This window comes from Euprymna scolopes, chromosome 34 (genome assembly GCF_053919585.1).
Source record: "Euprymna scolopes isolate OS-2025 chromosome 34, ASM5391958v1, whole genome shotgun sequence".
Lineage (NCBI taxonomy): Eukaryota > Metazoa > Mollusca > Cephalopoda > Sepiida > Sepiolidae > Euprymna > Euprymna scolopes.
Genome location: NC_136515.1, coordinates 39,384,088 through 39,528,266, shown reverse-complemented (window position 1 = coordinate 39,528,266; position 144,179 = coordinate 39,384,088). Strand labels below are relative to the sequence as shown.

The following is a 144,179-nucleotide window of genomic DNA, read 5'->3' as shown; positions in this document are numbered from 1 at the left end:
TTTACTGGTAAGTGTTCGGACGAACTCAAAGCATTAGTACTCTCTCGATATAAATAATCCTGACAAACAAGCAGCAAAATCCCACCCTTACACTAGAGATGCTGTATAGCCTTCTACTGAAATAGCTTGTTCCTTCGATCTGCTAGACTTTAGAATTCCCTCTCAGACCTCTGCTTCCCTAACTGTACTGACATGCAGAAGTTCAAGTGTAATATGAAACACATCTCGCTGCCCAATTCCCTACATACTATCCCGGCAAATATGGTCCAAAATAGCAGCCCCTAATGACTTAGTGGCACTGTGCCTTGTTTGAAGAGAATAAACAGTAAAATATATAAATAAATGCGCGCGTGTGTGTGTGTGTGTGTGTGTGTGTGTGTGTTTGAATTTTTCAGTAAGAAGTCGGCTGATGCAAGTGCTAAGTGTGAGATGTGTAAAATTAGGTTAGTATTCTAAGGAATTTAAATTGCAATTTTTTCGCTTGTGGATTACTCAGGTGTTCTTGAGACTTTATGTTGGATTTTTAGGTTTAATGATTAAGTTTTTCCTCTTATCATTTTGTCTATCTTTTACCAAATGTACTTGAACTTTTCGCGTTTTTATTCTTATAACAGTACATTCTTAACAGTTATGTTTTTATTTTTTTTTTTTTTTTTACAAAGGCATCACCACATTATCAAGGCCCAGAGGCCACTCAAGGATAAGGGTTAAAGAGTGTACAGTAGAAGTTGGTCAATATAGTAATAATTAGTAATGAAAATTTGGTAAATTTAATAACTTATATGGAACGGCTCATCAAGAACTTATTTACCTTAGACTTGAACACAACCATATTGTAGTCAGCCGGAAAGCAGGAAAACGGAAGACAATTCCACAGGCGTGCAGTTCTAAGAAAGAAGCTTTGTTCATGGAATCTATGTTTAGGTTTAGGCACAGATAAAGAGTGGGGGAAATTATTGATAGTGTTTACAGCTAGACGAGTGTTTCTTGTGAAAGTTTGGCGAGGGGGGACCATAGATTGAAGCTCAGTTGAACACTTTCCATGAAAATAACGATACATCAGAGACAAACTCGCAACATCTCTTCTGTGAGATAGAGGTTGTAAGGAGGAGAAAAGGACATCTCCTACGAGGCTACGAAGTCTATTTTGAACTCTATCAAGGCAGGACAAGTCCTTTCTAGCGGCTCCTGCCCAGATGTGGCAACAGTATTCCATCCTTGGACGTACCTGGCTCTTATATAGATAGAGAATAGCATCAGCAGTGAGATATCTACTGGATCGATAGAAAGATCCCACCATTTTTCCAGCGGCCTTGGCAACAGATTTGATATACGTGTTCCATTTAAGATCAGGAGTAATGGTCAAGCCCAGAAGCTTGTCAAAACTTGAGGCCTCCTGAAGACGAGAGCCATTCATTTCAATTGATGACAAATGTGGATTAAAATGTTGATGATGTAAAGAGAGAAGCTTGGTTTTAGATGCATTAAAAGTAACCAGCCACTCCTTTCCCCATTGTACTACATGCTCAAGATCAGAGGAGAGAGAATTGGAGAGTACTTGCTCGTTTACTGTCTTAGATGTGGTACCATAAATGGTAGTGTCGTCAGCATAAATGTCTACAAATGATGTAAGGATATGATTTGGAAGATCATTAATGTAGATCAGGAAAAGAGTTGGGCCCAGGATGGATCCCTGAGGGACACCGGCATTAATACTGTGAGCTTCTGATTTTTGCCCCTCAACTACTACTCTTATGAACCTATCAGAAAGAAATGATTTAATAATTGAGAAGACTTTTCCAGCTATACCATAGCTAGCGATCTTATGAAGTAAACCTTTATGCCATACCCTATCAAAGGCTTTAGATATGTCAAGAGCAATTGCCCTAGAAAGATTGCCACCGTCGAGAGATTTGCTAATCCTATGCGATATAACTGTAAGGACATCTGCTGTAGATCTAGTAGAACGGAAACCATATTGAGTGTCACTAAGAAGGTTATTTTTGTTGAGATGTTTGTTTTTATTATTATTATTATTATTATTATTATTATTATTATTATTATTATTATTGCTGTTGTTGTTGTATTTGTTGTTGTTGTTGTTGTTGTTGCTGCTGCTGCTATTGCTATTATTATTATTATTATTATTATTATTATTATTATTATGCAGATGTGTCTAGCTGTTGGTATTGCGGATTTTATAGTGATAGGCGGATCATAACAAATGCACATGGGCTATCAGCATCTTGTTTTCTGTCTTCCAGTATTTTCTACAAGATTCTGGCGATTCCAAACAAGGGAGGTTTTTGAAGTACTCCAACATTGCAATGGATTCCAATTTTCGCAATCCACTTGTCAAATCCTTTTGTCACACTCAACAGGTAAATTTCTACTTTCTTAAACTTCCACAATCTTTTTATCACCTTTTTCAAGTCTTGGTATGTTTCGACCTTCTTCTTTTCTTTTTTCTTCACATTTACATTAGCTAACACTGCTATATCAATGATTGTGTCCCTTTATTCCTTTTTTTTTTTTTTTTGCCAACAAGACTATATCTGGTCTCCTTGTTTCAATAACATTATCACATTCGATATTCATATTCCACAATAATTTCACAGTATTATTCTCCATAAACCCTTCTGGAACACGTTTGTACAATTTTTCACTGCATTCCAACCCTCTTTTCTTGCATATATCTCAATGGACCGTTCTCACAATACTGTCATGCCGTCTCTTGTATTCCTTCTCACACCTACTGACGCACATCTTTCTGTGCACTCAGTCGACATAGGGGACTTTCAGCCGTTTAATCAATGTGATACTTCACATAATTTGTCCTGAGTTATTATTATTTACTCCCTAGGAGTAGTTACACGGGCCATCATCAAAGATTTCTCTTTGATAACAACTTGTGGAGTTCTCTGGAGTCGGAGTGACAACAAGTCTCCCCAAATTTCCAGTACTCTCCACCTTTTTCGATAACCATTGCAGATGGATTTTTGTTATTACAACAGTCATTTACCATTGATTTCTCGTTGGCGGTAACCATTGGTCTTCACTGAAATCTGGGTGGTGAAAAGCCTCCCAGGGCCCTATTCCTCTTTTCACTTATCCAGCTGGGGTCTGGCTAGTATTTTCTCTCCCCAGTCTTTCCATTCTCCTTGATCCTCCTCGCTTATTTGGTGTGGCGTCTTTTTTTTATGCCACCCAAAAAAATTGTGTGGGGAAAGTAGGGGTTATTTCCAATTATACAGTTCCAGTTTTCGTGAGTCCATTTGATGCTCCTTTGTGTTTTACATCTGTAGCATTTTCTGCATGTCCAATTCGTGCATGTAGGCCAGGTGTATTAGTCTTTGCATTCAAGGATTTTCCTTAATATTTCAGCAGTTTTCATCCGTTGTATCTTATGGACCATCCCTCTGATTCCAATCTCTCCTATTTTATTTTCAAAGTTTTTGGGCATTATTCCTAGCGCTCCTTCTATTAGTGCTATTATCCTGACTTTTTGTAACTTCCATATTCGTTTGATCTCTCTTGACAGTTCGGTGAATTTGCTCTGTTTTTCTATCTCCTTCATCTTTACCCTATGAACTGCTGAAACAGCAAAATCTACAATTTGACGTCTTTTACTTCTTGTTAACAAATATGACATCCGGTCGTCTTACTTGGATGGATTTATCCGTTTGTATATCCATGTCTTATAGGATTTTGTGACTTTCATTTTCAAGTACCGCTGCCGGTTTATGTTCCTACCATTTGTCTGAATGTTCAAGATACAGTTGTCTTCATAATTCCCAGTGTACTGCCTTCTCCATTTGATCGTATTTATTCTTATATTCTTTTGGGGGCTAGTTTGCTGCATTCGATTATTATGTGGATTATTGTTTCGTCTCTTTGTTTGCAGAGCCTGCATTTGCTGTTTTAATGTGTCTTGTCGATCCTTGCTTTTATGTGGTTGCTTCTAATCGCGTTGTCTTTTGCAGCTGTCATTAGATATTCATTTTTACTATTAAGGCTTCCGTTTTGTAGCCATGTCCAAGTGTTTTTGTCTGTCTCATTGTTTTTTGACATCTTATGAATCGACCATGTTTCTATTCCCATTTTCTTTCCTCGTCCCTTTTTCTTCTGTTTCTGTTTTGTTTGTTTGTTTTTTTTTCGGTGTCTTTTGCTGCAGTAATTATTAATTTAATGTTGTGCATTACGTATTTTTCTAATTCTTTTCTTTTGTTTCTGTTTTGTTTGTTTTTTGTTTTTTCGGTGTCTTTTGCTGCAGTAATTATTAATTTAATGTTGTGCATTATGTATTTTTCTAATTCTTTTCTTTTGTCATTTACGCAGTCTTCTATACACATTAGCCGTCTTCCTTCGTCTTTCCTTTTCACAGATTCGGTGGGTATCATCTTTTGGATGTAGTGCATTGTGCATAGTCATGAGTTCCCTGGTCTTCTGATCGAGATTCCTTAGATCTTCTTTGGTGCAACCTATAAATTGTCCAGAGTATATTACTAATGAGACTTTCCATGTGTTTATACCTTTAATTAGGTTTCTACGATATAGTTTCGTTTCGAGGAGTTTTTTGTTCTTCTGGTGTATTTCTTTCCAATTTTCTCTTTCATTTTTGATGCTTTGATGGTGTCTGTTTCCAGAATATTTGTATCTATCATGCTCACTTAGTGCCCTCATCTCCGTTTGGTTGGGTAGTGTCATACCTTCCAGTTTTCTTCTTCTCATGATCAGAATCGATTATTATTTTTATTATGATTATTTACTTACTAAGAGTAGTCACACAAGCCATCATCAATTATTACTCTTTGAGAAACTTGTGGTGTTCTCTGGAGTCTGAGTGATAACAATTCTCCTCAGATTTCCAGTACTCTCCATTTCTTTAACCTTTTCAAAAACATTTGCGTAATTGTAATAGCCGCTTACACTTGATTTCCCGTTGACAGCGACCATTTGTCCCCACAATAAGCCTCTCAAAAGTCTCAGTCTTCTTTGCATTCATCCAGCGGAAGTCTGGCTAGTTTTTTCTCTCTTCGGCCTTTCCATCCTCCTTAACCATCCTCACTTATTTGGTGTGGTGTCAGAAATACACACACAAAAACAAAAGGGGTGACAGGAACGTAGGGCCGCATGGGGATACATTCACAATTATACTGTTTCAGTTTTCATGATTCCATGTGATGTTCCTTTGTTTTTTACATCTGTAGTTGTTTCTGTCCAGTTTTTTACTATTATTATTATTATTATTATTATTATTTATATATATATATATATATATATATATATATATATATATATATATATTCCTATAAATTCGTTTTTCTTTGGTGTGCATTGATATTCATATTAAACCCCCTCTTTTCTATTTATTTAAAAACAAAATAGAATTTTCTTATATATGGGTTGTGGAATTGCATTCACTAGCAAAAGATCTAACTAATTGGCATATTCTTTTAAACATTCGTTTTAATTAATTCCCTATTAGTTTTTTTTCAGTTTTTTATGGGATGATCATCTTTAGTTAACTATTACGTGTAATTATATTCATGCAGATATTCTACATGATTTATACTTGCATAATATTTGCGTAAAAAGTTTACAGTAAACACAAAATTGTTTCCATATATATTTATGTATACGTATATATTTTTGTTTAATCTATCTATATATCTATAAAAGTGAACTCGTCTGTGTGTCTGTGTGTGTATCTGTGTGTGTACATTCCCTACGCAATAACTCTCTCAATTTCAAGTCTACAAACTCGAATTTTGATATACAGGGTACTGAGATTTGAGAAAATCGATGTGATTAGTTTTCGATCTGAAATTTGGCTGTTAAGGGGTTAAAGTTCAACGATTTGACTTTTGAGAACTCTACCAAACTCCTCCGACAATTTGGGGTCTAAACACTTGAAATTTTAGATATAAGTTCCTTGAACATGGATCTAACTTAATAACTGGATTTGAGCCGAAAACAATAAATGGTAAGGAGTCAAAATTGGGGTCAAAGTTAAAAAAATTGACCGCTTTTTTTGCTCAATAAACACCTCCAAACACCCGGGCAATGCCGGGCTGAAATGATAGTATATATATATATTCATGTTTGAGATGTTAAAACATAGACTAATGAATACAACGAGGTTCTTAGATAGTGCTCGATAACAAGAGCAAAATATTTTTGTTATTTATACGAAAGTAAACAGTGACATCTTGTTGTTACAAACAATTATCTGACCACATATCTAACCACTCTAAATCTATTATCAAACACATACCTAAGTTAATTTAGTAACAACTCCTTCAATCAAAGTATTTTCAACTCCAACAAAAATTTTTACAATAAAGCCCTTAAAGACAGTGGCTATAAAAATACGCTAGAATATATTGAACCCCTCCAATAGTACACCTAAAATAAACAGAAAAAAGAAAATAATCTCGTTTGCGCCACCTTTTAATATTATGCTTAAAACTAACCTAGGCAATAAATTTTTAAACCTTATCAAAAAGCATTTCCTTCCCGAAAGCATTCTGCACAAAATCTTTAATGAAAATACTATCAAATTAAGCTATAGTTGTAGTTGTTATTTAGAAGGAAATATTAAATGGCATTAATAGAAATACACCTAAAGTAACTAAATCATGCAATTGTAGGAGAAAATCTGAATGCCCCCTTAAAGGAAACTGCCTAATAACCTCGGCTGTTTACAAAGCTACCATTTCTATTAAAGAAAATCAGGATAACAAAAAATATTATATTGGCATTGCAAGTAACACATTCAAGATATACGGGACACAAATGCTTCTTTGAAATTCCAAACTGTACAGACAGAACATCACTATCTAAATACTTTAATGGATTAATTGAACAGGAATTGTCACCAATTGTAAATTGGAATATCCTTAAGAGTGCAAACACCTGTTCGTCTAAAAAGTCACCTTGCTACCTTTGCCTTAATGAAAAACAATTTATTACAACATTTAGGGAGAGGCATAAGCTCCTAAATAAAAAACACCAAATTCTGTCAATTGCAAACACTAAAAGAAACACCTCCTTTCTAACCTAAATCTAATCTGAAGATTGAGATACTACTTGAATACATGCATAAATAATAACCTAATATGCAATGTGCATTCTTATGTGCAAACCCTCAATTCTTATGTGCAAACCCTCAACTCTTATGTGCAAACCCTCAACTCTTATGTGCAAACCCTCAACTCTTATGTGCAAACCCTCAATTCTTATGTGCAAACCCTCAATTCTTATGTGCAAACCCTCAACTCTTATGTGCAAACCCTCAATTCTTATGTGCAAACCCTCAACTCTTATGTGCAAACCCTCAATTCTTATGTGCAAACCCTCAACTCTTATGTGCAAACCCTCAATTCTTATGTGCAAACCCTCAATTCTTATGTGCAAACTCTCAATTCTTATGTGCAAACCCTCAACTCTTATGTGCAAACCCTCAATTCTTATGTGCAAACCCTCAACTCTTATGTGCAAACCCTCAACTCTTATGTGCAAACCCTCAACTCTTATGTGCAAACCCTCAATTCTTATGTGCAAACCCTCAATTCTTATGTGCAAACCCTCAACTCTTATGTGCAAACCCTCAATTCTTATGTGCAAACCCTCAACTCTTATGTGCAAACCCTCAATTCTTATGTGCAAACCCTCAACTCTTATGTGCAAACCCTCAATTCTTATGTGCAAACCCTCAATTCTTATGTGCAAACTCTCAATTCTTATGTGCAAACCCTCAACTCTTATGTGCAAACCCTCAATTCTTATGTGCAAACCCTCAATTCTTATGTGCAAACCCTCAACTCTTATGTGCAAACCCTCAATTCTTATGTGCAAACCCTCAATTCTTATGTGCAAACCCTCAACTCTTATGTGCAAACCCTCAACTCTTATGTGCAAACCCTCAATTCTTATGTGCAAACCCTCAATTCTTATGTGCAAACTCTCAATTCTTATGTGCAAACCCTCAACTCTTATGTGCAAACCCTCAACTCTTATGTGCAAACCCCCAACTCTTATGTGCAAACCCTCAATTCTTATGTGCAAACCCTCAATTCTTATGTGCAAACTCTCAATTCTTATGTGCAAACCCTCAACTCTTATGTGCAAACCCTCAATTCTTATGTGCAAACCCTCAATACTTATGTGCAAACCCTCAATTCTTATGTGCAAACCCTCAATTCTTATGTGCAAACTCTCAATTCTTATGTGCAAACCCTCAATTCTTATGTGCAAACTCTCAATTCCTTTGTGCAAACCCTCAACTCTTATGTGCTGTAAATTATTGTACTTCGTATGGTTTTATGACACTTACCTTTCTGCTACCCATATACTTCTTCACCACATCCATGATTCGCCTATACTAAGTATCTACCCCTCTATGCACACTTATATAACCATAAATATCTATATACTTTTATTTAAACAACTCCTTCATATTGGTCATACATATGTATCCTACGGTTCTATTTTATATGTTATATATATACATGTATCCTGTGAATACTGTACAAAGTTTTTTTCAACACGTGTCTATATATCTGTTTTGTACCTATATTGTGAACGTACATATAATTATACCCGTCCCTTCCTCTAATCTAATCTAATTAACTTTTACGTTACATATCTTTATATACTAATATATAACTTCTGTACTTTACCTCCCCTTTAGTATATGTTTCAATATTTATGTATATGTATGAGCCGGGAAAAAGAAAATTGTTTTAGATCCAATAAGTTTTGCTAATCTTCAAAACTAAATGCATTCAATGATTCTATAGCATTTTTATTTTTCCTCCTTTTTTTACCTGTCTATATGTGTATTGTGTAGGTGCGTATACGTATATGTACGTATTTTATGCAAATGCCTGTTTTAGTATATGCATGTGTATATATGTAGTGTGCCATTATTGTTCTGACATGGTACAAATCTCCAACTGTTGAATTTCCAAATCCATGAGCTAAATCCAGAACCACCCCACTCCAATCTATATATACAAGTCTATATAAAATATATCACTAACATAAGTTAAATAATAGTTATCTATTCTAACTGTGCTTTAATCTAATACGTACAAATGTAACGAACATTATAACTAAGAATTCACTAATTTTGATAGATGGTTTACACCCATAGTAATACATGCATGTTACCTAACTCCGCTAAAGTAATGCGATTTTAATTTTAATCACTAATAACTCAATTAATAACAAGTATAATTAACAGCTTATATAACGTATATGATAATGTGATGAAATTAACACCTTATATAAGGAATATAATAATGTGATTAAATAAACATCTTATATAATGAATATAATAATGTGATAAAATTGACACTTTAAATAAGATATATAATAATGTGATAATATTGGTAATTGCTTTAAAAATTTTGAAAATTTTTAAGAATAATAAAATGCGTACACGTACGCATTTATATATCCGTATAGGTGTGTGTACGTTTATATGTACCGCGATTGAATTTTAAATTGTTATAATAACTCCATAATGATCTTAAATTTAAATATAGTCCATTAACTAATAACTTAATTTTCAAAATTTAATATTTTAACATTATTTACTTAAATATATACATACATATGTATGTATGTATGTATTTTAGTATTTGTGTACGTATGTTTGCTTATGTGTATGTTCGTGCATATGTTTATGCATATATGTGTGTATATATATATATATATATATATATATATATATATATATATATATGTCTCGTTGCGAATATATATATATGAGTCTATAAACGCTTAGCCTTTTATTTTTCATCATAGAGATACAGTTGTTTTTTATCTCCCGTTTTCCGCCACATTCAATTTATTATTAATTCTATTTCACTTTTCTTTATTTCTTTTTTTATTATTATTAAACTCTCTCTCTCTCTCTCTCTCTCTCTCTCTCTCTCTCTCTCTCTCTCTCTCTCTCTCTCTCTCTCTCTCTCTCTAACTCTTCAACTTTTTCCTGACACGCGACGTGTTGCATTGCATCAATGAACAATTTGCAAATCCTTTATCCAACACGAAAAATTAGCTTATGAAGTGACTAGTTTAATGAAACTCGATGTTCAGTTTAACTCCTCCCTACCCCATCCAATAACACAATATACTATTCTGGTAAAATACGCCCCACTTTAATCATTTCAAATTTATATTGTCTATAAATACAGCTGTGGTAATTTTTGAATGATTTCCCAAAAAGGTTGAAATACGACTTCTCCATTTTTATCTACTTTTTAGAGAGCTCGAAATTTTATAGGTTTTTATTTATTTATTTATTTATTTTATATTTATTTATTTTTAGTTTTAGTTTGTTTGTTTTTTTGAAGAGCTCAGTTTTTTCCGTTTTATTTTCTATAGCATCGAATGGTGCAGAGTCGCCTGACGAAGCCTCATTGACTGAAACAGACGGCTGTTTGTAGCGACCAAATGTAACTGTTTACCATTGAATAAATAATATATATATATATATATATATATATATATATATATATATATATATATATATATATAACTACTTCATTTACTCACATGAAATTAATATACGAAAGTATAGATTTATGCGTAAACTTTAAGTATTTACTTCAAAAGTGCTCAATACGGAGGTAGAGCTAGTTAGTAATTTACAAAAATATATATGGCGATTAAGCTACACTGAATATTCGGCGTTTCATCCACTCTAGGATTCATCAGGCTTATGCGCGAATTCTGTGGTTGTTTTTCGTTTTTATATGGTCCTCTTCTGTTGAGGATTTTAATTAGCCAATCAGCTTTCTAGTATCCACCGCGGCCCTTCCAAATTTAAAATATGTAGACCAGAAATTGTCTGAGTAATTTGGAAGAGACTGCAAATGTCAATTTTTTTAAACTTTGACCCCTATTATGACCCCTTAACATTTATTGTTTTCGGCTCAAATCAAGTTATTAAGTTAGATCCATGTCCAAGGAACCTATATCTAAAATTTCAAGTGCGTAGACCCAAAATATTCGGAGGAGTTTGGTAGAGTTCTCAAAGGTCAAATCGTTGAATTTTGACCCCTTAATCGCCAAATTTCTGGCCAAAACCCGATCACATCGATTTTCTCAAATCTCTGTACCCTGTATATCAAATTTCGAGTCTGTAGATCAAAGATTGACAGAGTTATTGCGTAGGGAAATGTACACAGACACACACACATACACACACACAGACACGTTCACTTTTATATATAGATATATATGATTGCTTGTGTGACTACTCTTAGTGATTAATATATAATTAATATATATAAAAAGAGGTCTGTGTTTATTATAACCTTTTCACGCAAATATTACGCAAGTATAAATCATGTAGAATATCTGCATGAATATGATTACAATCGTTAACTAAAGATGATCATCTCATAAGAAAACTGAAAAATCTAATAAGGAATTACTTGAAATGAATGTTTAAAAGAATATGCAAATTAACTAGATCTTTTAAAAGATTAATGCAATTCCATAACCCATATATAAAAAAGTTTGTTCTTTTTAAATAAATAGCAAAAAAGGGGTTGTGAGATGAATATCAATACGCAAAAAAAAAAAATATAGGAATATAGATATAAAGATAAGTATTTTCTTGCTGCCCACCACAGTAAGGTGTGATACAAGGTCAGAAGGTTGGGATGTCAAGCCAGCGCCCCTAACGGAATGACACTCTGGCCTATCAAAAATTGCCTGAGCATCCCGTCGGTATTCAGGCAGCAAGCAATAAACTTGCCCTACCCGAAAGCCGGGTGGCAAGATCTTGGAGGGCGGACCTCCTAGATAATACCCAAGCGGCATACCTCAGTCTAATAGATACTGGGCCAGTTCTTGGCCCTCTACCTGTTGGGTGGATCATCAAGAAACGATTCTTGACTGGTACTTTTTAACGAGGCCTATAAGCAACTGAAGCAACAAGAAGACGAAACAACCCTGCAATATTTTTCTTCTTTCTCTTTGTACCCTAATTTTGTTTTTTAAAGACTGTAAATATTCCTTAAATATTTAACTTGAAAAATCAACCGCAGGACACGACCTCTTATACAAATTCGTGGACGTATCTAACATAGGATGTGGTGTTTTTATTTTACAAAGGAGTCACTCGAAGATAAGGGATAATGAGTGTCAGGATGCCGTTGATGATAGGTAGTTGTGGAAATTGAATGTAATCTGATTATTTAAAAAGACAGCTGGACAACAACTTGTTAATATTAGGCTTGAAAGCGACTATATTGTAGTCAGCTGGGAAGCAGCACTGCAGTATTGTGCTCCACATGTGTGCACTTCAATGAAAAAAATTCTTATGGGATTTTCGTTTAGTTTTAGACATAGATAGAGAGTAGGGGAAATTGTTGACAGTGGTTGTAGATAGACGAGTATTTGTTGCGGATTTTAAAAAGAGGAGAGCATAGATTGAAGCTCAGTCAAGCACCTGTCATGAGAATAACGATAGAGCAAAGATACTTGCACCGTCTCTTCTGTAAGACAAAGGTTGTAAGAAGGAGAAAAGACATCGCCTACGAGATTTCAAAGTCAAGACAAAAAAAAATGTTCTGAGCAGCTCATGCACCCACCCACCCGCATGTGACAACTGTACCCTATCTTAGCACTATTTTGCTCTTATGCAGATAAAAGATTCCGTCGGGTGTGAGATACCTTCTGGAACGTTAGAATGATTCGAAAATTTTTCAGACGACCTTGGCAACGGATGTAATGTAAGTTTTCTATTTCAGATCAGGCATGAAGATCAGTCCTAGAAGCTTGTCAAAGCAAAGTGCTTCCTCAAAACGGAAGCTATTCATTTCAGTTGGAGCCAAATGGGGATAAGAGCGTTTGTGGTGAAAAGATAGGCACTTAGTTTTGGATGCGTTAAAATTAACCAGCCAACTTTTCCCCATTGCACCACGTGCGCAAGGTCAGAAGAGAGAGAATCAGAAAGCTCTTGGTGATTCCAAGCCTTTGAAGTGTTACCATTGATGATAGTGTCATCTACATCGATGTTGACAGATGATCTAAGAATGTGATTTGGAAATCATTGATGAAGATGAAGAAGTTAGTTGGGCCTAGAATGGAAAACTGATGCACGCCAGCGCTGTTACCATGTGCTTCGGACTTCTGTCCATCGACGACTATTTTTATAGACCTATAAGAGTAAAAAGTATTGAATGGGTGATATAACATTTCCCGATATTCATTTTATGAAGTAGACCTTTATGCTAAACCCTATCAAATGATTTTTTATTTATATATTTTTTTACTGCTTATTCACTTCAAACAAGGCACAGTGCCACTAAGATGTAAGGGGCTACTCATAGGGATCAGATTTGCAGGGATATTATGTTAGGGAGTTGGGTAGCAAGACGTATGTTCACATTACACTTGAATGTCTGCATGTCAATACAGTCAGGGAAGCAGGGGCCTGGGGGTGAATTCCAAACTCTAGCAGTTCGAGGGAACAATTATATGTCGAAAGGTATTGCTCTAAAAAGGAGCTTCGTCAATAGATTTGCTGCTCCTGTGTGATATTACAGTCAGCAGTAGATCTCGCAAGACGATTCAAACTTAAACATGAAGATCAACCAAAGAACACACGGATCCGTGGCGCATCTATCATACAATGCATTCTTGCATTCAATCTAAATGTATAGATGAAAATATTCCAATGTGAAACAGATCGACGGAAATTTTTTCCAAACCTAAAGCGTTGCAGATCAATCAAAATACTGTTTCAAAATGAAGGTGGCCGACCGACTAAGCACCCTATAAAGAGGCGAGGATGCATCCCAAAACTAAAACATGAGTCATCTTTCTTTTGTTCATAGAAAATTGGAAAGCATGTGGAATTTATTCTTTATTTTCTTTTGTGTCTCCGAGCCATGGAACTTTTTAGTGACGTTGTCTTTTCCTCACAGCAAGCATAAACATCATCTTTTTATAATAATAAATGTCGTCTCTGCCATACCTATGTACATATCTATATTGCTGCGTTACGATATGAACTTGTACATTTCTTTGTCTTTTTTAACGACATATCAACCTTTAGTGGATTATTTTATGCTGAAAGACAATATATTTTAGAAAGGATTCAGCGATTGATTTGTTTGTTTGTTTGTTTGTTTGTTTGTTTTACGGCATATCAGCTCTTTTTGAATTTTGATTGTTTCTTGCTTTACAACATATCAAGCCTGATACTGTTATTTAATGCCGAGACAATGTTTATTATTAATGCAAATCACTCAATGTATATCGTTGACTGATTGCTATATATATATATATATATATATATATATATATATATATATATATATATATATATATATATATATATATAGTCATCGACATACAGTCCTGTTCGTTGTATCACAACTCATCAGTGCCGCTAGACTAGCATCTCTCCCAAGCCAAGGTTTGAACCTAGAACCGTCGTGTTGACAGTCGGCAGTTCTCCCGCTCGACCAGGGAATAACTCGTCGGAATGTCTATTTAAATAGACACCCGCCACCACTTTTATAGTGCTCAAATCGCCTGTTCGTAAACAAACAAACAACGAGCTTCGCATTTTCAGCCAATTAAGTAGCGGGTGAGATTATTTACGACAATGCTCTATATATAATATATATATATATATATATATATATATATATATATATATATATATATATATATATATATATAATGTATATATATATGTATATGTATATATATATATATATATATATATATATATATATATATATGTATATGTATATATATATATATATATATATATTTCATATATATATATATATATATATTTCAATATATATATATATATATATATTTCACCACAAAATATATATATATATATATTATATATATATATACATATATATACACATATATATACATATATATACATATATACATATATATACATATATATATGTATATATATACATATACATATATATATACATATATATATACATATATATATACATATACATATATATACATATATATATATATACATATATATATACATATATATATATATATCTATATATATATATATATATATATATATATATATATATATATGCCAATGAACAGTTTAGTGGAGGTGAGGGTTCAATCCTCATTACGAGCGATACGAATAATGTAAATGCGAATTGCTTCAGATTTCTACCCGGTTATGACTGACGGAACAAAAACATGTTACCTCTGTTGGATTGAATAAAAAGTTCTATTCAAAATTCTGTGCAGATTCCCGAGTTTGGCAGAAAGATTCTCAGGTTCAACAATATTCACCTAAAGAAGGGTGAAGGTTACATGGGCCGAAATGTTGTGCGAGAAACACTCAAGATAAGAACAGTAGTAATAATAATCCAATTGATACGTGATTACAAATACATAAAATAGAAGTATAGAAGAAGAATAATACGATAAAACTGAGAGAAAGGATGTCTAATATGAGTAGAAAGAATGACTATTACAACTGTCCTGATCATGCAAGTGCATTATGTTCCTCCTCCTCGCACGCCTACGAGAGGCTCTGTCCGTCGGTCCATTATTCTGTCACAGTGAATTTTGGTATAGCATTTCCATCGTTAAACGCGTAGGTTAAGTAGATGTGATTTGTCTTTCTTATTGAATACTAGCAGGGTTACTCGCTGTTGTCCGGGGCAAAAATGTAGCACATTTCTGTTAAAACTGGTATCTTTCTCTCACCCGGCTTAGCATTACTCTCTTCACTCCCCTTTGCTATCCCTAGCTCATTCCTCTCTCTAAACATACACACGCATGCACACACACTGCGCATCTCCGATCTCACTCGTTGAACACTGTGTCAATTTCAGACATGATAGAAGGTTCCAATTGCTCTTCTGATTTGTACACAATTGGCCAACTAGTAGATGGTCTGCAACAAAGAAGAAAACGGGTTTTCATCAAACGGAAATTGAATCATGTGTTTCTAGGGTGAAAATTTTATCGTTCCACCTGATTACTCGAGGAATGAGTCGGCATAAGGAAAATAACTCCTTGAAAAAATTAAAGTTACTTCGCATGTAATTTATTTTATCAAATGGCTGGAAAACAAACCATCCTTAAACCGATGAAATTTCTGCCAATTTAGAGTCAAAGAATGAATATTTTTCTGTGTTTTAGATATTATTCCTCCGGGGCAATGCTGATTAAGAATATACCAAATTTGTGGATATTTTTATTTTACTTTTAGCTGAGCATACACGTCGACAACTGTTTTTTTTTTATAAAACTAGCAAGGCAAAGGGCAAATAATATATATATATTTATAAATTATAAAACTAGTAAGGGGCAAAGGTAACCTATCTCTATTAAAACTTTTTTCTCTCTACTTCTGTCAGTCTCTTCCCACCCCTCTTTCTCCTCCGCTCATTCCTCGAGTAATCCGTCGAAATTTTCTTTCAAAGTCATAACACAGAAAAATCGACCCCTTCCCTGACGAAATCTGGCTCAGTTGACCTCCAGATAATGAATATTTTTTTCTAGATTTTATATATTATCGATCCAGAGTAACGTTGGTCAAAAATATACTAACTTTGTGGGTTTTGTTTCGTAGTTTGTTTATTTCTATTAACTGGACTTACAAACGCGCATACACCTAGAGAACAAGATATATTTCTTGAGTATTTCAAGGGTTCTTTCAGTGCACACTCACTTTTCTAATTTTATTCTTTAGTTCTTATATTCTACGAGCGATGTTTCTGACAAAGGTTTGAGAAATGCTATTTTCTGGGTAAGAATCTATCCGTATAATACTTATCATTTGCTAGTTTTTGATCTTGAGGAAGTATTTTTAGATCATTGTGTCAAGTGGCTTCATATTTTGTCTGGGGCGATTTCCATTTTAAAATATCACATTTCTAAGCAGCGCCAATAACAAAGGTAAATAAAGACGACCATAACTTAAACGTTAGGTCCTCGGTATTTTTTCTTGGACATGGATGTCCAAGAGAAAATGGCGCAAAGCAAATGATGTTCCTTGGATAGAAACCGGCCTCATGTTAAGATGTAATGGCGTCTTAGTGCCGTCCACTTGTTGCATTGGCAATCTTTGTTTAGTCTTAGCTGTCAACGGCGATTGGCCTTCGGCTGTCAAAGTTTTGTGCGTTGAAGGAAGCGTTGAAATCTTCCATTTGGTTCAACTCGTCACCAGAGGCAGAGAGACATTTAGACGTAATAACGTTTGAAGAACGAATAACGGAAATAAGTGATCGAGGGTTCAGGGAATTTATACTTTATTCATATATACAAATATAATTCTGTGTTTACACACACACACACACACACATATATATATATATATATATATATATATATATATATATATATATATAAACACAAGCACATACACATGTGTGTGCTTGTGTTTATTTATATATATATATATATTATATATATATTATATATATATGTGTGTGTGTGTGTGTGTGTGTAAACACAGAATTATATTTGTATATATGAATAAAGTATAAATTCCCTGAACCCTCGATCACTTATTTCCGTTATTCGTTCTTTCAACAGGATTATTATTATTATTATTATTATTATTATTATTATTATTATTATTATTATTATATATATATATATATATATATATATATATATATATATATATACTGCGTGTCAAATAATTAATGAGATAAGTTTCAAGAATTTACCGATAGTTTCATATCAAAAGCCTTGGAAACGTTGGCAATGCTGAGCTGCGCGTACTGTAAAATTTTCGTACTGTTCCGCGCAATGTAAACAACTTGCTATCGTAATTGCTGAATCCACGGTATTTGAGGTGTGTCAAATTATTAACAAGGCAGTTGGTTTCGTCAATAAAATGGGCCGTAAAGGTAGTTTGAGTTGTTCTAAAAGAGTACTATCACAGAACAGCTAGCAAAAAGCAAAACTACTCTCGAAATATCGAAATGATAGGAAGGTACCATTAAACTGTGAAGAAATTTGTCAAGGACCCTACAAAGTTAGGTAAGAGAACTGATAAAGCTAAATCTACAGTTATTTCACGCCGTTATCTACTCCAAATTAAATGTGAAGTTGTTAAGAACCCTGGGCAGACAAATCGAGAAATCTTTGACCAAGCCGGATTGAAGAATGTATCAAAAAGTACTCGATGTCGCCTTCTGAAAGAAATGACAAAGTCTGTTAAGTTTGTGACAACGCCTTCATTAAAGCAACATTACATACAAAACCGATAGAAATGGGCAGCGGGCAACATGAAAACGTTTTTTCTAAAGTTTTGTTCACGGATTAAGTGCGTGTCACTCTTGATGGCCCAGACGGCTGTAGCAAGGGATTGGTCCTAGATAGACGACATCATCATCAGCGTTTAAGGTGCCAACAAGGTGGTGGTGGGATAATGATTTGGGCTGGGATTATCGGAGGTACTTTAGTTGGCCCATGGAGAGTCCCAGAAGGTGTAAAAATGACATCAAATGCTTATATAGCTTTTCTGAAGGAGCGCTTTGAACCGTGGCTGAAGAAGTAAAGGTTGACGTTTAGAAGAACCATTATTTTTATGCAAGATAATGCTCCCTCGCATGCAGCAAATAAAAGCAAAGAGTTTTTGCAACAATTGAAGGTCTCTGAGCTACAAAAGATGCAGTGGCCTGCGAATTCACCAGATTTGAACCCAATTGAGAACATTTGGAGTATCATGAAGCGACGCCTCTATGCAACTGGACGCCAATTTAAGAGCAAGGATTACTTGTTTGATAGCTCTCCAAGAGCTATCGCGAGGACTAACTGTTGACGAAATAAAAAATTTGACTAATTCTGTGGACCACCGTCTTTTACAAGTCGTTCATAAAAAAAGGATCGCATGTGCCCTACTAATTATGTCAACGTAGAAATTGCTATGTAGTTATTGTGTTCTAAGCATTTTTCCTACATCATTGCATTTTTGAAAATTATTTCAATAAACAAGTTATGGGTATATTGTGTTTTTTCTCAACCTCGTTAATAACTTGACAAACTGATATCAACGGATATTCCTATCTTCTGCCATAGTTTTGCTAATACTGCTTTAAATACTTTTATTTTCTGACTGGAGTAGCTGAATAGTATCAAAGACACACGAATGGATAGTCTGGTGGAAGATAAAAAAATCCAGTGACGGTAAAATCCAAATGTAAAACTTCAAGAAAGTTAAAAGAATTTCCATTTGTACAAGCAAAATCCAAGGAAATCCCGTAATTGGAAGAAGATGGTCCATAATAATCCAATTTATTTTCTTTTTAATGTCGTTTAACAACTCTTGCTGACATTTTTAAATGATGACCTGTACATTTCAGTTGACCTATATAATTTTGCCCTATGCATTTTTTCGCGCCTTTAACATTTCCTGTCTGGGTAATTTTGACTTTTGTTTCCCTTTATTTTATAATTTATATTTTATATTTAACTTTATCATACTTTTTTTTCTCTTCCCAGATCTTTCTTATTTATATTTATGTTTCGGAAGTAGAGTAAAAAGCACATCTTATTTTTCTTTTATTAATATTATTGGAATATTTTATTTTTTTCCTTGTACACATCTTTGTGAATTATTCCATGGATTTCTGCTTTTGGATTATTATGGATCATCTTCTTCCAATTACGGGATTTCCTTGGATTTTACTTGTAAAATGGAAATTCTTTAACTTTCTTGAAGTTTTACATTTGGATTTTACCGTCACTGGATTTTTTATCTTCCACCAGACTATCCATTCGTGTGTAATCACCTTTTTCTTTACCATATTCCCTCTGCTTCACTTTTTTTGTTTTCAAGTAAGATCTTTGACTTACTTGTTGTTTCATCAAATACTTCTGCGTGCAAAATCCGATCCCGCATTTTGCTAATTCCTACCCTCTGATGAGAAGGAAAGTATTTCTTCGAAACTCCGCGGATTAAGGACTATCCATTTATCTAGTGTTTCCCTTTCAGATTAAATATGTGTTTAACTTCTTTCAAAGTGTTTTTTAACATATTTTATTAACTGTTTTCTCATATTATAAGCTCTATTTCCTATTTGGTTTTATCTAGCTTTTGTATCTGGCTGAGATTATTTTATAAATATTAATTCTTTAATATTTATAATTTACTTTAATTTTACCATCTTGGATCATTTTGGTAAATTCAATTGTTATTTTCATTTTATATATATATATATATATATACATATATATATATATATATATATATATATATATATTCATATATATATATATTTATATATTCATATATGTATATATATATATTAATATATATATATTCATATATATCTATTCATATATATATATATATTCATATATATATTCATATTTATATATATATATATATTCATGTATATATATATTCATGTATATATATTCATATATATATATTCATATATATATATATATTTATATATATATTCATATATATATATATATATATTCATATACATATAGCTATATATATATATTCATATATATATATTCATATATATATATATATATATATATATATATATATATATATATATATATATATATATATATTCAGGTATATATATATTTTTTTTATATGTGTGTTCGTCAATCGGAGTCGATTATAGCCATAAACAACTAGTTGTGTTTCCGCAGGTGGCTGATCCGGGCGCAGTCCAATCCGGGCGCGGAAGCCCCTGCCACATGTTGGACACCAGTGGCTGAAGACGGCCACTTCAGCATCTCAGGCTTTTCGCGCAGCGCGCTTCTCTTTTGCAGATTCAGTTCGTCTTGCCTCCGCGAGCAAAGAGCCCTCGTGTACCAAGCGGCGCCAGTTTGGCCTGTTGGAAGCACTGCTTTCCCATGAGTTCACGTCAATGTTGAAGTCTTTCGTATAGGACATCAGAGTGTCTTTGAACCGTTTGTGCTGTCCACCAGCTCTTCTCATTCTGCGCCGGAGTTCACCATAGAGCAGTTGTTTTGGTATGCGCGAGTCTGTCATCCAATACACGTGGCCTACCCAGCGGGTTTGCGCTTTGCAGATCGTAGTGATGATTCTTGGGAGTTTGGACCTCTCGAGAACATCAGTGTCTGGGATCTTGTCTTGCCAGGGAATATTCAAGATGTTCCGAAGACATCGAAGATGGAAGTGGTTTAGTTGTTTTTCGTGACGTCTGTAGAGGACCCACGTTTCACAACCATATAGAAGAGATGTCAGGACCACTGCTTTGTACACTTTGACCTTTGTGTACTGCTGAATTCCTCTTCGTTCCCAGACTGTTTTCCTTAGTCTGCCAAAGGAGCTACTGACCCAGTGATTTCGATGTCGATGTTGGCAGCAAGAGAGAGTGTACTGCCAAGGTATGTGAAATGGTCTACTGCTTTCAAGCTCTGGCCATTTACTTGGATGTTCGGTTCATGGTACGTGTTGCCAGGAGCAGGCCGGTGCATGTCTTGCTCATACTTATTATAAGACCGAAGTCCTCACATGCTGAAGAAAATTTGTCCACTTCCAGTTGCATGACTTTCTACATGACTTTCGTTGATCTCACGAAGGCTTTCGACTCAGTGAGCAGGGAAGGCCTGTGGAAGATCATGTCAAAGTTTGGTTGCCCGGACAAGTTCGTGAATATTGTAAGACAGTTCCATGACGGCATGATGGCACGAGTGACTGATGACGGTGACATCTCAGCCCCTTTCCCGGTAACACACGGCGTAAAACAAGGTTGCGTGCTAGCGCCAACGCTTTTCAGCATGACGTTTTCGGACATGCTGACTGATGCCTTCAGGGAAGTTACTCCTGGCATCCAAATCCGGTACCGGTGTGATGGGAAGCTTTTCAATCTCCGCCGTCTACAAGCTGTCAGTAAAGTCAAAGAAACAGTAATCAGAGACCTCCTTTTGGCTGACGACTGTGCTCTCAATGCCACCACAGAGCATAATATATATATATATATAAACATATATATATATTCATATATATATATTCATATATATATATATATATATTCATATATATATATATTCATATATATATATGAATATTCATATATATATTCATATATATATACATATATATATATTCATATATATGTATACATATATATATATATTCATATATATATACATATATATATTCTACATACAACATGTGACCACATGTGCTTTTACTTTGCCCTCATCAGCCGCTAACCAGAGGTGATGACACAGTTTCGGTGGCTAAAGCGGGACTGCCACCCCTGGCGCCACCAGCAGCTATTGCTGCTGGGCAAAGCAATAAATAGGATATAAAAAAAAAAATTACCTGGCATATTCAAGCAGAGGAAAAACGCTGTTTTTAACTTTTTCATTTTTATTTTTAACTTTTTGATTTTAATTTAAATTTTATTTATTTATTTTTCTCTTTAATTTCCCTTTTTTTCCTTCCGTTCCCCCTTCCTTCTTTTTCTTTCCTCCCCCCCCCCTTTTCTTTTTTCTCCCTCTCTCTTTTTTTTTCCAGAGCAGCCCGAGAACGGAAGAAGTGGACAATATTATGCTCTCTTTGCAAATGTCTTCGAATTGCGCCAGATCCAGCATGACGCCTGTCTAACAATTGTTTGCAGGCGACATTTTTGTTTTTTAAAATCCCTTCCAGTGACGCCTATTTTCGAAAGAAGCGAAATGGTGGAGTGTCCTAAAAATCCTCGACATCCAACCTCGATAGGCATCACATTGCACATCCATCCCTTATCTATACACTCGGCACGCACGCATTCGTACCGATCTTTCTTTCGTTCCTGAGCCTCTGAGAAATTTTCTTCCCAAGGGACAGTTAGCTCGATTAAAAATATACTCTTTTTAGAGTCAGACCAGAGCAAAATATCAGGCCGCTTTTCTGTTTGGATGATGTGCACTGGAAATTTCAAAGATGTCTTCAGATCTGCTGAAACTTTCCAATCCTTTGCCCCATTCAATAACTTCATATTGGGATTCAATTTATTTTTCCTCTTTGATGGACATTTGCCTTCCTGGCAAAATTGAACCCTGGGTTCACTAGTTGTTACAGGCTGTTTGTTAGCTAATATACACTGGGATGATATTATCTCAACCAGCACTTCTAGAACCTGGTTGTGTCGCCATGTAAACATTGGGAGGGATTTTGAGCATGCAGACAAGACGTGACGCAAGGTACCGCGCTCTTTTTGACATATAGTGCATAGATCAGAATCTATATATCCCCATTGTTTGAGATTCGATGCGCATGGCAGTAGGTCATATGTAGACCTCAAAAGGTATGATATCGCCAGTGGTTCCATTTCGATTAAGGTGTTCCATGATAATTTAACTGGCTCAATATCACTCCATGTTGTCCACGCACATTGCTTGGCTTGAGTAACAGCAGTAGCTTTTCTTTTTTCCTCCTCAAACATTTTTATTTCCTCGGTCACCATTTTTCTCTTATCTTTAATGCCCATTTTGGAAAATGGCTCATAATTTGTGGATCCTAAACCAGCCCTGTCAACCTGAACAAGACCCATTATTTCCTTAGTTCGAAGACTGGATTCTGCTTCTTCAATTGTTTTTGTAACTGACCACTTGGTGCCAGCTTTTACAGTTGGATGTGCTTCCCGGACAAATTCATCATTTGAGTCATTCATCATCATTTGAAGACGCACCTTTCCAACTTTGAATTCTTCTACTAATGAGGACAAAGGAAGTTGCACGCTGCCAGAATTCGTGTATAACCCTATTTTAGAAAAACAGGGGGGGGGACTCCAAGCCATTTACGTAGATATTTATTTGCGTGTTGTTCTATCCGTTCAATACGAGATAGTGCTATTTCATAAATTTGCATGGGCCACGAAAGACGGGGTACTAATCCATAGTGATAGCACCAAGCTTTCATCTTTCCCGGCAAAAAAGTTTTATTTATTGCCTCAAGTCCCTTCAGGGCCATGTTTTGCAATTCCATACCCCGATGTCTGTCTGTTAGTGGAATTTCGTAAAGGCGTCCTAGACTCTTCACAGGAATTTCTTTTACTGTCGGCACAATATCCTCCCCGACATTAAAGTGAATTTGCCTTACAGAACCTTTAATGATTGACAAACTTCGACTTTTCTTTGGTTTAATCCTCATTTTTACCGTTGTAAGAAGATCAAAATACCGGTCAAGCAAACACTTAGCAGCTGTTTTGGAAGGGACAATGATGGTAATATCGTCCATGAACGCTCTTGACGGAGGAAGAATTATTTGTTTATTAGTCGTAACCTCCGTTGTAGTGTTAGCGGCACTTCTTAATATAAGTTCCATTGCTAACACAAACAATAGTGGGGAGATGACGCACCCCATCATAATGCCGATTTCAAGTGACTGCCATCTTGTAGTGTATTTTTTCATTGTAAACCTCATGAAAGCCAAACGAAAATATTTCATTATAATGTCCCTAATCTTTTCCGGAAAGTGGAAATAGTTTAATGCCATATCAATTAATTCGTGGGGAACCAACCCATATGCGTTGGCTAGATCAAGCCAAATTACATGAAGGTCTGACTTTGTCTTTTTGGCCGACATAATTGATCCCCAAATCATTTCCGCATGCTCCAGACAACCGGGAAACCCGGGCACCCCAGCCTTTTGTACTGATGTATTTATATATTTATTACTCATTATAAAGGATGTCATTCGTTGAGCAATAACACCGAAAAATATTTTTCCTTCAATATTTAAAAGTGATATAGGACGGAAATTCGGAATACCTTTTGAATTCATCTCCTTTGATATCCAAATACCATTAGCAAGGCACCAGTCTTGTGGCACAGTACCCTGCTTCCAAGTCCTCTGAAGGAGGCCAGTCAACTTTCTGAGGACACGAGGACAATTTTTATATAATTTATACGAAATTCCATTAACTCCTGGGGCACTACCAGCCCGAGCCTTACGTACGAAATCAAGGACTTCCCCAAATTTAATATGCTGGATGTCAAAGCTAAATATTGGGTCCTTTAGTATTGGTAGGTTTTCCATGAAAGAAATTGGAATATTATTCGACTTATCTGTATATGTTTTATATAAATGGTCCTCGATTTCTTTCTGTGATACATCGAGTTGGCCACTTTTTGATTCAACGAAAAGTTTCTTAGCGAATCCATATGGATTCGTATAAAATGATTTCCGGGCCTGGCGTCTTTTCTTTCGTTTCTTCCGTTGGTTTTCTGCTCTTGATATTTTTAGAATTTCTTGTTTAATTTCATTTAAGAGAATTAATATTCCCTCTTTTTCTTGCAAATGAGATTCTTTAAGACGGCGTTTTAATAACCGTTGTTCAGATCTTAATTTTCCTTTTTTCATTTGTCGTCTGTTTGGTTTTTTTTCCACGTTTTTTTCTCCGCCGGATACTATGCCAAATCTATCATAACAAACGTCATATGTGATCTTGCAAAATATGCCCATTTGCTTTTCAATGGGACCTTTAAGGTGAACCGATAGTAAAAACGAGAGCTCTTCATAAAGATTTGACCAAACAGCCTTCTGGTTACCTTTAGGCCATTGAATTTTTGGTTTGCTGGGAATGTCTCCTGGGGGCTGATGTTCAACAATGGAATCCTGAACACTGTGGGTGTAGTCCTGGTTCGTAGTCCCATCGGTCGATTTATATTCACGGTTAGGTGAACAACGTTGTTGACACCAACGTGCCTTATGGATTCTTAAACCGCGCAAACTCTTAAAGGTTCTTCCGCAGTCACATGTTGTAGCCGGGTACAATTCCAATTCGTTGCCATTAGAATCAGGTTGATGGGTGATATATTCTCCCTCCCCGCTACAGTCACCCTGAGGGCATTTTCCGTTTGTTTTACTTCTCATGGTTTATAAGGAATTTCTTGTCTTTCCAAGATGTCACTTCGTCTTTCCAAAGGGTCGCTTCGTCCTTCCAAAGTGTCATCCTACTTTCCAGAGAGTCTTAGTGTTCAAATTCTACATACAACATGTGACCACATGTGCTTTTACTTTGCCCTCATCAGCCGCTAACCAGAGGTGATGACACAGTTTCGGTGGCTAAAGCGGGACTGCCACCCCTGGCGCTACATATATATATATATTCATATATATATATATATATATATATATATATATATATATATATATATATATATATATATATATATATACATATATATATATATATATATATATATATTCATATATATTTATATATATATATATATATTCATATATATATATATATTCATATATATATATATTCATATATATATATTCATACATATATTCATATATATATTCATATATATATATATATATTCATATATATATATATATATTTATGTATATATATTCATATATATATATATTCATATACATATATATATTCATATATATATACATTCATATATACATATATTTATATATATATTTATATATAAATATATATTTATATATATGTATATATTCATATATATATATATTTATATATATATTCATATATATATATATATTCATATATATATATTCATATATATATATTCATATATATATATATATTCATATATATATTTACATATATATATATATTTATTTATATATATATTCATATATATATATACTCATATATATATTCATATATATATATATATATATATATTCATATATATATATATATATTCATATATATATTCATATATATATATATATATTCATATATATATATTCACATATATATATATTCATATATATATATTCATATATATATATTCATATATATATATTCATATATATATATTCCTATATATATATTTATATATATATATATTCATATATATATATATTCATATATATATATATTCATATATATATATATATTCATATATATATATATTCATATATATATATATTCATATATATATATTCAAATATATATATTTATATTCATATATATATATTCATATATATATATATTTATATTCATATATATATATATATATATTTATATATATATATTTATATTCATATATATATATATTCATATATATATATATATATATATATATATATATTCATATATATATATATATATATATATTCATATATATATTTTTCTTTTTTTTTTACACAGTGATCACCACTTATCAAGGCCCGGAAGCCACTCTGGGATAAGAGTTATTGCAAGTACATTACGTTAGTGTGGAGATTTTATGAAGTGTTTACTTAAGGGGGCGGTTCATTAGGAATTTGTTTACATTGGATTTGAAGACATCCACGTTTTAGTCTGGTGGGAAGCAGGCAGACGGAACAGAGTTCCACAGCCGTGCAGTTCGAAGAAGCTTTGTTCATGGAATCCGCGTTTTGATTTAGGCACAGATATAGAGTGGGGGAAATTTTTCACCGTGGATTCAGCTAGACGGGTGTTTTTCGTGAAAGATTGGCGAGGGGGGACTAGAGATTGGAGTTCAGACGAGCAACTGCCATGGAAATAACGATAAAACAAGGATAGGCTCGCAACGTCTCTTCTGTGGGAGAGGGGTTGCAGGGTAGAGAAAAGGGCATCCCCCACTAAGCCACGAAGTCTATTTTGTACTCTGTCAAGGCAAGATAGACTTTTTTTAGCAGCTCCTGCCCAGATATGGCAGCAGTATTCCATCCTTGGACGTACTTGGCTTTTATATAGATAGAGAATTGCATCAGTAGTGAGATATCTTCTGGAGCGGTAGAAGGATCCCACCATCTTTCCAGCGACCTTGGCAACAGACTTGTTCCATTTCAGATCAGGAGTAAAGGTCAAACCCAGAAGCTTGTCAAAACACTGGGCCTCACCCAGACGAGAGCCATCCATCACAATTGATGCCAGATGGGGATCAGAGCGTTGATGATGTAAGGATAGGAGTTTAGTTTTGAATGCATTAAAGGTAACCAGCTACATCTTCCCCCACTGAACCACGCGCTCGAGATCAGAGGAGAGAGAATCAGAGAGAACTTTGTCATTTACAGCCTTTGATGTGTTGCCGTAGATGGTCGTGTCATCAGCATAGATATCAACGAATGATTTAAGTATGTGTTTAGGGAGGTCATTGATGTAGATCAGGAAAAGAGTTGGGTCCAGGATTGACTCCTGAGGAACTCCAGCATTTATATTGCAGGCCTCCGATTTTTGTCCATCTACCACTACTCTTATGAGCCTATCGGAGAGAAATGATTTAATGATTGAGAAAACATTTCAAGTTATACTGTAGCTGGAAATCTTGTGCAGTAGACCCTTATGCCATATCTTGTCGAAGGCCTTTGATATGTCAAGAGCAATTGCCCTAGAAAGGAAGCCTTTGTCAAGAGATTCACTAATCCTGTGGGATATAACCGTCAGCACATCTGCGGTAGATCTTGCAAAGCGGAAACCATATTGTGTGTCACTAAGAAGGTTATTCCTGCTGAGGTGGTTGACTATTTCTCTATTTAATATGGATTCCAGCAACTTACTCATAACACGCAGGAGACTTATTGGTCTGTACTGAGAGGGAGATGACTTATCACCTGAATTCTTAAATACAGGGAAAACTGATGAGGTCTTCCAGGGAGTTGGAAAGCACTTCTCCTTAAGGCAGCGCTTAAATAGTTTCGTAAGTATGGGAGCAAGTTCTGGTTGAAGCTTTTTTAACACTATTATTGGGATGCCATCAGGGCCAGTTGCTTTACTGGAATCTAGGTTCTTGATTAGCTTGGCGACCTCATGCACGGATATTTGTATGTTACCTAGCTTGTTCTGTGTTATAGGAGGAAATATGGGGAGTTGATAGCCTTCGTCGCATAGGGTAGAATTAGCTGCAAAGTTCTTTGCAAATAGTTTGGCCTTGTCTGATATATATTTATATTCATATATATATGTGTATATATATATGTGTATATATATATATATATATATATATATATATATATATATATAGTCATCGACATACAGTCCTGTTTTGTTGTATCACAACTCATCAGTGCCGCTAGACTAGCATCTCTCCCAAACCAAGGATTGAACCTAGAATCGTCGTGTTGACAGTCAGCGGTTCTCCCACTCGACCATGGAATTGAAGCCCGTAAATAACTCATCGGAATGTCTATTTGAATAAACACCCGCCACTACCTTTATAGTGCTCAAATCGTCTGTTCGTAAACAAACAAACAACGAGCTTCGCATTTTCAGACAATTAAGTAGCGGGTGAGATTATATATATATATATATATATATATATATATATATATATATATATATATTAAAAAAATAATTGTTCTGCTGGCATAATTAATTTAATCCGTTCTGGTAGTATTAAGGTGGTATAATTACTTATGCAAGCAGAAATATTTTGCAAGATTTTTATGTATCCTTACAAAGATGGAAGCATATAATCGTGCAAATTGAGTCATAAAATAGAATAGTTTTGCGCCACTTTCATGTCCATTCACAAAAAGTGATATAATGATAATAAACCTAGAATCTAAATCTAGAATCGTTATTCCAATTTAAATCAAGATCGATTTTATGATTTGGATTCTATAAAGTGTTCAACCTTTAAGGCTTACTCTGTAATGGTCATATAAATGGATATATAAATTCAATGAAACCTACTTACGTGATTATACAAATGTAAAATGTGTTCATGTAAATTTTAAAACAATCCCGAGAAATTACAATTTGAGGAACATTTTTTTATTAATCTATATAATTATACAACTCAAATGACCTTGTAATGAGTGTTTTAGCCACACATCCGGTTTAAGACTTCCGGTTGCTTATGCATACATAAACAAATAATCAACGCGACAATAAAACGTATTGTTTTCCTGTGTACGTTTTCAGCGTCCCAATTGTTTGGGGTTTTTTTTCGTGTTTAAATTATCCAAATAAGCCATTGTTAATACTTTCTGCATTTCTTTTACATCGTTCATTTCCGTATTATGTTTAAGTAATTTAACGCAATTTTCTTACAAATAAATCTACTTTAACGCGTTGACAACCAGAAGAGCATTTTACAACGGTGATTTACCCACCGCCTTACTTTTTTTAATTTATTCTCCATTTTTAATGCACCTTAAACATGCATGCATTTTTCTACAATACCGACATAAATAAATAACACCAAAAATATGTTTAATTTGCATTAGAAATAAATAATCAACGTGACAATAACACGTATTGTTTTAATGCGTACGTTTTCAGCGTCTCAATTGTTTTTTTTGTTGTTGTTGTTTTCGCATTTAAATTAAAAGATATATCAAAATTTGAATTTAACTTTAAGCATTATGGTATCTGTTCAGTGCAGTATATGTATGGCAAACCACTTAGAATTCAATGGCTGTAATTTTTTCCCCAAAAATAAACCATTATAAACCGAACGACTCATAAAAATCTATCTATATTCTTTTTTCATTTTAATATACTTTCATAGAAATATTTATGACATAACATGTCACAAAAAAACTATTTTCTTTACGTTACAAGTGTCACGCTCATACGTTAATTCCATAGCTAATATAACATACTCATACTGACCCAACGGGTCACGAGTAGTCTGGTATCTGATATTGTTGTGGTGCCCACCTTACAGATAACAACGAACTCTTCCACTTAATACGCAGCGAATATGTCTCTCGGCATTATACACCAGTTATGCAAACTTAGCAGTCAATCTGACGTATAACCATTCTCTTTATTTGTTGTATTTGTTTTTCTGTTCAATATATAAGTCCCGCAAAATCATAGGGTGCTATACATATATATACCTATATATGACTAGTAGGATGACTTGCCGTTGCCCGTGATTGAATGATGATCAACAAATATTTAACACTCACATATTTTTATTGTCATCGACATCAGTGAAATCGACCATTTTTCAATCAAATCGATTGATTGTTGCTCTAGTTGGGGACCCATCGTGGTGCACTAGAAGGAAGCTTCACATGCCCCCCTACAGTAATTTAGTCCACAATACATCATAGCCTACATTGCACTTAAGAGAATCTCCTGTTGATCCTATAAAATTATTTTTATATAATTATTTGAATTAAAGTTTCAAATGAAAAAGTCAAGTATCATGGTTCAGTTGTGTTTTAAACAAAAATATTCATTTCGAACGCGACCCTGTCATATCAAAGAACTTTTGATTCTATTTGCTGAGCCTATCTACTTGTGTGGTGATAATGGCGTGAATTTAAGTTTAAAATGAAAAGGTCAAATACCATAATTTAATTGTGCTTTAAACAGAAACAATCATATTAAAAAACCTACTGTTGATTTTATATGCCTTGCCTTACTGCTTGTGCGGTGATAATGGCTTTAATTTAAGTTTAGAATAAAAAAAGCTAAGTATCATGGTGCAATCATGCTTTAAACAGAAACATTCATTTCGAATCTTTTCGATTACCGATTATAGACAGTGCGATATAAAACCTATCTAAAAACACTGCCAGGCACATAAAGTACCTTCGTATCAAATTTCATAAAAATAGGCCCAGCCGTTTAGGAGTCCATAGAGAACGAACTCACATAGACACACACAGACAGAGTTCCTCTCATATTTTAGTAGAGATACTGTAATATTCTGATAGCTTCGTATGTGGTTTCCACTAAACACTGAATTGTGCCTTTCTTCCCGATTCTTACAATTACACAGCAGATATCTATTTTTAAAATTTCACAAAAAAATTGCGCTCTGTTCCAAACTTCGTAATGATCGGTTTATTAGCTTAGGATAAAATCCAGTGCACACAACTATATAAACATATACATAAATTTACATAGAAATCCGTGGAAATCCCACGAATTAAGATATAACCTAAATATCTATAAAAGTGAGAATGTGTGTGTGTGTGTGTGTGTGTGTGTGTGTGTGTGTGTGTGTGTGTGTGTGTGTGTGTGGTTGGACAATTCTCAACCTATATACTCAACGATTTTTTTTATTTACATGCTTGAAATTTGGTATATAGGGTATTAAAACATATGGAAAGCTTTTTAATCGGTTTTCATCGGCAAAAATGTTGAAAAAATGATCGGGGGAGGGGCGTCATCGAATATTTTATCTGTTCCATGAATGCACATGTCTGAGTTTTTGTATAAATTAAAATATGCGTATTTTACAACAGGGCAACGCCGGGCAACCTGCTAGGAGATAATAAATGTAAGTCTAAAGTTTGTCTGCTTGATACTTAAATAGGTTGTAAAACGCGATTGTAAATGTCATCTCTCTCTCTCTCTCTCTCTCTCTCTCTCTCTCTCTCTCTCTCTCTCTCTCTCTCTCTCTCTGCAAGCATTGTCTTCATATGCAAATTAATGCCATAGATATATTCATAAACCTGATATAGACGAAAGTGTTTCTTTTCTCTTTCCTTTTTTGACTCTATCACCGGACAGGATAGATAGAGACGCCGTCGTTTGTGTAAGTCACGTTTTGCATTATTTTCGCCTCAATATTTATCCTATCTACCATGAATCCGAACTATTTAACATAATGGTCAGATTACTTGATAATGGTCAGGAGACCAGGGTTCAATCCTCGGTCAAATTGTACCAACGACTTAAAAACAATGGTACCTGATATCTCCCCTTGCTAAACATTCATCATTATAAGTAGATCAAAGGAAAGTGAGGCAATCCTGGAAATAGAGTGGCGCCCTCCCCTACATCGAGGTATAGTAACTAATGAAAAGGGAGCCTTCGGATCGCCCTTTACTATAGTCGACTATTTAGCTAAGCTTAGCTCTACCATGATGTATTGTTTTAGAATTTACAGAGGTACTATTAAAATTATGGATGAAACTGGCATCACATTTATTCTTCTTTCCATAAAATCCCTCAAACTATTCCTCTTTTTCTAACCTTGTCCCCTATTCAGTTTCTTAGAGAAAAGTGATAAAATTGTCATGCCGCTTCGTCTCTGTGAAAAAGAAGAGCTCTAAAATCTCCGTCTCTTTCCTTGTTTTTATCTTCTCCCCCTTACGTCATTGTTAACCATCTCATTAAGATTGTGTACTAGTTGTGTTCATATAAATTACTTTCGCCCGAGCAACTACAACATCTGTTGCAACTGATGCAGCGAATAAAGATGTATCCTTCCGCCGTGTGCTCTACTGCTCCTGCCATTGCACCGCCCGCGGCAGTAATTAGGCCGGATTCGTTCTGCAGGATTCCAGTACTTGTGGCTATTCCGCCATGACGCTCTCTCTCGCACGGAGATTACTGGAAATAGTTTTGTCTTGAGCATGAATAATTTTTCGAATTCTTCTGCGGATTTTAATTCGCGAATTGTACTCTATTTAACGGATTTCCAATGTACACAGTCCGCCATCTTTTATTGTTAGAACGCATATCTTTCTCTATAATATAAACGCTGGTGTACAACTGAGAACATATTAAAATTTAACGCAAATTAGAATAAGGAATTACTGCCTTTTATCTCTCTCTCTCTCTCTCTCTCTCTCTCTCTCTCTCTCTCTCTCTCTCTCTCTCTCTCTCTCTCTCTCTCTCTCTCTGTGATTGTCTATCAGTCCTGTCTGTCTACACACACACACACACACACACACACACACACACACACGTAGGAGCAACATAATATAAAGAACGGAAACAACAAATGCATAAATACGTGTATTACTTAAAAAGTAAGGCATGATAAGCAATGAAATTTTGCCAAATAAAGATTAGGGTGGAATGCATACAAAAGTTTACATCATAATTGTTTTAAATAAAGATTAAATGGACCAAAGGAAAAGAACAAAAGTTAAGGAACGATGTTAATAATTTGCAAATACTTTTAATTTACATTACTAAAAAAAAAGACTTTATTTTTAAGCAGTAATTTACATACACAGCCCTCTTTTTTAATCCTTGGGCTACGATGGTATTTTTACACACAATGCCACGATGGGTGTGAATTTTTCACATCACATAAAATCAAGTCTGGGGTATTTAAAAAAAAAAAATTATCAAAAAACAATACAGACATTCAAACATGGGTTTCAAGCATGGATTTCGTTCATTGATTAATGCAGTTAGGGCAAAGAAGAATTCCATAGTCATTGAAGACACCATTGTTGCAGTTGTTTGTAATAGAAAATTAGGTGTTAAAAAATAAACAGCCAGCGTAGCCTAAGAGTTAAGTAAAACACTCATTATCACTAATTATGAATAACAAAAAAAGATCAATTTCAGACATTTCTGATATTGTCCATAGCTTTAAATGCGTCGTGTAATTAGCAAGCATAAAACTGATAAAATGTTAGATCTAAAACGAAAAATTGGCAGAGAAGATCAAAGAATTGTTCAAATGCCAAAAAAAAAATGTTTTGAAAATGCTACACCAAATTCTTCGTAAATGTAATGAAGAGACAGATAAGTTCAAAAAAGTTTTAAAATGCAAGATTGTACGTCCGTATTGCAGCTTCGAAGCCTTTCATTTCAAAGCGAAACCAAAGGGCACGCTTAGAGGATGCGAGAGAACATTTTCTTTTGACTGACGCACAATTGGACACAGTTCATTTCAGTGACATTTCCAAGTTTAATATATTTGGTTATAACGGCAAAACTTACGTAGAACAGGTGAAAGACTTTCTCAATGTGTCAAGAAAACTATTAAGTTTGGTGACGTCAATGTGATTGTACAGAAAATGATTGCATCTGCAGGAATTTGTCCTATCATGCGCATACATGGCAATATCAATGCTAAGATTTACAAAATTATTCTTTAGCGTCCTGTGGTCCTAAGACTACTTTCTTTATGAATCTCTTGTTTTCATGCAGGACATCATGCCATAAGACTTAAAAGGTTATGGTTTTATTTGAAGAGGAGGGAGTCGCTTTTAATAAAGTGGCCAGTCCAGAGCCTCGACTTGAATCCAATAAAAATATTTGGAATATAATTGGAGAAAGGACGCATAAAATAAACCTAAAAAAAAAAAAAACAGGGTCACCTATGGGAGTTTTGAAAACCGAATAGGAGGAAATTACTGATTTTCGTAAGAAATAAATTAGATCAAGTGATCGACGATGCAGAGAAGTCATCGTAAATAGAGACATGTTTACTAAATTTTAAATTTCGTTGATATTTTATTTACAATCAATTATTTATAACATCGTTTCTTCAATTTTATCGTTTGTTTCCTTTGATCAGTTTAATCTTTATTTTTACGAAAATTATTATATAACATTTATGCATTCATCATAACCTTTATTCGGTAAAAAAAATTCATTGCTCATCATGCATTACTTTTTAAGCAATGCATATATTTATGTCTTTGATTTGGGGGGGTCGTTCCTTGTATTATGACTGCTACTGTATGTATATATACAGGCATATGCACACACTTACATGAATATATATATATATGTTCATAATATATAAGCCTGAAGAATCCTAAAGTGGACGAAACGCGGAATATTCAGTGTAGCTTAATCGCCATATACATTTTATAACTTACTATATATATATATATATATATATATATATATATATATATATATATATATATATATATATATATATATATTAGTAAAACTGGTAATTAGTAAAAACCTTAAGATAGTGCTCAATACTATTGCAGAGCAAATATGTGTTTTTTTATTACCGTTTTATCTGTTTGGTTACATATGTTTCGGATGTTGGACTATGTTTACGATCCAACAACAATTTCTGTAAGGTCTGACGAGGCTGTTGGATCGTAAACATGGTCCAACATCCGAAACATATGTAACCAAACAGATAAAACGGTAATAAAAAAAAATAAAACATATATATATATATATAAGTTTACTAAATGTGAGAGCCGATATAATTATTCCCACAGTCAAGCAACATTGCAGCTCATACAAGCCATGAAAGACAACAAACGAAAACTCGAGTTTCGCCCTCATTTACTCTCATTAGCAGAACTCGTGATTCAAAACCCGAATATATTGATGCGAGACGAGTATTCTGCAACTTGAGCATATATATATATATATATATATATATATATATATATATATATATATATATATATATATTAGCATGGGTGCCCGGCGTTGCCCGGGTATTTGGAGGTGTATGTTGAGCAAAAATAAATCGGTCAATTTTTTTAACTTTGACCCCTATTATGACGCCTTAAAATCTATTGTTTTGGGTTCAACTTAAGTTATTAAGTTAGATCCATGTCCAAGGAACCTATATCTAAAATTTCAAGTGCGTAGACCACAAATTGTCGGAGGAGTTTGGTAGAGTTCTCAAAGGTCAAATCGTTGAATTTTGACCCCTTAATCGCAAAATTTCTGGCCAAAAACTGATCACATCGATTTTTCCAAATCTCAGTACCCTGTATATCAAATTTCGAGTCTGTAGACTAAAAATTGACAGAGTTATTGCGTAGGTAAATATACACAGACACGCACACACACTTTCACTTATATATATATATATATATATATATATATATATATATATATATAACTACTTCATTTACTCACATAAATTAATATACGAAAGTATAAATTTATGCGTAAACTTTAAGTATTTACTTCAACAGTGCTCAATACTTAGGTAGAGCTAGTTACTAAGTTATAAAATATATATGGCGATTAAGCTACACAGAATATTCCGCGTTTCATCCACTGTAGGATTCATCAGGCTTATGCAAGAATTTTGTGGTTGTCTCGCGTTTTTATATATACGCACTTTCTATTGAGTTTTTAGTTAGCCAATCAGCTTTCTAGTATCCACCGCACCCTTCTTAATCAACCAATGAACAGACACTTACAGGACAACGGTCCAGTTGACCTCCGGTTGACCCGTTCCTTTGTGTGTGTGCTATTTAGCGTGGATATCTAGTGTATTGACCTGTTTTAAATCTAGGTTAAATGTTTTTTATATGTTAATTTATATATATATATATATATGTGTGCGTGTGTGTGTGTGCGTGTGTGTGTGTGTGTGTGTGTGTGTGTGTGTGTGTGTGTGTGTGTGTGTGTGTGTGTGTGTGTGTGTGATAGTTTATGTATGTGCATGTTTATTTATTAAAATTATTTTGTATCTCTATCCTAGAGTAAATTTTATCTTGTGAACACAGTTGTTCGCTATTTCTCTCCTACAGTTTAATAGATGTTGAGGTTCTTAAAAGCATATGATAGCAAATTTTTCATGAAGGCATAATCTACATGGATCATCTAGGTCTCTACATGTGTTTACTTGTCTTACTATTTTCCATTCGACTACTCGTCTGGCATCAACTGAAATGAATGTCTCGTTTTGGGGATGCTCCATATTTTGACAAGCTTCTCGGTCTAACCTTTACTCCTGATCTGAAATGGAACACGTACATCAAATTTATTGCCAAGATCGCTGGAAAAATGGGAAAATCTTCTATTGATCCAGTAGATATCTCACTACCGATGCAATTCTCTACCTCTTTAAGAGCCAAGTACATCCAATAATGAAGTACTGTTATCACATTTGGGCAGGAGCTGCTAGAGCAGCTTATCCTTCCTTGGCAGAGTTCTAAATAGACTTTGTAGCCTAGTGGGAAATGTCCTTTTCTCTTCCCTACGACCTCTTTCCTACAGAAGAGATGTTGTAAGCCTGTCTCTGTTTATCATTATTTTCATGGCAATTGCTCATCTGAGCTCCAATCTCTGGTCCCCCCCCTAGCCAAACTTTCACGAAAAATAGACGTCTAGCTGAAACCACTATCAATAATTTCCTCCACTCTTTAACTGTGCCTAAACCTAAACGTAGATTCCATGAACAAAGTTTCTTTCTTAGGATTGCACGCCTTTAGAACTCTCTTTTGTTTTCCTACTTTTCAACTGACTACACTTTGATCGTCTTCAAGTCCAACGTGAACAAATTCTTGATCAGCTGTCCCCTTAAGTAATCCAATTTACCAAATTTCCGCTACTAACTATTAGTACGATATTGTTACATTGACTACTGCACACACATTAACACTTATCCTTGAGTGGCCTCCAAGCTTTGAAACCAGTGACTCCTTTGTAAAAAACAAAGGACACTACAAGTTGTTCTCAGAGATAAATCTTTGATAAGGTCCTGTGACTAGTCTTAGTGAATGAATAATAATAATAATAATAATAATAATAATAATAATAATAATAATAATAATAATAATGATAATAATAATAATAATAATAATAATTTATATAACTTAAATCGATATCAACAAGTGACCCGATGTGTGATTCAAGCATTGGAAATGTTGATATATACCATATACAATATCATATTATATATATATATATATATATATATATATATATATATATATATATATATATATATATATATATATATATATTACAATAGAAAAATGCGAGCATGAAAAGTAATATGGCTAAGCTTAAACATGGAAAAGAAAAGGACAAGATATTCTATAATAAATTTATAATTTAAAATATTACAGTATTAAGAATTGATTATATAATGTTAGAAATTTAATTTTAAAAAAACATTATTAATGCTGCAATATTTTCAGTTATAAATTTATTATGTTTTACTAGAATATCTTTTCCTTTTCTTTTCCATGTTTAAGCTAAACCATATTACTTTTCATGCTCGCATTTTTCTATTGTAATCCATGATTTTTACAGGCTTCCAGTAAATTCACTTCTTCTTTGTTTAATTTCAGTCTTATTTTTTGTCCCCATAAACATAACATACACATATGTAAAACAATGTACGGCACTCGTCTGCTTTCATTCTTTCTATTTCACTTGTTACTTTGCTTTTCGCGACGGCGGTAAATAAGTAGCAACACTAGTCGCTGAAGCGACGTGGTTGCTATGGAAACCAGTCATAAAAACCGTCGCTCATTTCCTTACGAATTTTTACGACTTTTAACACCAGTATATCATAACTTTGGTTTTACTGAACGAAAATTGAAAAAAATATTTTCACAATATAGCTGAGAAGGTGATCTATAAACTGTAGTAATTTGGTCGAAAAATGAGTGAGCGGTGAAGTTCTAAATGCCTAAAACAGTCATTTAACCATATATTCAAACACTACCATGTTTGAATATATATATATATATATATATATATATATATATATATATATATATATATATATATAGGAAGACAATAAGAATGGAAAATGAAACTTGTTGAGCTTTATATTATCCCGATAAGTCTCATCTTATAGAATTGAACATACTCTCTTCTTCTAATTCACTAAGCTATATATATATATATATATATATATATATATATATATATATATATATATATATATATATATATATAATTATTTCCACAATCAGACAATGCCACAACTTATACAAATTATGAAAGCCACGTGACCGAAAAACACTAGACTAATATTAATTAGCTCACTGAGTTAGGTTGTTGAATGATATAGTCCTAGTGAGTTTAAAATCTTGCTTGGAAGACGTTGGCCTGGGTTTTTATCTACACCTCTTGTTGAGGAGATTAGATACATCCTACAGTCGACTTTCGCTGCGATTTGATCGGTGTTAGTCTATAGACTTTCTTGTATGGTGGCTCCGTGACAGAGTACTGGCATCGTATGCAAGTGACTCAGGTTTAGAACTCTAAGTTCCGATGTGTCCTGTCGAAGAGCCCAAAGAAGGACGAAACTTGAGTCGATGATTTTTAGTATGCGGCTTTCTTGGTTTGTGTGGGCTGCAGTGCTGTCTGATTGTGGAAATAATCATATATCATCTCACATCAAAAATGTATATATACACACATTTATACACACGCACGCGCACGTGTGTGTTAAAGATAACTGTTGCAAGATTTGTAGGGCTTATTCGTAGTTTATATTTCGTTATTAGGTAAACAATCGTGTGTGAGAGACAAGACGGCAGAAGCCGAAAACTATCGGATAATGGACTAGGGACATAAAAGGAAGGAAAATATTTTCCTTGCTCTTTCTCCTTCCCCTCTCGAATAGAAAACGCCAATGGGGCCGTTGTGGGCGGAGCGGTCCGTGTTGGGTTGTGAGTGACGATGCTGGGCTGATTTTACCAGATGACGTTCTTCTTCATCAATATTCGGACAGTTTGGCCAACGTCAATATTTGTCCTTCGTCTGGCATAAAAGATGGTTGAACTCAAACGCGGCCACCAACAACCATTTTTCACGACTTTTTATTGTCTCTTTTAGAGAAATCATTTCAGTTATACATGAAACTTTTTTCGGACTTTTTTAAATAGTATTTTCATTTAGTCTGTTAGACTTAAGTTTAAAATGTTATTTTCATTCTGAAATGTGCAAACTAAACGGACGCTACTTATTTAAGGTGCGTCAAAGCAGCAACTTAAGAGGTTCTGTCTGTATGTTAGACTTCAGTTTTATTTATCTTTCCCTCACGGCAGGAAGACATAAGGTCGGGAAAGTGGTGATTTGAAAAGTTAGTGCCCAAGACGAAAAACTCTCTGGTCTTAAAAATGCCTATGCAGCCCTGTCGGCATAACCTGTTAGGGACACCTCAGGCAATTATCAATAAACTAACCCATTTCTCGAAGCGCGAGAAGATAAAGCCTTGGAGGGTGGACCTCCTAGAACTGTATAGAATCACACCTCAGCCCGACAGAGAACAAAGCATATCAACAATGGCCTACAGAGACTAATTAACTCTCTATCAGTGACTAAAACTAAACGAAAATTCCATGAAAATGTTTCTTTCCTAGAAGTGTCTTTCTCATGAACACAATACCATAGGGCTGCTTACCAGCTGACTATAACACGGTCGTTTTCACATCTAATGTTCTTATTGAGCCGTCCTCTTAAATAATTAAACCCTACCTAAGTTCCGCCATTACTGATCATCAAAGTGTTGTCTCACAGTCTACTCAACAATGATTAACCCTTGTCCTCGAGTGGCCTGTGAGCCTTGATAAGCGGTAACCCCTAGTAAAAAAGGGGGAGAACGACACGGATTGAAAATCTGAACAAGTTCGAATTCAGTTGATTCCACAAAAACACTTTCATTAACTCCACACATGACCGTGTGTCTAACCTCCTGCAGAGGAACTAAATAAAATAAGACCAAGTTTTATGTAGCATTGTCGTTGATGTAACAGGCTTAAGTTACCAAAAGAAATTATGCCTGTCACACGTTAGTTTCAAATAGTATTTTCGTAGATGTGCTTTGAAATCGCATTTCAGTCAGTTTGCAACGTTGTAGCATTAAATAACATTTCTTTGGTCAGTCATGATAAAGTTTCAACAATTATTTGTGGCGTAGTTCCTGGCCTTGGTAAAGGTCATCTTTAAACGATAGTAGCGTATTTAAGTAAGGCCAAGAACCACATAAACATTTAATATGAATTGTCTATAAATGCTATGTTTTAGTGAAAGAAAAAAATGATATATACAAACATGCTTGCATATAAAAAGGGAAATAAATGAAAAATTGAGAAAATTGAAGAGTCACCAGGTAGCATTTGCTATCAAAACATAAAGTTTTATAAATTAAAAATAGAGAAAAATGAAACTTTATAGCAAGACATTTAATAATTGAATTTTTTTTAAGAATATAAAAGCTATTTTCAATAATGAAAATATTCGTTGATGCAAACACGTGTTTGGTAAAAAAAAAAAAGTTGAGTAAGTAGTCACAAGTCAAAATGTTCATAGTGCGAATAATACGCGTATGTAATATACGTAGGCGAGTATTTGGCAGCGTAGCGTTGTGTATATGCGTACGTTTGTTTACCTTGTTCGTGTTAATGCGTGTGCAGATGTGAGTAGCAATTCGTTTTTGTCCACCTAACTGTAGAAATGTGCGCGCGAGATGAAGGAAGCTGATATGTGAGTCATTGAGCCTCCTTCTCTTATGACTAGCCTCCCTCGGCGCAAAAGATGCGATGTTCTTGAGTATTTTCAGGTGCAGTTGCGAAGTCTAGATAAAACTGATTTTGTTGACCCGTTCTCATAATAATTCTAAAATTGGCACTGGCTCATTAATTTCACACATAGGTGTTACTTTTGCGGCTTGAAAATATTTTCATTGGTTGAAAAATATTTTAAGTTCACACTTTTCTGTGAAAACCGAATTAATGAAAAGAGCGAATCTCAACAAAGAAAAAAGAAAAAAGGTAGCAATTAAGGTCATTCGGTTTTTAGTGTTCGTTGCAATCAATTGGCGATTCGGTTGCCACATATTTATTTTAGTTTGTAACAAAAATGTTTGAAATAGCAATACTATCGGTCTATCTTACTTTAAATTGAAATGACATTTACGTCAGTTTGTGATGGTTACGTTTTAACTATCTGTTTAGTCTGTCATATTTTCGTATAGTATTTCATTGGTCTGTCACGCTTGAGTTCCAGATAATATTTCATTTGACAAACATCAAGGTAAAATTTTTAAAAAGTTAGTCTTTTTAGTCTGTCACACTGAAACTTAAGCGTGAAAAACAAAAGAAAATGTTACGTTTCTGAATTTTTTAGATGAGGATTGATAATTCGTATTGTGGCACAATGAAAAGCGCCCCTTTTGGCGGAGCTGTGGACCTCTATATTAATGAATCTTATGCCTAACTTGTTTGTACTTGTGAGATGCAGATGTGTTAAGCAGGTGCTTTGTGATTTTGAAAATATTAGAATATATCAATCTGGGATGACTCGAGCCAAGTCATTGTTTGTTTATAATATTTAACTAAGTCAAAACGATTTGTGGCCCTAGAAAACGAAAGGTCAAAGCGACAGAACTCGTCATCGATGCATACAAAAACAAAACAACATTCACACATTTTGTATGAATATCTCTCTTTCTCTTATTTTATATCTTTCACTCTCTTTCTCTTTTGCGTTCTTTCACTCCATTTCTCTCTCTTGCAATGAAGAAGAGGGGAATTTAATTGTAATTCTTTTGTTTTGTTTTGAAGCTTGGATTCCTGCACGCACCAGACGCGCATAGAAGTTTTGTGCACACGTAATAGGTCGACTGAATACGCTCCCTCATTGTTAAACGTAAAATAAATTATATATTTTTAATTAAAAAAAGGCATTTGTTCGCTGTTTCTATACAAGCGTTAAATTTCAGTATGAAGTCCCTGCCATTAATGACGACGATGCCTGTAACAACGCAATAAAGATACAAGAAGCGACCCATGCCAGCCGGTTATAGCCGACTACATATCGACCCGTTGTTTTGAAGTTTTCACGTGCCTATCGTTAGATATCATGTCGCCAAGGGAGCTGATTGCATTCCCAGGACATTCCTCTCCGGAAACGCTAGTGTTATAGTATTATTCGAATTATTCTGTTTTCCGTTGTAGTGTTATTTTCACAACATTTCGGCCGATGTAACCTCCGGCCTTCTTCAAGTGTGTCTTGTTGAACTCCGGAATCTTTTTATCGAACTCCGAAATTTATTTAATTCACAAGGATAGCATGCTCTCATTCCGTTATTCTATGGAAGTCTTAAGTAATTTGCAATTGAATTCTTGATATCGCAGTGTCACTTACAACTGACTTTTATCAAGTACTTTATCTGTTACCGCCAGGGTTCTTGCACAACGACGTAATGGATAAAGCATACTACCCCCGTGGTTAAATAAATCTTTCCGTTCGAAATTCTATGCAGATTCCCGAGTTCGACAGACAGATTCCTGAGTTCGACAACATACACCTGAAGAAGGTAGAAGGTTACATCGATCGAAACGTTGTGAAAATGACACTAGTCTGAAGTATCCAAATAATACGAATCGTGGGTTTGTATTACTGCACACATAGATTCGAAAAAGTTGTCAAAAAACAAATATATAACAAATAAATGTTATCAAAGGCAAGATAAGTTACTTTTCTAACAAACTGGATATAATTTTCGTGTTTTTATTCAATTTAACATGTTTATTCAGCTCGAAAACCATACAGTGTTTAGCGAAGTATTTGAAAATTCAAAATGGCGGTCGATTCTCTCTTTAACACGGTAAGTTTGGAAAAAGGTGTAATAAATAATAAACTAGACAAAATACTGTTAGAAATTCGCTCAATATATGTTACCGTGACATAACTTGACATATATTCGGTGGTTTTTAATAGTATTTTGTCTAGTTTAATATTTATAACACCTTTTCCTGAACTTACCGTGTTAACGAGAGAATCGGCCGCCATCTTGAATTTTCCAATACATCGGTAAACACTGCATGTTTTTCGAGCTGAATTAACATGTTAAATTGAATAAAAACACGAAAATTATATCTAGTTTGGTAGAAAAGTAACTTATCTTGCCTTTGATAACATTTATTTGTTATATATTTGTTTTTTGACAACTTTTTCGAATCTATGTGTACAGTAATACAAACCCCGAATCGTTATTTAGAATGAAATAGAATTTCCGTTGGTCTGTCACGCTTTTAAAATAGTATTATGATCGCTAACTGCTGAGGTTAAATGGACGCATCTTAGTAATAACAATTCCCGTTTTTGCTGGTACAACCATCCTGGTCAAAGCTGGACAGAAGAATATTTATGGAGAGGTGAAAGTAATCACCACTACACATCCGACGCCCCCGGTCACTTGTGGTACATTGTACCTTTAAAAAAAAACTAATAGAAATTTACCGAGTTGTCTTACGTTGTAGCCTTCTCAACAGAAAATGCTGATATATTCTAAAATTCGTCAATATATCAACCATAGAAAAATGTGATTCCTTATTTATACATGCGATTAGACACCATTTATTCAATATACATTCATGTCGCAAGTAAGAAAATAGGCAGTACGTGTCTATTTAATTGGCTGATCATTTTCCCCGCTGTGTACATGGGTGACTCAAACTGTGAAATAAATGAAAAATGTATATTAATTATTTGACAGAAATAGTATTCAGCAGACGAAATAGATAAAAGATATATGCACAAGCCTATTTCTCTCTCTCCCCTCCCTCTCTCTCTCTTTCCCTCTCTCTCTCTCTCCTCTACCTATCTATTTATCTCTATCTCTCTGTTTTAAGAGATGTGACCAACCTTCTCTATTCAAAATTAGCGCCAACCACACTACGCAATTATTTAGACTTAAACTAACCTACAATCGAATGCGTAAACTAACCAGTCCCATGGAAATTACAACAAAAGTAAAATAACAAGATGGACGGAACACCACATGAACCTGAGAAAATTGAAACTGCAAAAAGTCGTATAAGCTGTCCATCACTATCCCCACCACTAGGTGTATCAGAAGCGGCCATTAAAAATGACATGATAAGAACTTTAATAATTCAACTTACTATCTTTCAAAGCTTATAACTACTTGAAAAATGTAATTCAAGACCCATTTTTTTTCAATTAAAGGAACAAAGACTAAATTTTTTAAAAATAATGTGTTTACAAGCAAATTATGCAATATTTGTTTTTTTATATCGGTTTTCTTTAAAAAAAAAAAAGATTTAAAGAAAATCAACATATTTTGATTTGCTTCGATAAATATATGTATATATAACTGCCAAAAAATCACTTGCCTATAAAAAAATACTATTAAATGGGTAGTTCCATTCTTCATTGTTAAGAATTTATCTATATTTATATTTTAAATTCCATGTATTTTTTTAAATAAAATATTTTTTTTAAAACAATTATTTGAAAGCCCGCCATTACGTAAGCATCTGTCGGTGATTAGCCAAACGTCGAACCGGTGATTCATCTTGTTTTGAACTATGAATGAACAGAAGGACGTAAAAACCACACGTCAGCGTTAGCTGTCTAGCCTTGCACGTGAAGAAATTTATGCCTCCATAGCTGAAAACTAGTGACATTTTAAAGTTTTTGCCTTTAAAAAAAATACCAGTTGAAGATTTTTTTTCTTCTTTTCTCAAAGAAATACATGAGTTTTCGATTTAATATATTTAATTCCACTTTATGGAGCGATTTTTTTTTTAATACCTAAAAAAAAAACATTGAATGAAATAGAAATAATTTTCGTAATAAAAAGAAACTTCCGTGCAATATAAAGGTTCCATTAAAAAAAAATCAACGTGATTTTTTTAAAAAATAGGTTTTAAACTTTGAACTTTACAGGTAAATTTGCAAATAACTGTTGTTGTTTTTTGTTTTTTTTAATTAGCTTATTTTATTTATTGATCTTTTATCTTTAATTTGTGATATATAAATTTGAGGTGAGAAAATTAACTATTTTCATTTTAATAGCCATTTCAAAATGGGGGGGGTGAATTAAAAAAAACTTGTCTAGAATATTATATTCGGTTTATTGGAAAGAGCATAAATTTCACATTGAACCTGCAAATATCATAAAAATTGAACCAATAGAAAAATTTGATAGATTTTTAAAGTGGAAATTTTTTTTTTAAATTAACTCGTAAAATTCAATTGATTTCATTACGTAAAACAAAATGGCTGTATGCAGACGCGCAGGCACTTAGTAAACATTGTTTTTTTATTTTTTTAATAAAAAAAACAATATTTCTATTATTTTTTAAACGACTTTAATGGTTTATTTTTTAAGTATATTCCATTTAGAAAATAAACAACCCACTTTAAAAAGAGAAATTACGAGTTTTTATATTTTATTCGCAGTTTTTTGTTAGGGGTGTCAAAAATTCTCCCAAAATTCTGACACGCCTACCCCACCGCCATCACCGTCCAAAAATAGCATCAGCTTCGACTGATACGACACAAGATATTCGTGAAGGAGTTAACAAGAATGGAAAGACCGAAAATGGAGAGTACTAAGACGGAGAGGTTTGAGGGAATTATTACTACCCAGACCCCAGAGAAGACCAATGGTGATTGCCATCCCTGTGAAAACGGCTGTTGCGATAATGCAAAGTCATTTGCAATGGCTATTGAAAAAGGAGTAGAATACTTGAAATCTGCGGAGACTTGTTGTCACTCACACTCCAGGAAACACCCCAGAATAAGAACTCATAATAACAAAAAATAAGTATTAGAATTCAAAGTAAATACGCAACAATAACAACAACAAATCGGAAACGGGTTCTCGAAATTTTAAAATTAATATTTAACTGTTTTTATTTAACAACCGAAAACAAAGATACTGATTTGATTATTGGGTAAATATCCAGCTACGCTACAACAGAACACCGACCACTCTAATTTGTTTTTAATAGGTAATTGAGGTCGCTGACAACGAATCTGATAGTCAAACTTGGGGCAAATTTACCGCTTACATGGTATTAACTCCTGAACCCACGAACTACTTTCAACCATTTTGCAGCTTCCGTTTACTCTACGCGCGCGCTGCAGCATAAACGACGGCTTGCTTCACCTAGCAAACTGCCTTCTTACATGGCGTATCAATAAAAAAAATTACGGACTGACATTTTTTAATGACTTACAATTAAAGAAAAGTACAACAAATTGAGGGACTTTTTTGCTTGTTTTTTTTGTTTTGTTTTTTTTGTCTCACGTAGTTTTTAATGCGGTTTACAAAAACATAAGCACCAAACATTTTTATGTTTTTCGTTCTTTTTTGCGGGAGGGAATTCAATTATAGAACTTATGTGGCTTAATAGCTGCTTCTGCAGTTTAGTTAACCGTTTTTCCGTAAGTAACGCACCGACCAATTAGAACACCATTTAACATTTTTCGAAGATTTTACTGTTTACATTGGCGGCGCGGCGCGCGCTCCAACACTACACCCCGCCACCCCCCGCTCGTGCCCCCAATGTAAACAGTAAAATCTTCGAAAAATGTGAAATGGTGTTCTAATTGGTAAATGTCGGTGCGTTACTTTTTGAAAATTTGAAAATTCTATGTTCCAGGAAAAAAAAACAATTAAATTACACCCCCTCTCCCCAACTTGGAGTGCTTTCCTTTTCTTGTTTTATTTCTTTTTCAGCTAATTTCAAATTTTCCGCGGAATATTTGTACGCCATGTGAGAAGGCAGTTTGCTAGGTGAAGCCGTTGTTTATGCTGCAGCGCGCGTGCGTAGCGTAAACAGAAACTGCAAAATGGTGGAAAGCAGTTCGTGGGTTCAGGGGTTAATACCATGCAAACGGTAAATTTGCCCCAAGTTTGACTATCAGATTCGTTGTCAGCGACCTCAATTACCTATAAAAACAAAACAAAAAACAAATTAGAGTGGTCGGTGTTCTGTCGTAGCGTATCTGGATATTTACCGATTATTGTTTAGAAAAAAAAATGTGAATTTACGCTTTTATTACTCGTGTTTTGTTTGTTTTTTTTATTTTGTTTTTTTGTTTTGTTTTTTTGCTAAATTGCAAATACAAATAAATACGAAAATAATAACACAAACACAGAAAAGGGCATATTGAATAAGTTTTTTAAGATTTACAGTAGTTTTCGTAAACATTATTTTCACGGTCGATAACTTCTGCAAAGATAAATACACGAGTTATTTCCCGTGAATATATATTGTCCCTGTTAAATTAGCACTTTCTGTTGAATAAAAAGTCGGTCAATTTAGCTCTTATGCGTAGATCGTCGTATAACGACTTGATCACTGTCTGTCTGACGTAATGAACATTTAAATTTAAAATGTTTAAAATTCAACGCTATTTCACACGATTAATGGTAGCCGAATGGATACGGTCTCCGCTAATCGAGCCAGAGATGTCTCGTGTCGCGGGGTTCGAATCGTTCGACTGGTAGTAATTGTGACACCCTGCACTGAAGAATCCCGAAAGGATGAAACACTAGTGTCTGTAGGTATTTAATTATTATAGTAAAAAAAAATAATTATATATATATATATATATATATATATATATATAATTTAACAGGGACAATATATATATATATATATATATATATATATATATATAATTTAACAGGGACAATATATATATATATATATATATATATATATATATATATATATATATATATAATTTAAGAGGGACAATATATATTCACGGGATATATATATATATATATATATATATATATATATATATATATATATATATATTTATACCAACAGGAAGACCCGACGTTGGCCGGGATTGCATGAGCATCACTACTATGTATTTTTTCCCTATTCTCGTCACATCATATTGCATCCTTTGTGTTTTTACTATCGTCCCACCCTACTGCCGTTATGCACACTGTTATAGTCGGAGAAAGCTGAAATGTTGGAATATATAGACCTGATATTTTCATTGCAAACTTTGCTTTCGTATAAGCTGTGTTGCCTGAAGATGTCTCTAGTTACTAGTAACTAGCTGCCCGAAACATGCTCATGACTGTGTAGCAACATATTACCACGTATATATATATATATATATATATATATATACTCTTTATTTGTTTTTACACGCGCTCGCGCGCGCGTGTGTGTGTGTGTGTGTGTGTGTGTGTGTGTGTGCACAAGGGTCCTTCAATAAGTTCCTAGACTTTTTTTGTACAAGCATTAAAATTGTCTTAGACTCTTTAAAATTCAGTATGTTATTACTGTACATCTTATGAGATGAGTTGACCATATTTTATGATTTCAGGTTCAAATGAACAGCTACAGAAGGAATTACAATACTCCATACTAAAACCTGATTGCTGCAGGTGGTGAATTTCAAAAATGCAATCTGAATGTGAGACCACTTTAGAAGAACGATGTACAATAAAATTCTGTTTTAAACTTGGAAAAAATGCCACAGAAACGTATGGAATGCTCCAGACTGCTTTTGCACCACCTTACATACATCTAGTATCAGTTTTTTAGTGGCATAAGAGATTCAAGGAAGGCAGAGAGTGTGTAAGAAATTATGAGGGGAGTGAGAGGAGTAAGGAAGTCAGAATACCAGAGTAAATTGGCCAAATAAAGAATTTCATTGGTAAGAACCATTATGTGTCTATAGAGACAATAAATGCATAGTTTGATGTTAGTTTGAAAAATGTATAATTATGAGGAACTGAAGATGTGGAAGATTTGTCCCAAGGTTGCTCCATCCTTGTCACAGACTATTTGACCAAGATGGGCATCAAGACAGTTCCCCACCCTCCCCATAGTACAGACCTTGCTCCCTGTGACTTTTTATAGGGAGGAACCATAGATTGGAGCTCAGTTGAGCACCTACCATAAAAGTATCGATAGAGCATAAGCAGACTCACAATGTCTCTTCTGTAAATAATAGGCAGTAGTGAGCGTAAAGGTCATTTAAATTTAGAAGACGGTTTTGTACAGTGTCAATGCAGAAAAGGATGTTCTTAGGAACTCCACCGCAGATATAGCAACGGTACTCCATCTTAGGACGTTAGGTCTGTGAATTTCATTGTTGGTGTGAGCTGCAATGTTTGATTGAGGAAATAATATATATATATATATATATATATATATATATATATATATATATATATATATATACATAATCGATAAGATACAAGATTAATAGTTCAAAAAATAATCATTTATGTATACTCCAAAAGTTGAACACAAACAACAAATTTGTGTACGAATGTTTCAGAGATGATATTGTTTTTCATAGATATAGCATTTCAGCATGAGCACAAGTAATTGAGACAAAGTTCAAATTTGAAACACAGCATTATACCTAATGTGAAGTCATTTAACATTTACACAGCAAACCGAAGCTATCCATCAGAAAACAGGTAAAATTAATTTTCTTGACAAAACAGTTGGATGAAGAGGGAAGAGTTGGTTCCTCATTGTTCATCACGCTATACACAGATTTTACAGAAATCGCAGGTCTCAGATTCTAGTTGTGTTGAGTAACGGCGCTTCTGTTTAGTCTGATGATCTTCTCGTGATGTCAACCATTTATTATTGGGTGACCAACATTCCCAATTAGACTATGGGTATCTGTCTCACAAGAATCAGGCAGTGTTGTTAGGAATGTGTCGAGAAGTGAAGCTTGATCGTCTTCACAATCTGATGATGTTAACAAAAAGGAACAGAAACTACTAAAAATTCAGGAAGATTTGTCTTTATGTAGACACTAGGGAAACCAACTGCTTTTACTCGTGCTAGTGATCATTCACTGGTTATAACTGGTGCAAGAACTCATAGTAAGTAAGTCATCATCATCATCATCATCATCATCATCATGCAGTCCGTCAGTCTTAATGATGACTAGTTGGAGCCTCAGTGCTTTATCCTTGGTGTTGACGTAGTCTCACTCCATCACCACAGGACTTTCCACCTTGGCTCCAAACTTGCTTGCGCAGTTTAGGTGCAGTATCTGTTGCGCATCAGATAGACACCCTCTGAACCTCCAATGCTCATGCCCAGTGGAGCGAACCAAGGACGACTGGCAGCAGGGAGGCTGCAGCGTCTGGCCGAAAGTAATCTCAGTGAGGTAGACATTCGCCCTATCATGTCCGCTACAACGCCTTTTTTCTGGATAAGGTTCCATAGCCTTTTGACGAAAACTGCAAGGCAACAGTAGGATTTGACGTCAGAGTTCCCATCTCTTAGCCTTTTGCTGTGATAAGGCCCACAAGGCAGTGGTGTTTGATTTTGGGGTTGGTTACCCTAATCTTTGCCCAACCAAGGGCACATATAAGACAGTGGGGTAGGGGTTGGTAGTGTGCCATGGTATGTCCACACATCGGTGGGCCATAACACACTACCTCTGGGGTCCCCTACTACTTTGAGATCTCCTACAAGTTTAGCCTGGGGCCGCAAGGCCCCCAGTTACCATATGTGGCCAACGTGGAGGCACTGTAGGAGTCTTGATGATGGAGAGGCTATGTACTGGCAGGGAAGACTTATGCATAGCTGCTCCCTTTTCACTGTGAGGTTAGTCAACGGTGTTAGCTGGAAGCGAGAAGGCATGAAAGCATACCTAACACACTAGACGCATCACATCCCCCTGCCAGATTAAGAATCCAAACGCACACACAGTAAGTAAGTAAGAAGTAATAATAATGATAATAATAATAAAAATAAGTAGTAGTAGTAGTAGTAGTAGTAATAGTAGTAGTAGTTACTCACTAAGAGTAGTTACACAGGCAATCATCAAAGATTTCTCTTTGAGAACAACTCGTGATGTTCTCTGACATCTGAATAACAACAAGTCTCCATAGATTTCCCGTACTCTCCACCTCTTTCGATAACCATTGCAGATGAATTTGCCTTATCACAACAGCCGCTTACCATTGATTACTTGTTAGCAGCGACTATTGGTCTTCACTAGAATTTGAGTGGCAGTATGCCTCTCCAAGGTTCCAGTCTTCTTTGCACTCATCCAGAGGAGGTCTGGTTAGTGTTTTATTTCCTGGGTCTTTAACACCCTCCTCATTTATTTGGTGTGGCACTAGTTTATTGTGACACACACACACACACACACACACACACACACACACACAAAATGGGGTCTTAGCTTACATTTCTGCAGTTTCAGTTTTCATGATTGCATGTGGTGCTTCTTTGTGTTTTATGGCAGTTTCTATATGTTCAGCTAGCACCTGTGGATCATCCATTTTAATCTACGCATTCAAGGACGTTCCTTAATATTTCAGTCGTTTTTATTATTGTTATTTGCTGTATCCTCTCAGCCATCCCTCTGATTCCAATCTTTCCCATTTTTTAAAAAGTTTTTCAGTATTGTTCCTAGTGCTACTGCTGCTGCTATTATTATTATTATTATTATTATTATTATTATTATTATTATTATTACGACGACGACGACGACAACAACGACGACGATGATGACTACAACAACAATGGGATGGCACCAACCTGGACTGATACCACACAAAATATTTATGAAGGGCTAAGGAAGATGGAAAGACCAGGAAGAGCACGCACCAGCCAAACTAGTATTAGAACGGTAGGGGGGGCTTATTGTCCCTTAAACTTCAGAGTAACCAAGTTAAAACGAAACCAAGGCTAAACGGCTGTTGCAGTAAGGCAAAAAAATTTGCAATGGAAGGTACTGGAAATCTTAGGGGACTTGTTGTCACTCGAATCTGCATGAAAATAGCACTGGTTATCGTCAGTGAGAAACCACTTATAAATATTTGTTGTGAATAAAACTCTTAGTGAGAAAAAAAAAAGGCTGTTGACATTTTTTTTATTATTATTAATATTTGTTTATAAACAAAGTTGATGGTTTGAAAATAAATTGTGGAAAACAGTTTTTATGTTTAAATTAAACATAAAAACTGTTTTCCACAATTTATTTATTCGTAGTAATTTATTTATTCGTAGTAATTTATTTATTCGTAGTAATTTTTGCTGAATTCTAATACCTCTTTAAATGTTACACGAACACGAAAGGGCATCTCGAATAACTTCTTTTATCATATAGCCATATTTATCGTTAGCATTATAATCAAGGTCGATAACTCTGCAAAGATAAATACAAGAGTTATTTCCCGTGGAGATATTCTCTATTCACTTTTAAAGTGGAGTTTTGTGTCGCACTGACATTGATATTAAAAGTTAACTTTTCTATTTAAAAATTATTAAAACTTCTTAATATACTCAGTCATGGATATGTGAGAAACTTCATGAAGGTCAACTAATTTGCATAAGCATTTGAAAAAGGAACGTCCATTAATTATTCATTTTTTTATGGTTTCTTATTGGATGATTGGCTTCATTATTATACTCAGTTTTATTTTATTTTTTTACCAGAGAATCACCACTTATCAAGGTCTGAAGGTCACTGAAGGACAAGCGTTAAAAAGTCAACGGTTGTCACTGGGACAACAGCATAGTAATCGTTAGTGGTGAAAATTCGGTATAATTTCATTCTTTAAGGGGACAGCTCCACAAAAAGTTGTTTACATTGAACTTGAAGACGACCATGTTATAGTCCGACGGAAAGCAGGACAGCGGAACAGAGTTTCACAGGCGAGCAGCTCTGGGAAATAAGCTTTGTTCGTGGAATCTGCATTTAGACTTAGGCAAAGCCAAGAGAGTGGGTGAAATTGCTGGGGGGTTTTGTGAAAGTTTACAAGAGGAGACCGTAGATTGAAACTCAGAGCACTTGCCATGAAAATAACGACACGGCAGATACAAGCTCGCAATGTTTTTTTTGTTTTTTTTGTGAGAAATAGACTAAAGGAAAGAGAAAAGGGCATCACCTACTGTCTCAGCAGCCCTAGTTCATACATGGCAACAGTACTCCATCCTAGTATGTACTTGGCTCTCATACAAGTAGAGATTGTATTAGCAACGAAATATCTATTTGAGCAGTAGAATGATCCGACCATTTTTCTTAAGCATGAGAGACCTGCAAAAATATTATTTCTAATTCAAAAATGATGGACACATTTTTTATATATGAGGACCCTGAGTCAGTAACTAGAGATTATGTTTACTAGTATGCATTTTGGGAGTTTTTTTTTTAACAAAAAGGTCACCGAATATCATGGCCCAGAGGCAACTCAAGGTTAAGGGTTAATGTGTGTACGGTAGTTATTAGAACAATAGCGTAGTAATCGTTAGTAGTGGAAATTTGGTATAATTTGATTATTTAAGAGGACGGTTAAACAAGAAATTGTTTACATTGGACTTGAAGACGACTATTGTAGTCAGCTGGAAAGCAGACCAGTGGATCAGAGTTCCACAGAACAAGAAGCTTTTTTTATGGAATCTGCATTTAGGCTTGGGCATTGACAGAGAGTTGGAGAAATTATTGAAAGTAATTTTGGCTAGACGAGTGTTCTTTGTGAAAGTTTGGCAAGGGGGACTATAGATTGGAGCACTTATTATAAAAATAACTATAGAGCAGAGACAAGCTCGAAAACGTCTCTTCTATGGGAAAGAGATTGCAGAGAAGAGAAAAGGGCATCACCTACTAGATTATAAAGTTTGTTTTGAACTTTGTCAAGGCAGAATAGGAGGTTCCAATTAACTCCTGCATAGATGTGGCAACAGTACTCCATCCTAGGACGTACTTGGCTCTTACACAGATAGAGGATTGCATGGCAACAAGATATCTACTGGAGAGATAGAATGATGCGACCACTTTTCCAGCAACCTTGCCAATGGATTTAATGTATATGTTACATTTTAGACCAGTAGTGAAGACCAGTCCAAGAAACTTGATTCTTTGCTAAGATGAGAGCCATTTGTTTCAATTGAGGCCAGATGGGGATCAGATCAGGAGAGAGAATCAGAAAGATCTTGGTCATTACCAGCTATTGAAGTGTTGTCATCGATGATAGTGTCGTCTGCATAAATGTCTAAGAATGATCTTAGAATATGATTTGGGATTGTACATAATTACACTTAAGATAAAAAGTTCTAGTACATGCATATATATATATATATATATATATATATATATATATATATATATATATATATATATATATATAAATGACTTTGTATGTGTGGGTATGGAATGGTCTCTACTAAACTGCTCTCTGAATTTTTGGACAACTTTATATATAAGGAATTTGAGCTTGTGGAACAATTTCAATTTGGTTTTTAGCCAGTAAAATAACTGGTAAGGAGTTAAAATTTTTAAAAAACAATTGACTTTGACAGGAGTAAGTAGGGTAAACGTGTTACTTCTGTGCATGCACAAATATACATTCATAGATTGAAGTCACTTAATTTTAAATTTTTCTCATCGATTGAAATGATATATATTGGGTACAATATAATGATCAATAGAGAATTGGTTCTGTAATAATAAATACAAAATCTGCATGAATTAAAATATAGAGGGTGGAACGATAAAATTGTCGCCCTAGAAAAGACTATATGATTCCATTTTCGTTTGATGAAAACCGGTTATCTTTTTTTTGCTGCAGACGACCTACTAGTTGGCTAGTTGTGTAAAAATCTCAAGAGCAATAGAAGCCTTCTATCATGTCTGAAAGTTAAAAAATGTTCAACAAACGAGATCAGAGGTGCACCACTGTACAATTCATGCTCTCTACCAATCCAAGTTATGACAACAGCACACTTAAAATGACAACAGCACACTTAAAATGCAAATCTGGATGGCTCAATGCTTGAGGGCGCAGCTCAATGAAGTTTTCGGCCATGGTTATTGTTTTGGGTGTGGTTTCAAGTGAGGGCCACATCGCGTCACCTCATATCTTCAAAGTCAGCTTCAAAGTCAACACCAAAGTGTACCTGCATGTGCTGAAGAGTGTGGTGATCTCTTAGTGTAATCACGTGGCTGCTGGCAGACACTGGGTTTGGCAGCAGAACTCAGCATCAGCCCACAAGTCAAAAGAAATCCAGGAATGGTTTCAGGATTTGTACCTTTCTCTCACTGCCCCCACCCTTCTCTCCCAATCTGAATTCGTTGGACTACTTCGTTTGGTTATACATCAAGAACATCACCAACATGACCTCACACAGCACCAAAGCCAACCTGATCACCGTATTGAGGTGGTGATTGAGGCTGAAGGCGGTTACATTGAATAGATGTCAGCTCAACTACATAACCAAGTTACCTGAATTGATTTTTTGTAGTGTTGTTTTCTTTAGGGCAACAATTTTATCGTTCAATCCTGTATATATATTTTCCAGGTTAATATTTTCCAGGTTAATATTTTCCAGGTTAATATTTTCCAGGTTAATATTTTCCAGGTTAATATTTTCCAGGTTAATATTTTCCAGGTTAATATTTTCCAGGTTAATATTTTCCAGAGGTGAAATTTTTAATGAGGTTCATCATGCAAGAGTTCTCAAGACCAAAGTAGGACAAGATATACTTTTCATTTGCTTTACATAAGCATTTATATTTCGCTATACATTCATGAGCATGTTTCGGTCAGCCAATTACACGTAACAAAAGACCTCTCCAGGCAATACTGCTTATACAACGTAAAGTTCATAAAAAGTATATATATATATATATATATATATATATATATATATATATATATGAGCAAACAGTTAGTAAAATATCTTAAAAAACACTTTGAAATGAGTTAAAAACATATTTAATCTGAAAAGGAAACACTAGATAAATGGATAGTCCTTAATCCGCGGAGTTTCGAAGAAATACTTTCCTTCTTTTTTTTTTTATTTATGTCTCGGAAGTAGAGTGAAAAGCACATCTTATTTTTCTTTTATTAATATTATTGGAATCTTTTCTTTTTTTTCCTTGTACACATTTTTGTGAATTATTCCATGGATTTCTGCCTTTGGATTATTATGGACCATCTTCTTCCAATTACGGGATTTCCTTGGATTTTACTTGTACAAATGGAAATTCTTTTAACTTTCTTGAAGTTTTACATTTGGATTTTACCGTCACTGGATTTTTTTATCTTCCACCAGACTATCCATTCGTGTGTAATCACCTTTTTCTTTACCATATTCCCTCTGCTTCACTTTTTTTGTTTTCAAGTAAGATCTTTGACTTACTTGTGTTTCATCAAATACTTCTGCATGCAAAATCTGATCCCGCATTTTGCTAATTCCTACCTCTGATGAGAAGGAAAGTATTTCTTCGAAACTCCGCGGATTAAGGACTATCCACTTATCTAGTGTTTCTTTTTCAGATTAAATATGTTTTTAACTCCTTTCAAAGTGCTTTTTAACATATTTTATTAACTGTTTGCTCATATTATAAGCTCTATTTCCTATTTGGTTTTATCGAGCTTTTATATCTGATTGAGATAATTTTATAAATATTATTTCTTTAATATTTATAATTTACTTTAATTTTACCATCTTGGATCATTTTGGTAAATTCAATTGTAATTTTTATTTTATATATATATATATATATATATATATATATATATATATATATATATATATATATATATATATATATATATATATATTAATTGTAGTGATTTAATGAATTTAAAAAAAAAATTATTGAAATTAAGTATTTGAGTTTCATATCAAAGATTTTTATTATTCTAAGCAAGACAAAGAATACTTTAGAAATTTAATCTCCTTAACCTATAGGGTTTTGATATCTACCATCTCATCAGAGGAGAGAAAATATTAGCAAATATTTTCTCTGTTGTCAGAATAATTATTAGAGAATATATATTATTTTATTTAAGTATCCAAGAAAACAATACAAAAATTGCAATTTTGGTTTTGGAGCCATGATGAGTAACCCAGGTAGATTATGGATGGATAGCAGATGTAGGTTAAACCCATGGGTAAATAATCAGTTTTAAGATGAAAAATATATTTTAAATTCTTAATTTGTTAAATAAGCTATCATAGCCTTTTCTGTATCTGTTTATTAAATTAATTAATAAATCATAGACGCTTTTTAGTATTTACTAGACCTGAAACATCAAACGACCCTAGTTATCTCCCTTTAACTGTTATAAGTACTTAATTCGACCTTTGTTCCACATAATTTTTTAACTAATAATTAACGTGATGGATTATCTCCCTTCGTAGTTAGCTTTTTCACAACTATCGAGAACCACATTATAATCTAATTAACGATTGGTTGGTTGGTTGGTTGGTTGGTTGGTTGGTTGGTTGGTTTTGTTTTACGGTATATCAACCCTTTTCAGGTTATTTAATGCCAAATCCAAAGATTTGGAAGAAAAAATTTTTAATAGAATATATTTGTTGTTTTCAAGTCGGTTTCTATTTAACCTATAGTTGGGACCCTAACAGGTACTACCACTCCGGGTCAAAGTGGACCTGGGAGCAATGGCAATTAATGGGTGGCTCCACACTCCCCAAAGCCTGCAAGCTGGGGTCACACCACTAGATATAGTTTAAGGTCATATCCAGGACCTCTAATGAAAGAAACTGAATGATAAAATATTAAATAATAAAAAATAGAATAGGATCCATAACTCGGAATTTTGTATAAGGATTAATAAATATAAGGTAATGTCATTCTTTATTTTCTTATTTAATAAAATATTAACCCTAAACTGGTCTTATATCTAAGTAATAAGATAATCGATGTTTTGTAAACATTGAAGCCACCAATGGGCGAATACAAAACTAAAAATAACCGTAACGTTTTAGCAAGGTTGTTCTGGCCATATTATAAATATTAAAAAAAATTCAAAAAATTTTTTTTTAAATTAATTATGTGAAATAAAGAAATATAGAAATCTAATTTAGGAATTCAATGAATAGTATTATTAAAAGATATTAAATGGCTACGGGTTTTTGTGGAAACTTCTTATGACAGGTTTTTAAATAAGGATATGAAAAATTAGGTGATATATTAATATTTAAATGGGCTTTTGACAAATGATGCGTCCAGGGTAAATGTTTTCGCATGCTTCATATCCTTTAAGGGAAATTTCTTTAAATAATGTTCTATTGTCAAAGTGTTTTTTATTCAAGAAGTCTGGAGAAAGGCTGGTTATGTGAAAATTTTTAAACGCCATAATGCTTGAAATTGTCCAACCGGGCTTGAAACAATTGTAACTGACAATGAAATACACTTTTTGTTGCTATCAATTCCTTTTTTGAAGTCTTGGTTTTGTTAATACAGTATATTAATGCTCAATTATGAAATATGATAATTTTGTAGCTTAGATTTTAAGTCATCTCTTTTTGGCTTAAAATTCATTGGTATATGAAAATTTACTGAATTATACGAACCTAGTAAAATTCAGTATATTACAAACAAGTCCATATATATATATATATATATATATACAAGGTGTCCATAAAGTGCGTGTGCACTTTACAAAATTTATAACTTTATTTATATTTGCGATAGAAATAATCTGTAAAAAATGTTATAAAGTTTCATGTATCTAGTTTTAAGTATATTTATTGAATAATTTTTCACCACAAAATTCGTAACAATTTTTAGATAAGTAAAAAATAATTAAAAAATATTTTCTTTTATTTTTCAGAATCAATTTGACTCCATTAGATTTTTTATGGGGACATGTGAAAACAACTGTGTATGCAACCAAACTTAGTTCATTGGCAGATTTGAAAGTTAGAATAACTTTGATTTCAGGCATTACTATAAACCATTTCGCAAATGTTTTTCGTGAACTGCAAAATTGTATTACCCTTTGTATTGCTAATGATGGAGGGCATGTGGAAAGTTAAATAAAATTTCAATAAAAGCTTAAAAAATATAGATTTACTTCTTTCAAATCCATTTTACAGATTATTTCTATTCCAAATGCAAATAAAGTTATAAATTTTTTAAAGTGCACACGGACTTTATGGACACCCTGTATATATATATATATATATATATATATATATATATATATATATATATATATATATATATATATAATGATTTCCACAACCAGACAACATCGCAGCTTACAAGAGCCATGCAATGTTGTCTGGCTGTGAAAATAATTATATATTCTCTCTCACATTCTAAAAATTATATATATATATATATATATATATTAGCAGGTAGATCCGACATTGATTGTGATTGAATGTGGATGAGTACTCTATACTTGTTCACTATGCTTATAATATCATATCAGTTTCTTTGTTCTTACGCCACAACTTCTTTCATTTTAACAGTGTCTTATACATATAGTTTAGATTCATTCAAATCGGAACTATATGTACTTGAAACTAGCAGTTATGCCCAGCTTTACTCGGGCCCTATGTGCTGTTCATAACTTTATGTGCATTTGTACATATTAAAAAGTGTGAATGTGTACATTAATGCCTTTCTATATAATAGGCTTCCTTAACTACCATAGAGAAAAGTTGGTAGAGACCACAGATGTCAATTTTTTTTTAACTTCGATACCAATTTTGACCCCCTTAACATTTATTGTTTTGGGCTCAAATTAAATTAAAATGTTTGACCCATGTCCAAGTAACCTACATCTAAAATTTCAAGTCTTTAGACCCAAAATTGGGGAAGGAGTTTGGTATTGAAATTTAAAGCTATTCTCTCTTTATAGTAGTGTGTGTAAGTAAATATCTGGTACAAAGAGGATGATGTGGAAATTCGAGACCATTTCCATTTTCTCCAGAGTATTTTATACATGACAAAAATTTCATAATATGCAATATATTTGAAGTTTTAAAGGAGGTTCCATCCTCATAGCTCTCTTAAGGCACTTAATTTTGGAACAGCTTCCATTGCGTTCTACAGGATATATTTATGTAAGACTAGCGGGAGTACCCGGCGTATAGAGGTGGACTAGTAAGGATATTGAGCAGGGCGAAGAAAGAAGCAAACGAAAAAAATCATATCCCAAAAAAAAAATTTTTTTTTAAAACAATTCCTGGGTGTGTCGAGTAAAAAAAAAATATCAAAACAACAACCGGGTGGAGAGAGTTGTTAAAAAAAAAAAAAGTGGTAGTAGGCAGGCAGGCTCGAACTTGTAATGTGAAGGAGGGAAAAAAAAGACCCGAAGTCTTAGTTAATGTCTCCATCACCTGACCGGAAGTTGAGAACATTGAAATTAAGCCTAGTCAATTGAAAAAGAGGATGACTTGCAAAAAATGGCGACGCAAAAACCGACCCCTCCTTATATAAAACTGCCCAGTTGAGGGTGAAGGAATTAATGTTTTTGGCCAATATTTTGATATTTGTGGTCTGAAGGACAGAGGTTGAAAACAGTACCAGTTTGGTCAGATTCCAACGTGTTTGTCAGAAGGTCTTGTCAGACACACACAAACACACACACACACACACACACACATGTTGCCTTTTATATATTAGACTAGCATGGGTGCCCAGCGTTTCCCGGGTGTTTGGAGGTGTGTGTTGAGCAAAAAGAGAACAAAAAAGTGGTAGTAGGCAGGCAGGCTTGAACTCGTACCCTGAAGGAGGAAAAGAATGTGAAAAAAACATGACATCTTTGCTGTTGCGTCCATCACCAAACCAGAAGTGGCCAAGGTTTAAATTAAGGCTAGTCAATCGAAAAGAGGGAGTGACTTTCGAAAATATCGGTGAAAAAAAGCGACCCCTCCCTGTAGAAAAGTGCCCAGATGAGGATGAAGGAATTAATTTCTTTAGTCAATTTTTTTATATTTGTCGTCCGAAGGGTCGAGCTTCAAAATACCACCGATCTCGTGAAAATCCATCACCTTTGTCGAAAGTTTCAGGCAGACATACATACATACATGCATACATTTAAAGAGAAAGGTGAGATTTATATTATAGATTTCAATTTCATAAAGATAGGATATATTTGAAATTTTAAGTGGGTTCATGCCATCACAGCACCTTCATTTAGAGATTCATAAACACTTCCATTGTCTTCCACAATAAATTTAACATATGAATACACTTTAACTTTAACCAAAAAACCAAGGAACCATAGAGTATTTAATTCTCTCCCACTCCAAAAATTTAGACACCAGGGTCGGGAAGTGGGATTGAGAAGTCAGCACTCTCTAGGAGGGGCACTCTGACCTGCAAAAAGTGCTTGGGCAAACCCGTCGGCATTCCCCGGTGAGTGCGCCTCAGGCGTTAGTAATAAACTAACCTCTTCTCAATGAGAAAAGGCAAGGCCTACGAGGGCGGACCTCCTAAAACTGCACAGAACTAAACTCCCACCGCAAAATCAACAGGGACCGAATCATTACAGGAATGGTTTAATCTCTGTTGACTTTGGGGGCGAAGGATAAAAATCTCTAGCCAAGAATAGTTTTTATGGCTAGACAGTTTTATATAAATGAAAATGAACAAACGTATTTAATCTATTATTGCATAATATTTTAATGACTAGATATTGCAGTATCGCTCTGCTGTCATAAGACTAGCCTTCCTGAAATTACCTTCTCCTTTTAAAAGGAAGTAAGGAATAATACTGCCAGATATTATATCATCCTTTAACAAGGAGGGAGGTAATGTAGTATCTGCTCTGTTGTCTTGAGACCATCTTGCCAGGGATTACCTTCTTTTGGAGATCCCATACTCACCAAGCATCATTTTCTACGGGTAGGGGGCGATCCTCCCATGTACAGCCTTCTCTTTTGTATGTGGGGAGACATGTGTATGTGGGGAGACATGTGTATGTGGGGAGACATGTGTATGTGGGGGAGACAGTATTGTATATGTTCGTTCCTCATGATACCATTCTTCTAGGATTATCTTCTCCATTTGGAAGTGGTAGTGTACTATCTATTCTGTTTTCATATTATTTTCCCAGGCATTAACTCCTCCTTTGTGGGGGGTGGGTCATCATGATATCATCCTCTCAGTCATTACACCCTCATTTAGAAGCCAGTGTAATATTTGTTTGTCACTATATTTTCCCAAGCTAGCAAACATCATACAACCAAAGGTGCTATAATAATTCTATATCAGCTTGTTGAGGTTCAGGTGGTGGTGTAAATTGGTCTGTATTTTGAGCCTGTTCCTACAGTCATTGAGGAGTCACTTGTGCTCAGCAGCAAGTGCCCCAATGCAACATATCTAATTGTGCCCACACATAATCCATCAGTATTGCTAAAGTTTGTCCAGTTTGACGTAGATACCTGATCACTGCTAGTAATTGAAAATATTGTTGACCAAACTCATCAAGTTTGTGCACCTCTCCACTCGTAATTTTGGTGATTTTGCACACCTCTCCTAAAACGCATACACTCAGAAAACTAATTCAAGCGTTCGTTGTTCAAGTCTTGTGATGTTTAACATAGATATGCTCTCACTGATTACACAAGCCAGTGGCATTTTGGTTCTCTGCAAAACCCCTTAATCCTTTTTAGATTTTGTTACCATAACTCTAATGTTCTCATTTAAGTGGAACTTAGGTGACTCATTGGTGTGGCTGGCCCTGAGAGATTCAGCTGCCAGGACATGCTAACTGCCATATTACCTATTGGCCCTGATTACATTAGCAATACATCCACTAGTAAATATCAGGGCTATGTATGTGTGTGTTTGGCTGGATATTAAATGATGTAACAACCGCACGAAAATGACAAATAATTAATTGTTTAGTTAAAGATATTTCCGTGTAAAAAAGGAAAATGTTAATTCGCTTTGATGTGTGTGTTTGGTTTCATAATAGATTGAACGCACTGACTGGTGAGAATTGTTTTTGTTTAGGATTTAATTCCGAGCAAAAAAGGGAAAATCCAATTTGCTTATAATTTCAATTGATGTCAAGGGAAATTGTCAATTCAAAAGAGGTTGACTCACTGAGTAATAGATTTGAATGCACCGACCAGGCAAGAAATGTTTTGGTAAAAGATATTTCCGAGCAAAAGGGAAAATGTTAATTTGTTTTGAAATTTCAATTGCAAAAATTATTTCAAAATTATTTATTAAAGATTTAGGAAAGGGGAAATGTCATTTCAATTGATGACAAAAAGAAAATGTCAACTTAACGAGACTTGAACATTTGACCTGCGGTTCTGAAATCATATTTGACCTTGGAAAGCCCGTTGGCTCTCGTGTTTTGTTTTCCATTGTTGCTGATAGCTGACAGATGTCAGCACATGGTGCTACCACAAGATTGTCTATTTTGCATCTTGCCATATCAATTTCTTGAGTGAACCTTGTTAAGTTTTGAGACATTGTGTTGAACAAAGATGGCGGCGTAGTTCAGATCAGTAACCAAGATGGCGACCAAGAATCAAATGCGGTCCGTGGCGTAGTTAACCTCTTAAGTTCTGAGATATTGTGTTGAACAAAGATGGAGGCGTAGTTCAGATCAGTAGCCAAGATGGCGGCCAAGAAATGCGGTCCGTGACGTAGTAAGCGGCGAACAGATTGAATCCAAAATTCGACAATTTTTATAATAATTTTGGGACGTTTTCATTGCTTGTTTAGCACAGCCGTTGGTTATAAAAATGATTGGCGAATCCATTCGTCTCATCACAAGTCAAAAACATTCTACAAACCTGTTACATTTTCACATTGTGGAGGTTCAGGACCCTGAAACTTTTCCTTCTTCCTTTGTTTTACATTTAACGAAGCGTGGCTGGCTGCTTGAGGTCATGGCCTCCCATCTCTCGTTAGAGTGACAAACCAGGACTTTTCAGCGCCATGTTATAATCATACTTTAGCACTGTTCCAAATAATACAATTATGGATTTCCCAACTATAGGTAAAAATCGATCCAGACAAAATATGAAGCTACTTGATCTAAAACACTTTTTAAATAAATTCAAACACTAGCCAAATATAAGTGTTACATGGATAGATCCAGACCTAAAAATAAAAAAACAGCAATACGTCCTCTTGTGAGAAATATCGCCTATAGAATGTGAGGACTAAACGAAATAAAGGAAGCAATAGTTACGAGATTGCTGAAAGTAAATTCAAGTTCTATTTTCATATCTTCCCATTTATCCTTCAGCACTCACATCTGTTCCAAAAAGTTCAACAACTGGAGATATCACGTCCTCTCTGTGTAACAGGATCCCAGGTGACGCCAGGGATCCAGTTCAGATAGATGAGGATGAGAGGTGATGAGGTATGGTTAGGGGTGGGGTTATGCTGACACTTGGTCAAGGAAAGACAGATGTTCATGAAATTCTGTCCATCAGAAAAATAATATCTGTTTCAATGAAAGGAAAATATAAATCTGATAATGGGATTTTTGGAGCAAGGGAGCTGGGGAGAGAGACTGTTTTTCTAGTTGGGTTTGGTAAAAATGGATTTTAAATAACTAATTGAGGAAGACAAGTACAATAATTACATTCAAAAAGTCTGCTTTGGTATCTAAGAAATGTTGTCATTTAGTCCACCTGTTATATTTAAGTCCTAGATCACCAAGTAAGTTATGGGAATTTAACATTGGAAGATAATGCAGTTTCTTTAAGGGAAAAGTAATTCGAGCTGAAGGGAAGATATGGTTAAGAAAGAGAAAGAAGAGATTTACAAGAAAAGAGAAAAGAATATGAAATAATGGGAGAAAGGAAAAGTCATCTTCAAATGACAGAGAGGGAAGAAGCCAATTTAATAAAAAAAAACGATTGTTTTTAGAAATAAGAACCTTTTGCGGGCTGGCATCGAGGAGTGCACATCGTCTTGGGCCCCTGCCCGATGGGAGGGGGGCAAACCCCCAGAAAAGCTAAGTTGAAAAGCTCTTGTTCCTAACTGGGAAATTGGCTAAATGAACACAATCTGCATCACGAAGCCCTTAAGAGCCTAAAGAACTCAACTTCATACAAGTGTACCCTGTATATCTTAAGAATATTTTATGAATAACTAGCCTGAGTGCCCAGCGTTGTCCAGGTGTTAGGTGGTGTGTGTTGAGCAAAAAGAGAAAAAAAAAGTGGTAGTAGGCAGGCAGGCTCAAATCTGTACCGCGAAGGAGGAAAGGAATGTAAAAAAAAGTGACATTTTTGCTGTTGCGCCCATCGCCAAACCGGAAGTGACGAATGTTTAAATTAAGGCTAGTCAATCAAAATAAAAAATATCATGGAAAAAGCGACCCTTCTCTGTAGAAAAGTGCCCAGTTGAGGGTGAAGAAATTAATGTTTTTGGCCAAGTTTTCGATATTTGTCGTCCGAAGGGTCGATCTTCAAAACGATACCGATCATGAGAATCCGTCGCCACTGTCAAAAGTTTTGCGAGCTATACAAACATACATACATTTAAACAGACAGGTGAGATTTATATTATAGATTATTTTGTTTTTTTTATGAGAAAATGACCGCGAGTTTTTATTTCTCAATTGCCAGCCTAAATGAAGATGCAGTTCGTTTCAGATATGCCCTGACACCAGACGATGGAAGACACAGACCAGATTCAGCACAAAGTTAAAGCGACGATCAAAGTAGACAGTGTTGCCATAAGGACTTAGGGTCATGCACATTTCAGGTGCCCTGAGCAGTAGAGCGGCATTTTCTAGTGACCAGTGAGAGTCTGGTCACCTCTGAGGGGTCAACCACAAGACAGTTAAAAGTGTAGCCCTGCTGGGTTACATCTATGGTCCTGTGAGCCAGGATCGATGAACACAGCCAGGGGTATATCACAAATATGGTCCCATGAAGCAGGATCTGACGGATGCAGCCCAGAGAACCTGCGCTACATCTGAATATTCGCTGACTACTTTTCTTCAGGCCTGGGCCACCTCTCGGGCATTGCCTCTAAGTCAGCTCACCAGCACCTTATATGGTTGCAGATCGATCATTAGTGTGATTAGTCACCTTGATTGCAACGGACCATACCAAGATATAAGAACTTAAAAAGGCTATGCTGTGGTTTTCTTCAGCAATGAACAATTTTAGTTTTATTTTTCATCTTCTGCGTTGATTCAAGGAAATAATCTATCACAGATGTCCCGTTTTTCAAATGGTTTCATTTATGTAGCCCAAAATCATCTAATTTGTGTATAAATGACGAGAATTCACATTATTTTCACATGACTATTGGCCATAAAATCAGTTGCATGTTGTCATTTTAATTTCTCTATTAAGTAACTGTATGTAAACACTCAGACAGATAAGCGCTTCTGAGGTAAATCATTTCTAAGCAATCACTAAAATTTTCCTTACTATCCAACTGGAATGGAAACACCAATAGATGATATAGGACGATTGAAAAGATGTGTGAAACACATCCTTCGCTCTCCCTTTTAACAGCATCCAGGACAGTTTTCAGTATTGCAGACCAATTTTTCTCCAGCTGAAAGATCAGAACCAAATCAAGTAAGTTTCAAAATCCATTAGTCCAGCTAAAAGGTCCCTTTTGGGAGACACTCTTCGAAGGCCAAGGAATTGCCAAAGTTTATTTTAGCTCCTGTTACTACTTCATACATTCTGATTTCTCTGTTGACAACACTAATCTGGACACTGATTGCTACAAGCACTGTTACATCATCAGCATAGGTAGAATATGTGTGCAAGCACCACATTAAAGTAATCCTATTTTGAATCTGATTAACCCTTAACTATGAAGGAAGGTGTTATATAGTGGGAGGATTTCCTAACAGAAGGGTTCCAATACTGGAGCATCAATAAAAGCTATGCCTGACGAATAGATCTGAATAAATTTAAATGCTTTCATCTCAAACCACTCACCTTCACCAGGGTTTGCATTTACAAGAGGTGAATCCAATAGCGAAAATGCTGACCAAAGCCATTTTAAGTGAAAACAGCCTCCAAGGAACACAGGTCCACACCATCAAATGCTTTGGACTGATCTAAATCAATCACCTTAGCTAAATCGAATTCCTCAATGCACGATTCTGTTCGGCTCGGATGAGACTAGTCAGAACACACTGTAGATGGATAGAAAAATCTTGGTCAAAATATTTAACTCTCTATTTGACACCATTAAGTGACAAAAATTACCTATCCTATCACTAATATCTTTGTTCTTGCATGACAATTTCACAATCTCTCTGGTAAAATACTGAACAATAAACCTATAACACTATTTATTTGCTGGTGGCATGTGTCAATGTTGTGGGGTGTAGCTAAGGAGAGATCTTTACAACCTTATATGGCACTACCAGCTCCTCACTTGTAAATAATAGGCACATCTGTAAACGAAAGTGTTAACCCTGTCTGTATGTCATTGGTTTTAGCCATCATTAATTCTCTCCAGAGAATTAATGATCTGGGCTAAGGGAACAGTCATACTGAAATTGAAGGCTTGTCTAAAAGGAGCGTAGAAAATATTAATTCAATTTATTCATTTTGAAAGGACATATACAACTTGAGAGTTGATCAAACTGACTTTCTATGACCGATTAACACAAAGTCGAAATTCCAGCTCTTCATCTTCTTCCTCATCGTGACAAAAACAAGAGAGACAGAATTTAAAAAAATGCAAATGTTTTATTGGATACTTTGGACTACTTTTCTTATCTTGAATGTCATTTTCACAACGTTTTGGTCGATGTAACCTTTGACCTTCTTTAGGAGTATGTTGTCGAACTCAGTAATTTAGATAGAATTTTGAGTGCAACCCTTTATTTACTTCATAGAGGTAACCTGCTCTTGTTCTGTCAGCTCAAGTTTAAAATGACACCGAAATCCGAAGAATCTAAATATTAATAACCAATCCTCATATCAAAAATTCAGAAACCTAATGCAAATTTGTATTTTTTGTTTTCTTTCATTTCTTTCTTGGGTAAAAAGGGTTGGTGCTGGTGTAATATAAGGGGATTCCCAAAAATGTATTTCAAGTAATAACACTTGTTTGGCATTTTAGATAAAAACACAATTGCATATATACATATCAAAATTAGCAAAAATTAAAACAATTAAACATGATCAAAATTAGAATTATTTTTTAAAAATACATCCACTTTTTATTTTTTATAACTACACAACTAATGCGATAAAACTGTAATTTCAAAAAATTGTTTATAGTCTTGTTTCTACTCAATCATTTTTCATAATTTTTGGAATTTTTACTAATTTCGATCTTGATTTATGTAATTTTTTTTTTACCAAAAAGCATTAATTTGAAGTCTCATTAAAGTGCACAAGTACAACAGTTTGAGAAGAAAGTTAAGCCTACAAAATGTATTTGACTCTTCTTATTTCTTTGTTTAATCTAAGATATATAAAAAAAATTGGTCAACTTGTAAGAGGGAGACATAAATATTCATGTCTTTTGGGTATACCATGACACATTCTCACACTAACAATGATGCCAAATTTTATAATACAACTTCACAGACTATCTTTTTATATACTGTTCATGTACATACAATATGAATACTGATTTTGAAAAATGACATTTAATTTAAATTATTTTTAATTCAATCATTGATTTTAATGCATGTTTTGGTGTACTTCTTTTATTTCCTATTTAGCATAAGCTTTCAAATAAGTTGCTATTTCTAAGTTGCAAGTTAAAAAGGAAAATTGATTTCTTTTAATGTTTTACATTTATATTTTAAGAGAATAATCATGTAACAAGAATATGGTTTTACTCCTATGTGCTCTTTTATGGAAAATATAGCCACATACTTCACACGAATATGGTGTCTTTTCAGCATGTGTTGCAATAAAGTTCATTCCTGTTATATCGTGGGATGCATTGGATTAATATAACATAAAATATCTTACCGCAGGGACTTCAGCCTTCACGTTGGTAAGTGGCAGCTCATGAGGAAAGAAACGTAACACTTATGAACAAATAAGGAACCACTCACTGTTACATAACAATATAAGTTTATTAAGAAGACACGCTCACACACGTAACTACAATTCAAACATAATAGATGAAAGTTAGAAGTCCAAATATGATAAATCAATGAATGGGCATGATGTTCATCTCGTCATTTTCAAAGTAACTCTGTTTTCCCTCCACTGTCCACTTCCGGTTGTCCATCTCGCGAGAAATTTAAGTTTAGGATTATGGACAAAGGGAGGCGACTTTGGCCAAAGAAGTAAAGAGTTACTCCCCTTTGCATTATAAATTTTTTTGATCCCAACATCTCCCCTTTAAATTTTGTCGCTGGTACAACTTCAGTTGAGGATCCACCTGCAAATGTTGTGTTGGACAACGGGTGCGAGCTGACTTCTGGATATTAGGTTCTTGCACTCCAGCTTCAGGTGTTTGTTGTGGCAAGTTGAAGGTGTCCAACAAGATGCTTAGTGGAATAGAGTGATCTGGTATTCTGTCTGGGAGATGTGATGGTCGCAGGTGGTTGGAGTTTGGAAATTGTTTCCTCAGAGGTAATGTGGTTCATTTGGAATATCTCTGGCCATTTGCTGTAAGCATCTACAAGAAAGGATTGTCCATTTGTAGGCCCTGCAAAATCTATGTGGAGGCGCGACTAGGGGGAATCTGGAATAGGCCATGAAGAAAGTGTAGATTTTCGAGGGGATTTAGCTGCCTGCTGACATTTAGAGTAAGTGCATGCAAATCTTCCAGCTGCTTATCCATTTTTGGTCAATAAACGTAACCACATGCTAATGCTTTCATGCAACTGATGCCTTGGTGTCTGAAATGGAATTGTTTTAGAATTCTGTTTTGCAATGATGAGGGAATGATGACCCGTTTGGCAAGTATACCATCAACCTCTGATAAGGAAGATTTCCATTGAAAAAATGGTAGTAAGTCTTTGTTTGGGGGCACTGTTGGCCACTTGGTATGGTGGTAGTGAATAACTTCTTGTAGTAGTAGTCAGAAGCTGTCTTCTTTAATCATATCAAAAGTAACCGGTAGTTCTCTTATCCTAGCTATGAGTGTTGAAGATTTCTGGCTCCAAGGATATTGCTGCAATAACGGAGTCTTCAGGTAGCCTCTGGTGTGTACTAATTAATCTCGATAGGGCATCTGCATGTCAAATCGAATTAGTTGAAAGGTACTTCATTGAGAAATTGTAGTCCAATAATGTGGTAGCCCATTGTTGTACCTATTTACTATGCCTCCCCACGGGACAGAGTTAGACACCAGGGTCATTTTTCAACGTGGAGAAAAGGTACAAAAATAAAAATTGTCTCAGTCGTGAAGGATTTCTCCTCCACCGAAAGAGAACAAGAAATAGAAGTGCAGCATCTGAAGAACAGATACTACACTTTGATCTTGTCCCGAAGGCCAAATAGCCCATTGTTGTAGTCGATTGGCAGTATACACTGGGATACCTTTCTTTGATCCAAAAGGCTCACCAAAGGTTAATAGTCTGTAACCAAAGTAAAGTGACATCTGTAGATCATTTTATGGAACTTCTTTACAGCATATATCGCCAAGGCTTTCTCGATTTAACTGTAGTTGCTTTCTGCAGGTGTCAAAGACCTAGATGCATGAGCGATAGCTTTTTGACTGCCATCAGGAAAAATGTGAGAGATCACGGCTCCAGCACCATAGTCAGAAGCATTGGAAACCACAATAATGTCCAAAGATGGATTAAAATGGGTCAAGAGAAGATCTGAAGAGAGTAAAACTTTGATTTTGGCAAAAGCAGCTTTGCATTCTAATGACCAGCTCCATGCAATCCTTTTTTCAGGAGGTTATTGAGAGGAGTTCGGATGTGGTGTAAGTCTGGTAAAAATGAGCTGTAATGGCTTACCAACCCAAGGAAAGAACGTAGAGTTTTGACGTCTGTTGGAGCTGGCATGTTTTTGATGGCCGATATATTCTCTGGGTTGGGTCGTCAACCTGTTTTGTCAAAGATGAAACCCAGATATTTTATTGACGTTTGGTAGAATTGACATTTTTCAGCTTGTACATGAAACCCGTACTGTTGGATCCTATCAAGTACAGCAATCAGACGTTGTAGTTCATCCTGGGATGTGCCAGAGATGATGATGTCATCAATAAATGCTGTGGCTCCCGTTATGCCTGTCAGCATCGCATCCATGGTCTGCTGGAATATAGATGGGGCAGTAACCTCAAAATGAAGACGGTTGTATCAAAATAATCCCTTGTGAGTGTTGATTGTAAGGAGCTTCTTGGAGTCTTCATCAACTTCGATTTGTAGGAATGCATCAGAAAGATCAATTTTTGCAAAACAGGTTCCACTGTTTAACTTGGCAAAAAGGTCTTCAGGTATTGGCAGGGGATATCGGTGTGGATCTAGTGTATTATTTAGTCCCGTGGAATAGTCAGCACAGATGCGAACTTTGCCATTTGCTTTTTGGACCACAACAATAGGGGCTGCCCATCTGGCGTTGTTTGTTGGTTCTATTACTCCAGCTTCTCTAAGTCGATCCAGTTCCTTTTCAGCTGTTTTTCGGCTTTCAACTTGAGAGTGGCTTTCATTTTTGTGCAACATCCCAAATCCTCTCGAAAAACATCACTGAACTTAAGTTTAAGTGTTGGAGTAAAATGCTTTTCAGTGTCCTGAACTGACTTAAGAGAAAATGTGTTGAAGACAGATTCCAATGAGACCATGAAGAGATTGAGTTCTTCGATCTAGTCCAAACCAATCAGATTTAGATCAGTATGTTACATAACAGGTTCCGGTGAATACTCTGTCTTGGAAGGAGTAATTTAGTTCCCCAGTAAGTTGGATATCATTTTCAGATGCACTCTTGGCACCATAATTGGTTTTGTAATAGGTCCCGTTTTCAGCCATGTTTTGTGCAAGATTAGAGTAATGTCTGATGCTGTGTTGAATTGGAAACGAACTGGACACATGTATTTTCTGTGAGATTTGTAATCGATCTTAAATGAGGCAGACACTGCATTTGATTTCCTCTGCTGGTTTTTCTTTTTGTAATTTTGCTGAGTAAGGGGATTTGGCATTAGGAGGATGACAAAAATTTTCTTTTGGCCACATTTATGACAAACTTGCACTTGTGTATTCTGAAGGGATAAAAACGAGCATAGTGCCATTCACCGCAAGTCAAGCATGCAGACAGTGGGTTTTATTCAAAACCTTGGGCCTATTATTGGAGTTGATGTGTGACGTTAGTGAAGGTAGTGTGTGTTGCTGCTGGACTAACATTGTGTCCTTTTTTAAGTTTAACAACCTGTTACACTCAGTTGTCAGGTCATTTTTGTTTCAAGCTTTACTAGCAGTCGGGAACAAATTTTTGAATCGTTTGGTGATTGTAGACCTATAAAAATTAAGCATTTAAATTGGTACTCAGTCAGTGAAATCTCTTGCACTCATGATTCACATGTCCAGCATAAGTGACAAAATCGTCAGACTGGTTGTTTGAAAGTTTGAAACAGTTATATCGAATATTGAATAGGGACTGTTGTTCCCCAAAAAGGTCCGTCAAGATGCTGATTTGATATTGATACATTTTCATGAGTTTTCATTAAAATAAAAAAAATCATATTTTCATACAATATCTAGTGTTTGCATTTTTTCTAAATGATTTACTTGAAAAAGTCAAAATTGAAACAATTCTATAAGTTTGTGAATATTTACAAGTCACATACAAGAATAAGGTTTCTCTTTTAAATATTTTAGTTCAGTTAATTCCTGGCACTAACACTGGATTTCTTTAAATGCTACTTTATCTGTTGGCTCTTCAGGATTGGCACTAACCCTTTTACAGCTGTTATATGAATTTTGCAGCACCTAGGTTAAAGGATTTTCTAGATATTTGGGGAGGAAGTTTGTTTTTATCAACAGTTTTCTTTACCATATAATGTTTATTCTTTCAGGAACAATGCTTTTAGTACGTTTTTCATGCTTGGCTCTATTAAGGCCATACTGATTCGATGTAGTTACAGAAATGTGCAAATTATTTACAAAACAATATTCTTCATAAGAAAAGATGTCTTAAATATGCGCTCACGTGTTGATTTTTGCAAAGAAAAAAGCCACCTACTTCAAATTATGGTTTTACTCCAGTGTCAGTTCTAATAATTAAAAAAAATTCCACAATATTCATTTCTTGAAAGAAAAAATAGCAACTGCTCAATCTTTAATTGATATTTCTCATCAAGATGCAATTGAGACTATATAACTAGATATGTACACCTACTTTCATGACTCAATTTGTGGTCACCAGCAAAAATGACAGTGACCTTATTTGTATTATTTATTTAGTCCACATGAGATATGTAGGTCCAGCAGACAAGCCTCATCATGATATTCAAAAAATTTAGGTTAACAACCCTTTTTAATGAAGATAAATATTTTAAAAATTAATTTAATTTTACTTAAAAACAAAAATATATTTTAGAAAATAATTTGTTCATTAAAAAAAATTGATTGTAAAGAATTTTTGTAAATAATTAAAAAATATTGTAAAGTGTTTACATAGCTGGTTCTTTGGGATAATAGGGGCGCCTCAAATCCCCCCTTCAAAAAAAATTAAAAAAGAGAGAAACACAAAAAAGCTTTATTTTATTTTGAAGCGTTTAAAAAAAAGTTTGAAACACAAGTAGTGGCTAGTTGTTAACTTAGAACAAGGGCGCATGGCGGAAATTCTTCGAGGTTTAAATGTATTGTAATGCTTTTATTGGGTTTGAAAAGCACTTTTCAGACGTCATATTATTTCCTATTTACCGGGGGGGGGGCAGCGTTAGACACAAGGTCAGTTTTTAATGTAGAGAAGCATTTACTAAAATCCGAAATGGTGAAATATAAAAGCAAGTTAAACTAAAAATAAAAAATAAACAATTCAAAGAATTATAGAAAGAAAAAATTCCACTTATATATTTTTTCTCTTAGAAACACTTTCGCTTCCTCATAAACCTTCCAAAATTAACTCAGGCTTTCTATATCCATAATTCAAAGGGTCAATAATGGTAGAAGCACCTGTGTAACATGTCACGTGACCTAATTTCAGATTTTTCAGAACGAGGCTTGTCTGCGGTAACTAATTTCAGCTGCACCATTTATTTATAAAACAATATTCTTCATAAGAAAAGATGTCTTAAATATGTGCTCACGTGAGTTTTGCGAAAAAAAAAAAAAAAGCCACATATGGTTTTACTCCAGTGTGAGTTCTGATAATTAAAAAAAGTTGTACAATATTCGTTTCTGGAAAGAAAAAAGAAATAGCAAACGTTCAATCTATAATTGATATTTCTCAAGATGCAATTGAGACTATATTACTAGATATGTACAGCCATTACCATGGCTCTACAAATAATTTGTGGTTACCAGCAAAAATAACTGACTTTAATTGTATTATTTGGATTCATTGTACTACTGTTCTCATCTGGAATGTTATAAAAATAAAATTTTGGTTGATGTAACAGTCTTCAGGTGTATCTTGTCGAACTCAGAAATTTGGATGGAATTTCAAGCAGAACCCTTTATTTACTTCACGGGGGTAGCATGCTCTTGTTCCATCAGCCATGACTGGATAGAGGTCCTAAGTAATTCGCAATTGCATTTTTTGATCATCCACAGAGAATTGAACCGTTAAAAGAATATCACTTTTTACAATTGATTTTCCCCAAGTACTCTAAACCACTGCACCACATGTCCTTGCAGACCAATGTAAAGCCTGGTGATACTAGCTTAAGATCATAGCATCAAGACAGAAATGTGAAATGGTTAGTCATCCTTGCCAGTTTTTGGTAGAATTTTTCAATTTCTTTCTATTTTTGTATGATTTCTGGTCTGTACTGAGTTGATACGTATCTGAGTTTTTGAGATAAGGATTATTTATTCGTATTACTTGGGATTCATCTCGAGTGTAATTTTCACGTTTCAGCTGATCTAAACTCCAAGCTTCTTCAGGTGTATCTTGTCAAACTTGGGAATTTGAACTGAATTTCAAGCAGGACTCTTTATTTACTTCACAGGTGTAGCGTGGTCTTGTTCCATCAGCTATGACTGGATAGATGTCCTATGATCTAGATAATTTGCAATTCTATTTTTTGGTCACCCACACTGAGGGTTGAACCTTCAGAATATTACTTTACAGTATATTTTACCAAGTACTCTAACCACTGCACTTTGACTACACCAGTGAAATTAATTGAGATTATCAACTGTTAATCCATGAAAAAACGGACTAGCTATAATCTGAAGTGGGTAATAATAACATGGAATTATTTATCGGAAAGGCCATTAATTTTTCAAGGAAAGTTGTTTGATTTCTCAACATGAATTATTTAAAGAAACTTTATTAAATGGACAAATCAAATCTTGGATGGTCAAATTTTCCACTCACAGGCCTGCCATTAATACTATACGGGTTGCCTTGCACATATTTACAATTCAAGTCAAAGAAATGAAGATCCATTTAAATCCAATTATTAGATTTAAATGTAAACAATTCTCAAGACAATTTTAAATGATTTATTTAAAACATAATACAATGGATGGTTCAACTATGATAACAGATTTAATAAGTGATTACTAGACCATGAGTTACATCTCTTGAGGTCTCATCCAAGAGAGAATTCTGCTTTCGTTTGACAAGAGTTAATTTCAAGGTATCTCCTTTTATAACACAAATGATGGAATGTGGTTTTCATCCAGAAAGTATTCTTTTTCATATTTCCTTGAAGAATCTGCAAATAGAAATGTATTATTTGACATAAGATACAATTCATTAACAATTTCTTCACATTCTTGTGAAAATAACTTATTTTATTATGTCCCAGGGCAATGTTGGATGACCCGAGTAGAGAGGTGAGTAACCGACTTTTGAACTGGTGACAATGTTATGGAAATAACAAGTGTTTTCATAACAGAAGAAAGTTGAAATATGACTGGAATTTAATGTAGAAATAATTAAGCCAGAAATATGAAATAAAATATTTAGAAGGATGTTAAAAGAAAAACATATTTTTGGTTAGATACAAGACGTAACAAGTTTAGAAACACCTTAGCAAGTTAATATCAAGTCTGTAACGGGTGGCCAAGAGACAGTCAAATAGATGGTATGGCACTCAGCAGGAGTAACATCGATAATTAAGATGTAGACAGCTAGGCAGAACTGTATCAGCAATCAACCTTTCCAAGATGGGAACAACATTCTGAAATAAAGGTTGCCGAAATAAACCTGAGGTCGTGGTAGAATTTTCATTGATCTTGTTGATTGAAAGCTGCAAAGATAGGCTAAGTGTGTTCCTAATTAACCACAGAATGGTATTCGTTCCTTTTATTGAAATTATCTCTTGCCAGACAGACATTTATTCTGTCCCTCATTGGTTGTTTTGATCATACGTTAATACATATGCGGAGAACTGTCTGTGTCTATACACACACACACATGAGAATACAACACTGAAAGATTCTTTTGAAAAAGAGCAGATTAAAAATAAGTTTTCATAAGCAACCCCCCCCCCAAAAAAAAAATCAAGTTCTTGTCTTTGGTAGGTTATGCGGCTTCCTCCATTATCTGCAAGGCATCTCTGGCCTAAACAACCTGTGTACAACAGTTCTGTGTGAGCTATACTGAAATTGCAAGAAATTCCATAATATATCAATGTCTATTAACTCGGGAAAGATTTTGCAGTGTTTCTCCTTTGAAGTTGAAAAGGAATGAAAAACAAAAAATACAAAAAATTTTTATTTATGAAATTAAAACTAGAAAACATGTAAACATTTTGTCAATGAAATTTAAAATACATTTTTGTAATTTTATAATTCCTCAAAAGTGAAATTCATGTAACACTACTTTATACTAATTTCGTAAACACAAAAATTACGAAGGCCCAAAATTTCAGACTGGAAATGACGTGATTAAAAGGGAGGAAGTCCCCCCCCCCCCGTCGCGTATCTATACATTCCTTTTTTGAACGGCTGCATTAATTTTTTAATTTAATTATGTTCCCATTTTTAAATTAATTTTTTTTCTTAATTATTGTTCAATATTATCTAAAAAATTGAACACGAAAGTTTCATTCTTGCGAGCAAGGAAATTATTAAAATCTTGCATATAAAAATTATGCAAAACCCGTAATTTAAAAAAAAAAAAAAATAGAAATATTTTTTATTCAATTATAATTTTTTTGTATGAAAATATTAAATAAGCAATGCTTAATTCAATGGTAATATCGGTAGTTCGAGAAATTCATTTTTCTTTGAGTTATATAGAATTCATTAATATGGATTTAGGGGCTTTTTTCGTAATGTTCCTATAAAAATTTTGTTACAAATTACGATGCTTTATTTATATAAAAAAGCAAAAATATAGTCTTGTGTTTTTTTATTTACTACTAAAAACTGTAAAGGATTTTTTTTGTTTAAACAAAATAATACATTTCCACTTGGATGTAAATAAAAATAATTAGTTCATTATATACCGCGATCATCATTTGATAAATACTGAAAATTTAATTAAAATTGGTCAATTTCCTGATTTTTGGCGATTTTTTTTAAGTAAAGGGGTCTAAATGTTTATACATTTTGAGCATCGGCATTCATTTTGCCCATACCTATTAAAAGTTATTACTATCTTTTTTTCTAAATGTATGCACAACACTTTTTAGATATGGAAAATAGGGGAGTAAAGAAAAAAAAAAAAAGAGATGGTCTGTTTTTAGATTTAATTATTTGTTTCCCTGGTGGGAAACTGGGCTGATAATCCTGGAGGTACTGCAATACCAGGCCAACCCGTGGCAAAGGTGGAGCAAGCCCCTAACTCTTCGCCATGTTGCAAAAATCAGTTTAATATCGTAGTCCCCAAATCGGGGACGTATCAGATATTAAGCTGATAAGAACAGATACTACACTTTGATCTTAGCCAAAAGGCCGAGAAGCGATACATTTTCTGCCGTTGCTTTGATATTTAAAGATATCTCAGAAATATTTGTACAGCTCCTAACAAACACAAAGGTAGATAAACAAAATTATACTCAAAATCATTTTAGTGGTAATTAATCCAAATTGATTTTCTATGATATTAAAACAGTTTTTGTATGGAGACACTTTTATATTTTTCCCTAAACCTTAAAATATTTGAAATAAACAACAATCTTCCAGCTTTTTAGGAGGTGTGACGTCAGACACAATAGCAGTCCAATCGAGATAGTAAACAACTATAAAAATCTTCATTTTGTATTAAGTAAAAAAAAAAATATATATATATATATAATTAAAATATCTTTGAGGAAATAATTTCTGCTTAAAGCAACATTTGGCCAAAGTTTTTATTTCATTAAATATTATTTTGTAATTTCTTTAAAAAGAAATACAATAAACAATGTCAAGGTCGTTTCTTTTCATCTGAACAAAAAACGGTGACAACCCAAAAATGTTCCTAAAGAAACTAATAGAAAATTTAAACAATCTATTTTTCCAAGTAGCGTTTTATTTAAATTAATATTCATAAATATTAATGCTTATATAAATCATTTAATAAAATTAAGAAAAAAAAATGAAATAAAAACAAAAATGAAATAAAAACAAAAATGAAATGAAATAAAAACAAAAATGAAATAAAACAAAAACGAAATAAAACAAAAACAAAACAATCACAGCAAAGCTTACTTTTTATCAGGTACGATGTGCACGTATATTGTTTTGTTTAATGTGTTTGATAAATAATAAATAAGTAATTATAAAAATAAATATGTACTAAATATTCATTAGGTTTTGCTTGCAACCGACATCTTTTTTTATTGTTATTTGCAACTAAATTGTTGGTTTTAAGAATCGCCATGAGGAGTTGTTTCCCTTGGACCAGGAAAACCAGCTCCAAACAAATTTAAGATATTTTACTGTTTTTTATGTAAACAGTAGAATCAGGTGAGTTGATAATGCCTGATATTCAACCCCCCCCCCCCAAAAAAAAAATCAGAAACCATTAAGGATGTTGGGTCAATGAACATAAGGAATAATTAAGTTACTAATACAGATCAAGTTATTTTTATGTAGGATTTTCAAGTTAAATTCAAGTTTTACAGTAGCTTTTGTTTATTAAATAGATGAAAATACATAATAGTAAACAATGACCCCCCACCTTCTGTACTATTTACTGTACTGAGCCAGCGCACACCTTGAGAATTGAACCAGGTTCCTCTGAAGGAGGAAGTTTCATAGGAGTATGAAATTCAAACAATTCCCAGTGATATGTATGTCAAGGAGTTTCTAAAATAATGTTAGTATTTCAGCTCAGTTTATATACAACATAAGTTTTTTTGTGTTTTTTTTAAATCTTGGCATTTTTTTTTTTTTGCATTCTTATAAACACTTCTATATGGCATTTGCAAACTTGACAAATTATGACTATAGTTTACTAGCAGTAATTTTACATTTAATTTTTCTTTTACACTCTAGGGAAAACCTAAAATACATAGGCCTTAAGGAATTGTATAAAATATACTTATAGGAAGTAAATTAGCTTTCTTTTACATGAAATATGGACAACTTTTAAAATTTTGTACACAAAAATAAACATTAGATTGGAAAATAATTTATAAAATAATTTAATGCATATACTAAACTTTCTAGCTCATTAAAAACAGGCAAAAGTTATAGCCTGTTGATTTAGAATGGGTGGTTTATGACAAACTGATGGTTGAATATGGTTTAATTTGTGCTCATTTTTACATTAAATATTAATCCTAATTGTTCATCAAAAGATAACAATTCTTTACATCTTATAATAAAGGTTCATACAAAATTTCAGCCAGATCAGCCAAGTAGTTTCCAAGAAAAAGTAGAACAGAGAGAGAGAGACACACACACACACACACAAACTAAGCGAAATGATATTAAATGTGAGAAAAAAACTGCATAAAGGGAAAAAAAAAGTCAATGAAATGCAAATATATCAATTACAATTAACAATTTTTTTATTAAATCAAGAACAAAAAACTTAATTAAAAAAACAAGCTTGGAAAATATCCTTTAGATCTATATTTTATGCCTTCTCTAATCATGAAAAAAAAAAAAAATTTTGATTATTCTTGGCAAAGAATGAGATGTTTGTACCAGCCAAGAATATAACACTGATAATCAGTCTGACAATAAAGATGAAACACAGCCTTCTAAATAGGAGGCCGAGCCACTAAAAGTCATGTGATCTGCTAACGCCACAGGTGAAGTCAAACAACTATATACACATAGTACTGACTGTTATAAAGAATGGTTATTTTCGATTTCAATTCTAAAAGTTAAGAATTCATAAACCTGGATAAAAGTGAAATTTCTGAAAAATAAATTTATTTTTGGACACGTAAAATTAAAAGGGGCACTCTTTTTTTTTTCCAGGAAAATACTGCAGTCATTTTGTTAAAATTATATTTAATTACAAATTTCTGCATGACTTTAATGTTAAGTTAAAAATGCACCCGTTTTCAAATAATTTTTAAATGAGGCTTAAAAAAATAAAATAAAATAAAAAAATAAAAATAAATAATTTTTTTATAATACAATTAAAATATGTTGACTTATTTTTCTTGTAACTATATTTTCTTATTAGCATGGATACACAGCGTTGCCAGGGTCGACATTAAGTTCGGTTTTGCCACACCTGCCATACTAAGAATATTGAGCAGTTTTTCATTATGTTAACTCAATCGTTACCCCAACAAAAATTTCAAAAATAAAAGAACGAATGAAAACATGAAAATGTAATACGCCCCCTCCCACTCCAAAAAAAGAAGTATGTGACAAACTCTCCACCAGATATTTCAGCAGAAGAGATACGAAGAGAAGCTATTCTCTGGATATTGAGCAACTTTTTTTGACTATATTCCAGTTTAAGCAAATTTCTTTTATGCTACGTCAGTCTAGAAAGATTTGTCTTTACAATCTGTTGCAACAAAAACTGTAAATAATTCAGTTTCAAAAATACCAAAGTAGAATTTGTGTTAACCGAATGTTTATGGTATAAAAATTATGAGTTATGACATTGCGTTATTAAAAGAAAAAATTAGTTACGATGTAAAAAAAAAAATGTGAAAAAAAAAAAAAAAAAAAAACTGGTAAAAAAAAGGAAAATGAAAGGGTTTTTTTTGTTTTAAATAAAGAATAAAAATTAAAGAATAAAAATTTACTAAATAAAACTTTAATTGCGAAATCATGGAAATTATTTTATTTAAACTAATTCCAAAAATAATACTTGATTTTAATATACGCCAAAAAAGAAAACAAAACCAAAAAGAACGTTCTGATTCATAAAAAAAAGTCGATGTCGGTAAAAATAAATTAAATATCTTATCAATATAAATCAAATTTAAATAATAAACTTAAAATAATTCTTTCACTATAAACAATAACTAATACACAGCTATTTAACAAAGTCGATTTTCCTTAATGTAATATGCAAATGACGTCACCTCTTTTATCTTGCAATAATCATAGTATATATAGGAATGAATAATATGATAAAGTAATGGATTTTTGTATAAATCAACTTGTGACCAAACAGGCAAGAATACGAATTTATATATATATATATATATATATATAAGGATCTTTAAAAAATAAAAAAATATTGTTAATTATTGGTCAGAAGCTGGGAATTAACTTAGCTTTTAAAACAAATAGTTTTTGGAGAAGATTTTTTTTTCCAGTTTCTTCTCTTAATAAAATTTTTCACAGTATTATTCATATATTTTGGAGATCTTTATTTTTCAATATCAGGATTTAATAAACATAAGCGTTCAGTTTCAACCATAACTGTTTTAACTTATTTCTTTTTTTTTATAAATTAAAATTTCATTAAAACTTTTTTGTTGCATTCTTTGTGTGTTTGTATATCTCGCAAAAGCTTTCAACAGAGGTGACAGAATCTGACAAAACCAGTATCATTTTAACCTCATTCCTTCGGGCGACAAATACAAAAAAACAAAAAAAAAAAACATTCATTCCTTCACCCTAAACTCAGCTGTTTTGTACAGGAAGGGGGTCACTTTTTGCCAACATTTTAGCAAGTCATCGTCTTCTTTTTAATTGACTCGCAATAATTTCAACATTCTGAACTTCTGTTATTGAAGGTGGCCATCTTGGTATCCGCGTTTGTGCATAGTTTCTCGGGATTGCGCTTGCACATATCAAGATGGCCACCAGCGATAACATAAGAAATGACATTGCTGAATATCCGGAAAACTACTTAGTCGCTGAAAATTTAAATGCGATATTCATTTTCAGTATATCTAAAACCTGTAGAAGTAATCATTTTAAATGTTACGGTGGAAACAAGGTAAAAAAAATTACCATTTTATTTCTTTGTTTATATAGTTGAATTTTCAGTAAAACAACAGAATAGAAATGACAAAAATTACCATCAATTGGTGAATATATAGTTATTGCTTATCAAGATTCCTGGTATCCTGGTACTGTGAAAGTTACATCGAGGATTCATGTAGAGTATGACTTATGGTTGCAGCTCAGAAAATAGGGGTATATTTTGGGTCAGATAGAGAGGATTTACAAAATTGAAAATTGGACTAGTCCCAAAATACATAAGCTCTGGTCGACTATGGGAATTTCCATCTTTTACAGAAATCCAAAATCTATATGAAAAGTTTTTTGATTTATTTCTGAAATTAATTCATATCTACTAAATTTTATTTTTTCTTTGAGGGAAGTAGTAAATACCGACCATGAATGTTCTTTAGGCATTCAATGACTACACCCAAGATTAAGCTCTCCTTTGATGAGGCAGGAAATGCCTATTCTCAATAAAGCTATATTTAATTAGACACCCACTGTATGATACCATGCGCCAGTTTTAAAAAAATTTAAATTTGTACATCTGAATTTATAATTCATGGCTTATGGTAAAGAGATACATCAGATTTGACTGCATAATCAGAAAGAGCACTAAATTTTACATAAGACTGCTAAGTATCATGAGAATAGCTGGAAAAATAAATAAATGGTGGTGAAATTACCGAATTTCTTGAAGTGTTGAGGTCTAATTTAGCCCACTTTTTCTACAGAAAAATGTCCACGGAAAAGCCTAAATTTTGGCACTTAAAATTCTAACTTTTGAACTACTGATGGTATTTGCATAATTCAAACGGTTTTAAGCATCTTTTACATAACTCTTTTCATGCAAGTTGATAAATTATCTAAAGAAAAAATCAACTTGTAATGCTACTTTGTAGGATTTATTTGTTAATCAGGATTTCTGGAAAGAGAGTTTTGGGTGTCATTGACAGAAATAAGAAAGGGCGTATGTAGTGATATTGTGCAACCCAGATGAAGCTGAATAATCTTGCTGGTACCTTACTGGTAAATTTCTCACGAATTATGATTAATAGAAAAAAAAAAAAAAAAAAAAAAAAAAAAATGAAATTCAATTCCCAGAAAAATATGCTGAAAATTGAATTTTTTTTTTTTCATTTAAAAATCTTCATTGGATTAAACTCCCAAGATTTAAAATAGAAAACATTACATAGAAAAATACTTTTACATTTTGACATAATCATGAAATTTACACTCCAAGAAAAAACAAAAATTCACAGTCTGGAAAGAAATATTTACTTTCTATTTCAAAATTTTTTTAAGCAAATAAAAGGATAAAAATGTTACATCATAAAACAGCATTTTCTGTAATATTTTGTAATATCCACTCTCCATTTGTAAATGCTCATACCACGTTTCTATTAGAAGAGATGACACTTAATAGTTTGATGTGTCCAAAAAACTTCTGATCAGTCATTTTTTTTTTTGTAGTGTTTAAAAAAAGACTTCAACATGAGTACTGAAAATTTGGAAAAAAATTTCTTTGAATACCCGTTGTTAAATAAATCAATCTTTTTACTGTTTTGATATATTAAAAGTATAATTGTATGTTGTTTTCTCTTGTGATAGCAATTTAAAATTATGATACCCGGAAAAGTTGTTTCCATTTAAAAAAAAAAAAACTATCTAAAAACTATTTGTAAACAAACGGTTGCTATAAACAAACCATTTTGTAAACTTTTTATTCTAGAATAAATTAAAATATGAAAATACGAATATCAAAAAAATGTTTTTACATATTTAGTTGGAGCTATTTTGTTATAAGAACATAATTAGCTTAATTAGAGCTATTCTATTATCAGAATATATATGGGCCAATTGTTTGGTGAAAGTACAGAATAGTTAAACACTCCCTATATTAAGAATGATTTTTTTGTCAAACAATTTTAAAAGGAAAGATTTCGACAAAAATGGAGAAAATATATTTTTTATATTGGGTGCATTCTTTTTTTGGGGGGAGGGGAGGTCCTTTTTTACAAAAAAATTTTAATAAACAAACGGAGATCGTGATCTTTTAAATGAGAATTTTGGATGCTCTCCTTTGTCTTTCGTGAGTAAAGGATAAATCCTTCAATATTTCGGCAATTTTTATGCATCAAATATTAACTTAAACATTGCAGAGATCAGTTTACAAAGTTTTCATTTTTTTCTGTAAGCAAAAGTATAAATAAACTAAAGTAAAATAAATTAAAATGATTTTTCTTATTTCAAAATATTTAAGTAAAAATTCAATTTCTTATTTGACTACTAAATTTTTTAAAATATTCTAACAAATTTGAAGGTTCTCATTTACCTTTGCATAAAATTTTTACTTGATTAAATAATTTGAAATTAAAAATGTTACTATGCTATTTAAAAACCATTCTTAACATGGAGAAGACATTTTGTAACTATTCTATACTAGCAATTGATAATCGTAAAAATTAGCTTTAACTTGAGAATACTATGAACAATAGCGTGGTAGCAAACCGTTCTCATTTTTCTAATTATTTAATCAACTAAAAATTTAATGCAAAGGTCCATGAGAACCTTCAAATTTTCTAGAACTTTTTAAATTTAATAATCAAGGAAAAAAAATGGAATTTTTACTTTATTAAATAATTCGACATGAGAAAAATGAGTTGTTTTAATTAATTTTACTGTGCAATAATTTATATCAGTTCATAATAGGTTAAACTTAAAAAAATAAAATTGTTAATGACCGTTCCGGTACAAAAAAGGGTATTTGTTACTCGAAAGGTCCAGTCAAAATGGAGGAAAACTAATTTACTGGTGATAAGTCAAAATGGAGTTGTCCCCTGAAAAAATTGAATCTGCTGCTGGTTATGGGTTTTTTAAATTATGTTTATGTGGGTTGAAAAAAGAGAAAAGAAATTTAAAAAAGCTAATGTAATGAAATAACTTCAGGGCTCTATTGACAAATTTATCTTTAGTTGATCTTTGACAACTAAATATTTTCATTTACTAGCCAAATAGAAAAGTTACTAGCCAGACACGATTTTTGGAATATGACGTCTTTGTTCTGTGACGATTATGTACGTAATAAAGTTTTTTGTATTTTTTAATAAGTGTAATTCTAAATATACAACAAATTTTATGTTGATACTTGAAAGTATTAACATTTTAATTTCTTCAGATGTTTTTCTAAATAGCCTTTGTTATAAAAAGAGTATATTGCTCTATTAAACTTTTATTTAAATAATTTAACTTTGTTCGTTTTATTAAAAAAAGTTGAAAAGATATTTTTCATTCAATAGTGAGCTTTGGAAGATTGTCAGTGAAAGAAATACAATCGCCAAAAGATAAGTGTTTCATTATTTCTAGTCACCACTTTGAAAAATCACTCGCAAATGCGACTGTTTCACTCGCAACGTAAAGCCTTGAACTTTTTATTTAAATTTTAAAACAATATTGTGGACAGGATTGCTTTCTTTACTGTCGTTGTTGTTGCTCTTTTTTCTTGTACTGATGCCTGTACAACATTCCAGCTTGTATAAAAAAATTATGTAAGTTTGTATCTTTCTCATTTTTGATGAAGAGATATAGAGCAAAGTACTGCAGCATATACTCTGCTATTCACTCTTTGATGTCTCTCCACAAGTGCTCAATATTTTGAGTGTGGATATTGGGGTCTCGAGGGTCCACAAAATTTCCCAAGTGATTTATGACCGAGTCATAATGCTGATTGAGGTTTCCACCCATTACTAGAAATTACAGATCCAGGACGAATAAATTTTTATTAAAAGGAACTAAGGTCTCCTCATTTCTCCTATCCTCTTCACCTCTCTTTCACCACCCCCTCCCCAAATAGCCAAATTCGGCTAAGGACTCACCCTCGGATTACTATTAAGATTTCATTAATCTCCACTGCAATCCCTTGACCTCCAGCAGGATCCTGTTTTTGCCAGTCCTAGCAGACTTCTGAACAAAAAAAATCTGCTTTTGCTTTTTTGGAAAGATGTAAATTTTCCATCAGTTTTGTAGTCCCACAGATGGCTTAAATGATTTACAACTAAAACAATTTTCCAATATGGAATTTTGGAGTGTTCCATAAATGTCCGTTGCATCACTAACACTGAAGTTGCAATACTTTTTGTGTGTGTGTGTGTGTGTGTGTGTGTGTGTGGAGGGAGTCGTTTTTCCTTTCCTAAAATAACACTGGGATTCACATGCAAGGCAGATCACGTCTTTTGGTAAGATACCATGTGCCCTTAAGAATTTTCAGGCTGCCTCTTCATTTTCCCCCCAAACTCAATAATTGTGCTATAGTAGGCATAACTGCAACTTTCACAGGAATTCATTTTTTTTTTTTTTTTTTTTTTAATGAATTTTACTTTTTATTCACGCATGTGCACTTTTTTTTTTTTTTTTTAGGGTTTTATCTAAAAACAATGTTTGCTTTAAAAAAAAAATGGAAAAATTAAAAATATTAATGAAAAATAAAATAAAGTTAACTTTGTGAGCAGAGAAACAAACTGACAAAACATTGGCTTTCCTCCATTTTGACTGGGCCTTCCGGATCCTAAATAATAAATAAAAAATATTTAAATTTTTCTTAAATGCCAAAAAGAAAACAAAATTGAATAATCGTAGTGAATAAACTTTTAAAATAAGAAATTATTCAATAGATATGTTCATTTATTAAAAAGTTTTATTAAAAAAAAAAAAGAAAAAGGAAAGACCCTCTTAAAAAACGTACCCTACATAAAATATATTCCCCTCACTTTTTTAAAAATCTTTCCTTAATATTAAAAATCAAGGAATAAAACAAACAACTCGGGTAGTGTAGTCAACTGGTGTCAATTTAAAAATTGACCTTTTGAGTATCAGCTTCTCACAATTGAAAGCACCTATTAGATTCGATAGACAGAAGTATTAAAAAACATTGTTTCCTGAGTTTTCGCGCAAGTACATATAAACATTAATTTCAGTTGAAGTGGATTCTAAAACTAGGAAAATGTTTGAGCTAAATCTTTTAAGTGACCAGTTTTTAAGACTATTTCAAACTTACAATTAAAAGCATGTTTAATTTACTGAAAATATTTTAACACTAGCTGTACCCGGCCACGCATTGTGAATATAAAGTAGGTTGTGAAAGAGAAAATAATCTCTCTCTCTCTATATATATATATATATATATATATATATATATACTAGCTGTACCCGGCCACGCGTTGCTGTGGCTCAGTTTGTTAAAATGGAACACATGTGAAAGTAGAGAAAAGTTTGATTCTTTTTTTCAAGAGAATGTACAAATTATTTATTTTTTTTTAACAGATGTTAAGAAAATAAACAGAAAAATACTTCCATCATTAATTATGCAAAAAAAGAAATAAAATGTTGATTTAGTGTTTCAATATGCTTATAAATTACGATAAAACTTGCTGAGTATGCACTGTTTTACGGTTGTTGTAAAAATGGAACGGAAACTTAAATTTCGCTTCATTTTAATCTTTCTTAATTTTTTTAATTGTGCCCCCCCCCAAAACGAATATAATCAAAACAGTAACGTTCAACAATTGTACTTTATGTATATAAAAAACAAAATGGGTGTTTGTATTACTGTACACATAGATTAAAAAAAGTTGTCAGAAAACAAATATATAACAAATAAATGTTATCAAAAGAAAGATAAGTTACTTTTCTGCCAAACTGGATATATTTTTTGTGTTTTTATTCAATGTAACATATTTATTCAGCTCGAAAAACATACAGTGTTTACCGATGTATTCGAAAATTCAAGATGGCGTCTCACACCCTCTTTAACACCGTAAGTATGGAAAAAGGTGTTATAAATAAAAAAAACTATACAAAATACTATTAAAAACCCGCCGAATATATGTCAACCTATGTCACGGTAACATATATTTTGAGAGAGTTTTTAACAGTATTTTATCCGGTTTTTTTATTTATAACATCTTTTCCCACACTTACCGTGTTAAAGAGAGAATCAGACTCCATCTTGAACGTTCCAATACATCGGTAAACACTGTATGGTTTTCGAGCTGAATAAACATGTTACATTGAATAAAAACACGAAAAATATATCCAGTTTGGTAGAAAAGTAACTTATCTTGCCTTTGATAACATTTATTTGTTATATATTTCTTTTTGGACAACTTTTTCGAATCTATGTGTACAGTAATACAAACCCCACAAAATATTTATTAAAAAAAATTTTTTTTTTAAAAGTTAATAACGAAAGGGAAATAATTCCATTTTTAAACGAAAAAGTCAGTTTACCTAACTTACTGTATTAATGCTATTTTTTTTAAGCAAGAAAAAAAAAAAAAAAAAAAAAAGTAAATATCCAGATACGCTACTACAGAACACCGACCACTCTAATTTGTTTTTTTATAGGTAATTGAGGTCACTGACAACGAATCTGATAGTCAAACTTGGGGCAAATTTACCGTTTGCATGATATTTACCCCTGAACCCACAAACTTCGCGTGCCCAACATCACCCCCCCCCCAAACAAATTAGAGTGGTCGGTGTTCTGTAGTAGCGTATCTGGATATTTACCAAAAAAAAAAAAAAAAAAAAAAAATTTAGGTTTGGTTCGTTCACCCTAAATAATTTAGGTGACTGAAATAGGAATCTAATTGAATCTTTAATTTCCTGAATAGTATCCGATAATTCATTTTTCTTCGAGTTATATCGAATACATTAATACGGACTTTAGGGGCTTTTTTCGTAATGTTACTGTAAAAATTATTTTTTCTTGTTACAAATTACGATGCTTTAAAAAAAAGCAAAAATAAATTCTTGCGTTTTTTATTTACTACTGAAAACCATAACTTTAGTAAAGGTATTTTTTGTTTAAACAAAATAAAACATTTTCACCAAGAGTTAAGTAAAAATAATTAGTTCATTATATTCTGCGATCATTATTTGAAAAATACTGCAATTTTCATTAAAATTCGTTAATTTCCTGATTTTTGGTGAATTTTTAAGTAAAGGGAGGAATCAAAATGTGTATACACTTTGAGCGTCGGCATTCATTTTGCGACCTCGTGTGGTTAATTTAAATTAAAGTTCAATCACATGGTTACATTATCAATAAACCCATTGAAAATTTACCGATATTGTAAACACATTCTGTTTACATTAAGCCTGTTGTGTTTTTTTAGTGATGCAATGTTGTCAACTGAGATTTAAAAAAAAAAAATGCGAGATCAGGAGAAAGAAATGTCCAGAAAATCGCTAGCCAGTTTGGCAGAAAAGTAACTTATCTTGCCTTTGATAACATTTATTTGTTATATATTTGTTATATATTTGTTTTTTGACAACTTTTTCGAATCTATGTGTACAGTAATACAAACCCCTTCGGGGAGATTGGAATACCCCCCTCCCCACCTAAAATGTACTTGGAAAAATCGATTTTATAGTGAGATTTAAGAATGGTTAGTCGAAAAAAAAAAAAAAGGTGAAAAACAACAAATAATCAATAAATAATTGTTACCAAAGGCAATAAATGCTACTTTTTTTTTACTTACATGAATAAGTTTATTTTATGTTTTAAAGTATTTTCAAGCAATCTAATGCGAGTGTCTGGGTGCCAAATACCTCCAGATTTTCTAGAATTTCCCGCTAGATTGTAAACGAAATCTCCAGATCTAGCAGGAAAACTGCTAAATTGTAACACTAGTCATGTGACAGGAAGCGGTAATAAATAATTGTCCCTAAATAAAAAAAAAATGGCCTCTCGATACAAAGAAATTCATTTATCATAGAAAAATTAAGTATAATGTTATAATTAGAAAGAAATATATAAAAAACACACATGGATATAGTAAACATATTATACAAAAACGTGGAAGCCATCCGTCCAGTGGTTTTTTAGACAATTAATTCCAAACGAACCAACATTTACATTTTTATATATATATATATATATATAGATTATTTACTTTTGATAAAAGGACACGTTTTACAAGACATTTACATGGCAAAGCGAATTCTATTCATAATTACGGAAATTTTACTTTTATTTTTGCCCGTACATCAGTACTCTGTTAAGAAGGTAATCTCTGGAAGGATGATATGATGAATAAACATATGTTCAATGAAGGCATTTGTTCCTAAATAAATAACAGGTTTTCAATATGAAAAAGTAAAGAAATTTTTCTTAACACTTTAATGCAAGAAAAAAAAATAAAATAATCATAGTACCCCATCATGAATTTAAGAAAATTAGACAATTTTTGCAAAGTGTGAAAATTAGGCAATTATGGAATAAATATTCATAGAAAGTAGTTTTTAGAATCGTTCTTGTGAGGATAGTTTTAAATTGGATTAATCCGTCTCCCTCAATATTATTCTAAAACATTTACAGTTTTAAAGCAAACCAGTCCACTTACGTTCACAAGCAACATGAATTGGAACAAATACATTGAGGACATTGCCAACGTTGCTGTAATGAAGGTGGATTACCTTTACTGTGCTAGAAAATTACTCACACCAGACAGTATTCTTTATGAAGACAAAATTCACCCATGCATACTGTATTGTTACCAAATCTAGGCTGGTACATACACTAGTCTCACTCTTCGACAGGGTTCAAGAGTCTCAAATGAAGCCCCACACTATCAAAGCTCCAACCCGTCTCATCACCACAATGTTGCAATCATGATTCTGTTTTACAAATAATTTAATGGAATGTTCTATGAACTCATAGCTCTTATGCCTCCTTGTACTCCCAACTAACCTGACAAGCAGCTAAATCACGCCTCTTCACTGAGGTCGCTAAATGCCGGAAACCCTTCTACTCTAATTTATTCCTTCCGATTATTAGACTTTGAAATTCACTAATTTGCAGAAGTGTAAATATAATGTGAACAAACATCTTGCTGCTTAACTTCCCCACAGTCCCCTGTTAGACACGATCCCAAATCCCTTACATCATAGTGATAATATGCTTTGTTTGGAGTGAAAAAGAATCTATATATTAATATGATAGTGTGTTCTTTTGGGTGTCAAACTTTCCGGCAAATTTCATTGGTTGAGATTTAAGAACACACATGCTATCGTATTAATATATAGATTATACTAAATGTGACTAATGGATTTGGTGAATGTTTAATGTGATTCCAGGCATAATCTCTTTTTCGAAAAAAAAAAAAAAATTTCTTTACTTTATCATATTGAAAACCTGTTATTTATTTAGGAACAAATGCCTTCATTTCGAGTGTGTGTGTGTGTGTGGGGGGGGTGATAGTCTGTGCTTACTTCCAGTGATGACGTCATTATCTTGTTAAAAAAGATGCATATAATATATTTATGATGTACGACATTGACATAAGATGTCATATTCCAAAAATCACATGGATATATTGCAGATTCCAAAAATCAGGTAAATGGATCAGTGCACACTCTGGGTTTATTTGTAACATTCCAAAAATCACGTAATTATATCAAGTAATCCCGAGTTCATATTTTCATCCTTAATGTCCTCATGGCAGTAATTGCAAAAACTCTTAATGTCACTGGAATGCTGAGACTGATACTACACTCAGAAATTCATGTTGAAGTAACAGTTGCCTAATCCCTAACTGTGTTAATGTTTTTATGTATTAATTTCAAAAAGCTGCTGAAACAGTTTATGATTTAAACATTACTTTATTTCAAGTATATTTTTAATAGTGGGGTGGGGAATATAAAGTCAGTCTCGGAAATGGCTGAAACCATTTACGATTTAAACTAGTGTTGGGACAATTCCTAAATATTTTTCCGATTCCAGGAAAATGTTGATTAACAATTCCGATTCCCGTGGAAGTGTTTCTAAATATACCATCATATAATCGAAAGTTTTTGCGTAGCGAAAAAATTTGGTACAGCGAAAAAGTGGAAATACAACTAAGGGAATTTCGAAAACAATTTGATTTTTTTTCATAAAAGTTCAGTTCTTTCATTGAAGATAAAATATGACGAGATCCCTGGCGACACCAGATGATCTTGCTTTTCAAATAGAGGAAGAGAGGGCAGAAGAGAGGGTGTTAATGTCTGATTGGGACAAAGCAGATGTCTATGGGATTTTGTCAGAAAGAGAGAAAACAAATGTTTTATCTCATCTGCTGTTAAAAATCTGTTAACGAAAACGTTTTTAAAAACCTCTGTTGATAGGTATGAAGAATGGGGGTCAAAGGGTGAGGGGTCGCCGCCAGGCATTGTTCGACCTGGGTGACTAATCATGCCTAATTGGTAATAAGTAAAAAATACCTCAGTGCAGGTGGGGGTTTGAGGTCTGGTAGGGATAAGCTCTAAAGGGGAAAAAAAAGAAAAAATAACTCCAAAAAGGTGGACGGAGGAATTTCTGATTTGATAAAAACGATTCACTTTTTGGAGTTAGAGTCCTTAGCCCTTTTTACTGACTGGCATTCGAGCCGTCCACATCGCTCTCACCCCGCCTGGGGGTGGAGGCCTCATAAGAGCTAAGTTGAAAAGCTCTTGTTCTTAGCTGGGAAATTAATTAGAGGAACTTAACCCGCATCATGAAGCTTAAATCAAAGAACACTACTATAACAAGTGTAAAACGATTTATGAATAATTATTTTGTTTCGTTATATAAAAACGTCCCAGAGTTTTTCCTTGTTTCTCGCTTGCCGGCCTGAATGAAGATACAGTTTATTTCAGGTATGCCCTGATGCCAGATGATGAAGGAGACAGACTGGATCCAGCACGAAGCCAGAGTGACGGCCGAAATCGACAATGTTGCCACACGGACTTAGGGTCATGCACATTTAGGGGTCCACCACTAGACAAGTAAGAATGTAGCCCTGCTAGGTTGCATCTATGGTCCTGTGAGCTGGGAGCGACGAACACGGCCAAGAGTACATCACAAGTATGCTCCCGTGAACCAGGATAGCAACGGATGCGGCCTGACCCTCCGAAAAAGAGGGGTTATGGTTATAAAAAGTCAAAACAAATATTTTAACCATGAATTAAACACTCACCATGAAATTAACAATCAATTTCAGGAGTTATTTTATATATTAAAAAATATAATTTATATATTAAAAAATATAAAAAGAAAGGTCATGATTAATTCAACAAAAATACAATCACATCAAATTTCAAGGGGAATAACATGTTTTGTCTATCTTGATATTGATTTTTGTGTTTTATTTTCTCGTTACCTTCGATAACTCTTTAAAATTTAAGATTTTTTTTCAGCTTCAATCGTTAACTGATTTTTATTCCACTTTCTAGAATATTCTTATTTCTAAATGAAATTTAAAAATAACTAAAGCTTTGATTACATTTTTAGCCTTTTATATTCAATCATCTCCAATTATTCCTATTTATTTGACTTTTTAAAAATATTTTTAACAATGTTATTTTTTAAAACTAAATAAATTGGTTTATTTCTATATTTTTATTATATACTTATCGTCCTTTAATGTTTATTCCTATTTAATGTCATAATTTACCTCTTTATTTCTATATAAAAAAGTAAATTTTTGGTAATTGCTTATTTCTATTGTTAAATAAAAGTCATTTATTGAACTTTCGAAATCGCCTCTGCCTTAATGCTGTTTCTGACAACCTATTTATTTTTTGTTAGGGGTTGGGAAATATTTACCTATGCTCACATCACGACTGTGATACCAGGCATCAGTGAATGTCGACCAAGCCCCTACAGTCCTTTAGTTGAACGGCTCTGAGTGACTAGTTAGTTAGGGTTCAAAAGATTAAAAATAAAAAGTTAAACTTTTCCTTTTTTAATAAATTTTTCACATTTTTTTTGTTTTTGTTGTGCAAAGAAGTTCCAAAAGAAATGTTTAATTGCTTCATTCACAGAATATTTTAATGAAATGTAAATTTTTAAAAGAAAAGAAAAATTAAATTCACTTACTGCATTTATTTAACAGATAATAAAATGATGATTGTTTTCTTTTGTAATTTATGAAAGACCTTAATTGGAACCGTCAGTCAGCATATGTAGTTCTAACGTTTTTGTTTAGCTGACCGACTGTCAAAGTTTTGCAAACTGATACCACGTGATCAAGTTTCACTTTAGTTTTAGAAATATTTTCTGAAACAGCCTTCATTCAGAAAATAGAAAGTACATATTGTTCTATTAAACCTTTTGTTTAAATAATTTGACTTTGCTTATTTTATTTTTAAAATATATAAAGGTTGACATTTTTCATTTACTACTGAAATTTTTCATTCATTTACTAATGGAAGAGTGTCGGTAAAAAAAAAAAAAAAACAAAAAAAAAAACAACTTACCAAAAGATAAGCCCCCCCCCCACACACTTCAATATTTTTTTTTTAGTCACCAGTTGGAAAAACTGATTTTTAACACGATTTACTCGCAATGAGAGCACTGTAAAATCTTTTTTCTCTAATGGTTAAGTATTCATCAACTTTTTCATGGACTTTATGTAGTTAGGCTGTTTTATACATCAATAAACTTCGCTCACAAATGAAAACAATGTTACCTCGTGACCCCTAAAGTTTCGCAACAGTACAAACGGATAACTAATCATGGGCCTCAAAGTTTCAAAATAGACAGCACCTATGTATGTGACGGAATAAAAAAAATCATTAAGATAAATAAAGATTACCTTTAAAGTAGTTAAAATTCTTGTATTAAATATGTTATGAAAAGTTCTATGGCGTTTTTATCAAATTTTTGACAACATTAATCTCACTTCAAACAAACAGTTAAACTTTAAAATATAATCGTAATGAAAGAATCGTAAATCTAAGGTATTTTTTAACAATGCGATTTCACTTCCCCTCAAAATATACGATTCTTATGATTAATGATTCGGATTAATCATCCCACCACTAATTTAAACACTACTTTATTTCATGTATATTATTAACAGTGGATTGTGGGTATGAAGTCAGTCCCGGAAATGGCTGCAACCATTTACATTTTAGACATTACTTTATTTAATGTATATATTAACAGTGGGGTGGGGAGATAAGAAATCAGCCCAGAAATTGCTAAAGCAGTTTACGATTTAAACATTACTTTATTTCATGTGTATTTTTAACAATGGGTTGGGGATATAAAGTCAGTCCCAGAAATGACTGAAACAGTTAACAATTTAAACATTACGTTAGTTATTTCATGTATATTTTTAGCAGTGGGGTGACAGACGAAGTCAGTCCCGGGATTGGATGAGATAAATGCAAATAAATACTAGCAGAATACCCAGCGTTGCCCAGGATTGAATGAGATAGGTGGAAGATATATACTAGCAGAATACACGGCATCACCCGGGATTAAATAAGATAGGTGGAACATATATACTATGAGAATACCCGGAATTGATTGACGTGTTTGTACTGTAATAATCAGTCCAGACAATATATCAAATGTAATATTTTAGAAAGAGGAGGGAGTATAATGTGGATTAAAATTATGAAAAATTATTGTCAAAATTAGTAACATATCCAAAAATTATGAAATTGGAGTTAATGGATTGGTGTGTTTTATAATGAAATAATCAGCCCAGACAATATATCAGGGGGCGATAATGTGGGTTCAAAATATGATTGTTAAAACATGTAACATATCCAAGAATTATGAAAAATGATGAAATGCGAGTTAATTGATTGGTGTGTTTGTAATGTAATAATCAGTTCAGACAATATATCAAAGTTATTATTTTAGTAAGTGGGCGATATGTGGGTCAAAATTATGAAAACTGATAGTCGAAATTAGTAACATATCCAAAAATTATGAAAAATATGAAATGTGAGTTAATTGATTGATGTGTTTGTAATGAAATAATCAGCCCAGGTAAGTCATTATTTTAGGGGGGGGGTACAGTTTTAACAAAAGGGATGGAAAAATATAATTGTCTCTTCATTCATGCTAAACGGCCACAGAATGCCCAGAGCAATATATTATGAAAGATACCACTGTGGAATTTCCACAGGTTCTGTTAGTAAAAAAGTAAATACAATAAAATCGATTTTTATCTAAAGTGTCTGCCCTAAGGACATGGTTATTATATTTTCTAATTATTATATAAATAAAAAAATAAAAACCTAAATTAAAATTATATTTACAATATGAAAAGAATTGATATAATAATTTTAATGCGTGGGTACATGTGGTACCAGCTAAAAATATTTTAATAAAATAAAAATTTCTGGCAATTCAAGAGGAAAATTGACCCTCTTTATTTGATGTAAAATTAGAGTTTTTCTTAATGCTCCAAAATATTCCTTACTAGCGGGGGGTACCCGGCGTTGCCCGAGTGTTTTTTTCCGGGACGGGGGGGGGGGAGTTTTAAAAAATGTTATGGTAGGTAAGTAGGAAGGATCAAACCCGGAGTCATGAGTAAAAGTAGGAAAATAAAGTGTGAAAAAAAAAAAAAAAAAAAAAAAAAAAAAAAAAAAACATCTGCAACGTTAACAGTTCGGCCACCAAGAAAAGTCCATTCCAGTTGTTTAGGAAAAAAAAAAAAAAAAAAAAAAAAAAAAAAAAAAACACTATGGTAGGTCGGCGCGAACGTGAAAATATAATGTGAATTGTCCAGCACCCTAACCACTACGCCACAGAGCACTGCAGCTTAGTTTAGTGATTTTAAATAACTTGATATGATAGAACTACGAAGCCCAACCGGTGTTCTCTTCTCAACTGTTCCTTGTGAACGATCTCCAAACGGTGTTAAGTGGTGGCAGGGGGAGGAGGAATTTTTAAGAGAGAAAATATTTTACCACTTCCATTGATCTTAACCGATTTTGGCCGTGACTTCTCAGCAGAAAAAGTATAGAAATCTAAGATTATCGAGGAATTTGAGAACTAATAAGCCTATAACAAACCTCAGATATTGTTCTGCCGTTTGTTCATAATGTATTTGCATGAAATATCTTGATTTTTAATCCAATTAATGTCAAAATCCCACGGGAAAAAATGAGTTCATTTTATTTATATAGAGACAACTAAAAAAGTGTTACAATTTATGTGAAAGAAAAAATAAAAACATTTAGTTAAATCATTTAAGCAACATAGCCACAAACAATTAAAATGGAAAAGTTATATTTGGAAGAATTTAAAAAATAAATTAAAAATTTATTTAATGACAAGAAATACCATTTAAGAAAAGTCTATTTAGTTTTATCTGGCGTTGTTCAAGGATTTTCAATTTCATTTTTTTTTTTTTTAATACAGGAAGATTTAAGAATTTTTAAAGTTTAAATTACTTTTTATTCAGTAGTTTAAAAACTTCAGACTTCCTTTCAAATTTCTAGCAGTTACAAATTGATTTTTTTCTTCAACTATTAAAAAAATTACAATGGCCGACTTATTTACCCCTCTCACACACAAAAAAGAGGTATGCAGTGTGAATTTTTAGCCTGTAATAAATTTTAAGAAACCCATTCAATAAACGTCACCAATTAAGCAAAAATGGGGCATTCCTTACTATAAAAATCAAAATGAAAAAGTGGCTAAGATAGAATATAACAAATGTGTACTTTTCATTCCTTAGTTGGAAAGGGTTAGAGTTTTTCATAACAATTAGATTCTACTTTTTTTCCTTATTAGTTGGAAGGGTGCTTAGGAAGTTTTTTCCACCCATTATTTGTTCTTTTTGGTTTGAGCCGCTAATTATGTGTGTTTGAAAGACCTGGTCTCCTATATCAAAACGAAGGAAATTCAAAGAAACTTATCTTAAGCCTAAATAATTAGGCTCAATAATCATTATTTGAGTCTCCCTGAGACTTTTTGGGTGTAATTGTTGACTTGTTATTAAGGACCTTCCTTCCATGAACATTATGAACTGTGATATTGTCTCAATGCGAGAATTGAATTTTATCAAAAGGCATCATATCGACCCCTTCCAAACAACTGTAAACTCAGATCTTTGAAGGCAGATGAACCCGCTTCCAGTTCCTGTTGAAGATAAGACCTTTTGAAATTGTTAACAGCTCTTTTTACAGAGGCAAAACAAGCAACTGAGGAACTAATAAAATTTGTATTGAATTTTAAGGTAGGCTTTTGTTGTATTTGTCTTATTTTGCTACGGTCATGGAGCAAACGGCAGGTGAGATTTTAGCGAGGTCCGTTTGTCGTGGTGGATACTCAGTATGTGTTTGCCCTTTAGGGGTCAACCAGTTTTATGCTCTTTGTGGCCGTTGATTTATATATAAATTAGCTTAACTCTCACAAGGAGATCTCTTCTCTGCTCCAGGGCTCCCCACCAAGAACGGTTGTGGGAATATCACCACCGTTTGACACCGATACGTCTGTAGCAGAAGGTGATCGTAGAATTTAGGTACAATAATCTCTTGCGAGTTTCTTGGGCCAGTGAACTGTCCACCCTGCTTTCATTTTGTATGGTTGAGTTGCTTGTTCAGTTTTCATCGGTGACTGTAAAGGGTTGAAAATGTGTCGCACTTAATATGGTCTTTCTTTAATCTGTCCACAGACACCGTTTTGGTGCGACCATTTATATTCAGCTTGAAATGTTTTTCTTACCAAAACTTTGAATGACCCCAGATAGGGAAGGTTCAAAGGTCCACAGGCCGCGTCATTTCAAATGAATACCCATTCATCCTTATCTCTCAGGATGTGCTAAAATCATTTGTGGACGAGGACACAGGGGAGGTAGTCTCGAAAAATATATCCGAACCCGTGAGACGTATGAGATGTCTGTGTTGGATGAATTTTCAGGTGTGAACATTGCACCAGGTAAAGCCAGGTAGGTTGAAAGTGATGAGTGCAAATGGATCTGCACATTCTTAGTCTGCAAGTGCATCTACAGAGTTGAAGCGATAAGGTTGAAGTCAGTTACAAAGGTTTGCAAGCGAGTCAGCAGTGCAAAGTACAGGGGAGTTTGTACCCATGTCAGTGTGCATCGTTCGTGTTGATTGGGTTCCCTATGTGTTAGTCGAATCAACGAATGTCCAGTTGTTGAGTTTTTCAATGTGCATGTCGCAGCTAACTCGTTTTAAACTGGTGACTTCTTGCATAACTTCTTGCATAACATCCAGTTTTTCCTTGAGGTGGGTTAGTTATATCCCGGACTGTTTTAGCTAATGGTGCCAGCATAACACAAAATGCATAGCTGATTTTTTTTGGGGGGGGGATCGTAAATTTTAATCTAGCTCCCCAAAAAGGGGAAGTCTGGATGGGAACAAAAATAATTGCCTTAGTCCAGAAGGATTTCTTCTCCACTGACTGAGGACAGAAACGATGACGTGTAGCATAACACTTTACTCCTAGCCAAGCTGAACAATATGAGCATTTATTACTAAAAACGAATGGTGAAATATAAAAAGTTGAGCTTAAAAAAAAAAAAAAAAAAAAAAATTTTTTAAATGCAAAGAATTAAAGAAAGAAAAGTTCAAAGAAATTTCAAACATTTATTACTTATATATATATATATATATATATATATGTGTGTGTGTGTGTGTGTTTTCACTGCGAACTAACTAATTCAGCTAAAGTTGAGTTGAAAGTTAAATAAATATTGTAAAAATAAATTGTAAAGATAAATATTAGTTCTCTGGGTCTATTTCAAAGATAATTAGTATAGTCCTAAGATACTGAATTAAAAAAAAAAAAAAAAAAAAAAAAAAAAGTTGTTTATATAAAAAAAATAACTTAATTAGCCCCCAAAAGGGAGGGATGTTGCCCTTCACAAAAAACAGAAGTTTTGTAAATATCCATTATACGGAAGCCCCAAATCTGAGACAGTCAAAAGGCTTTCTGAAAATGACATTCAATTAAAAGGAGGTAGGGGTTGCTGGTTTTCTCTATTCTCACCCACACGTGCATCTGTACATTCCTATCCTGAACTTTTTATCAATTTTTAATTATTTGTCTATGTTCCTATTTTTAAATTCAATTTGGCACTTCTGCATGACAGTGCCATGAGGTGAATGTGTGTATTTTAGTTTCAAGAACAGCTGGTAGAGGGCATGTCAGTCGAACAGAGGGCAATAAATCGTATCACCCATTGAAAAAATAAAAAAAATAAAATAAAAATAAAAAATTTCTATAAATAAAAAAATTTTATATTAAAATTATATTTTGCTCTATTGACAAACCAAAAATTATATTTTTGTTTATATCATCTTACTGTGTTTGTATAAAAAAATACTAAACCTTATATAAAATTATACATTGCTACATTTTGCTAAATATTTTGATATATTTTTATACAATCTTACTATAAAAAAAAAATTATATGTTGCTACATTTTATACAATCGTACAGAAACAAAAAACAATTCTAAAAACAATCTATAAATGTTTCATGTTTTTAACATTTATTTTTACTTATAAATCACTCATTTAAAAGAAATATTAAAATTATATTGTTTTATACAATAAATGTTTCGCTTTTCATATATTTTTGTGTTCTTGGAGACACTTGTTTATATTTGAGGTTCACATAATAGCCGGTAGAGAGCATTACTCATTCAAAGGACAAAGGTCGATAACTCGTCTTAGTCGCCTCATGGCACTGTCATGCACAAGTACCTTAAATTTTATTTTTCAAGATTATGTAAAAATTATGTTATGCCAAAAGTTTCGCATTCATGCAAGCAAAGAAAATGTTAGAATCATAATTTTGTGTGAAAATATTAAATAATGCTTAATTCAATGATAATATTGGTAGTTAGAAATAAATTTTTCTTCAGAGTTATAGCAATAGGCACCTCCAAAAGTCACCACAGAATTAACCTCCCCTATATGTAAAACAGTGTAACTTTATCATAAATTAACATTATCAATATAACTTTTGTGTACACCATTTAAAAGGACAAAATAAACTAGTAATAATTTAAAATTTTTTTAATTGAATGAAAATAATAAAATGGCGAGACGAAAATTGAATTTTACATAATTGGCACTTTAAAATACCGTTCCCATGTAGTAAGCATTTCGAACATGAAAACATACCCGTGTTTAAGAAATCTAGCAAAAATAAACTAATGGTCAGCTTTCTGTGAAATTTTCCATACTAATCCATTTTAGAATGAAATTGCATATAATATGCAGTTCCCTAAAATCTACGAGGGGAAATATTTTTTTAGTGCGTGACTCCTCCCCCCATTTATTTTTCCAAAATATATTTAAATCTATCGAAAATTCTATTTATTATGAAACAAGAGTTCAACTAAGTAAAAAATACTTTTTTTAAATTTAAATACACATATTGAACAAAAAACTTACCTTGAAGTTGCAATAAAAAAATGATATCATTGTTTTTTTAATAGCGTTTTTTTCCAATTAATATATACTATAATCAGTTGAATTGCTAAGAAATTTTTAAAAGATTAAAATTCCATTATTTCAAAATGTTCCGTTACAACATAGATGTTTAAATTAATAATGTTTAAATTTTAAATACTAATTTTCATATAAACATGACTTGTTAGCTATTTTATCGCCAGATTAAAAGCGATTTGAAAATATTGCACAAATATTAAGTATTTTGTAAGCTCCCACCTTCATATTTTGTTTGTTTCTTTTTACCAAACAAAAGTATGGAAGCCAAACATGAATATTCAGTAAAACTGTATTTCATATTTAATATACAAATGTTTATTAATCATTAAACTGTAAATCTTAAAACCTAACAAAATTATAACAAAGATTAATTATTAATTGCAGTTTGAAAAAGATAAAGGTTTTAAAAAAAAAAAAATCATTAAGTCGCTTCTGCTTTTCCTACGTATCCCAACCCAAAATTTTATTTTCATTATACATAAAAAAAATTTATGTGGTCATATAGATTTTTGTAAACCATAAACAAAAGTACCAAATTTATTTTGGCAGCTCAATTAGCCATCAAATTATGATCATTCAAAGTTTGTCGGAAAGTTGAAAATTTGCTATCATGGTCCAGAAGCCAAATTTCATAGTATATAACTAAAAATATAGGCTACTAACAAGTGAAAAATCCTTATAAATGTAATGTCCTCTTGTGGTAAATGAAAATACTAATGAAAGCGATAATTATTAGATGAAACCAACCTAAACACTAGGCAAAATCCCACTACCAATGGGGAAAAAAGTGCAAATATGACTGTTCATATCAATTTCATTTAATAGCTAATGTATTGAATTTTCTTAGTATGATTCATAACACATCAAGATAATTTTTTCTTTTAATTATAAATTGATAAAACCACTTAATTGTGGACCATGTAAAAGCAGCCGAACAGACAATTTGGTGAAAAGGGCAAAAAAAGGGTTAAAAACGAGTCAAAAGTATACGTTACTGAAATTATATGTATCATTATTGATCGGACTACTGTTCTCATCTTGAGTGTTATTTTCACAACGTTTTGGTTGATATAACTTCCGACCTTCTTCAAGTGTATCTTGTCGAACTCAGGAATTTAGACGAAATTTGGACAGAACCCTTTATTTACTTGACGGGGGTTGCATGCTCTTGTTCCATCAGCCATGACTGGATAGAGGTCCTAAGTAATTCGCAACCTTCAGGAGAAGGTCACTTTTACAATTGATTTTTCCCAGTGTTCTAACCACTGCGCCACGGGTCCTTGTGGACAATTCTAGTACGAATTTTAGAAGCCATAAACCTACTTTTTATTTTTAATTGTAAATGTCACGATTTATTACTACTTATTACTATATATTAATGTATATCTATCTCTATACTTATTACTTGTATATATTATCTATTGTTTATAATTACTGGTTCCCATATCGTATTAAATTCTATACTAGGTCTACTTAGCAGTTGGTTATTCCCCAGCATGTGCTGCTTCTTTCAGTCATCTTACTCTCCACCATTCCTCTGTCTATAATTTTTACTTCATCCCATAGTGGTAGATGGTTTCCCTTTTCTTTCCAAATATGGTCAGCTATACATGACTTTTCAGTCTCTCCATGTATTACGGCTTTTCCATGTTCTACTCGTACTTTCAACGGATGACATGTTTCACCTCTGTATAGTTTTCCACATTTACATGGGATTTCATTTGAGTTCGACAAGATACACCTGAAGAAGGTCGGAGGTTATATCAACCGAAACGTGAAAATCATACTCAAGAGGAGAACAGTAGTCCGATGAATAATACATATAACCAATCCTCATCTCAAAAATTCAGAAACGTTACTGAAGTTGTAAAAATGTAACCATTGGAGGTAGAAGTTTAAAACTTTGCAACTTTACTAATTTTGGGGTGAGGAATTCAAAAAAATGTTTGCCTTGTTTCTAATAACAAGGCAAATATTTTTACTTTGGGGAATTTAAACTCCCCAAAAAAGGGCTGACAACAATAAGATTTACAAATTTGTTATACAAAAAGTCACAAGTCATTTTTTTCAAGCATTGAAAAACTTGAAACTTAAATATTTTATAGGCAGAGGTCTTACAATTCCTTTATTGATTTTCTTAGAATTCTTTCATGGGCTTCTGCTATGGTAGATATATCAAGAACACTCCAAATCCTACCATCACTTGAAACTGGCATTACCTCAAAACCTCATCTGTAAACGAATGCTGACTACCTGTGCAATGTCATCTGACAAAGGCCATCGAAAAAATGTTTTCTGACTTTGGTTTGCAATAAAAATTTCATTACAGTGCTGGAATGCAGATATAACCTCAATGACTTGGCCAATGTAAAAGTTGGTGTCATAGTAGACAGCAACCCATTGTCTTTGATGCTCATAACTGAAGATATCCTGAGATGGTTCTTCATCACAACTGCAGGAATTATCTGAATGTTCAGATTCACTAAGGCGCTTTTTTTGGGGTTTTTTTTTTTGTTGCTTTGGAGGCGGAAATGAATCAACTGGATTTCTTCAAGTAGTCAGAGAGAGCAGCTTCCAGTTGAACTTTATTTCCACTGGTGTTGATTTTGACACTTAACACAACCTTGAGATATCTCAGTTCAAGTTTATCAAAAACACTTGATAGAACATATACGTCTCGGGGGGGGGGGTTACTCCTACAGTTTATTGTGGAAAATGGAGATGCCATTTTTTTTCGCGCACCCGTCGTTAAAATCCGAGGGAGAAATCAGTATTTTAAACTATGACTGAAGCATGAAATAACCAAAAAAAAAATTAAACTAGATAATGATTTTTCGGTTTCATTTAAATTAATTTGTTGTTGACCCCTTTAAAGTTGCTTTAATTTAAAAAATGTTTCATTAAAATTATTTATTTCTTTGGGAAAAAAAAAAACTATTTTATAAAAATCCAATGTTGCTTTCATTACAAAATTTTTTTATTAAAATTATATTTTCTTACGCAAGCTTTTTAATAAATGTTTTTACAATTATATTTTGGTTTTCAATGGCGCTCGTCCAGTTTAGACAGTTATGAATATGTCATTTTCATTTTCTGTTTTTAATAAAAATATATATACGTTTTATGAAAAACTTTCCGTTTTCAGTAATTAAATCTAAACATTTCCAATTAAATAATGACAGATATATGTTCTTTCACTTTCTTTATTTACTTTTTTTCATAGTTATTTCCAGAAGTAATTAATATTTAGTTTAATTTTTCATTTATTCCTAACTTCGGTCATAGTTTAAAATACTGATTTCTCCCTCGGATTTTAACGACAGGTGTGTGAAAAAAAAAAAAAAAAAAAAAAAAATTGCGTCTCCATTTTCGGCGATAAACTGTGTACTAGCAGTATCAGAATTTTTTGTGAAAATAGCGAATAATTCCACCCCATCTTTCCAAGCTTATAACTCCTCGAAAAATGCAATTCAAGCCCTAATTTTTTTTTTCAATTAAAGGAGCAAGGACCAAGATTTCATTAAAAAAAAAAAAAAAAAAAAAAAAAACGTGTTTTTTTTTTAAAAAGGTTTTAAACTTCGGACTTTACAGGTAAAATTCGACGAGAACACGATGTCCGTTTTTTTTTAAATTTGAATATATTATGTATTGACCTTTTCTCTTCAATTTGTGAGTAAATAATTATGTACTTATCCGAGTCGAAATTAATTATTTTTAGACATTTACAAAATTGGAGGCGTGAATTATTCGACCCCCTGTCTTTCCAAGCTTATAACTCCTCGAAAAATGTAATTCAAGCCCTAATTTTTTTTTCAATTAAAGGAGCAAGGACCAAGGTTCCATTAAAAAAAAAAAAAAGAAAAAAGAAAAAACAAATAACGTGGTTTAAAAAAAGGTTTTAAACTTCAAACTTTACAGGTAAAATTCTACAAGAACACGATGTCCGTTTTTTTTAAAATTTGAATATATTATGTATTGACCTTTTCTCTTCAATTTGTGAGTAAATAATTATGTACTTATCCGAGACTAAATTAAGTATTTTCTTTGTAATAGACAATGGGGGGGGGGAACCGTGAATAAAAAAAAAAAAAACGTTTGTCTAAAATATTATATTCGGTTTATTGGAAAGAACATAAAATTTCACATTGACCCTGAAAATATCGTAAAAATAGAATCAATAGAAAAATTTTGATAGATTTTTAAAATTTTAAAATTTAAAAATATTGAGTTTAAAAATTTAAAAATATTGAGTTCGGAAAATTCATTACTGTTTAAAAAAAAAAAAAATATTTTTATTACTTTTAAAACAACTGTAATAGTTTATTTTGGAAGTATAATCCATAAAGAAAATAAATAACCCACTTTTAACAGAGAAATTACGAGATTTTTATATTGTATTCGCAGTTTCGTGTTAGGGGTGTCAAAAATTCCTACAAAAATTCTGATACTGCTAACTGTGTACCGTCTCGGGAATTATTAAATAAACAAAAAAAAAATAAATAATTTTTACAATGAAATTAATTTTTTCATTTTCGCGCCACATGCACATAACTTAATATTTTCAGTTCTTATTTTTTAACTTTTTAGATTACCGACCCCTCGGCATTCACCTTTAATTTGTCGACTTTTGAAGGTTTTCGGGTACGTTGAGAATGAATATCGCATTTGCATTTTTTGCGCAAACAGCTAGTTATCCATATTTGAAGACATTCAGTATCCAATGTAATCACTATCGTTTCCACTGGCGGCCATTTTGTTTTCGATTTTCCAATTTAGGAAAAAAAAAAAAAAAAAAAAAAAAACGCCAAAAGAGCCAAACAGAGCCATTTTTCGGCTTCAAATAATAAACTAGACAAAATACTGTTAAAAATTAGCTCAGTATATGTTACCGTGGCATAAGTTGACATATATTCGGTGGGTTTTTAAAAGTATTTTGTCTAGTTTATTATTTATAACACCTTTTCCTAAACTTAACATGCTAAAGAGAGTCGGGCGCCATTTTGAATTTTCCAATACATCGGTAAACACTGCATGTTTTTCGAGCTGAATAAACATGTTACATTGAACACAAAATATATATCCAGTTAGGTAGAAAAGTAATTTATCTTGCCTTTGATAACATTTGTTATATATTTGTTTTTTGACAACTTTTTCGAATTTGTGTACAGTAATACAATAAGTATTACTCTAAACACTTGTAAAAAAAAAAAAAAAAAAAAAAAAAATTTCATGTTCGTTTGAGATGAAACGTTTTATTTTACGTTAAAAAAAAAAATGTTCATTTTTCTACAGTATAATGTTTTCTTTCTAAATTTTAATAAATATTACTCTAAACACTTTAATTTGTGGTCTTGTGTTACGTCCTTTCCTTCTGCTCAAGATTCATGGAACACCCACCCCCCTCTCCAATAAATGTTTTCTTTTATTGGCGTCAACGCCGGTGGTGGGGTGGGGAGGGGGGGTGTCCAGTGATGTGTGGCAAAGTCGACCTTTTTGGGGGTATTGGGAAACAAGATGGCCGCCAGTAAATTGATAGTGACTACGTTGGATACGGAATGTCTTCATAAAGGGATAACTAACTGCTTGCGCAAAAAATACGATATTCGTTTTTAGCATACTTGAAAACCTATAAAAGTCGAAAAATTTAAAGGAAATGTGGAGGGGTCGGTAAACTAAAAATTTACCTTATTTTTTTAAGTAATGTACAGCGTAATTAAATAATTTAACAATCTTCAACTTTATCAAAAATACCCGATAGAACATAAGACATTTTTATGTTAAATTATTTTATTTACACATGACTTGTTGCACATAACTTAAGACTTAGCTGTATTTTGTTATTTTTTTTTTAAAGTAATGTAACTGTACAGTCTAATAAAAAAATAATTTAAGAAAATGTTAGATATATCAAAAACGCCCAACAGAACATAAGAGAAAGAAGTGTAAAAAAAAAAAAAAAAAAAAAAAAGGAGGCACATTTTTTTTAAAACGAAAAAAAAAAAATTTCCGCCAGTCACACGCAACTAAATGTTTTTTTGGGTTTAAAATATGCCCAGTTTAATTTTTAAAAGATAATTTAACAATACTGAAGTTTATCCAACCGAAAGAAGATAAAGCAAAGAACATATGAAAGTTTGAAAGATATAGAAAATAAACTGACATTTTTTAAATTGTAAATTTTCATTTCTTTTATTGAAGCACTAAAAATATCATTTTAAACAATAACTTTCTATAACTTTTAAATAAACAAAAACTCCCTAAGAACTTTGATATTAGTGAAACAAGTTTGTTCAAGTTAGGTACACTAACTTTTATTAGCGACGCTCCTTGATTTATGAACGTAGTAATGACACACACACTGATTAACGAGATCAGTTTCTACAAACTGGTGCCATTTTCGGAATTTTTTCAATTGAATTTCTTTCATATTTCTTTCACTGAAGTTTTCAAGTAAGATTTTTTTTTTTTTTACGAAAAACTTAAAACTAAAGTTTTAAAGCTCACCATATTGATAAGTGACCTTTTTTCTTTAAAATGGTACTATCTTTTTTTATACATAGACTCAATATCGCGCGTACCAAATTTGAAAAGCACCATTTTTTGTGTGCAACTTGAAGTAGCCTTGAAAAAAAAAAAAAAAAAAAAAAAAAAAAAAAACTATTAAAAGACACAAGAAAAAGAATTATATATCTATAAAGTAAAAAGATTAAATGTTAAATCAAAATAACCCAAAAAATGAACGAGATATAGCAAGTTGAAGTTAAGGGAACTTTAACCTCGCATCCTAAACTAGGCTAGTTTGGGATACCTACTTTTCCGTATTTAGAACTTAGGAAAACTCGACCCCTTTTGCTAGGTAGTAAAACTGGTCCCTTATTGAATAAATATCGATTGAAAACACATTTTATGACTGTTCTTGAAGATATTCTCTTTAAAAGAGAATACACATCCGATAATATTTAAAATAGTTTTACTTGTTTACTGTTTTAAAAAAATTAAATTAATTTTAAGTTTTCGTTTTCTACCCAGCTTTGAAAGTGTTTGATCTTTGCACTTATTTTAAAGAGTTTAAAAAAAAAAAAAAAAAAAAGTGATGTCGAGTGTTACTTATGAACAAAAAATGTCCGACATAAGAGGATCACGTTTTAGGAGGATAATTGCTCAAAATAGAAAGTTAAAAATATTAAGGTAGATATAGTTTTAAAACGAGAGCGCCCCCCCCTCCAAAAGAAAAAAAAAATTGTATATTTTTCGGTAATAATGCACATCCCATAATATTTTTTTTTTTTCAAATATTTTTACGTTTGTTTTAAAAAAATTAAATTGATTTTTCTAAGTTTTCGTTTTCTACCTAGCTTTATAAGTTTTTGGTGTTTAAACATTTCTTTTTAACTAAATAAAATATAAATAACAAGTCATGTCGCACTCGACATTACTTAGTAAATAATTTTTAACAAAAAAATGTCCGAAAATTAAAGAAAATACTGAGGTAGATATAGTTTTAAAACGAGCCTCCCCTACCTACAAAAGAAAATAAAGTTGTATATTTTTAAGTACTGCACAAAACAAGTGCCCTCGAAATTACTTTTAAACGATACCCTCTCCTCCCCATGTTAAGAATGGCTTTCGAAATAACATTTCAGCGCGGTACCAAAATTACATAAGACCGTGTTTTCTTTGTTTTGTAATAACAGGAATTATTTAAACTGAATTAATTCTTCTAAATAAAATAATCGCTTTCCTTGATAATACCTGTTTTCTTTATTTTCGTTTCGTAATGACACAGTGTTAAAACTAGAATATTTTTTAAATAAATATTTGGTTTCGTTTTTCATATCTTGACTCCGTGATCAAGTTTTTTTTTTTTTTAAGAGTTAAATAATTTTTTAAAATATGGGGATGCATTGTCTTTTTTAAAGACAATATCTCCAATAACGGTAATAAAATGTTTTCAATCGATATTTATTCAATAAGGGACCAGTTTTCCCACCTAGCAAAAAGGGGGATTTTTCCGGGTACGGGTTTTCCCCGGAACGAGTTTTCCGGGCACCCCATAGTTTGTATAGTTAACAGAAGTCTGCTGTCACGGAATCATGCATGCGCACCTTTTTTCACAAGTCTCCACATTCGGTTGGCAATGCCTCAAATTCATTAATACGGACTTTAAAGGCTTTTTTCGTAATGTTTCTGTAAAAATTATTTTTTTTAATTGTTATAACGATGCTTTGATTTCATAAAAAAAATAAAATAAATTCATTTTTTTTTTACTTCTGAATTCTGAAAACAATAACTTAAGTAAAGGTATTTTGCTTAAACAAAACAATACCTTTCCACAAAGATTTAAATAATAATGAGTTCATTATTTTCCGTGATCATTATTTCATAAATACTGAAAATTTCGGGTTTGTATTACTGTACACAGATTCGAAAAAGTTGTCAAAAAACAAATATATAACAAATAAATGTTATCAAAGGCAAGATAAGTTACTTTTCTACCTAACTGGATATATTTTTTGTTTTTATTCAATGTAACATGTTTATTAACTTTATTAAAAAAAAAAAAAAAAAAAAAAAAAAAAAAAAAAGACTCCCTACCCCCAAAATGGGGTGTTTATTCAGAAAGCCATTCTTAACATGGGGAGGTGGGGGGTATCTACTCTGAAAGCCGTTCTTAACATAAAATTACTCAAGTGAAAAAAGTCGTAATTGTTTTGTTTTACACGAATTTAGGAAAACTCGTCCCGGGAAAACTCGTCCCTTTTCGCTAGGTAGGAAAACTGGTCCCTTATTGAATAAATATAGATTGAAAACACATTTTATGATCGTTCTTGAAGGAGATATTGCTTTTAAAAATAGACGATAGCCCCCCCCCCCATATTATTTTTTAAAAAATATTTTTATTTGTTTAATGTTTTTTTTTTTTTTTTTTTTTTTTTTTTTAAATAAAATCGATTGTCCGTTTTCTACCTAACTGGCTAAGTTCTTAGTGGTTTCACTTATTTTAAAGCGTTTATTATGTTCATACAAAGTTAATTACAATTTTTTTGGTTCTTATTTTAACGACGTTTTTTGGAGTCATAAAAACAATAATAAAAAACAAAACAAAAAAATTAAAAACTGGGAGCGTTACTTTTTTGTTTTGGTTTTTTAATTATGATAGTTTTTTTATTGTTATGTTTTCGTTTTCTCTCATACCAAATGCACTCATGCGTTATTCAAAATTATAATTCTATCAATTATCCACATTTATTGTCCTGTAAAATTTTGCAAAAATTAACTAATAAATTAAAAGCGAAATATTTTTTGGCGCGAGAGATGCCATGTGCTAACAATCTCTCGTTAACTCATTTTTAATTTTTTTTAAATTTTTACTTCAAAATTCTAAAATCAATCATTCAGAGAAAAAGTAATCACTAAATAAATTTATTAAAAACTCCGCTATCGTTTATCAAGAATCTTTTTAATTTCATTTTTTGTTGGTTGTTTTTCGGAGGGAGATATAGTTTTAACCCCCCCCCTCTAAATTATATTTTAAAAAATATTAAAATTTGGGTTTGTATTACTGTACACAGATTCGAAAAAGTTGTCAAAAAACAAATATATAACAAATGTTATCAAAGTTACTTTTCTACCAAACTGGATATAATTCTCGTGGTTTTATTTAATTTAACATGTTTATTCAGCTCGAAAAACATGCAGTGTTTACCGATGTATTGGAAAATTCAAAATGGCGGCCGACTCTCTCTTAAACACGGTAAGTTCGGGAAAAGGTGTTATAAATAATAAACTAGACAAAATACTGTTAGAAATTCGCTCAATATATATTACCGTGACATAGGTTGACATATATTCGGTGTTTTTTTAATAGTATTTTGTCTAGTTTATTATTTATAACACCTTTTCCTGAACTTACCCTGTTTAAGAGAGTCGGCCGCCATTTTGAATTGTCAAATACATCGGTAAAGACTATGTTTTTCGAGCTGAATAAACATGTTACATTGAATAAAAACACAAAAAATATATCCAGTTTGGTAGGAAAGTAACTTATCTTGCCTTTGATAACATTTATTTGTTATATATTTGTTTTTTTTTTGACAACTTTTTCGAATCTATGTGTACAGTAATACAAACCCTAAAATTTATTATTTTCTTTTTAAAACCAAATCTCCCTCAGTGATTTCTTTAATTTTCTATTTTTTTTAGCGATTATCAAGACTCTTAAAATGTGATATACCGGACATTATTTCTCGTTCTCACGTAACACTCGACATGTTTTTTTTTTTGTTTTCTGTGTGTGTTTTTTTTCTTTACCGAATAAACGATTCCAAATAAATTAAACACACAACATAGTCGGCGAAGTAGAAAAATCGATTTTACCCTTTTATAACAACAGTAAATACTTAAATTCTTTTTATATTAGTATAAAAAAAATATGCGGTCTCGTTTATGAACATAATAAACGCTTTAAAATAAGTGAAACCACTAAGAACTTAGCCAGTTAGGTAGAAAACGGACACTTAGAAAATCGATTTTATTTAAAAAAAAAAAAAAAAAAAAAAAAAAAATTAAACCAGTAAAATATTTTTTGGTACTGGTCGCGGTAAGAGTTCCCTGCCGAACACCCTCAAAAAAACAATGACTTCTCCCTGCGCAGGCGCAAAGGACATGTTTTAGTTGCCATAGTAACAAAACTTTTTATCGACATTGTTTTACTGTTTATGAATATTGAAATAAAATACATTACACATTTATTAATAATATCTCACTTTTAATCACTTTTATCGACTTTAAACTTTTTTTTTTTACACTTTTTAAATGACAACGTTAATGTTTATGAATATTGAAATAAAATACATTACTACACATTTATTAATATCTTTCTTTTTTTTTTTTTTACTGTTTATGTGTCAATTTTATCGACTTTTTCTTATATTGAATTATATATATGAAATATTGAAATTATTCTTATATTGAATATTGAAATAAAAGACATTACTACACATTTATTAATAATATCTTCTTGAATATTAAAATAATTTCCCAACTTTTTTCATTTCTATGTGTTTTTAGTTTTGTGTGTTGAATGAAACTTTTTTTTTTCATTACAACAATAGTTATCGACCCCGGTTCTTTGGCTGACAAACGACATCTGTCGGCGGTTCTTGAAATTCTTAACATGGGGAGGGTGCAAATTCGCCTAAAAAAGTAGAATCTCATTTTACGGAATTAGCTAAGAGTGTTAATTTACAATAACACCTATGGCACCATTGGCACTTCTGCATGTCAGTAACATGAAACGAATGCGTGTAATTTAGTTTCAAGAACCGCCGACAGATGTCGTTTGTCAGCCAAAGAACCGGGGTCGATAACTATTGTTGTAATGAAAAAAAAAAAAAAAGTTTCATTCAACACACAAAACTAAAAACACATAGAAATGAAAAAAGTTGGGAAATTTTTAATATTCATTTTAAGAAAATGCTATTAAAAAAGAAAAAGTCGATAAAAGTGAGACATAAACAGTAAAAAAAAAAAAAAAAAAAAAAAAAAATTATTTGTGTAAAACGTAGTCATTTAAAACAGAAAAGAAAAGTCGATAAAAGTGACACAAACAGTAAAACAAAGGATTTTAGGAAAACTCGTCCCGGGAAAACTCGTCCCGGGAAAACTCGTCCCGGGAAAACTCGTCCCGGGAAAACTCGTCCCGGGAAAACTCGTCCCGGGAAAACTCGTCCCGGGAAAACTCGTCCCGGGAAAACTCGTCCCGGGAAAACTCGTCCCGGGAAAACTCGTCTCGGGAAAACTCGTCTCGGGAAAACTCGTCTCGGGAAAACTCGTCTCCGGAAAACTCGTCTCCGGAAAACTCGTCTCCGGAAAACTCGTCTCGGGAAAACTCGTCTCGGGAAAACTCGTCCCCTTTCGCTAGGTAGGAAAACTGGTCCCGTATTGAATAAATATCGATTGAAAACACATTTTATGATCGTTCTTGAAGGAGATATTGCTTTTTAAAATAGACTATAGCCCCCCCCCCATAATATTTAAAAAAAATATTTTTATTTGTTTAATGTTTTTTTTGTTTTTTTTTCTACCTAACTGGCTAAGTTCTTAGTGGTTTCACTTATTTTAAAGCGTTTATTATGTTCATACAAAGTTAATTTAAAAACTTTTTGGTTCTTATTTTAACGATGTTTTTTGGAGTCATAAAAACAATAATAAAAAAACAAAACAAAAAAATTAAAAACTGGGAGCGTTACTTTTTTGTTTTGGTTTTTTAATTATGATAGTTTTTTGTTTTATGTTTTCGTTTTCTCTCATACCAAATGCACTCATGCGTTATTTAAAATTATAATTCTATCAATTATCAACATTTATTGTCGTCCTGTCAAATTTTGCAAAAATTAACTAATAAATCAAAAGCGAAATATTTTTTTGGCGCGAGAGATGCCATGTGCTAACAATCTCTCGTTAACTCATTTTTAATTTTTTTAATTTTTACTTAAAAATTCTAAAATCAATCATTCAGAGAAAAAGTAATCACTAAATAAATTTATTAATCAATTTTATTAAAAAATCCGCTATCGTTTATCAAGAATCTTTTTAATTTCATTTTTTGTTGGTTGTTTTTCCGAGGGAGATATACCCCCCTCTCTAAATTATATTTAAAAAAATATTAAAATTTTGGTTTGTATTACTGTACACATAGAGTCGAAAAATAATAAACTAGACAAAATACTGTTAGAAATTCGCTCAATATATATTACCGTGACATAGGTTGACATATATTCGGTGTTTTTTTTAATAGTATTTTGTCTAGTTTTTTATTTATAACACCTATTCCTGAACTTACTGTGTTTAAGACAGAGTCGGCCGCTATTTTGAATTGTCCAATACATCGGTAAACACTTTATGTTTTTCGAGCTGAATAAACATGTTACATTGAATAAAAACACGAAAAATATATCCAGTTTGGTAGGAAAGTAACTTATCTTGCCTTTGATAACATTTATTTGTTATATATTTGTTTTTTGACAATTTTTTCGAATCTATGTGTACAGTAATACAAACCCAAATCGATTTTACCCTTTTATAACAACAGTAAATAAGTAAATTCTTTTTATATTAATATAAAAAAATATGCGGTCTCGTTTATGAACATAATAAACGCTTTAAAATAAGTGAAACCACTAAGAACTTAGCCAGTTAGGTAGAAAACGGACACTCAGAAAATCGATTTTATTTAAAAAAAAAAAAAAAAAAAAAAACATCAAACAAGTAAAAATATTTTTTAAAAATATTATGGGGGGGGGGCTATAGTCTATTTAAAAAAACAATTTCTCCTTCAAGAACGATCATAAAATGTGTTTTCAATCGATATTTATTCAATAAGGGACCAGTTTTCCTACCTAGCGAAAGGGGACGAGTTTTCCCGAGACGAGTTTTCCGGAGACGAGTTTTCCCGAGACGAGTTTTCCCGAGACGAGTTTTCCCGGGACGAGTTTTCCGGGCACCAAAACAAAGATATTATTAATAAATGTGTAGTAATGTCTTTTATTTCAATATTCAATATAAGAATAATTTCAATATTTCATATATATAATATTTCAATATAAGAAAAGAAAAAGTCGATAAAATTGACACATAAACAGTAAAAAAAAGATATTAATAAATGTGTAGTAATGTATTTTATTTCAATATTCATAAACAGTAAAACAATGCCGATAAAAAGTTTTGTTACTATGGCAACTAAAACATGTCCTTTGCGCCTGCGCGGGGAGAAGTCATTGTTTTTTGAGGGTGTTCGGCAGGGAACTCTTACCGCGACCAGTACCTATTTTTTTTTTTTTTTTTTAAATATTATGGGGGGGGGGGGGGGCTATAGTCTATTAAAAAAAAAAAAAACAATATCTCCTTCAAGAACGATCATAAAATGTGTTTTCAATCGATATTCAATAAGGGACCAGTTTTTCGTACCTAGCGAAAGGGGACGAGTTTTCCGGAGACGAGTTTTCCGGGCACCGTTTTACACACAAGCACATTACTAATTTCTCGGTGGTGAAAAAAAAGTGGATTTGTTTCCGCTAGGAGGCAGTGTCGGTCGCAGAAAACTAGATTGGGGTTTGTATTACACAGATTCGAAAAAGTTGTCAAAAAACAAATATATAACAAATAAATGTTATCAAAAGCAAGATAAGTTACTTTTCTACAAAACTGGATATATTTTTCGTGTTTTTATTCAATGTAACATATTTGTTTATCCCATGCGTTTACAAACATGGCGGCCAGTGAATTACAGTGCATAATACAGGTTTTTATATCTCGAAAACTACTTGTCTCTGCAAAATTTAAATGAAATTTTCTTATTCAGGATAGTCGAAACCTATTACAAAAAAAATTGAGATGGACCTAATGTAAAAATTTACCTTTTGGTAAATGTTGTTTACACAACCTACCTTTAAAAACTTACTTTCCAGTGTTTTCGGTTGTGCTGAAAACGAATATCGCATTTAAAATTGAGACCAACAACTAGTTTTCACGATATTGCAAACATACTTTTCAGCATGTTTCATGTAATGTGACGTGGTGGCCATATTTGTTTGCGCACAGAAACAGGGTGGAGTGGGGGACGTAATGAAATTACAAGAGTTAATTTTTTGGTACTTGTACAGTTTAGTCAAGACATTAAAAAAAAATGAAAATATCGAAAAAAGTTTAAATTTTATGTATTCGTTATGGAACGAAGTTCTCCAAGATTAAAAAAAAAAAAAAAAAAAAAAAAATTCACTTAATTCCATCAAGTACTTTTTTTTTTTACAGCGGAGAAAACGTTTATGACAGCGCGTTGAAGGTAGCCATCTTGGATTTTAAAAAAATTTGTTTGAATTTTAGAAATGCCAAAGGGAGATAACTCCAGTTAAAGCGCTGACACCCCTTCCCATCTTTAATACTAGCTTTTCTTTCTAAAAATCGAACATTTTGCTCAGTATCATTTTTTTTTACAGCGAAAAAACAAGAAAAAAAAACTACTTGATGAAATAAGTGGAATTTTTTTTTTTTTTTCGGAGAACTTCATTCCATAACGGATACATACATTGTAACCTTTTTCGATATTTTCATTTTTTAAGGTCTTGACAAGTATTTTTTTTTTTTTTTTTTTAAATTAAAAATAACCGAAAAAGGAAAAAGTTTTTTTCTGGAAGGGGGGGGGGGAAGTAAATAAATGTTAAATTTTTTTTTTTTTTTTGAATGGGTAGCCCAACAAAACCTACCTTAAAAACTTCTTTTCTAGAAGTTTTCTGGTGTGTTTAATTTTTGAGGGATTATCTAGGGTTCAAATGGCTGTAAGAAATCGCTAAAATACAGAATTATCATCCGACTATATTACACTACTTACCTTCACCCAGCCGCCTCTAAAGATAATCTGAAATTGACCGTGAAAGGATACAATATATAGAAGTTAAGTACAGAGAAGAGGAAGCATTCTAATAGAGTTGTGTGCTTCCTAACCCCCCACCCTGGTTTTGTTTTTGTGGTGAAGAGTTTCAACAAATTTTATGGCCTTGCTCGCGAAATGGCCACCAACCAACAATGGCGCCAATGTTCCTTCAATCTACTTAAGGCACCAAAAAAGGTGTGAATACTATTCAGGGTGGTCTTAATTTACTAAGTGTCCGTTTCAGGTCAAATTAAAAATTACTAGTAATGGAAATTTCCAGCAGATTTCAAAATCAACGATCATTTATGTATATTGAAGTGATTCGCTCCAAAAACGGTTGTCATATAGCAACAAGTTGTGTCTTTTTTCGCGATAGTGAGAAAGCACACCGTGCAAATAATTTTTTTTTTATTCTTTTAATTTGAATTCTCCTGGCGTCGACGTATTCAATTTTATATTTGATATGCCATTATTATGATAATCATAGTATTTCCATTTCATTTTCTGTACTTATGTAGAGAAGGTACCGCGCTGAAATAATTCATTATTTAGAAACCCATTCTCAAAATGGGGGGGGGGGTCTGTATTCTGTACTTTCATCTAATAATTTAAACAAAATATACTTGAATTTAACTTGAAAATATGGGTTTGTATTACTGTACACAGATTCGAAAAAGTTGTCAAAAAACAAATATGTAACAAATGTTATCAAAGCCAAGATAAGTTACTTTTCAACCTAACTGGATGTTTTCAGTGTTTTTATTTAATGTAACATGTTTATTTAGCTCGGAAAAAAAAAAACATACTGTGTTTACCGATGTATTGGAAAATTCAAAATGGCACCCGACTCTCTTTAACACGGTAAGTTTGGGAAAAGGTGATATAAATATAAAACTAGACAAAATACTGTTAGAAACTCGCTCAATATATGTTACCGTGACATAGGTTGATATATATTCGGTGGGTTTTTAATAGTATTTTGTCTAGTTTATTATTTATAACACCTTTTCCCAAACTTACTGTGTTAAAGAGAATGTCGGGCGCCATTTTGAATTTTCCAATACATCGGTAAACAACACTATGTTTTTCGAGCTAAATAAACATGTTACATTGAATAAAAACACGAAAAATATATCCAGTTTGGAAGAAAAGTAACTTATCTTACCTTTGATAACATTTATTTGTTATATATTTGTTTTTTTTGTCAACTTTTTCGAATCTATGTGTACAGTAATACAAACCCGAAAATATTATTTTCAAATAGCCCGGTACCTTCTCTGCAAAAGTTGTTGAAATTCGTATTACAAAAATGGCGATATCCAGAAGTTTAAAACGAAAACGAGATTTTAAGTCGAATAACTGTTACCAAATGCAATCCAAGTTACTTTGGTATTTTGCAGTGAGGTCAACAAGCCATCTTTTGTTCATTCAAACGTAGCGTAGTCACACTCGACACAACTTATGTTTCAAACTAAATAAACGCTTTAAAATAAGTTGAAATACCAAAAACGTAGGTGGAAGAGTAACTTATCTTGCCTGTAATAACATTTACTTGTTACATATTTGTTTTTGGACAACTTTGGTATTAGAAAAGAAAATCGAAAGCTGTAAAATTGAATTTCCATTAAAAACCGATAGGGACTTCCAATGCGCGTCAGCGTCACAGATTTAACCCCCCCCCCTTTCTAACACAATGTAACAAACGTAATTCAATATAACTTGTGTACCATTTAAAAAGCTTCAAATAAACTAGTAAAATTTTTGCAGCGTATGAAAATAATGAAAATGCGAGATCAAAACTTTACATTATTGACGCCTTAAAACAAGGTTCCTTATGTAGTGATCATTTCGAAAGTGTAAACATACCAGTGTTTAAAAAAAAACATATAAGAAATCAACCTAATGGCCAAGTTTTCATGAAATTTTCGATACGTATTCATTTTTAAATGAACTTATATTTTAACATCAGTTTTCGTTAAACATGCAAGAGGAAATATTTTAGGTGTTCAACAACAACGCATTTTTCGGTAAAATCCATTGAAAGCGGTCGGTGGTTCTATGAGAAAATAAAGCTGTGTACGCATTATAAATGTTTCTTTTCTGTGTCTTATGTTATACATTAGTACATTAAGGGTCATTTCGAGTTAAAAGTTTATTTACTGCACTCATCTGGACTAGAGAAAATCATGATTTAAATGTGTATGTCTCGTCTAAATAACTAACGATAATTCTGATATGGCCGACCAGACGGGTGATCAAAAAGTCAGATCGAGCGTTCTGCGTACCGGAAAACGAAATGAGACTAAAAGAAACGGCCCCCAAAAAAATTTATCCACCAAGAAAATAAAACATAACAAATTAATCTGAAAAGCGAAAAGTTCAAGCCAAAAAAAAGAAAAAAAAAAAAAAAGGCCAAGTGTCAATTTGATCTCATTTCGTTTTCCGGTACGCTCGATCTGACTTTTTGATCACCCGTCTGGTCGGACATATCAGAGAATTATCGTTAGTTATTTAGACGAGACATACACATTTATTAAATCATGATTTTCTCTAGTCCAGATGAGTGCAGTAAATAAACTTAACTCGAAATGACCCTTAATGTACTAAACATAAGACACAGAAAAGAAACCTTTATAATGCGTACGCAGCTTTATTTTCTCATAGAACCACCACCGACCGCTTTCAATGGATTTTACCCATTTTTCATATAACGAAAACTAAACCAAATTTAGATTCGTAAGAACTGCAACATTTTATAAAGCTAAAGCATTTAACGTGACATAGGCTGACATTCGGTGGGTTTCTAACAGGGTTTTGTATAATTTTTTAGTATGAACTCATTTCCCCCAAACTTAACGTATTCAACTAAGAGTTCGCCGCCATTTCTCTTTTTCACATATATCGATAAACACTGGTGCCCGGAAAACTCGTCTCCGGAAAAATCCCCCCTTTTTGCTAGGTAGGAAAACTGGTCCCTTATTGAATAAATATCGATTGAAAACACATTTTATTACCGTTCTTGAAGGAGATATTGTTTTTAAAAGAGACTATGCAGTGGCTGCAGTGCATAGTCTATGCACCCCCATAATATTTTTAACTCTTGCTTAAAAAAATAAACTTGATCACGGAGTTAAGATACGAAAAACGAAACCAAATATTTATTTTAAAAAAATACTCTAGTTTTAACACTTTTTGTGTCATTACGAAACGAAAATAAAGAAAGAAAACAGGTATTATCAAGGAAAGCGATTATTTTATTTAGAAGAATTAATTCAGCTTAAATAATTCTTGTTATTACAAAACAAAGAAAAAACGGTCTTATGTAATTTTGGTACTGCGTTTGAATAAAGTTATTTCGAAAGCAATTCTTAACATGGGGAGGAGAGGGTATCGTTTAAAAGTAATTTTGGGAGCACTTGTGCAGTCTGCAGTACTTAAAAATATACAACTTTATTTTCTTTTGTAGGTAGGGGAGGCTCGTTTTAAAACTATATCTACCTCAGTATTTTCTTTAATTTTCGGACATTTTTTTTGTTAAAAATTTACTAAGTAATGTCGAGTTTGACATTGCTTGTTATTTCTTTTTCATTAAGTAAACTCTTTAAAATAAGTTTAAACACCAAAAACTTACAAAACTAGGTTGAAAATGAAAACTTAGAAAAATCAATTTAATTATGGGATGTGCATTATTACCTAAAAATATACAAAATTAATTTCCTTTTTTTTTTGGGGGGGGCTCTCGTTTAAAAACTATATCTACCTTAATATTTTCTTTAATTTTCTATTTTTGAGCAATTTATCCTCCTAAGACGTGATCCTCTTATGTCGGACATTTTTTGTTCATAAGTAACACTCGACATTACTTTTTTTTTTTTTAACTAAATAAACTCTTTAAAATAAGTTGAAAAACCAAAAACTTTCAAAGCTAGGTAGAAAACGAACTTAGAAAAATTTAATTTTTTTTAAAACAACCGTAAACAAGTAAACATTTTTAAAAAATATTATGTGATGTGTATTCTCTCTTAAAGACAATATCTTCAAGAACGGTCATAAAATGTGTTTTCAATCGATGTTTATTCAATAAGGGAGCAGTTTTCCTACCTAACAAAAGGGGACGAGTTTTCCTAAATTCATAAATACTGTATGACTTTCGAACAGATTACACGTTTTAAATTGAGTAAGAAGAGTAACTTATCTTGCGTTTGATAACATTTGTTATATACTTGTTTTTGAGAACTTTGTCGAATCTATGTGTATAGTAATACAAACCAGAACTTTTATAATGAAATATATATTATGGACCGTTTTCCAAACATCGAAATTTTAAAATTAAAGTTATATATATAGATATAACGGGTAAATATGAATTACTTAGGCACCGCCAAAAATAGCCGCAAAATCAAGTTGTTTTTTTAAAACGAAATTACATTTATTAAAATCCATTATTTCTGAGTAACTTTTTTTTTCCAGAAAGATAAAACCCTGAATTTTATCATATAGAAATAGGAAATTTAGGAAAACACGTCTCCGGAAAACTCGTCCCCTTTCGCTAGGTAGGAAAACTGATCCCTTATTGAATAACTATCGATTGAAAACACATTTTATGATCGTTCTTGAAGGAGATATTGTTTTATAGCCCCCCCCCCCATAATATTTTTTAATTTTACTTGTTTAATTTTTTTTTTTTTTTTTTTTTTTTTTTTAAATAAAATCGATTTTCTAAGTGTCCGTTTTCTACCTAACTGGCTAAGTTCTTAGTGGTTTAACTTATTTTAAAGCGTTTATTATGTTCATACAAAGTTAATTACAAATTTTTTTTGTTCTTATTTTAACGATGTTTTTTTGGAGTCATAAAAAAAATAAAAAAAACAAAACCCAAAAATTAAAAAACAGGGAGCGATTCTTCGATTCTTCGTTACGCTTTTGGTTTTGTTTTTTAATTATGATTTTTTGTTTTCTGTCATACCAAATGCACTCATGCGTTATTTAAAATTATGATTTTATCAATTATCAACATTTATTGTCGTCCTGTCAAATTTTGCAAAAATTAACTAATAAATTAAAAGCGAAATATTTTTTTGGCGCGAGAGATGCCTGCTATGTGCTAACAATATCTCGTTAACTCATTTTTAATTTTTTTAATTTTTACTTCAAAATTCTAAAATCAATCATTAAGAGAGAAAGTAATCACTAAATAAATTTATTAAACAATTTTATTGAAAACTCCGCTATCGTTTATCATTTTTTGTTGGTTGCTTTTCGAAGGGAGATATAAGTTTTATCCCCCACCCCACCTCTATCTAAATTATATTTTAAAAAATATTAAAATTTATTATTTTCTTTTTAAAACCAAATCTCCCTCAGTAATTTCTTTAATTTTCTATTTTTTAGCGATTATCAAGACCCCCTAAGATGTGATATACCGGGCATTATTTCTCGTTCTCCCGTAACACTCGACATGTTTTTTGTTTGTTTTTTTTGTTTTTTTTCTTTACCAAATAAACGATTCCAAATAAATTAAATAAACAACATAGTCGGCGAGGTAGAAAAATCGATTTTACCCTTTTATAAACAACAGTATATAAGTAAATTCTTTTTATATTAATATAAAAAAAAAAAAAAATATGCGGTCTCGTTTATGAACATAATAAACGCTTTTATTAAAAATACAAAAAAAAACATTAAACAAGTAAAATTATTTTTAAAAAAATATTATGGGGGGGGGCTATAGTTTATTTTAAAAAACAATATCTCCTTCAAGAACGATCATAAAATGTGTTTTCAATCGATATTTATTCAATAAGGGACCAGTTTTCCTACCTAGCGAAAGGGGACGAGTTTTCCGGAGACGAGTTTTCCCGGGACGAGTTTTCCCGGCACCAGAAATAGGTATCCCAAACCAAAATTTTATTTTTATCATATCTAAAAAAAAGTAATGTGGGCATGTAGATTTTTGTAAACCATTTACAAAAATACCAAATTGATTTTGGTAGGTCAATTAGCCATCAAGTTATGATCATTCAAAGTTTGTCAGAAAGTTGAAATTTGCTATCGTGGCCGAGAAGCCAAATTTCATAGTCTATAACTAAAAATGTAAGCTACTAACAAGTGAAAAATCCTCATAAATGTAATGTCATCTTGTAGTAGATGAAAATTAATACAAATTTAGGCAAAAAATATTAGATGAAACTAACTTAAACACTAGGCAAAATCCCTCTATCAACGCGAAAACAGTGAAAATACGACACGGAAATGCAACTTTAATTGTTCATATCAATTTCATTTTAATAGCTAATGTATTGAATCTTCTTAGTATGATTCAAAACACATTAGAGATCAAGATAATTCTTTCTTTTAATTATAAGTTGATAAAACCACTCAATTGTGGACCATGTAAAAGCAGTCAAACAGGCAATTTTGTAAAAAGGGCAAAAAAGGTAAAAAAAAAATGAGTCAAAAGTATACGTTACTGAAATTGCTATAAAACTGTAACCATTGGTGGTAGAAGCTTGAAACTTTGCAACTTTACTAATCTTGGGGTGAGGAATTCAAAATAATGGTTGCCTTGTTTCTAATAACAAAACTTTTTGCCACAGAAATACTTTTACTTTGGGAAATTTAAACTCGCCAAAAAGCACCGACGACAATAATATTTAGAAATTTTTTATACAAAAAAAAAGGCACAAATCATTTTTTTTAAACATTGAAAAACTTTCAACTTAAAAAACAAGTAAAAAAGATATTTTATGTCTTACTACAATTCCTTTCTTATCGATCTTCTCTCAGAATTCTTTCATAGGCTTCTGCTATGGTAGATATCTCAGGAACCCTCCAAATTCTACCATCACTTGAAACTGGCATTACCTCAAAATCCCATCTGTAGACAAATGCTGACTACTTGTGCAATGTCATCTGATAAAGGCCATCAAAAATAATCTTTTCTACTTTTTGTTTGCATTAAAAATTTTACTACAGCGCTGGATGCAGATATAATATCAATGACTTGGCCAATGTAAAAGTTGGTGTCATAGTAGACAGCTACCCATTGTCCTTGATGTTCATAACTGAAGATATCCTGAGATGGATCTTTATCACAACTGCAGGAGTTATCTGAATGTTCAGCAGATTCACTTAGGGAAGACATTTTTTGTTGCTTTGGTGGAGGTGGAGATGAATCAATTGGATTTCTTTTCAAGTAGTCAGAGAGAGCAGCTTCCAGTTGAACTTTATTTCCACTGGTGTTGATTTTGACACCTAGAACAACCTTGAGGTATCTCAATTGGTCTTTGAGTGCTTCCAAACCACTTTCTGAATTTTTTTTTATCTTTATCAGACTTCACTGGACCACCATACTTAATAATAGAGTTAATAATTCTCTCTTTCTCAGCAGCAGCTTGACGTTCTTTTTCCTTCTTTAATCTTTCATTTTGTGCAATTTTTTCTTGGACACGAAGTTTCACAAGGGCTTCTTGTTGTGCATGTTTTTGTCGCAAATGTTTTGCATGTTTTCTGGAGATGCTCAGAATGGATTGCCTCTTTGTTGATGGTATTACTTCCAACCAAGCTGTTGTCCGATTGCGCTTAAGCATATTTGAAGATGATGTCGTTTTGTTTGCATGCTAAAATCTAAATCTCCAAAGGCATGCTCACCTGACAGATTTGTTAAAGGGCAGCTCTTCAAGGCATCTCTCGTCTCCTGATCTACATCTTTTCCAAAAGCACCTCCTTCTAAAAAGTCATGCAACTGGTGCTTAGTGACAATGAGAAACTTACTGAGTATCTTGCGCAAACATTCTAAAACAAGTTCAGGGGCTGTGAGACTAATACAGAGAGACACATTGCCTTCCTCAAAGAATTCCCCATTAAATACACCTTTACAGTCAGATTTTAATAACAACTGGGGATTGTTGATCCAGCATTCTAAACTTAGAGCCATTTTCTTGATATAGTGATGGAAGTCAACATACTGAACAGTGCTGTTAACAAGTTTCCAGAAAGGTTTGGTCAAATTAATGTTCAGCAAACCAACTGCAGCAAGTAGGGAATGTAGTCTCTCATCAGAAATGTCAGCCAAAACACTCTGTAATTTCATATTGCAAGATGTTGCAAACACAGATAAAAATAATTTTATGTGCTCTTTATGGTGATATAATGCCAGGGCATTTTCAAATAGAGAATTAAACCTATTTGCCCGATAACTTGTGATTTGAGATTGGTACCCTTCTTTGCTGCAGAATGCCAGCCATTCTGTCCTGCAACCACTTTTATCGTCTCCACGAGAACATCCAAGAACATCCGCAGTAGGTCTAATCAGCCTTGCTCTAGCTGATTCTGATGAAGTCCAATTTTTAAATTGGATGGAAGAATCCATGTATATTTTATCGCCATAAGTCAGTTACTGAATATTTTGTTTATGAGAGTATGTACGGGTGACGACAAAAAAAAAAAAAAATTAATATGCGTTCTGTCACAATTTCTGTTAATGCTGACATAAAAAGTTTTTATGTAATTATTTTAAAATTTTAGAACAAAATAATTTAATATATTTGCTAATATATAGCCTTGGAACTGAGTTTTTATATTTAGTCAGTTTTTTTCTACAAAGCGTAAATTTAGACATGTTTGGCGAATTGAAAATCAAAAACAAAAACAACATGTGCGTTCGGTCACAATTTCTGTTAATGCTGACATAAAAAGTTTTTATCTAATTATTTCAAATTTTAGGACAAAATAATTTAATATATTTGCTAATATATAGCCTTGGAACTGAGTTTTTATATTTAGTCAGTTTTTTTCTACAAAGCGTAAATGTTGACATGTTTTACGAATCCAAAACAAAGAAACAAAAAATTAGTAAATAAATAGTGCTTATTTTAAGTAATTTATTTTAAATAATTTTTTTTTTAATTCTTTTTTTTTCATAATTAAAAAAACATGTTTCTGAACAATAACAAAAACATATACTTTATCGTCATAAATCACTAGCCGAACGTTTTGTTTATGGAATTTAATTAAAATAATTTAACAATGCTAAAGTTTATCCAACCGAAAAAAATAAGTTTCCGTCAGTCCCACACAAGTAAAAATGTTTTGTACACGGTTTTATTAATTAATTTAATTAAAATAATTAAACAATGCTGAAGTTTATCCAACCGTAACCAAAGGAGAAAGCGATGAAAGAACATATGAAAGTTTGAAAAAAGCTATAGAAAATAAACTGGCATTATTTTTTAAATTGTAAATTTTAATTTTTTTTTAATGACGTTCTAAAAATATTAATTAAAAAAATATCTTTCTATAACTTAAATAATAAAGAAAAAACAAACTCACCTAAGAACTTTGATAAGTCCATAGTGAAACGAGTTGTATGTTTATGTTTTCCGTTCAGTCAGTCAGTACATTGTGCTGCTGTAGCAGTATCAAAATTTTTGTAGGAATTTTTGACACCCCTAACACGAAACTGCGAATAAAATATAAAAATCTCGTAATTTCTCTGTTAAAAGTGGGTTATTTATTTTCTTTATGGATTATACTTCCAAAATAAACTATTACAGTTGTTTTAAAAGTAATAGAAATATTTTTTTTTTTTTTTTTAAAAACAGTAATGAATTTTCCGAACTCAATATTTTTCAATTTTTAAACTTTAAAAATCTATCAAAATTTTTTTATTGATTCTATTTTTACGATATTTTCAGGGTCAATGTGAAATTATATGTTCTTTCCAATAAACCGAATATAATATTAGCTTGGAAAGACAGGGGGTCGAATAATTCACGCCTCTCATTTTGAAATGTCTATTAAAAAGTAAATAATTTATGTCGGGGAGTTTTATATATCACAAATTGAAGAGAAAAGGTCAATAAATAATATATTCAAATTTAAAAAAAAAAAAAAAAAAAAAATCGCTTTTTTTAGAAATTTACCTGTAAAGTCCGAAGTTTAAAACGTTTAAAAAAAACAAAAAAAAAAAAAACACTTTTTTTTTTTTAATAAAACCTTGGTCCTTGCTCCTTTAATTGAAAAAAAAAAAAATTAAAAAATTTGGGCTTGAATTACATGGCCTTCGGGACAAGATCAAAGTGTAGTATCTGTTCTCCAGATGCTGCACTTCTATTTCTTGTTCTCTTTCGGTGGAAGAGAAATCCTTCACGACTGAGACAATTTTTATTTTTGTACCTTTTCTCCACGTTAAAAAACGACCCTTGTGTCTAACTCTGTCCCGTGGGGAGGCATAGTAAATAGGTACATTTTTCGAGGAGTTATAAACTTGGAAAGATGGGGTGGAATTATTCACTATTTTCACGAAATTTCTGACACTGCTAGTGCTGCTGTGTGGCTACTGGCTAGCTGACAACTTTTAGCCAACTTTTATTGGTGTGCGCTCCTTGATTTATGGGGCCATAAACATGACACCAACAGATTATTAAAGGAGATATTCCTTTACAAAACGATGCCTTTTTCGGAATTCTTACTATAAAATTTCTTTCATGTTTCTTTCACTGAAGTTTTCAAGTTGGATTTTTTTTTAGAAAAACCACTTATAACCTTTTAATAACCTCACCATGTTATTAAGTGACCTTTTTTCTTTAAAATGATACCATTTTTATATACTTAGAGACTCACAATATGAAGAGCAACAAATTTGAAAAACATCAACATGTTTTGTGTAAAAAATAAAGCGACATTTACCAAAATTAGAGGCATAACTTGAAAAATCCTAAAAAAAAAAAAAAAACTATTAAAGACACAAGAAAAAGAATTATATATCTATAAAGATAAAAGATTAAATTTTATTTAAATCAAAACCATATCAAAATAACCCAAAAAACACACGAGATATCGCAAGTTGAAGTTAAGGGAAATTTTACTTTATTTACTAGTTTTCGCACCTAAACTAGGCCAGTTTGGGATACCTAATAGAAACAGAATAATGTAAAACTTTTTCCAAAAAGTTAATTGACATTTTTGGTCTTGCACAAAAAACGTACATAAATATTTGAAAAAAAAAAAAAAAAAAAAAAAAAAAAAAAAAAAAAGGTTTTTGACATAATTTATTTGGTGCCCGGAAAACTCGTCCTGGGAAAACTAGTCTCCGGAAAACTGGTCCCTTATTGAATAAATATCGATTGAAAACACATTTTATTATCATTCTTGAAGGAGATATTATTTTTTAAAATAGACTATAGCCCCCCCCCCCTTAATATATTTTTAAAAATATTTTTACTTGTTTAATGTTTTTTTTTTTTTTTTTTTTTTTTTTTAAATAAAATCGATTTTCTAAGTGTCTGTTTTCTACCTAACTGGCTAAGTTCTTAGTGATTTCACTTATATTAAAGCGTTTATTATGTTCATACAAAGTTAATTACAAATTTTTTTTGTTCTTATTTTAACGATGTTTTTTGGAGTCATAAAAACAATAATTAAAAACAAAACCAAAAAAAATTAAAAAATAGGGAGCGATTACTTTTTTGTGTTGGTTTTTTTAATTATGATAGTTTTTTTGTTGTTATGTTTTTGTTTTAATGCACTCGTGCGTTATTTAAAATTATAATTTTATCAATTATCAACATTTATTGTCGTCCTGTAAAATTTTGCAAAAATTAACTAATAAATTACAAACAAAATATTTTTTTGGCGCGAGAGATGCCATGTGCTAACAATCTCTCGTTAACTCATTTTTAATTTTTTTTAATTTTTACTTCAAAATTCTAAAATCAATCATTAAAAGAAAAAGTAATCACTAAATAAATTTATTAAAAACTCCGCTATTGTTTATCAAGAATCTTTTTAATTTCATTTTTTGTTGGTTGTTTTTCGGAGGGAGATATATTTTTTACCCCCCTCCCTCTCTCTAAATTATATTTTAAAAAAAATATTAAAATTTATTTTCTTTTTAAAACCAAATCTCCCTCAGTAATTTCGGGTTTGTATTACTGTACACAGATTCGAAAAAGTTGTCAAAAAAAAAAAAATATATATAACAAATAAATGTTATCAAAGGCAAGATAAGTTACTTTTCTACCAAACTGGATATAATTTTCGTGTTTTTATTCAATTTAACATGTTTATTCAGCTCAAAAAGCATACAGTGTTTACCGATGTATTGGAAAATTCAAAATGGCGGCCGATTCTCTCTTTAACACGGTAACTTCGGGAAAAGGTGTTATAAATAATAAACTTGATAAAATACTATTAAAAAACCACCGAATATATGTCAAGTTATGTCACAGTAACATATATTCAGCAAATTTCTAACAGTATTTTGTCTAGTTTATTATTCATTACACTTTTTTCCGAACTTACCGTGTTAAAGAGAGAGTCGGCCGCCATTTTAAATTTTCCAATACATCGGTAAACACTGTATGCTTTTCGAGCTGAATAAACATGTTAAATTGAATAAAAACACGAAAATTATATCCAGTTTGGTAGAAAAGTAATTTATCTTACCTTTGATAACATTTATTTTTCATATATTTGTTTTTTGACAACTTTTTCGAATCTATGTGTACAGTAATACAAACCCGTAAATTCTTTATATATTAATATAAAAAAGCAATCTCGTTTATGAACATAACCGCTTTAAAATAAGTGAAACCACTAAGAACTTAACCAGTTAGGTAGAAAACGGACACTTAGAAAATCGATTTTATTTAAAAAAAAAAAAAAAACATTAAACTAGTAAAAATATTTTTTAAATATTATGGGGGTTATAGTCTATTTTAAAAAACAATATCTCCTTCAAGAACGATAATAAAATGTGTTTTCAATCGATATTTATTCAATAAGGGACCAGTTTTCCTACCTAGCGAAAGGGGACGAGTTTTCCCGAGACGAGTTTTCCAATACATCGGTAAACACGGTATTTTTTTCGAGCTGAATAAACATGTTACATTAAATAAAAACACTGAAAACATCCAGTTAGGTAGAAAAGTAACTTATCTTGCCTTTGATAACATTTGTTATGTATTTGTTTTTTGACAACTTTATCGAATCTGTGTACAGTAATACAAACCCCATAAAACTTTAAACTTGGAAATACGATTTAAAAATAGCGCGGATCAGTAAGTGCACTAGCACCCTTTTTCTGATTTCATCTTTAAATAAAGACACGAGGAAATTAAGAAATAATGAAAAATCGGTATTTTACTTTAAGGCTCGTCTCCCGTTCGTATAGAACCCTCCCTTTTTTTTTTTTGTAGTTTTCGGTGTGCTTCAAAAGAATATGGTAATCGTTTGTATGGTATTAACCCCTTAAGTCTGAGACTATTTTCCATTTCACAGCCTAGCCTTCGTTTACGCTACACGCGAGCATAAACGAAGGCTATTAAATGTGCACTTGCGTACCAAACTGGCTTGTCAGTGTAGTATTGACAAATTAAAATTAGACGAAAAACAAGTAGTTTTCCAGATATTAAACCCTGTAATTTTGTTATCACGGGTGGCCATTTTGTACGCGCAAGCGCGCGCATGGCGTCGACGCCATGCGCGCGCTTACGAAATAGGACCTGTCTAATAATGGCTGACAGAACAAGAACACGCTACCCACTATGAAGTAAATAAAGAGTTTCGCTTGAAATTCCGTCCAAATTCACGAGTTCGACAGAAATATTCCAGAGTTCGACAAGATACACTCGAAAAAGGTCGGTTACATCGACCGAAACGTAAAAAAATAAAACTCAAGATGGGAACTGTAACTGTAGTCCGAGTCCGATGAATCCAAATACGAGTAAAAGTTGATTCAAACTGGCCGAAAGTGGAGACGCCATTTATTTTTTTTTTTTTTAATATATATTCATTTTTGGTATTTTAGTTTACCGACCCTTCGGCATTCACCTCTAGTTTGTCGACTTTAAGAATGAATATCGCATTTATTTTTTGCGCAAACGCACAGTTATCCATATTTGAAGACGTTCAGTATCCAACGTATTCACTATTGTTTTTGTTGATGGCCATCTTGTTTCCCATTTAGGAAAAAAATGCCTAAAACAGCCAAACTGAGCCAAAACATGGTCCCCAAAACATTTTTCGGCTTCAATGCCGAAATGACCCCCCCCCCCCTCTGGATATTTTTCCGCTTCCCGATATCGAAACGGACAATCAGTTTCTCACTTCATTTTTTAAAAATTTCTTGCTAAAATGCGCGCACGCGCGTAGTCACTTGCGGTTTGTTGTTCCACTAGGTGTATCTGAAAGTGGCCATTAAAAATGATCAAAACTTTAATAATTCAACTTACTATTTTTCGAAGCTTAGAACTACTTGAAAAATGTAAATTCGAACCCTATTTTTTTTTCTTTTCAATTAAAGAAGCAAAGATCAAATTGTTAAAAAATAACAGGTTTACTAAGCAAATTATGCAATGCTTTTTAAAGCGGTTTTCGTTAAAAAAAGAAAAAAATCAACGTATTTTGACTTGCTTATAAATATATATATATGCCAAATACCAAAAAAAAAAAAAAAAAAAAAATACTATTAAATGGGTAGTTCCATTCTTTGTTAAGAATTTATCCATATTTATATTTTAAATTCCATGTATTTTTTTAATAAAATAATTTTTTAAACAACTATTTGAAAAGGCCGCCATTACATAAGCATTTTTACGATGTTAGCGAAATGCCGAAGTGGTGTTCTTGTATTGAACTACAGGACAAAATCTACACATTCCCATTAGCCTTGTGCGCAGAGAAATGTGCCCCTATGGATGGAAAATACATTTTATGATCGTTCTTGAAGGAGATATTGTTTTTTTTTTTTAAATAGACTATAGCCCCCCCCCCCCAATAATATTTTTAAAAAATATTTTTACTTGCTCAATTTTTTTTTTTTTTTTTTTTAAATCGATTTTCTAAGTGTCCGTTTTCTACCTAACTGGCTAAGTTCTTAGCGGTTTCACTTATTTTAAAGCGTTTATTATGTTCAAAAACGAGACCGCATATTTTCTTTATACTAATATTAAAATAATTTACTTATTTACCGTTGTTATAAAAGGGTAAAATCGATTTTTATACTTCGCCGACTATGTTGTGTATTGTTTAATTTATTTGGAATCGTTTATTCGGTAAAGAAAAAAAAACACAGAAAACAAACGAAAAAAACATGTCGAGTGTCGAGTGTTACGTGAGAACGAGAAATAATGTCCGGTATATCACATCTTAAGAGTCTTGATAATCGCAAAAAAATAGAAAATGAGGTAGATTTGGTTTTAAAAAGAAATAAATTTTAGGGTTTGTATTACTGTACACAGATTCGAAAAAGTTGTCAAAAAAAACAAATATATAACAAATAAATGTTATCAAAGGCAAGATTAGTTACTTTCCTACCAAACTGGATATATTTTTTGTGTTTTTATTTAATGTAACATGTTTATTCAGCTCGAAAAACATACAGTGTTTACCGATGTATTGGAAAATTCAAAATGGCGGCCGATTCTCTCTTTAACACGGTAACTTCGGGAAAAGGTGTTATAAATAATAAACTAGACAAAATACTATAAAAAAAAAACACCGAATATATGTCAACCTATGTCACGGTAATATATATTGAGCGAATTTCTAACAGTATTTTGTCTAGTTTATTATTTATAACACCTTTTCCCGAACTTACCGTGTTTAAGAGAGAGTCGGCCGCCATTTGGAATTTTCCAATACATCGGTAAACACTGCATGTTTTTCGAGCTGAATAAACATGTTAAATTGAATAAAAACACGAGAATTATATCCAGTTTGGTAGAAAAGTAACTTATCGGGTAACCCAACTTATCTTGCCTTTGATAACATTTATGTTATATATTTGTTTTTTAACTACTTTTTCGAATCTGTGTACAGTAATACAAACCCAAATTTTAATATTTTTTAAAATATAATTTAGAGAGGGGGGGGTTAAAACTATATTCCCTATGAAAAACAACCAACAAAAAATGAAATTAAAAAGATTCTTGATAAACGATAGCGGAGTTTTCAATAAAATTGATTAATAAATTTATTTAGTGATTACTTTTTCTCTGAATGATTGGTTTTAGAATTTTGAAGTAAAAATTTAAAAAATTAAAAATGAGGGTTATCTTTCAGATGCAAGGTTTATTGTTTACTTGCGGTTTTAACGATGTAAGATTCCGTTGTACGGAAGACCAAATCGGCCAAAATGTCTATGATGTTTTTATTGGCGCTTTTCTTCGTATTTTTAATAACATTTTTTTGCACCATTTACAAGTTCTTTTTACAAATAATTTTTTTAATACTGTAATAGTAAAACAAAGATACATTTATTAATTATACGGAATAAGTATCTCGTAATGTTTTCACACGAGATTTTTTTCCTGTTGATTTCTCTTTTTTTTTTTAATATTAAAATTGATTTAAAGTGATTTTCAAGCCTTTAACATGACGGAGTTTATAATGAAAACCAAATTACCGTTAAAATTAAAATAATCTTTATTAGAAATTTGTAACAAAATAACAAAATTATAAAACTATTAGATTATAATTAAGAACTTTTAATTAAACAACGTGAACATTTTATAATGAGTGTTTTCATGAAATGTATTTTTAATAATAAAAAAGTGAACTTTTTTTACTTAAACTTCATAAAAAAACGTATCCAATATAGAATTTTACTAAAATAATTTTACTATTACAGTATTAAAAAAAATATTTGTAAAAAAAACTTGTAAATGGTGCAAAGAAATGTTATTAAAAAATACGAAGAAAAGCGCCAATAAAAACATCGTAGACGTATATTATCATTTAAACAGTATATCAATTTAAATATTTAAATTCAGTAAATAAATTTAAATATTTAAATTATGGCCGATTTGGTCTTCCGTACAACGGAATCTTACATCGTTACAATCGCAAGTAAACAAGGAACCTTGCATCTGAAAGATAACCAAAATGAGTTAACGAGAGATTGTTAGCACATGGCATCTCTCGCGCCAAAAAAATATTTCGCTTTTAATTTATTAGTTAATTTTTGCCAAAATTTGACAGGACGACAATAAATGTGGATAATTGATAGAATTATAATTTTAAATAACGCATGAGTGCATTTGGTATGAGAGAAAAAAAACATAACAAAAAACTATCATAATTAAAAAAAACCAAAACAAAAAAGTAACGCTCCCAGTTTTTAATGTTTTTGTTTTGTTTTTTATTATTGTTTTTATGACTCCAAAAAAATCGTTAAAATAAGAACCAAAAAAATTGTAATTAACTTTGTATGAACATAATAAACGCTTTAAAATAAGTGAAGCCACTGAGAACTTAGCCAGTTAGGTAGAAAACGGACACTTAGAAAATCGATTTTATTTAAAAAAAAAAAAAAAAAAAAAAATTAAACAAGTAAAAAATATTTTTAAAAATATATTAAGGGGGGGGGCTATAGTCTATTTAAAAAAAAAACAATATCTCCTTCAAGAACGATCATAAAATGTGTTTTCAATCGATATTTATTCAATAAGGGACGAGTTTTCCTACCTAGCGAAAGGGGACGAGTTTTCCGGGGTGGAGTTTTCCGGGCACCAGAAAACGGACAATCGATTTTATTTTTAAAAAAAATAAAACAAAAAAAAAAAAATTAAACAAAAATATTTTTTTTTTTAATATGAGGGGGGGGGGGGGCTATAGTCTATTTTAAAAAGCAATATCTCGTTCAAGAACGATCATAAAATGTGTTTTCAATCGATATTTATTCAATAAGGGACCAGTTTTCCTACCTAGCGAAAGGGGACGAGTTTTTCGGAGACGAGTTTTCCTAAATTCATTGGAAAAGGTGCCCGGAAAACTCGTCCCCTTTCGCTAGGTAAGAAAACTGGTCCCTTATTGAATAAATATCGATTGAAAACACATTTTATGATCGTTCTTGAAGGAGATGTTTTTTAAAATAAACTATAGCCCCCTCCCCATAATATTTTTTTAAAAATATTTTTACTTGTTTAATGTTTTTTTTTTTTTGTTTTTTTTTTAAAATAAAATCGATTTTCTAAGTGTCCGTTTTCTACCTAACTGGCTAAGTTCTTAGTGGTTTCACTTCTTTTAAAGCGTTTATTATGTTCATACAAAGTTAATTACAATTTTTTTGGCCGCCACCACCGATAACAAAGAATTACATTGCTTAATATCTGAAAAACTCGTTTGCGGCAAAAATATGCGCGCGCTTAAGCGTACAGAAATGGTCACCACTGATAGCATAAGCCATTACATGTATATATATTTCAATGTCCTCGTGTCTTTATTGAAAGATGAAATAAAAAAAAAACAAAAAAAACGTTTTAGTCAAAACAGGAAAAAATGCCCCCTCTCACTAGGTGGCCAGAAAGTGGGTGCTCATTTTACGTTAAATTTATATAGAAAAGTGGTCCACCACTTTTTGAAAAAGTGGTTTCTTCATATGAAAACTATCCATTTCCGACGGAAACGGTTAGCAGATTCGTGTTTAGCACGACGAAATCTACAAGAAAAATATATTTTTGTCTTCTAGTGTGAGACGGGCCTTAAAGTAAAATTTTACCGATTTTTTTTACAGTTTCCAAATTATGAAAAAAAATGTAATAAATTGCAAAATTAAATTTAAACGGCATAATAATGTCGAATCCGGTTATGGTTAACTTTCGTCACCCGTTGTTTACAAAGCTATTTGCCGGAAGTGACGTTTTATCTACGGTTGATCAAAACCGTATAGAATTAACCTTTTTTTTATATAAGTTTTATTCAAACAGGTTTTATTTGAACTTAATGGACTTTTTTTTTGTATTTATTAACTGTTTTATTCTTTTTATCAAACAAAAATAGAATTTTTATATTGACATATTATGGACTGTTTTTCGAACATCGAAATTTTAAAATTAGTTTTATTTAAAAAAAAAAAAAAAAAAAAAAAAAGAAAGACGGTGTCTTTTTTTTTTAAATTAAATTCTAAAATTTGTTAAAGAGTTAAAATAAACAAAGACTTTTCGTTAATATCTATAAAGTCTATTTTTATCTCTGTAAAAGTTTGTTGAAAAATTCAAATAAAATTTAGAATTTAATTTAAAAAAAAAAAAAAAAAAAACACCGTCTTTCTTTTTTTCTTTTTTTTTTTAAATAAAACTAATTTTTAAATTTCGATGTTTGAAAAACAGTCCATAATATGTCAATATAAAAATTCTATTTTACCTTTTTCTTTAATAATTACTATTAAACAAATATTGGGGTTTGTATTACTGTACACAGATTACTGTACACAGATTCGAAAAAGTTGTCAAAAAACAAATATATAACAAATAAATGTTATCAAAGGCAAGATAAGTTACTTTTCCACCTAACTGGATATATTTTTTATGTTTTTATTCAGTGTAACATGTTTATTCAGCTCGAAAAACATGCAGTGTTTACCGATGTATTGGAAAATTCAAAATGGCGGCCGAGGCGACTCTCTCTCGGAGAGGGGAAGTTTGGGAAAAGGTATTATAAATAACAAACTAGACAAAATACTGTTAGAAATTCGCTCAATATATGTTACCGTGACATAAGTTGACATATATTCGGTTGTTTTTTAATAATATTTTGTCTAGTTTATTTATAACATCTTTTCCCAAACTTACCGTGTTAAAGAGACAGTTGGACGCCATTTTGAATTTTCCAATACATCGGTAAACACTGCATGTTTTTCGAGCTGAATAAACATGTTACATTGAATAAAAACACAAAAAATATATCCAGTTTGGTAGAAAAGTAACTTATTTTGCCTTTGATAACATTTATTTGTTATATATTCGTTTTTTGACAACTTTTTCGAATCTATGTGTACAGTAATACAAACCCAAATATTGTTTTACTTTTAAAAATGTCCTGTATATTGTTTAAAATAATAAAATGTGTTTATTATTAAAAATCGAATCAAAAATTAATTGTTCCCATAGTAACCAAAAGCGGTGTATAGGGAAGTTAGAGCTTTATGCCGGAATACCCTTTAACACGGTAAGTTTGGGAAAAGGCGATATAAATATAAAACTAGACAAAATACTGTCAGAAACTTGCTCAATATATATTACTGTGGCATAGGTTGACATTCGGTGGTTTTTAATAGTATCTTGTCTAGTTTATTATTTATAACACCTTTTCCCGAACTTACTGTGTTAAAGAGAGTTGGGCGCCATTTTGAATTTTCCAATACATACATACAACAGTAACACCCTCGAGAATTCCTTAAAATTACCACTCTTACAGGTTTTCGGAGGGGGGGGGGTCGCTGAAAACGAAAATGTTTAAAATTACGGCAAATTAGTAGTTTCCAAGATATGAAATGTACTGATACTTCTTGGGTGTTGAGTTCCATGGCGACCAGCAGAAAAATTTAATGGGTAAATGTTTAACTACAACAGAACAGAACACTGACCAATAAAATTGTTATATATATATATATATCGGTAAAACTATACAAACACCGTGACAGCGAATTAACCCTAACCCTAACACTAACCCTAACGCTGTCACGGTGTTTGTATAATAATACCTATATATCTATATATATATATATGTTTTCGGGGTCGCTGACAACGAATAATCTGATATTCAAACCCGTCGCAAATTTACTGTTTGCATGGTATTAACCCCTGAACCCTCGCACTATTGTGCCAACTCATCGCCATCGTTTAATACTGTTCTTACATGATGCGTTTGCGCATGGACGCGCGTAATAAGGTGACTTGTCACATCGCGGAAGAATTTTTTAGCAGACATTTAAAATAACAGGAAAGTTTTCAAAAACAAAATGTGATTCATTTTTCTGTGTTACGTAGTTTTTGATGCTTTTTTAATTGATCTAAAAAAAACAAAAAAAAAACGAGCAGAACTCTCCATCGCCCCCCCCCCCAATGTAAACAGAATTTTTGTTTGCTCGGTGTATGTCGGCGCGTTACTTACGGAAAAACGGTAAATTAAACTGCAGAAGCACCTGTTAAATATTGTACGAGTTTTATAATTGAACCCCTCCTCCCCCTCTCCAAAAAAATAAAATGCTTTTGTAGACCGCTCGTGAAAACTCATTTGCCGTAATTTTAAACGTTATTTTCGTTTTCAGCGACCCCGAAAACCTGTTAAGGTGGTAATTTTAAAGGAATTCTCGAGGGTGGAGTAATTCTTCATATTTATTATTTTTTTTGTTTTATTCAATTATAAGGTTAAAGTATAGAATAGTTACAAAACACCCTCCCCATGTTAAGAACGGCTTTTTAAATAACGTTATTATTTCAGCACGGATCAATAAGTGCACTAGTACTAGAAAAAGAAATCGGAAAAAAAACAAAAACGCCAGACGTTGGGAATCTGAGCCTCAAGTCTTGTCTTACCTTAAAAATTCCACAATTTTCACTTTAACTTTTTTCTTGTTAATATCATCCAATGTATCAGATAATTTAAAAAAAAAAAAAAAAATTTAATCATTTTTGACTTTTCACGGCTTGTTCAGTTTTCTATTATAACGTAGTAAATTAAACACGAACTTAAGGTCCACCCGCATTCTAAAATAACCGGACGTAACTCAGGGTAGTTAACCCCACCCTCCCAAATTTTGCATTAATACAACGTTTAATTGAAAAATATATTTTTAATCGGCTTTCTTGGAAGAAATTCCACGAATTTAAAAGTAAATATATTTATAACATTTAAAATTTTTAAAAATATAGATAAATTCCAATATTTTTTCATTGGTTTTCTTTGAAGAAATATTGTAATTATCTATTTTTTTAATTTTTAAATGTTCTATTTACTTTTAAATTCTTGGAATTTCTTCCAAGAAACCCGATTAAAAATATATATTTCAATTAAACCTTGCAGGCTACCATAATGTAATCTTGCCTGTGGTAATATTTCAGTATTCTTTCACCAACTTTTTTTTTTTTTTTTTTGGGTGGCGTTTGAACTTCAGATAGAATCCGTATTGATTTTAGCCGTAAAAACACTACTTGATAAAAACGATTATTTCAATTTTTTAAAATAAATTTATAGGATTAAAAATAATTAGACGAAATTAAAAAAAAATTACTTTCATGACAAAATTTTTGACTAAGTTGTGGAAAGTAGAGTTGAACATCCCCCGCCCTCTCTGAAAGTAATGAAAAAGATGAAGTAATGAATACTCACATGACATTAAATTTTTTATAAAAAAATATTCAGTTGAAAGAATTTTTTGCGTTGGACATTTTGAAGTCTTACACGGTGTAAGACTTCAAAATTTCCAACGCAAAAAAGAAATCTATGGATCAAGTAATTTTTCCAACTGGCGAAAAAGTCTCAAATATGACGTCACAGACCCACTCCCTCCTCCTCCTCCTTTTCTTTCTCTTTCTCTCTCTCGTCACGTGCTCTGCTCACTTCGGATTTGGGCGGGATTTTAAACTCAAGTTTATTATTTAATTAATTAGAATTCTTTTTTTGATGAATAATTTGTATTATTCATCCATTTATTTATTGCAGACTATTATCCTCATCTTTTAGGCCAAAGGAATAGTAAGTTTAATAAAAAAATTGTTAAAAATGCATGCTTACATTTTCAAAAATACATAAAAATCTTTAAAAAATTGTTATACGTACTCGTCACGGAACGAAGATATCATATGCCAAAAAAAAAATCACGTAAATTTGATCAAATAGTTTGGGGCTGGACGTGAATTACTCCCACAACTATAATTTTTATAATATGTTGTAGGGCCCTCTTACAGTTTAAGGAAACTAAAATATGGAGAAACAAATAGGACATACTGAAAATGGCGTCATTTTATAAATAAAGGGAAATATTGAAATTGACAATATTAGAAAACAATGTTTTTTCTTTTTATTATTAAATACAAGATTTAAAAAAATGATTTTAGCAGTTTAGATCTTTATTGAATCACTTTCGCGTAATTTTATAAATAAAATGACAAACAAAGATAATTAGAAATGATATTAATGAAACGATATTGAAATATATATAAAAAGGATTATTGTAAAAGAATTTTTTAAAAGTTAAAGTCATATTTAAGTAACAAAATTCGATTGGTTATTAAAAGTTAAAGTCATTTTAGTTTATTTTAAATTTTAAAAGAATAATTAGATCTCCAGCTATTACTATAAAATATTGATAGAATTTAAAAATTGAAATTATTGGTATTAACGCTGCTGCAGGCAATGCATAACGTAAAATGAAATTTGTTTTGTAAAAAAAAGTTTTAAAAAATAAAAATTTACGACGTGCCTCAGCGTATTATAAACACCCCAACCTCTCCATGCTAAGAACACGAAGAATAAACACGCCCTAACCTCGAAAGCCGTTCTTAAAATGGGGAGGTTGGGTGGTGTTTATTCTGAAAGCCATTCTTAACATAGGTGGTTGGGGGTGTTTATACTACGCTGTGGCAGGTTGTAAAATATAAAAACAACTCTTTACTAAATTTCAGTTTAAATATCGTTTCATTGATATTTCTAATTAGATTTCTTTGTTTGTAAAAAAAGAAATTTTTTGTACTAGTATATTGTCAATTTATTCAATACGGTTTCATTTTTATCATTTTTAATTATCTTTACTTGTTTGTCATTTTATTTATAAAATTACGCGGAAGTGATTCAATAAAAAAACATCTAAACTGCTAAAAAAAAAAATTTAATTCCTGTATTTAATAAAAATTATTTCATAAAAAAAAAAACATATTGTTTAATGATATTCTCAATTTCAATATTTCATTTTATTTGAATTTAGGAAAACTCGTCCCGGGAAAACTTGTCTTGGGAAAACTCGTCTCCGGAAAACTCGTCTCCGGAAAACCGGTCCCCTTTCGCTAGGTAGGAAAACTGGTCCCTTATTGAATAAATGTCGATTGAAAAACACATTTTATGATCGTTCTTGAAGGAGATATTGTTTTTTAAAATAGACTATAACCCCCATAATATTAAAAAAAAATTTTTTTACTTGTTTAATGTTTTTTTTTTTTTTTTTTGAATAAAATCGATTTTCTAAGTGTCCGTTTTCTACCTAACTGGTTAAGTTCTTAGTGGTTTAACTTATTTTAAAGCGGTTATTATGTTCATAAACGAGACCGCTTTTTTGGGTTTGTATTACTGTACACATTGTAGATTCGAAAAAGTTGTCAAAAAACGAATATATAACAAATAAATGTTATCAAAGGCAAGATAAATTACTTTTCTACCAAACTGGATATAATTTTCGTGTTTTTATTCAATTTAACATGTTTATTCAGCTCAAAAAGCATACAGTGTTTACCGATGTATTGGAAAATTTAAAATGGCGGCCGACTCTCTCTTTAACACGGTAAGTTCGGAAAAAGGTATAATAAATAATAAACTAGACAAAATACTGTTAGAAATTTGCTGAATATATGTTACTGTGACATAACTTGACATATATTCGGTGTTTTTTTAATAGTATTTTGTCTAGTTTATTATTTATAACACCTTTACCCGAACGTACCGTGTTAAAGAGAGAGTCGGCCGCCATTTTGAATTTTCCAATACATCGGTAAACACTGTATGCTTTTTGAGCTGAATAAACATGTTAAATTGAATAAAAACACGAAAATTATATCCAGTTTGGTAGAAAAGTAATTTATCTTGCCTTTGATAACATTTATTTGTTATATATTTGTTTTTTGACAACTTTTTCGAATCTATGTGTACAGTAATACAAACCCGTGTTTTCAATCGATATTTATTCAATAAGGGGCCAGTTTTCCTACCTAGCGAAAGGGGACAAGTTTTCCGGAGACGAGTTTTGCCGAGACGAGTTTTCCGGGCACCATTGAAAACACATTTTATGATCGTTCTTGAAGGAGATATTGCTTTTTAAAATAGACTATAGCCCCCCCCCCCATAATATTTTTTTTTAAATATTTTTATTTGTTTAATTTTTTTTTTTTTTTTTAAATAAAATCGATTGTCCGTTTTCTACCTAACTGGCTAAGTTTCTTAGAGAAAAATCGATTTTACCCTTTTATAACAACAGTAAATAAGTAAATTATTTTTATATTAGTATAAAAAAATATGCGGTCTCGTTTATGAACATAATAAACGCTTTAAAATAAGTGAAATCACTAAGAACTTAGCCAGTTAGGTAGAAAACGGACACTTAGAAAATTGATTTTATTTAAAAAAAAAAAAACATTAAACAAGTAAAAATATTTTTTTTTAAATATTATGGGGAGGGGGGCTATAGTCTATTTAAAAAAAAACAATATCTCCTTCAAGAACGATCATAAAATGTGTTTTCAATCGATATTTATTCAATAAGGGACCAGTTTTCCTTTTTTTTTTTTTTTACATGGGTGTCACCACTTATCAAGGCCCAGAGGCCACTCAAGGATAAGGGTTAATAGGTATACATTAGTCATTGTGATTTTAGCATAGTAAACAGTGGGAATTTTGTAACTTGGATTACTTAGGGGGACGATTCAATTAGAACTTGTTCACATTGGACTTTTTCTTTTTTTTTTTTTTCATAGGTATCACCACATTATCAAGGCCAATAGGCCACTCAAGGATAAGGGTTAAAGAGTGTACAGTAGAAATTGGACAATATAATAATCATTAGTAATGAAAATTTGTTAAATTTGATAACTTATATGGAACGGCTCATCAAGAACTTATTTACGTTAGACTTGAAGACAACCATATTGTAGTCAGCCGGAAAGCAGGAAAACGGAAGACAATTCCACAGGCGTGCAGTTCTAATAAAAAAGCTTTGTTCATGGAATCTACGTTTAGGTTTAGGCACAGATAAAGAGTGGGGGGAATTATTGATAGTGTTTACAGCGAGACGAGTGTTTCTTGTGAAAGTTTTGCAAGGGGGGACCATAGATTGAAGCTCAGTCGAACACTTTCTATGAAAATAACGATACATCAGAGACAAACTCGCAACATCTCTTCTGTGAGATAGAGGTTGCAAGGAAGAGAAAAGGACATCTCCTACGAGGCTACGAAGTCTATTTTGAACTCTATCAAGGCAGGACAAGTCCTTTCTAGCAGCTCCTGCCCAGATGTGGCAACAGTATTCCATCCTTGGACGTACCTGGCTCTTATATAAATAGAGAATTGCATCAGCAGTGAGATATCTACTGGATCGATAGAAAGATCCCACCATTTTTCCAGCGGCCTTGGCAACAGATTTGATATACGTGTTCCATTTAAGATCAGGAGTAATGGTCAAGCCCAGAAGCTTGTCAAAACTTGAGGCCTCCTGAAGACGAGAGCCATTCATTTCAATTGATGCCAGATGGGGATCAGAATGTTGATGATGTAAAGAGAGAAGCTTGGTTTTAGATGCATTAAAAGTAACCAGCCACTCCTTTCCCCATTGTAC

At 32.4% G+C, this 144,179-nt stretch overlaps 1 long non-coding RNA gene and 1 other non-coding gene across 2 annotated transcripts; both read right to left on the bottom strand.

The window, feature by feature from the left end:
• Window positions 1–75,946: 75,946 nt before the first annotated feature.
• LOC145259037 (uncharacterized) lies at window positions 75,947–140,177 on the bottom strand. The gene is made up of 3 exons (XR_013864112.1): window positions 139,973–140,177; window positions 127,190–127,319; window positions 75,947–76,577 (listed from the first exon to the last, which is right to left on the bottom strand). It is a non-coding gene; the product is annotated as an uncharacterized LOC145259037 (long non-coding RNA).
• Window positions 78,582–78,777, bottom strand: LOC145259331 (U2 spliceosomal RNA). Its single transcript, XR_013864160.1, has one exon. It is a non-coding gene; the product is annotated as a U2 spliceosomal RNA (small nuclear RNA).
• Window positions 140,178–144,179: the final 4,002 nt, after the last annotated feature.